Below are 144,179 nucleotides of genomic sequence, written 5' to 3' on the forward strand. Positions count from 1 at the left end.
CTTCATTCATGAAAGGCCTGGCTGATTGCAATCACATATTATCTGAGGGAACCACTGGCCAAGCTGAAATCATTGTTAATTTAAGATTTCAAGGCCAAGCGCATTTAAAAGTATTTTTATTCCATGTGTTAATAGTCAGTTTAAAACAGAACAACACTATAGCATTGCCTTTGCTGATCAAAGTTCTGTCCAAGACATATCTTTAATATTGTTCTTTTAATCTTAGTTTGAGCAAAGTTCAATTTTAATACAAGTTGCAGGATACTTTTTAGTACTTGGAAATATTTATCTCGAGCCTTGTCAACTATATTTTTACTAGCCTAAGGGGATGTCCATTCTCAGATATTATTTCATATTCCACCGAAAAAGATGAACAAATATTGTTGTTTGCCACAAAGGTAAAATGTGATCCATGTTGATTTCACTAATTAATTGAACACCTCATTTTCATTTATCTCCAATTTTTTAATTCTCACATGAATATCATATTTGTGTGCTTACTCTGATTGTTTGCAGTGGCGGCAATTGTCGCTGCTAAACTCACGCTGCAAATAAAGACTTCCTATCACATTTGTGTTTAGAGTGAGGGCAAGCATAGGTTTAGACACTGATAGACTTTTAGTTTGGACTATCAGACATTGACGGCCTTTAGAAACATCAGTTAAGGTAGTGATCCCCAACTAGTAGCTCGGGAGCAACATGTTGCCCGCAGAACACTAAAATGTTGCTGGCCAGTTGCTCTGGACTGCTGTATGGAGGCCAAGAATGAGGAGGTGCTACATTAATGCAAAAGGAATGTCATCGTAGGATGAACTAGGAAAGCGAGGGAAGGCTAGCAGAAGGAGGACATATTACATGTTGTGGAGGCATCACAGTAGGCGTAAGGTACAGGGGATGGGTGGCATAGGTTTACATAGTACGGAGAGCATGGTAGGAAGCTCATGAAGTGAATGTTGAGGCTGAAGATAAGGATAACCGCATGAAGATCTAACTATTAAAATCAGAAGACATAACCACCTCCTCCTGCACCCACATTGCCTGGGCCATTTGGGTGTGCAGTTTGCATTGACCCAATGAGGTGGGCAATTAGTTGAACCCCGGTGCCAAACCTAGGCCAACCTGTTAAGACAGGGATGAACAATGCTCCTGCTGCTGTAAGCATCAGTAAAACCATCCATTTAACCTGCATTTACAAGGCCTGGCTATCTTGGTTTCTCCATCATGGCTACATGAATTGGAACAGGAGCAATGGCTGGAGAAGGTACTTCATTAGTCCAGGAAGCACTTTAACCAACTGGGCCTTTCCTTTTCATACCATGTTTTGGGGAAGTATAACAGATGTTGGGCAGGTGCATAATGGGCAAATGAGTGAAAATTACACAAGTTCCAATTGGCATTTTTGCACATGGAGGTTTTGGGTTTGTACCCATCATTCACATCATTTGTTAGAAATGTTCCATACTGCAATGAAATTGTATGCTGGTTGTATGATAATTGGTTTTCATACAGCCAATGTACACTTTGCAAAGGCATATTGGTACTGTAAAAAAAAAAACAACTCAAACTAGATACACATACCAATCTAATTACAGTTGAAATACAAGGGTTTTGATATCATGACAACAATCTGGTTTCAGATGTGAATGGGTAGATGCTTCCACAGTTTGGCTGCTTGTGCTAAAAAGGAGTGGACACCCCATGTTATGTACCTGCCTTTGGTACAGTCAGCAAACCTTCTAATTCTGAATAAAGTGTTCACCCCACAGAGAAGAGGGACGTGCCGTCCGGTCCTCCATGCTGGTGCGTGCTGTGTGTGTGAGTGAAGGTACTTTTGTGTATGACATTTATTGGAATTGATGTATGTGTGCATGCATGTTTGAGTGCTTGTTTATATGTATGGATGCATGCAAGTAGTTGTTTGAATGATGTCTGAAATTGCGGGTGAATGAGAGTGTATGGTGTATTAATGCATGTGTATGAGAGCATGTGTGTCTGCATGTATGAAGGGGAAGCACCACCTTATTTAGATTTGGGGATACTGGGGGCGTGGGATTGTTTTTTGCTTTACCCTTGATGCACAGTAATGATTCTTAAGGGTGCATCAAGGGTAAAGCAAACATGATAAATATTATTACATGGCTTATCGGGCATACATTGGTGGTGCCAGTCTACATTCACTTTCTTAATGTGTCATGGCATTTTTTACTAGGCATCAAGGGTAAAACCCAACGTACTAAGTGTTATTAGGTGGCTAGACTGCTCTACATTGGTGGTGCTTGTCTGGTCATATATTTCTAGTGTGGCATGGTGTTTTTGTACTGGGTGTCAAGGATAAAAAGCAAGCTTAATTAATTATGTGGCTTGACTGGCCCACATTGTTATCTTGTTACATTGTTATCTATTGTTCTGGATATACCTATTTCTGTGGCATGGAATTTCTTTCCTAGCTGAGAGTTCTGGTGTGGTAACACTGGCATATATTGGTGAAGCCTGCATGAACATGTAAGGGAAGGGCCAGCATGAAAAGGGTTCTTATACTGGCATTACGTTTTCCATAAAGGCATCATGAAAACGTGTTGGAAAATGTTCCTGTGCACTGTTGGGGACTTGCATCTAGTGGGCTTATTCATGTACTTTATACAAAACCCGAGTATAAACTGTGTTGCTTTTTACCCAATTTCCCAAAGAAAGTGTGCTGTAAAATGAACCATTTTAACCCATTATTTTAAAAAGGTTCTTGGAGTGGACAAACCACACTAACCGCCTGTTGGTTGGTTGGGCTCCCTCTCTATGCTCAGTGCAACCATGTATTCGGAGCAAATCTCTCCAATTCAAAAACTCAATAGCCGCCACTACTCATTGCAGTGTTCCTGTGAAAAAACTGTCATCTGATACTTTGCCCATCAGGCATTTAGATAATGCACAAATATGCCAGGGGCTTCCCAAATTGTCCATGATTGATTACATTGCATATGAAAATCATTTCTTGTTAATAATCTCTAGTGAAAATGCCAATACGTTTCTCCAAATAGCAAAGGTAGAACTACCAAACCACTCTGTACAGCGGCATTTGAATGCTCCACTATTTGTCCAAAATGACTGGCCGAACTTGATCACAAATGCATCATTTCCCACTGTTTCCCAAATATTTATTGGACAATAACCCTAAATCCAAAGTAATGTACACTTCAAATCCTATATGTTTTGACCAGTGTTAATGGTCTTTTGTGATTACAAATGCTCCATTTGTCGCTTGCACGCCTTGAAAACATCATTTACTGAATTGTAGTGTAAACTAACTATTGCTAAATCGCTTGGCCTAGATTTGGACCTCAACTTACTATTAAATTGCTGCACATTAGCATGTTCTATTTGTAAAATTCCATTTACTACCATTGCAATTTGGGTTGCAATCATTTTGCCACCACCTGAAAGACAATATGTTCCGTCACGGTACGGCTGTTGCTCACCATTTCATTTGATAAGTAAATATTGCTCATTGTCCACAAAAGGTTGGGGTCCCTGTTAAGGGGACCCCCCTTTAGAGTTAGGGCCAGTTAGGCAGTGCATCAGGCCAGGAACCTTAGTACATGGAGGTTTTTAAACTAAGATCTTTTAGTCTGTGTCTATCTTGATACCATGCCTGTCTCACACCTCACACCTCACAACTAAGACAAAATAATTTGTAGGGATATCAACCATAAACTAAACGGTGTTCCAAAAGTAAAGTTCAGAGCTATTTTCAGCTCAGGCTTATTCTTCAACCTCTTTGCCCCAAATGTCAACCAGTTTATCACAATGTTCAGTTTACCTTCTTCTGCACTTGAATTAACTAAGTTCCACACCCCTTTGTAAATGTCAGGTTGCCCTTCCCCAAGTTCAATATAGTTCCAGGGCAGCACGTCTCAGGGTTCCCTTCCCCAAGATCAATGTCACAAAAAAGAAGTATCTTGAAGCTTTCTCTTTAAATTTTGTTTAGAATAGTTCTTTACAGCTCAGTGTTCTCTTCTCCAAGTCTTATATGCACGAATGGTAGTTTTCCTCTTTACGCAACAGCAACCTTCTGTGTTAGCATATAGGGTTTCTCTGGTCTTGGCACCGTTGTTAGACCAAAACGGTCCACCCATTACAGGTCATGCAACCAGGAACCTTGCATTTGCTTTCAACAGTTCGTTATTCATCAAGTAGTAGTTCTCTGGTCTAGATGCAGTTCTTAGATCATACCATCCCCCCATTACAGGTCACGCAACCAGAAACTTCAAGCTCTCTTTGAGTACTTAAATATTGCAGCTGAACCAATGGGGTCTTAAATGCAAATCCACAACAAGCAATTATTCAGCCTTTACTTAAACTCTGCAATCAGGGTCTTTCATTTAGCTTGGTTTTCAATTATCTTTAAATTCAAAATTCAGTTTTAGAAAGCTGGTTATTTGCACTCACTTTAATGTTCAATGTTGGCAGTTCTGCTGTTTCACGTAACTCCCTATTCAAAATAAATAGTCTTTGCCTTCTTCACAATTCAGTATTTAACATATGTAGGTTTTACATGTTTCCTTCAATTCAGTATTTCAATAAATGTAACTTTGCTTGTTTCATTTAATTCGGTATGCCATAAATTCAACTTAACTTTGCTTGTTTCATTCAATTTGGTATTTAATAAGTGTAACTTGGTTTACTTCTGTAGACTGCTACTCCCTTCACTGTCTCTTCGAGCACCTGGGTAACTCCAGAGCCCACAACACCTTTCCAGACCCACCAGCTCCTTTTACCAGCTTCTCCCCGAGTGGGAAAGACTTTCTCTGGATGCTTCATTCAGCACTCACCGGCTCGCCCGCGATCGCTGGCAGTGCCTACAGGCCACTTTTTATACACCTGTGGTCCTTCAATGGGCTGCAGGTGTACTCTATTAATTAAGGTTGCCTGACCCTGATTACCATGACATGCCTGACCTTCATGCATCTTCTTCATCCCAGTACGAAAGTGGTGAGAGTAAGTGGTGTCTATTACTCTGTTGCTTCTTCCTCGTCTCAGTACTAGAGTGGGGAATGTGTTTAATGTTCATAACTCTCAGTTGTCTCTTCTTCTCAGTACTGCTAGGGACCCCAAGAAGGGAATGAAGGGGAACTATTCTATAATGACCCATAAAGGTCGGGTGAGGTTTAGGCTAGTTCTCACGAGGAAAAGGGGGATACCATGCCTCGCATAGAGCTACCTTACTACCAATACCCAAGGACCCTCCACCCAGGTGATCATCCCTCGCTTGTCCACCCCCTTGGTCAGGATCCAATAGAGATAGCCTTTCCCTGGCAATCTGTGTAGAGGATCTAAGGGGAGAAGGAGTGAGAATACCCTCAGGTTTCTCACACATCACACTGCATTCTTGGTTATAAAATCTATGAGTTGCAGGGATTGGTTGGGGGAATTGTCTACATATAGGATACATATGGTTTAGTGTTTTCATTGGATTTAACTATATGACGGCATCACAGCTAAATTGATACAAGTAAGAAAGATAGCATTTTAGCAAGCGATAATTGGTTAATGTAACAACTAAATGGCAGCCTCGTTTTAAGAGCTGATTGGTTTTACCAACCTTGGATATTTGGCAGGTCATTAGCACATGAGCAAAAAAATTGTAGGAGATGTGACATCAGGGAGCTGCCTCTTCTAATTGAATAAGACAGGATCCTTGATTTTCTAGGCTACATACCAGGGCATCTAGCTTTGTACTTGACCTTGTCTAGCGTCTCTCGTTCTGGGAATCTGTGGGGAGTTGAGGCAGGTTCTATCAGTGCCTGGAGTTCATGAATGGACACTGTTCTTCTATTATAAATCACGTGTGAGGAGACCATGTTTTGAATGACTCTACTCTACTTCATTATGAATTTAGCTCAAATTAATACAAGTGCTATTACTTTCCCTAGCCACTGGAGACTTGGTTGAGCTACTGCCCATGCAGTATTGAGCTTCTAATTAATGGACACCTGGCATTGAAAGGCTGTTGATTCTAAGAGAAATATGCCTAACGCATGTGAATTGTTATTTAATGTTCTTCTCAGAGCCATCCAATCCTCCCTTTTCGCAGTAACCTTGGAGGGGGCTGTGCAGCCACTGTCTGGCCTGCACAGGTCTGTATATTAGCTAACTTCAGCACGTTGAATCTCCCTGCAGCTTTGAGGCTTCGAGTTTACTCTAACATGGCTTTGCTGTCCATTTTATTCGGAATGTACACTCATTACTGTTGCGTTTCTACGCTTGGCAAGCTTTATATGTATCTTGTTTGTCTTGTGTTTCAATATATACATTGATTGTTATGTTACTCATGTCTATTGGTGCAGGTAATGTTTGTTTGTTTGTTTATTGAATTTATATAGCGCTTTAAGCAAAAGCGCTTTACAACATAACAGGTACAAAAGTGAGAGAAGCATATTTACAAACATGAACAGGTCATTAGAACAATAAGTAGAACTATTTACAAGGGGGGTAGGGAGTGTGGGGAGGGTAGAGGAGGGGGTAGGTGAAGGCAGTTACGGTGTAGGATTTGAGGGACGGAGAGGTAGGGGAGGGAAGGGAAGGGGGAGTGATCTGGTTTCCTCATTGCCCTTAAGTAGTATTTGTTACCAATTTAAGGTCGGAGGGGAAGGATAGAGGATGGGGGCAAAGGAGGGGGCAAGAGTAGGAGGGGAGGGTTAGGGAAGGGAAGTCAGGGGGGGAGGTGAAGAAGATGGGCTTTCAGGGAGTGGCGGAAGGATGAGTAGATAGGCGTGGAGCGGATAGAGAGCGGGAGGGAGTTCCAGTGTAGGGGGGCCAAGAGTTGGAAGGAGCGGAAGCGTGAGGAGGCACATGGGTCTGGGGGTACAGTGAGGAGCTAGAGGTTTGCTGAGTGGAGAGAGCGGGAGGGGGAGTAAAATGAGAGGAGGGAGGAAAGGTAGGGGGGCGCCAGGTCATGGAGAGATTTGTAGACAAGACAGAGGAATTGAAATTTCAGTTGAGAGGAAGGGAAGCCAGTCAAGTTGAGAGAGAGAGGAAGAAATAGTGTCTCGAGGGCCGAGGAGACATAGAGTACGGATAGAGGAGTGGTAGATGGATTTTAGGGGAGTTAGGTGAGAGACAGGGAGTCCAAAGAGGAGAGAGGAGCAGCAGAAGAGGCGGGAGAAAATATGGGAGGAGATTAGGAGTTTGGAAGCATAGAATGTGAGAGAGGAGCGGATCTTGCGGATGTTATAGAGGTCGTGGCGACAGGCTCGTCATGTCTAAATGCAAGTTTGACCTAGTGTCTGTGTTTCTTCATGGTGAGTGCACATCTGCTTCATGTTCAGTGTATCTACAAATGTCAGTTTGGCAGTGATGTAACTTGCTCCCATCATCTTCAGTTACAGCATGTTCATTTCTCCTAGAGTTTGCAGGTTTGTAATTCAGCGGTATAGACTCTTCTGAATGAGTTGTTGCGGCTGAGGGTCATTCCTTGCACCTTACTGCCACTGCCCCACAAGGCCGAGTGTCAGGGCCTTTAAGTTGTCATGTAGGGTTTCAGCTCCTTCGTTTGCTGCCTTTTGTTTTTGCTCATGTGCAGAGGTCAGTAAACATGCCCTGTGATCATCTTGATCTACTCTTTCCCTCTATTGCTTTTTCTAGGATTTTGCCAGAGAAGGCACAATGTGTGGATGTTGGTATGCACACATTCTCCAAAGAAGCATCAATCTCACAAGCGAAAGGCTGTGTGCCTTTAAATTTGTACTTGCCAGCCTAAAACAGATCGCTTTCAAAGCTGTTCACTTATCACAGGCACGTGATTCCCTGCTTTTTTGTTTTGAGGGATGGGGCGTGGATAGGCTTGGGGATGAAGTTAAAGGTTGGCTTCCTGTAATTCACTCTCCATAATAAAAGCTGACAAATCGTTCATTGGATTTTGCATTGGGAAGCTTCAGATGGGTTTTCTCAGCTGAAGTGAAGGGTTCCCCATACATCCTTTTTAAATGTGCCCCCAAAAGACTCCCAAGCATCAACAGCCAACACTGTCTTGCTGCGAAGTGCGAATTGTATACTATGCCTTTTCAATTGAGTTGGGAAACAAAACCTGAATTTAGGCACGTGGGAAAGATTTTGCAAGCCTCAATTAGCGTATTCTTTGATGGGAATGTGACGGTTGTGGCAGTCCTATTTGAATTGTGTCTTCACATTTAATGAAGATATAAAATGCATTTGTAGGGTGTTAGTTTTAATGTTTTAACCATCTGAGTGTTTCATACCTGATGATGGATATTATTAATTCACAAAATCCCCACAACTTAAAGCCTCCACCCCAGGGACGTCATTTCACCAAAATGCCATGGGTAGCGGAAGTGGCATCATATGACCCTTGACCTCTGATGACATCGCAGGAAGTGATGTCATTTGACACCACGCTAAAATGATATCACGGGAAGCGATGGAACACAACCTTTCACCCCTTAAAAAAACAAGAACAATGCTATGTGATTCCACTTCCTAAGTACATTACGGAAAATATGGCTATGATATCACTATAATGTGATATACATTTCATACAAGAATCGATCGTCATATTATCGTTAAGATCAGTGTGTATAGGCCATATTACCAAAATACTGTAAATGCAAGCAGAGGTCCATGGCCAAATGATAATACTGTGTTATTATATAGCACTTACGCTTAAGCGCTTTATATATAATACATACAATATCATCCAACCTGTGTTGGTACTCATTTATCGACCTCCGAAGGATGAAAGGTTGAGGTGTTTAAGAACAGACTAAATCAGTGACTCTCCCCCTGAAGTGTGCCCGAAATAAACCTTTAATGAGTCTAGCAATTATTGTATAGAATTCCAGAAAGACACATTATTTGGTATTCCTATTCTTTCAGCAGTGACCCTAAATAAGAAAGCTGACCTATGGGAACAGCTGTTCTTTTTGTTGTATTTTTTTTTAGATGCCCAAACAAGAAACCCAGCCACTCCAGAAGCAAAGAGCCACATGGCGCTGGCAACAGCCCACGAGCTTGCATTTTAAATAAATAAATAAATAAATAAATAAATAAATAAAACGTCCCCCTGAATGACGTCCCTGCTCCACCCATATGATGCATTTTACCTTTTTGGAATTTATGGTGTCAAACAATTCCTAATTTATATGCCCTTTAAATGTTTGTTTGGTAGGGTGAATTCAGTCTTGTTGCTGCTGCTAGGATTACTGCTTTTACACCAGCTTTGAAAGGAGTTTTTAAATGTCCGGATCTAAAAATAGTGAGTTTGGAGGGTTCCACAAGCTTGACTCTTACTGTAGATAGGTTGATGTACTGCTTCGATAAGAAGCTTATAATCTACAAGTCTGAGCCTTGTTCTTCCTACATGTAATGCAAAGCCTTTCCCGTTGGTATATTACATTGAAGAGTATTTATATTTTTCATATTTTACTTGTAATAAAGAGTTAACTAACTAATTAAAGTTTTGTGAGCAGAAAGCTTGATAACACCCATTTTTCTTAACAATGACAATTTAAGGCCATCACAGGTTTATTTCAAAGCAAGCCATAGACGTAGCTGCAGCCAGAGATGTAGCCGCTGTTCCCACAATATTGAGGCATGTTCCTCAGGCCATGGTCCTGCTTAAGATTCTCACAGGTTTCTTCTTGGTGTCATCTTCTCAAGCCTGTATCAGCCATAGGGTCTGTTATGTAATTGACAGCAACAACATTAACTTGCACCAGTTAGTATCTTCCCCTTATGTCAAGAGTGGTGAAAAGCATGTCTGCTTCCCCTGTGTCTGTGACAAACAATGGATGCCTCTGCTCTTTTTATGGGTGAGTTGAGGCTATCTGTCTATCAATGAGAGGAGACATGTCTGTATCCTGATTGGTTAGTTGTACAGGCTTAGGAGAAGTAAAGGTCTGAAGACATGGGATAGTCATCTTGGATTCTCAATTAGTTTTTTGGATAGATGCTTTCCAATAGGTATCTTGTCTCCCCCCAACCCCTTGCCCTCTTCAAGATTGTCACTTTGTATGGAAATTCTTGCTGTTTTAATGATGCTTCCACAGGATTTTGTATGAAAACAGAACAGGAAAATGCCTTTTGTTTTTTCTTTTCTTTTTGTATTAATCATTCTGCCAAGTCTATAGTTGGCACCTTGGTCCTCTGGTAAGAGTAGCAATGCTGCTGAGGCACTTGGTGTGGTGGTATTACTGCAGAATTGGGCTTAGCAAGCCCAGGTGTAGTCTTCACCCTCCTCTAGGTCCTCCTGCAGGCGCAAGGAAAGACAAACTGATTCCTAGGGTCTGTTCTATTATGTCTTGATTTCTTCCTTTCCTTGTCTTTTGGTTGGATGCCTCTGAGCCTCATCCCTGGAGCCCTAAGAGGATTGGTTTATTTATTTATTTTAATTTTCATAACGTGCCACTCACCCGTAGGTCTCAATGCGCACAAAAAGGGGACAAACAAAAGATTGGGTCAGAAAGAGCAGATAGAGGAGGTTCTGTTATGCCATGTTAAAGAGGTGCTTCATGATTTTTATTCTTAAAATCTGTAAGGGTTCTCCTTGTTAGGGAGAATTCTCTTATAAGGCTAATTTCCCCAACCTATTGAGTCCCCCAGCAGCTTTGCTGGATTTTTGGGGTTTGTTTTTTTTCTCCTGCTAAGAGTGAGACTCTTTTCCTCCCACTCTTAAGCATGATTTGAGGTATGTCTTTGACTTATTGTGTGCTTATGGGCTATGGGGTCATTTACTCCATAGGGCATCATCTGTTTTTGTGTGTGTTACACAGAACCCTCAATGCAGTAACACAGGGGTGTCATAGTGACCCCCAAACATAGACTCCATACCCTGCGACTGACTACTGTCTCCCAGGGCATGTAAAGTCACCATTGGCTTTACTAGTCCAAAATTGTGAACAGAACCAGTACAAACCATCATATTGTGGAAGTACTGGAAGGGGTTAATTCGATTGCCCCTGGGTCTGTTTCCAAGGGGGCACTGTCCAGTCCCCCCTTGTCGAGTTTCTGGCTGATGGCAGTGGTTACCACGTGAAATATTCCACCAGAATATTTTATATGGGATTGTCCCATTGGTTTTAAACGCACCACTTTTTGGTGCAATGTTAAAGATACCGCCGGTTTATTTATTTAAAATAAAATCACCGGTTGGGTCTTTTCGCCAGAACTCTTTTCCAAAATGGCGTTTTTGTCTGTCTCTGTAACTCCAACCAAGGTCGGGCCCTTTGTTCCACTTTTTGGCGGGCTTCTCCACAGAAGCCCTCCAAATTGTGCCACTCTGTCTGGGTTCCACAGGAGGGGTGGGTGGCGAATTGGCACCCTGGACTGCGTTGCTGTAGCAACTCAAGTCGCACTCTATTCTGATTGGCCCAGTGGTGAGCCGCCCGGCTCACCACTTAGCATGTATGAGTGACAGCTAGGCTGTTGAATGGGGGTTTTTCTGCATAAAAGCAGGGCTTTGGGGACTGAAATTCAGAAGTCGCCACATGACCTAAGAAATCCGAAGAGGGGAGAAGCTGAGCCATCTGCAACGACGACACCACCGGTGGAGCCCTGCTGAAACGACCTCACCACTTTCCCGACGACAAGAGATCATCTTCTGCTGGAAGAGTCTTCTCCCTTTGAGCTGGTGGGAACAACCAGTTCGCCATTTGCCTTCCAGGACATCTCTTGGTGGAATAGCCCGTGCCAAGCACCCCGGCGGCCGGATAACCAACCTTCACCACTGTGTCATGATGCCTACCCCCGGGGACCCAGACCAAGTCCAGCAACCCCGGAAGCAGGCATCAAGTTATACTAAGCAAACCCAACAACCCCTGCTAGGGGCTATTTGGGTGCAGTCCTGGTGCCTATGGCATCAGGCTCATATGGAGAGTCAGTCCTGGCACCATAGGTGCCAGGCTCATAGATTAAAACTTACCTGATGCAGACCATGCTGCAAACTCACCTGATGCAGACCATGCTGCAAGAGCTCGAAGCCAAAGGAGGCTTGGAAGGGACTACTTTACCTAAGGAACTATTTTTTACTCGGGTGGGGCTGGGAAGGAATACTTACCTGGGACTACTTTGGAGGCTATTTAAACCACGCCCGAAGAGCAGCACATGCTTTGCGTTATTCTGCATCCAGCAGCGTAACGCTCACCGTGCCTGCAAGTCTGCATCCAGTCTTCTGCAACGCCCGCCTCGAGTCTGGAGCTCCTAGAAAAAGAGGAGACAAGGAGAAAAGGTTAGAACAAGAGCAATACCTTTTGATCCTTACCTGAATTCCCGATCCATCTTGCTTTCGAGCTGGAAGAAAGAAGTTATTTTATGCGCGTCGCCTCGCCTCGCCTGCAGCAGCGCCGCGCTGAACTCACCGGCCTTCGCAGCATCTTCACATTCCACCGCATCCTTCTGCATGCTCCCGCCGCACTCCGGCGCCTAAGGGGAAGACAATAACAGCAAGGTGAGCCAAGGGAATACACAGAGGCAATATTAGTTACCCCCATATACTTACCTGATTTTGCCACTGGGGGTACTATTCCTCTTCACGGATCGGCGCAGCTTCCACTGCATCCTCGCCGAACCCCAGCCCCTAAGGGGAAACAAAACGACAGCAAGGTGAAACAAAAGGACAAACAAGGGGAAACCTCCTCACCACAATAGACATACCTGATTTTACCGCCGGAGGCATTATTCGCCGAGACTTCATATTTTCTCTCAGGGCCTAAATAAGGGAGAAAGCAACAGGTTACATATTGACATTATTTTATCAAACTGTGTTGGATAATACAAATCCTTACCTGAATATTACCGGTTGCCACGAGGAACTCTTCGCTAGGGTCAAGCTGCAACCTGCAAGGAATCGGACAAGAGTGAAAGTCAGACATTTGAACTCTTACGAACTATATACTTACGGCGTCTTGCCGGGAATCTCAGAGTCAATATTGTTCTGGAACTCACCAATTCCTTCGAGCCAGTGAAGCAACTGGTTATCAACGCGCCCCTGCGCTCAATGCAAGATGGAGAGCTCATCTTTCCAAACCATCAGAAGAATATTCCTACGGGCCAAGCAAACGAAGCTTGGTGGGCCAGTCCAGTCCGTCATCTCAGCACTACGCGTCACATTGATGGAGGCCGCAGCTGTCCAGTTCAGATCGACGCCCATGTGGGAGCCAGGTGAGCATAACACACTGTGACCACGAATAAAAGGAACGCACCTTTTAACCGACGAACTCCACGGCTGGCCTCTTCCCTGGGCAGTGCAGCCACTACAAGTTTCCTCCTCGACGTGATCTTCTCTTCCCCTGGTCGAAACCATGACTTGCATCCACTGCCAGGAACAACTGCCACCGCTGGAGCTTCCTCTCTCTTTAAGGTACTGTGTTCCACCTGGCCTCCCTTTCTACGGATTGCTAAAGGTGACCCTTAAATCCTTGGCTTTCCAACTGGGTTGGCCCCAGACCTCCTAACTTTATCTTTCGCCTCGAACCAACCTCTTCTGAACATTTAACAAAGACTTGAATGCAGTTTTCAACTGTGTGATCTTGGACACATTTCGCTTTGCTCCATTTAAAGTGGGCCTGGCCTATGAACTTTAACTCTACAGTAGACTCTGCATCCACTAACTTGCTGTGGTCTTATAAAAGTGTTGGGAACTGTTTTATTTTTATGACCTGCCTTTTTCTCTCCCTTTTACTTAATTATTGGAGTGCCATCTAAGTTACGCGCTCACATCTGTTTTGACAAATAGTGGTGTTTTGATCTAGACTTGTCTAATAATTATTAAGGGAGGTGTGTATCCTTTGTTGATTGTGTTTTGAACTTGCTTTGCTATATAGTGCTAGTGTATTTCTTAAAGTGTGTTTTTAAATAAATAATTATATACTTTTGATACCAAGCTCTGGTCAGTGTTTTCTTGCTCTACTGTGTTTTTAGCCCTATTGTGTATCCTCTGTATACTGCCCTACTCATCTTGAGAGAAGTCTGACTGCTCAGCCACAGATACCAGGTAAATCTGGGTGGTGCAGGCTGCTACCAATTGGGTCTACTACTTACTCCTGTAGTCTTAATCTTTTTGAAGTGTTCCCCAAGGGAACTGCACAGGATTCTGCCTAACACTCCTCCATGTGCGTGCGTGTCGGTGAACCCATCTTCTAATCAGCCTACCACTGCTTCATGTAGTAACATTTGTATAGGTTCCTCCTTTCTCCTTCCTGGTGACGTGGTGCTTCCCTCTCTGATAAAAATGTTTGTTAGCAATATGGTAAATTTACTGTAGGGTGGTGCTGTTTGCTTCTCTTTGATGTTCGGTGGTGCATCCGCTGAAAATATAGGGACTGGCGCATGGGCAAAATGGAACACCAGAGTCTCCTGTCAGCTCCTCCGTGGGAAAACCCCAAACTGTCTTCACAGTCTCTGCACCACAGGTATGCCGTTTTGAGGTGTAGCTGTAAGATATTGAGCTGTTGTGTGCAAGTCACTCCTCCACCCCACACCCACCTGAAAACTGCTGGTCATTTTCATTCTCCTCTCCTTCTGCTTTGACTCCCTCCAAGCCGTCAACTTGCAGGGCCAGTGGCTGTATCATGGTGCTGTCCATTGTACTTCCTGTTGTTTGTGGCCTGTCATCTGACCAGGTTTGCTGGGGTTCCTGGCCTGCTTTATGGTCGGTTTGAATTTTTGAGATCCTACTGGTCTGAAAATCTTTGTCTCTTAAAAGCTCTGTTTTTACTGTGGGTGAGTATAACATTGGTTGGAGAGTTCCTTAATGTTTTGTCCGTTAGTTGTCTGGTAATATGCTCATGCAGTGTTAAAGGCCCTGTGCCTGACGCCAGCAGGCTGCCTCCTATGTTGGGGTCTGACTTGGGGTTTGTAGGAGAACACTATGAAAGTTTTTATTAAGGTTCTTTTTTGCTCATTGTGGCCCTGCCGATTTTCCCCACCTGCTCATAACTTCCAATACTCGTTTTGAAAATCAGGTCTGGGTTTGGTTTCTCAAAAACGATGTATGTGGGGGCTATGGAGTTCATCTCAATTAGTGTGAATTCTGGCCCAGGTTATGGGATTGAGAATGCTGCATGCTGCAAGATGTTTTGTGATCTCATGTGTTTTTTGTGAAATGAGGCCAAATGTTAGACTCCGCTGGTTCGAAGTTGCGAGAGGGAACGCCTCTGGCCCCTTGGGATTCTTGGCAAGTTTTCACCATTTGAATCTTGTCCGTAAGTTTTAAGATCCTCTCGCGTTGTATTGCTGATATTGTAAGATGTGGTTTGCAAATTCTCTTCCCTGTGTTGCTGATGCTATAATCTGGGGAAAATGTGTAGGCCAATTACTTACGACCTGCAGGGAATTGAAAAGAGTTCTAGGAAATCCTTCTTGTATCGCCTACAGGGTACACTTCACAGAAGTAGTGTGTACACTCTTGTCCCCAGTGTACCTCCAACTTTATTACCTAGGTTCATGTGATGGGTGAATTCATCCCAGACTTGAGAGTATGTTCATCAAGCATCTGAGTTTCAGGAGACTTAAGTCTGAATGGAGAGAGAGACATACAAAGTGTGTGTGCTGCCTATGCTGTGGAATTAAACATATATGCTTGCATCCCTTTCCTTGATGGAGTATTGCAGAAATTGTGTGACGGAGACTCAGTTGACCTGGTAGTGATTCCAAGCAACAAAATGTCTAATGTTCCTCTCTGCTACATTTTGATCCTAGACATACAAAACGTAGCATGCTTGATATTTTACATGTTAGGGCATCATCAGCATTGTTAGTACTCGTCACCTTCAACAGCTTCACAGTATAATTTTCTTCAGAATTTGGGCTAGTGGTAACCATGAAAACAAGAATAACCAACTCCTACAGTCCACTGCTCTGCCGACCTGTTTTTCACCGGGACAAAGGTACTCTCTGACTCCACCATGATCGGTTGCTTGCTCTCAGCATACTGTTGCGGTTCTTGTAGGAGAAGCAGTGCCTTGCTGTAGTCTGCTGCTGTTGATGTATAGCAGCTAATTGTCAAAGGTACAGGGAGGCTTCTTTCTTTGTAGATGGGGGCAATTTAGGATGTCGATGTCTTCCCAGACGAGCACGGCTCGCCACACAGACAGCTTGGATAACCAATATTGGCTGGATTATCTTCTTTTCAGTGCTAAAATGACACTCCAATGCACATTCATCATTTGTGTAGCATTGGGCCTGCTTCCATTATCTATTGCTTCTATTAGACAGGGCTAAGACAGTAATTGAGAAGTTACAATGAAAATCAGTCATGATACAAGTTACACAGAGAAACACCTGAATCCTGTGTAATTCAAATGAGATGATATGATGATATGATATTCATAACGCGCCTACACACAAGTGTTTCAGGGCGCGATGAGGCAAGGGGGGGAGCAAAGGGAGGACAGACAACGATCCTACTAGGCCAGGTGTCATTCAGATCGCGCAAGTGCATGGGAAGGGGGGAAAGGAAAAGTGCACGGGGGGAAGGTAGAGGGGAAAGTGCAGTACATGGGAAAGTGGAATAAATAAGATAAATAAAACACGTAAAACAGCCAGGTGGTGGCACGTGCAAGGAAGTGCAGACATTTTGAATAGCCTGCAACAGTTGAAGACGAAAATAAATTGATTTACCAATTTCGCTGACATGTAAATTACAGTTCAGGTTCGACTGTCAGAGGGAACCAAGGCTCTGAACTTCATAAGAAAAAACAGCAGGTAATTTGAATAGAGCGGGGTAGGGGATACAGGAATGTGAGTCTGCCAAACCAGTTTCTTGGGTCAAACAGAATAATCTTGGTTTTAGTTGGATTTAATTCCATCTTTTTATGTGTTGGGCACGTAAAAATATTCGATTAACTGCATCTAGTTTTTTTTTTAGCATGACGTAGATTTGGGTAACGTCGGCATATGAGTGGTATCTTAGAATAAAATGGGGAAAAGATGTCTAATAGTGGCCGAATGTAAATGTTGAATAGTAACAGGGAAATTGAGGACCCTTGTTGAACTTCACAAAGGACAAGCAAGGAATCCGAATGTTTTTCTATTATATATAGTTGAATCCCTTAACTGCCAAGGCTCCCTCGTCCCCCGCCACCCCAGTGCCAAGGCCTTTTTTGGTGATTTATGTATTTCAATATTATGTATTTTCCCATCAGATAAAAAATCAATTACACAATCATTGGTTATAAAATATACAGTAGGTAAAAAATCACTATACAAAATATAATACCAACACGAAAAAAAAGAAATTGTTCCCATTTTAGATATCTAAATGTGAATTCCTAAAACATAATCATGCGAAATAAAATTCAACACTTCTTCACTCCCTTAAGTCAGTATTCCTAAGTTTTCACAAATAAAGTAGTGCTAACGGGTTCACATCTCCTAAATTCAAACTCTTAATAAACCCAATGACTGCAATACATTGTACGAATTAAAAACAATCAAGCGAATTTTGATCTTCACAAAATCAACAATAACATACCCAGTGGTCAGTTATATTATGTCTTTTCAATTCTCTAGTCGGATGCAGATTCCATAGAAATCGTAAAAATTCCAGTCGTTCTTGTGGTTTAGGAAAGAATTTCATATAAGGTGCAAGTACACCAAGTCGCTTGTGTTTGTGTTTGATGTGACACAGTGACGCAAAATCATGATGTAATCCCAGAGTGCAGATCCAATCCTATTGGTACAATATTATTTTGACTCTTCCTGGATTAGCCTTTAAATTACCTGAAGACAACTCCAAATCGGACATCTTTTCACGATATGCACCAAGTGAATTTAACATGGTTTCCCATCCAGAAGTCATGACCACTGACGAGTCCCTAGGTGGGTTCAACATTCTAAAATAAAGTTGCAAGTACTTCCACTGATTTCTAGATGTTATAGAATTAAACTCCAATCCAATTGTGACACTCGGGACTGCATTTGAGATATGCAGTGCTTTGCTCCATATAAAACGTTCTAACTTATTGAGCTTTTAAGCACCCAGAACTGCAAAGTTTTGGTTCCATAAATTCATTTCGGAATAACCTTCCCTGCATAATGTTTCACTACAGGGGTCCATGAGAATTTGCAATACTTGGATTTGATGCGTAACATCTGAGATGCCAAGGCAGCGGCTTTATGCATCATATATTCAAGTATGTATTGCTTGCTAGTCTTACCAATTATGGGGAAGCCAATATAAATTAAATTGTCAACCACCTTGATGCAATCCTGATTAATCTTCCAATAAAAAACATACTTTTTCCTATACTTTGTAAACTTTAAAACCTTAGTATTCCTTGTGTTATTTGTTTCAAGAATTCTCTTCAGCCTATTCTGAGAAAGCTGTAATCAACTGCTTTAAACCCATAGGGGTGCGAACAAATAACAGAAAATCATCAGCATAAGAAAGCCAGAGTAATCTACACAACCCTAATTTTAGAGGAACAAACAAGCACAGTTCCAAACACTCAAGTACATCCGACATGTACATTTTAAAGAGGCAGGGGGCCAAGATGCACCCCTGCCTCAAACCTGTCCTAGTTAGGATTTTCGTTGAGCGAGATCCTTATTGATCTAGGTGCACCTGTATGTTTGAGTGCTCGTGCAACCCAATAATCAGTCTTAAGTCCCACAGGTATTCCCCAATTATACAACTTTGTCGAGAGATGGTTGCCCTTCATGAGATCGAAGGCTGATGTTAAATCAGTTGAGGCCACATATATACACTCATACCTTCCAGACCAGGTTAATTCCTGCAGACATCTCAGAACTTTGCCATTCAAGTTGGTACTATGTAGCTTCCTAAAGCCTTTTTGAGATTCCCTATACCAGTCCACTGCCTACCGCCCAGTCTTCAAGATGTTGTAGCAAGATAGTGGTAAAAAGCTTAATACCACATAAAGTAAAATAATTAGGGCATAGATTCTACAATCACTTTTCAGACCCCTTTTATACACTGGGACAATATGAGGTGTGCCAGAAAGTAGAAAAGCAGCCTTTGTCAACAGCATCTATATAAATAAGATTGTCAGAATGGTTGTCCATACCAATGGATCACCCTTAAATAACCAGTTGGAAAGATCAATACGTCCAAGGACCATTGAATTACTTACTTTCCGAATAATATCCTGCACCATCTCTTGATGAAAAACAATGATCCCATAATTGACACATTAGTCCAATAAAGGATTAATTGGAGGAGAAAGCACTGTCTCCATTGAATAAACGGTTTCAAAATGACAGACCAAATCGGCCACATGTACTGCATTAATTAGTTTCTCTGACTGCCCACAGCCTAAAGAGTTAACCACTCGCCAGAGGTTTCCCACGTCACTCTTTTTTAATGTCAAACATTGTGTCAGCATCTTTTTGAAGATGTGCACGCTGTTGCTTGTGCCAATTTTTAAAACTTTGCCTAAATAGTTTTATTTATTTTACTTCTTCGTCAAGTACCAATTCATTATTCTTCACTCCCCTTATTAACTACCTCACCACTAGTTTCCTATGCGCCACAATAGAATCAAACACATGGGTATATTGACAGTGCTTCCCCAATTGCATGTTAGTCACCTTGTTTTTCAATATTGTGTCCTTTAAATTTCTATCTATAAAATATTCATAATTGGTAAGATTAAAAGTATTTAAATCGAAGGTAGTATCATTTATTACAGATGCTATTCCCTTATTCAAGAGAGTAACTGCCCCAACATTCCAGATAGCTCTGTCATTACCTGGATTAAGCTCTAGATTAACAGGACCACCCATATTACACCTAGACAGTTGCAGATCGAAAGCAGCTGTCAAAATATTGTGGTCACTCCACACACTTTGCACAACGTTCATGAGACTACAGCAATTGAATAAAAAATGATCAACAGAAATATAATCCAAATCCGAAAAACTGTTCTCTATGCCAGGTCGTCATACCGGAAATATCCTCAGCACGAACTCCATTTTAAACCATGTACATTTGTTTAGAGTTAGAATTCACATGAAGCAACCAGACCATGGGCCTAGTTACAAGCATGGCGCTCCGGGAACTACGGTACCTGTAAGCATGCCGGTACCGTAGTTCCCGGACCCCCATACTACAGGCTGTGCTCGCGGGTGCCTGACAGCCCACCAGGTTTTTTCTGGCGGGCTGACCGGCACCCGTGAGCACAGCATGTCAGATGCACCGGCACAGCTCTGCATGTGCCGGTGGATCCGACGTCTCCATTCCCATTCAGCCCTATGGGGCCGAATGGGGATGGGGGAGTCCCATGTTACCGGCATCCACAAATGGCCAAATACCGGGTCCGCCGAGCTCAGCATTACCAGGTTCTTGCCCATTCACGGGTGTTGGAAAAAATGCAACTTCGGCGGCAGCCGTGCCGTTTTTAACGTTTTTAACGGCACAGCTACTGCCAGAGTTGTAATGAGGCCCCATGTTTTAATAATATCATTCCCATAGAGCCTGGTGGAATTCAAATCCTGTCCTAATAGCACTAATCCATTGTCAGTCGAGCCATGCAAATTCTGAATAAAATGTGAGTGTCTAAAAACGTACTTAGTAGACACATCACTGTGTGCCAAAAAATATTCACAAACAGAACCTTTATCATCTCCTTTTGCATACAAAAACTCACTTCCACAGCTAAGGCACCCCCCTGCTGAATGTTATATTCCTTAATATTAGTAAAGTCTGGACGGGATTTGATGATGAGCATTAAACCACCTGCCGGACGTCCACCAGAACCTTTACGTGCTGGCTATAAACAGATCTCGTATCCGTCAAAAACAGGGCAGTCAACCAACCAGGTTTCTTGTATCAGGATGACCTTGTGCCTTTTTAATATGAATCCTAGGTCAAGATTTGTAAAGAGATCTGCGAGTCCTCGAGAGTTCCAGGATAAAACATTAAAATGAACACTTTCACTAAAGGCTATAATCCCCTTGGGGCCCCTGGCTCTGCTATACAATGCACCTGCTAACCAGGACCAATCAGGCTTTTCATTTGACTGTACAACTGAAACGTGCACAATTTGAACTTCCCTAGGCTCCTTACCCCCCTCAGACACAGAGATCACAATATCCTTCTACAAGTTAGATCCTTGTAGGCTATTGATAATATCATTGTGAAAATTCCTAGACTTATATTCAGTGATATCAAAGCCACCCTGCCTAAGAGGAGCAGATTTGATTATAATGGTATCAAAAACAATCTTGGAACCAATGTCCAGCATCATCAAATCGGTTCTAATCGAGTCAATAAAATCCACTCTGTCAATGTCCTTAGTACAGATAGCACAAAGATTCAGAACTTCGGCAAAGAGGACAAAATATTCAACCAATACAAGCTCAATTACTTATCTTCTCTACATACACTCTCCACCAAAATCCTGTTTGACTGAGGCTTAACAGGAGGTTTATTATCATTTGCTGACCGCGATTGCTGCCTTCGCTGGTTTTAGAGACCAGAAGCTTGTCGTCCCTTGCACATGCAGACTTATACGGACCTCCTATACCTCTCAAAATATTAAAAACATAGTTGTTCCCTAGCACTTGCTGCTTTCCAAGCCCAGACAATTCTCCCATACAGGGAGTCTTAGTCCTTCCTTCAAGAAAAGTAACAGATTAAATTGAACTCAAGACTGCTATATCGGCTTCTTCTTATCCATACCACAAGCAAGAGGGCTACTTTTTGACCCCACATCTTTGGTATGAAGAGCACTTACAGGACAGAATACACTCTTTGTCCGTTTGTACAGCAGTAGAAAGGGCTCCATTGGTCAAAGTGGTTATTGGTGTAATGTTGCTTCCTGATGACAAGCTCATTCGTACATGATCTACTTGTACCACGATCGAAAGAGAAGCCCTGACGTGGAACGTATTTTTAATCGCCTGCCGACAATGGTCATAGCTAGTCGCAGCAACAGGGTCACAAAGGGGTTGCACAAAGTCGAGTTACTAACCAGACATCGCTCATCCTCAGAGGCGATGTTTGATCCCAACTGTATATGATTCACCTTTGTGACTCCTATCTGATTATTAGCATGACTTTTAACATGTAAAAAAGATTCTTGAATTGTGAGAGAGGAGAGGCGAAGAGAGGCAGTCGGAGCAAGCTCTTTGACTTTTTCAGTCTGTTTTTTCTGCTCATTGTGGAAGCAGCATTCTAATCAACATAAACCCCTTCGTACCCGTGTAGCGGCACAGAGAGGCAAAGAGAGGCAGTCGGAGCACTCTGAGTCGTCCGTGTGGACTGTGTGGCCAGACTGTCTCCCCTAGCGTGGGTTTCTCCTTTAGAAACTAAAGGTGAGAACGTATTTTAGCATATGCCTTGCTCAACGTGATAGATTTAAGGATACAAAGCACTCCTTCCTTTACAGTTTGCTTTTGTCCGCGACTGCCTGCCTTTGGAAACACACGTTTCAGCTTCTGAGAAAACTGTTTGGCTCACCAGTGGGAATTGATTGAGCCTTATGTCAGCCTCTGGTGCGCTTTTCCTTTCCTCAGTGTTTCTTATGAGGCATTTGCCTTGATTGGACTTACTGTTATTGATAACTGGAAATAACTGACCTTTTGTTGCTCTTAAATCAGAAACTGCGGTCAGCTGGAGCCTTGGAGCTGATTTTGGTATTATAGACTGTGGCTTCAGCACTGAAACCTTCTTGCGTTTAGTTTCCGGTGGTGACTGCAGGCCTTGGAGCCTTTGAGCCGACCCAGTGACCTATTTAACCAATACCTGTGTTTGCCTTGAATATCGAGAACTGGAAATAACTTGCCGAATACTATTTTCTAATTAGTAACTGTGGGCCTTTGAAGCCTTGGAGACGATTTTGGAATTACACACTGTGGCCTCTGTTCTGCAACGTCCTTGCTTTTAATTTCAGGCGGTGGCTGCGAGCCTTGAAGCCTTTGAGCTGACACATTAATACATTTAATAGGTAACTGTAGGTTGTTGGAGGCTTTGAGCTGATGGTACTGTTATACTCTGGTTTTATTATTGAACATGTATTTGATTTTATCAGTCTTTGGTCGGTGTCTGCGGGCCACTGAGCCTTTGAGCGGATCTTATTGTTGTTATACATAGGTGCTTTTGTACCAAGGTTTTATTAATTTTGTCATCTTTGGTTTACATTTGGTTCTGTGTTCTGAATTTTAGAGCAAGATTTTTGCATAAAGTAGACTACATTGCGGTCAATCTTATGTCTTATGCATATATGTTAACATTATCAATGCTACAGAAGAAATCCCAAGGAGCAGGACAAGGTCTGATAGGGCTCTCTGCAAACTCAAAGAGCTCAGGGCAAAGAAAGAAATTACCCACTCGCTCAACTATAAAGAGCCACTTGAAATCTGTCCTAAAATTACTTCGGCCGACATTAGATCTTATTGGACAAATAAAGAGGAACAGGAAAAACAGGTTCCTAACCCAACTCCAAGTGAATTGCTTCCCTGTCCGCCTCAAAAACCCACTTTAGAAAAGGGAGAGAACTGGGAGATCCTTTAATAAACTTTGAAGAAATTCCAGACTCTGCCCTGGCTGAGGAAGTCTGACAAATGGAACAAAATGGGACATAATTATAAATTCTCAATTGGATGGACTCTCTGGCCAGACCATAGAGGCAACTATGGAGGAACAACTTCAACCTCAATTTTTTCCTACAACTCAGGTACAGTTTCATTTTGATCAGCCCTCAGTAAGAATCACACTTCATACCAAACTTTTTCAGATTTTGGCTAGATCATAAAGAAAGGAGCATGGAAACCAACAGCTATCAATAGCCCCTGACCAGGCCTTGTGTCTACCGACTAGAAAAACCTTTTCGGAGGTAGCACCCCAAGATGAAATAATTTTAGTACAAGGTGAAACACAATCGCAAGTACCCTTGTTGGCTATCTCCTTAAATCTATACGCTCCCTAATTTTATATCCTGAATCACTAAATTCCGACTGCAAAACGATCTTTCGGTCTGAATCTCCAGGGGGCTCAATTGTAAGAAATAACACTGACATCTATGAATAAATGGTATCATGGCTTTAACAAAAATATTTGAAATAGTGGAGACAAAAAAGATACTAATTCAATACTATTAAACTCACTTTTAGATAAGGTGACAATGATGGAAAAAAATAATGTAAATACAATTTCATCTTCAATTTTACAACAGAATAAGTATCAATTAGGTAATGCCACCAATAGAACTATGAAGCAAATAATAGACTAAGCTCCTCTGCTATGCACTTAGAATGCCTCTTAGCTTTCCGAGAAGACAACATATATGTGAGGCTATACGAAAGAACAATTGACTCTCAGTCAAGGATAGAGTTCACTTCAAAATGGTCTCCCTCACCCTGAAATGTCTAACCATAATCAGCTCCTAAATACTTAATGGAAAAGATTGTCAAAAATTCTTCAACACGCCCTACGAGGACTGTCCACTCCTTCTGCCTAAAAGTCCCCAGATTCAAACTAAAAAAAGCAGTGCGTAGCAGTTTTCCCGTTCTGACGTCCCAGTAATGGAATTCCCTGCCTTCAGCCTTGAGAGTGAATCAGTTTTTCTTCAGCTTTAGAAAAAGTACCAAAAGTTGGCTGATCGCAAAAGACACAATTTTAACTTAAGCTTGCCCCACTTAAGACCTGCCTCATTAACATTTGGTTGTTATCTATGTAAATGTACTCTTGTATATATCTTATGTTTCATATTCCTTTTTTTCTTGTAAACAATGTAATAATGTCCTGTAACTACTCTACCTTGTACTTGACTGTATGTAACTTGTAAACTGAAAAATCACCTGTAACACGCCCAGATACCCCCGAGTTTGGAGCACTATATAAATAAACAAACAAAGAAACAAAGGCTTGATTAATGGTAGGGGAGAGCAAAAGGATGATCAACATTGCTCATACCTACATATGAAGGATAGGCAAAGGTTAGACCCCTAGCCTAACAGAACATACGTTGTAGCACTTATGGAAGCAATCCCGGGCCTAGCAGCAAATCAGTGTAGCAATATAACCCAGATACAATTTGTTGATCAAAATGTCCTAGACAAAGTAAAGCTGGTAGTTCCATCAACACTTTTCAGTGAAGCCTTATGGGAGGCAAAACATCATTTTAAGCAGCAAGGATTTAGATTATAGAAGCATAAGTGTGATCCTATCCGTAAACATTCACATTCGCAGAGGTTAATATCCCCAACTGTGCAACCTCATTTGGGATATTTACCCTTGCAAATTTCTTGCCAAGGAGATCAGGGAAAGTTAGTGAGATAAGTTGCTATTGCACATACCCCAATCATCAGGGATCAAACTGATTGGTCATGATTACAAAGTGCCTTAGGGAAGGACAGAAATACCTCGCAAAAGTAATGTCCAACAACTACTACAAAACACAATATATGACTTGCCTCACGGAACACTAGCGGCTTTTCTCATTTACTATCGCATATGAACACCACACTATTTTCTTGTTTCGGGAAACTTGGCTTCTTGATCTGCCAGTATGGGAAAATCATGCGCTTGGTTGGATTTTAGCCATTAAAGGTAAAGCAGGAAGGCCTTCAGCTGGTTAATTGACTAGCCCTGGAAGCTTGGGTGGCTCCTAATCCATGTATCTAACTGACAAGACTGTATGGCCCTAAGACAAAGGTCTCCCCCTTGAACCAGCATGCTTTGCTGAATCTATACTGGAATCTGCAAGCTATTGTGGATGACGAGTTTATAGGGGCAGCGGAATCAATGTTGGATCTCTGTCAGGCTGATGATAACATTGGCATTGTCTTTATAGCAGATGACCTGAACATAAAGTGTTTTCAGACTGGAGATACCTAAAGTATTCCCCAGAGCACGACGATGGCTACATCTAATGAAAAAAAGAGGTTTTATAATGTTGAATGAGGGCCTTAAAGGAGATATTCCTGTCATGATTACTAACCTCGGGCTCCCATATAAACCCCTCTCCCTTTTTAGCACAGGCAAGTGGAGGCAGGTGGGGAAATCAGGAAGGGGCATTGTGGGTGAAGGCCTGGCAGTTAAAACACTCACATCAGTTACTTAGAACTGACACTCCCATCACATAGGAAGTTGCACACCTTGTTTCCTGTTCAATCATAGTTTTACTTCACTTCCTGCCACTCCAATATGGACATTGTGTGACATCCTGAAGCTACAGTGCATTCTAGTCTTCGGGCGTGGCTGCCTTTAAAAGCCACGGCCGGAGATCAGCCCGTGCTTCGTGTGCTTCCTGTAAGCTTAGAGCACACGTTTAATGATGCTCGGTCTTCAGCCTTCAGTTTCCCGATCCAGTTTCTTTTCCGCGGCCGGAGTCAGTGCTTGCATCATCGGATCCAAGCCTGGAACGAGAAGAAGAGAGAGAAAGCAGTTAGTTTTGCAGTGAGATTCGCGCGCATGCAAATCTCTGCTTCAGTGCGCTTTAAGGTAGAACTGTAAAACTTACCTTGCATATCGCTCGGAGCAGGAACCCGCTTTCCCATCATTTACCGACTCCGGGAACCCTGCAAGGAAAGAGAAAAGCAATTAGAACTCTTTCACCATCTCCGCTCACCGCCATTGGTGCAGTCCAGTGCTGTAACTGGCACGCCAGTCAGCAAGTTCTACGGCAGATCTGAAATATTGCACTGAATAACCCCAGTGAGGTAACTGGGCAGTTACGGACTTGGTGACTCTACAAATCTAGCACTAGTGGTGTTACAAGGCCACTTACTTGAATTTACCTGAACTTACCTAAACTGACAATCCTACTGCAGAAACTGGGTATCCACGAACTCTTGGAACGAAAGCAGCGAACTGCGGGAGGCAGTTCTCAAGAACAGCAACACCTGAGGCATCACCCAGAAAATAGCGCCCCTGCACGAGCAGGATGGAGTGCGCACCAAAATAAACACACAGATGAGACACGCATTGTAGTGAATTAGGTATCTATGTGGATTGCTGGAGGAGGAGGGTCAGGCAACTCCTTTAAATTAATCCTAACCATTCACTCTTTTGGCAGGCCTGACTTCCCACTAACTGAGGGGTGATGTAGAACCAGAGAAGGAACCGGAGGACTCCATTGCTCCTGCAGAGACTCAGGTAAGCGTGACAGATTCCTCTGCATCCAACCTGGAGGCACCTCTCTCAGATAGCAATAATTGACTACCTATTTGTTTCCAGACACTCCTTTAATGAAATGGTTGAGCTTTACAGTTCCACTCAACATCTAAGAGACTATGACATGCTCACAGTATACTGGGAACTACCAGTTAACCCCCCCCCACCCCTCCAACACCCCCCTGAGAAGTTTCTGTAAGCACAAGATGGAGATTGAAAGTGGGAGAAATAGATTCAAGTGGACGGAACCTAGTCTAGGAAGATTAAAGGGGTGTCTCAAAAAAAATATCAAATAAGTGGTGATGGAATTGAAGAGAGATATGTGTCGGTCCTAAACTTACTTATGGAAAACAAGCAGTACGGGCAGCAGAGCACTTTTAAAAACAGACACGTTTTAGATGAGGAGCTAAAACAAAGAAAAACGCAATGCAGGAAAGCGCTAAGAATTCTGCTCAAGGTCCACTCTAAATTTAAATGGCCCCTGATAAAAAAGGTAAAACAGAAATACAGAAATTGGGCCAGAATGCACAAGGTCAAAATGCTCCAACAAGATGGGGGAGCTATGTTCCTTGCAATAAACTCCAAAACTCCAAATCGGTTCTTTTTTTAAATTAGCCTCCAATGATCCAATGATCTGCCCTTGCCATTAATGATAAACTTAATTCAGGACGATGAATGGAGAGATTATTTTGGCTAACTATAAGCCAAAATATATGATCAAGTCTCGAGGATACAGACTCCCCCTGATGGTCTAGGGGAACTACTATTTGATTAGGAAGATATCCTGTATGAAATTGAGAGATTAAGTACTTTGCGAGCCCCAGTGCCAGATGGCCTAAACTTAATGCTGAAAACCCACCCAGAGCAATGGGCCACAATACTATATCTAATTTTGATGCAGGAATTGCAGAATAAAAAGATTCCTTTGTCATGGAAATATTCTGTGATTATTTCTGTCTCCCTTTTTATAAATCAGAATTATCTGGTAAATTATTGCCCAATAGCCTTTCTGGACTCCCCGGGCAAGCTATCCCCACGCCTGATAGTGGAAGACCTAAAGAAATGGGTAATAAGTCATCTCCAATTTGACGCTTGTCAATCAGGTTTGTGTCAGGAATTGGGACAATGCTAAATCTCCTAATATGGACAACAATAAAAAACAGTAGTTAAATCTGGCCAACCTGTCTGTACATAGCATTTGTAGACTTTAAAATGGCGTTCAACTCAGTGCATAGGGAATTATTGTGGACTAGGATGCAAGAGGCAGGTTGCCCGAACTATATTTTTATTTTCATTATTCAACTATACGTGGAGACTTTTATACAACTCAAGTTAAACAGGGAAGGACTATTATCGGGGCTGATTCCAACTCATCCAGGTCTAAAACAAGGCTGTATTTTAGCCTGCGCTCTTTTCAACTTCTTTATTAAAGACTTAAGGTCACGTCCGTGCAAAGTAAATTAATTCCCACCAAAAGTAGGGTCAGTATTAATGTCATGGTTACTATACGCAGAGCATTTAGTCATATTGGATAAAACGCTGATGGGACTTCAAAGAAAGCTTCAGGCTTTAGAACAACATGCTGCGGAAAACTCGTTAAATATTAATGTAGGAAAATACAAAATGTTGATGTTTCCAACAAGAAAATGCATGGGAAGCCTTCATTCCGATGGCAAATATTTAATCAGCCTCTCCAGTTTCTGCCTGTATTCTGTTATTTGGGAGTGAATATAAGTACTAATATCCACAAAAGTCCTTAAAAACTGGTGGTGAGACGTAAGATGGAAACAATGGTGGCTCAAGCACCATTGTCCATAAAAAATATGGGAAATTCTCAGCTATTCCAGTGATTACCATAGGGACTTCTTTTTTGCTACGGGGCGTAGACAAAATTAGAGGGACTGTATTGCAAAAGGGTAGTACTACTTCCAAAACGTTTTCCTATACAGATAATCTGCTTCGGTTTGGTCTTCCATCATTGAGAGGCATGGTAACCTGGCGTATGCTGGTACTGCATAGGTAATGTTTCATGAATCGCTATACTACTACCTACTTGCTACCGGTTTTATCTCATATATTAACTATACAGACAGACAAATACTTAGAATCTTGGGTAAAGGAATGTTTGGAAATTATGCTAAAGGCCGATTTTGTTCTAGATTATTACTAAATAATTCGGAGCGGGTGAAAACATTTTTTTATTATGATTGGAGGAAGTCCTAGAACGACAATAATAAATATAAATTGTTCAATACCAAACCTACCAGTATTAAACTGCTCCATCAAATTCCTATATACTTACAGAAATATCTGAACCCTAGATATTCCAATTTGTTTTTAAGGCTACCTTTTAACTTATGGCTGACCAGAGAGATTTTATGAACCCATTCAAAATGGTCAAATGGCCAGAAATCTTGTAGATTCTGCCAATACAAGGACAAGCTTGAAACATTAAGACACATTGTCACTTGTCCCAATCTACTGATACAAAGAAGGCAATTTTTCCACAGAAACTTTTTTGATTATAAATTGCTGACTGGGGATAAAATATGGCACATCATTTTTAGGTCAATTTGTGTCAATAATTCTAGCTGCAGTGAATTATTTGCTGTTCTTGAAGATTTTACCGAGTAAAAGTGAAGAAGGGTTTTCTATTTGATGCTGGGAAATTGTGAAAATCAATGGCTTTGTTTTTAGAAATTGGTGAAGGATTTATGAAATTCTTTACCCATTCGATCAAATTGTTTATAAATTTGTCATTTTATGTAGAATAGAATATTGAAAGGCTGAACATTTTCAGCCAAACAATTAAAGTAAAGAAATTGGAAGAGATATCTCAAACATTTCCTGAAGGATTTTCTAGTTGCATTTTTCATTTTAAGGTTTTTAGACTTTTTCTTTTGACACAATCTTCCATTCTTACTCTTCTGGACCAACTTCTTTCCCAGAGGCTCAAAAATATCAACTGCTTTTGAGGTTATAGGAGGATTCCCAGCATCCTCCACCGGAGCCAAAACCTGCAGGGATTCAGGCACATTTATTATGTCCAGTGAATCGCAGGAATTACTTGCACTACCTTGTTGCTCTGATTGTATGGGTTGAGACAAACATGATGAGTTCTGCAGTAAAGAAATGCCTTGAAGCAAGTCGCAAAGGTAGGATCCTTTTTTCAAATCCAACTCATTTGCTGCGTTCTCCAATTATTTTAGGATCAAATTGAGCAGTATAATATACACCTTTACCCCAGATTACATATTCTCATATAAAGAAATCAACATCAAAAGCACGTAATTTAGCACCACCAGAGCTTTTTGAGCATCCATTTTCATATCTGTTGGCTTAAGTGGAGTAGTGTGGCTCCCAAACTGACCAGGACGAGGAGCAGATATTTAAGAGGACAGAGAGCTATCATCATTGTTACTGTCATCTTCTGAAGGAATTGGAGGAGTGTTGTCACAGGTATCATTTGAAACACCCCCTTTCCCTTCAAGTCCTCCACAACCTGTACTTCAGCACATGGGTTGGAATCGATCGACCTATCCTTTCCCACAGTATTAAAAAAATGTGTGGTTTCTTTTTCCATCTTTTCGTTTTTAGACACCTGCCCAGCTTAGAGATCCCCACTGGCAGGATGTTGATACCTAGTTCACTACCGCCCTCCTCCAGAAACACCGGGACAGGAAGGGCACAAACTATCTCAAACATCGGTTCATTTAGCAGTATATTACTCGACTGTGAGAGGCTTCTTAATGCATACATGATACAACACACCTGGTGGAGAAACTCACAGAAGCTCTGCTGAGACACCTTCAGTCTGTGCCTATCCCCCGCACTGCAAACAACACTCATCATGCACTCCATGTGCACTCCACGCCAACCAGGGTGTTTTGTAGAGAATAGGTGTCACACTAGAAGCAATCTGCCCAGCAACACAAAAATAAAGTAGGAACACTCCAAGCAGTGCAAACAGCACTTGTTGTGCACTCTACAGGTGCTCTGCGCCAAATGGTGTTTTATAGAGAATAGGTGTCACACTAGAAGCGGTCCAAACAGAAAGAGACAAAAACAAAGTAGCAAGATTCCAAGCAGGGCAAACAGCACTCGTGCACTCTGCGGGCGCTTGTTAGAGATATTTTTGGGCTATATTCTTTCGCATCTGATGGTATCTTGTGGTATTCTGGTATAGTGGTATTTCTGTCAACTCTTGGTAATATATTATGGTAAATTTATTGGGATACCTTTTTTGGTGGTGAGTCTAACTTCAAAATAATGCCTAATAAATATTTTACCAAAGTCACTAACAGTAAACAAATACTGGACTTAGTACACTCTGAATAATAAGCTCATGCCCTCCTTTGGTATCTTATGTACAATACCACATTATGCCTTTTTGGCTATTTTTCAAAATATATTGATCATTTCACAACCAAATAGTTGTACTCACACGCACTGCCAGCACTTCTGAAAACTCAACTCAGAAAAAAGAAAAAATATATTGTATGTTTTACCACATGTGGTAATGTTAATTACTGCCGGCAGTAAAATAAGTTTACCACCTGTTGGACCTCAGTCTGTGAGCTAACAATAACTTAGACAGATAATAAGAATGCTGCTCCAATTTATTATTCTCCTTTGTGGCTTTCTAAAATGTAAACTTTCAGAAAATAACCAAACAGTTACATTATACTGTACTCCTTTACAGTGATGTATACTTGAACATGGATAAAATGCATTTCATTATAATGAGCTCGCACACCATACATACCTTTTCTAATAATAAGCTTCAGTTACACATTTGTTGATGGCTGGCCAGCGCACAATCTGATGAGGGAACCTTGAATGTTTCTCCCACAATCCTTGGCAGTTAAAAGACTGTTATCCTAACAAAAGCCCACTTCATAAATGGGAGGCCATGTAAAATATAGATTGTGAATTACTTTAAAAAAGCAAACATATTTCTATCACACAACCTGTAAGCATTTCTCACGTACATTACATGCTCCTCAATTACTATATAATTGCAAAATTTGTTGACGATATTCCCCGACTCAGCTCAGACAGGATAGGACAGGATAATTCCTATCACGTCCATTCCTTTTCTTCCTGAAACGAGCGAGTCAGGCTTTCAACTCCCTGAAGTCAGCCAGACATAAGGGCCCTGTAGTCAGCTCTCTCTCTCCGCCAGTCCTTCTGCTCCCTTCGCCAGTGAGTGAATGACCCAGCCCTCTCTGCCTCAAGCCTTCTTCTCAAACTCATGTGTCATTCAAAGACACCTCCCCTTGACGAAACAGTCCATTAATTAGCATGTGATTTCCTTTGTGCCTTTTACCGAGATTCAAACTGCAGGGCTGAAGAGAAAAATGTTAAATTCATCCGGTGCAGTTTCCTCCTTTTTGCGCTTAAATAGAATATTATGCATAGAAACTAGCATTTATTAGCATTTCCTTCCATGTGGATTAGAGGACAAGCAGAAAGATTGAGCACTGAGTGGGGTCCTCGGAAAGAGGGAGGGGTTGTGAGCAGGGGTTTGATATATGATATGATTGGTTATTTATAACACGCTTAATTCCCAGAGGTTTCTAAGCGTGGAACCGGGGATCGAACCTGTGATGCTCTGTGTCGTCTTGCTTCCAAGGCGAGCACGTTGCCCCTGAGCTATCCTCCAGAGACATTGGCAGATCAATGCATGTATGCATTGGAGGGGAGCAATGGAGACAGCAACTAACGGCCGAGAAAGATGAGCAGGATGCTGTGTGATGGGAAAATTCGAGGGAGGGGTTTGCAGGGTTCCTGGCTTTGAACCCGCTCCTCTAGTCGCACCCATTGCATCACACTTGGTGAAGCTGCCATTTTGATGCAATTTGTGATGCAGATGGGTATGTAAAAAATGTTTATGGATTTTTAAGGCAGTGGGCGAGAAGTGGGGAGGTGTGGCAATGGTTTATGGGGGCTTGCCCCCCATGAAAAATGCAACCAAAAATTAAGCAAAACTGTATATGCACCAAGGTGTGTTGTGTCTACTAGGCCCTCCATAGAAAGTCCGGCTGAAGAGAGAAAAGAGGAAACTCAAAATTAATGAAAGTACAATTTAAAAATATGAATCGCCTGGAAAGGTCAATTAAGGTCATCAGTGTGTCAAAATCACAAAGCTCCAAAAGGAAACCAAAACAACTGATACACATATGAATGTCTGTTGTGCACTCTAGGTTTCAATCCTCTTTCTAAGCTCTTTGTTGGGGTGACTTCAAGATGCCCTCCAGATTCTTCAAGCCAGGCCAGACGCTTAATGATCGGCACCACTTCTCAACACAGTTCAGCGTTGGCTGCAGAGGGGCCTTGAGGACCTCCTGGAAAAGGGCCCAGGTTGTGGATCTGGGGTGGCTCATTTGGTTGTCAAGAATAGGTTGGGGAAACACAAGTGACCACCTGATGTGGTTCATAATAATTGTGAGCTGGGTTAGTGTTTCCCTAATCTAAATTCTTTGATCCTTTGCCTGGAAAGATACATGTCATTTCCTGTGTCTATAGGGATGTCTCTAAACCTATTCAATGTCTAAAGAATTTGTCAGAGGACTGACATTTGAGAAGGCATGGTAGTGTTGTAGTGCGAGAGTGACCTTCACTTGGAATGATCTATACCCAATGGTAAGCTTGCACAGAGTTCCAGATCATGCTTTCCATAATGTGTCACCCATCACCTCCCACTAGCATTGGATAGCATGCTTTCGTCTTGACTAAGTGTACCCTTTTGTTTACTGCTTATTAGAACAAAACATATCTCAGGTTTCAGGATGCTGCATCATGAAATACATTACTTCCCCACAGGCAAGCAAAGCATTAGTGTAATGAAGCCTTTCTTCTATGTGCCATTGCTGGGAGCAGCCCCAGCATCCTGCACTGCAGTGGGCTGTGTACACATCCTTTTGCTGCTTCCAAAGGCAATCGAACATATTATCTGTATTCAGAAAATACAACACACAATGGACGTAAAAAATGCTTGTAATTGCAACCCAATCATCACATATTGTTTTAGCTATTACCCACATGTTATTCCTTGATACCATAAAGAATGTCTCCCCAACTTCATGAAGGGACATCGTGGACCCACAAGAGTCTCCAATGTTAATGTTAAAGGTATTTGTATCGTGCACCGTCACCAATGGAATTGGTCCCCAGGCGCTCAAGCAGATCTGTAAACGAGAAGGTTGGCTGGGTTAGTAAGGTGGAGAGGGAGTTAGGGCAGTGAGAGAGGTGGTGCCCTGTTGGCGGCTTCAGTTCGGTATACACAGGGCGCTGAGCTTTGGTGCGAGTATCGGATCGATGACAGGCCTTGTGTGCTGTTGGTGCGGCTTATGTGTTGTTTGTTTGTTGTTGCGGTGTGGTGAAGTGCGTGCGACTTGCTGTGCGAGAGGTGGTTGTATGAGTTGGGTATGCAGAATTTATGAGCTTTTTGGTTAGTGGGTTATATGTCTCGCGGCTGACCTTCGCAGTTTGGCTAAATGCCTAGGGTTAATAATCCTGTATGGTGGGGCAGAGGCCCAGGTCTCACTATCCACTGCGTTTCACCATATAATAGACAAAGATGGAGGCTATATCTAGAGTTGAGAGTTGTGTACAGTGGGGCAAAGGCACTGGTTCCACAGTAAGTGGGTTTCCGCATATGACAGACAGAGATGGAGGCTATACCTGGATTTGTGTGTCCTGTATAGCGGGAAAAAGGCTTAGGTTCCGCAATGAGTGAGTTTTAACATATAGTAGACAGAGATGGAGGCTACACTTAGATTTGAGAATCCTGCAGAGTGGATGCGACGCAGGCTATTGTTCACGTTAGTATGATATTAGAGACTAATGTTCGCAAATCTATCTTAATGTGGCATATGCTAATATTTGCAATTGAGAATAGGCTTAACAAGAATGGGAAGCGACATGTGTCCAAGGCGGTGACCTATGTCTGTTGAGTTATAAAAACACAGCCTTACAAAATCCCTATTGGGGGAAGATGTATTTGCTGGTAGTAGAGTATAAAAGGGGACGTCGGCCCAGGACGACAACCCGTAACTATAAGCTGAGAACAGTTATGCCAAACCCATACCTAGCAGGGATATGCAACCTTTGGCTCTCCAGATATTCTGAAAAACAACTCCCATCATCCGTAGCCATCAGTCAGTGGAAAGGCATCAGGGGAATTTTAGTCCAGACCATTTTGGCAGGAGACACCTACACTAAAGCAATAGGGGAGAAGTACTTGCTAGTAGGTAAAGATAAAAAGCAAGATTGGCCTATAGTCTTGAAACTGCCAAGTACAATGCAAGCTGAATGTTGTTTTACAGAGACTGTGAAGTCAAGAAGTGAGCTGTGGTCTATGACCATCGGTATAGCCAAAGAAGTGACAGGGGGCTCAGCTAATGAACTGTGAAACCAAGGACTGTGGGGAGAGGTTGGGGGATGTAGGGAAATGCCACCAATCCCTTAAGAACCCTGCATCAGCATTTTGAATTATCTGGACCTGCCATCCTTCTTTATAACATCCCAAATGGGGACCGAATTACTATAACCTGGGAATATGTCTTCATGACTTCACACAACTTCCACGGGCAAATGTTCACAGAGAAACCAAAGCCGACTTTCAAATGCGGCCGAGTAGTACCTCACTTCAATTTCAGATGCAAGGATCTGTGGCAGCATCCTCGCTCGTAGCGTTGACCACATTAGTTATTAGATGGAGAGCGGTTATAGCTAACAATGCCCCAGGAACTTCATGGGATTCGTTCTCCACCTCCACTGAACATATTTGAGGAGAGATTTAAAATCACTACCCTTCTAGTGTCCTTTGTACAGCAGGCATCAGTACTAATACTGTCCATGGTTTTTCTGATTTCCTCAAATTTAACCAATAGGACAGCATAGCTCTACACTGTGACAATCTGGGGCATATGGAGGAGTCTGTGGAATATACATGTAATTCCAAGGAACCAGAGACACCCACACTAATCCTCCACTTAAGAGACATTGATCAGTAAATGCCTTCCTGCAGAAAATAAAACCTGTTCTGCTCATTTTATTTGGAGAGCAGGGGAGACGGAGCAGGAAATAACAGAAAAATAAGCAACTTGAGATTGAGGTTAAGTTTTGCATATTCTGTGGTCTGTGGCTCCACTCTTGATTAGGACTATGGAAGGGTATGTTTAATCGGGTGACATCAAATTCGGCAGAATTTTCCACCCACCCCAAACCAGGCGTGCACAATTTTCCTTTATTTAATAAAGTGTTTTTTTTTTAAACCTGGCCCCCTAATTTAACCGCCGAACTCTCCATTCTGTACAAGAAAAACAGGATTGCACAGAAGTTCTTTTTATTAATAAAATAGAAACAGTTGAATCAATTTAAATATGCATCAATGATGAAAAATGTTAAATTCACCAGTCCCCTCTGTTTTCTGTTCTGTTATACTACAATTATAGAAATAGACACTTTTGTAAAACACATATCACCTTATGTATCATTGATTGACAACTACATGAGGATCCAGGGTAGGACTTTCATTTGTTAAAAAGCAAATTAGTTCAAATCATCCCTCACTACATAATTCTCTCTACTTACCCTTTATTGAAAAACGATACCCCCCCCCTCCCTTACATTCTAGAAACCTCTGTTGCAACAAGCTACTGGACCTTCCTGCCTATAAATTGCTTGTACAAATGGACATTTATGTTCAACATGTGCATTGGCTAAATTCCTTTCAGTGGTGCTTCTATTTCATTAATGTGAAAAAACATACATTTCTCACGTTCGATTGGCCACTTAAAAGTGGGAAAATGGGTAGCAAATAACCACATTTCTCCTTTTATCTTGAGCAACTCAGCATTAATAATATTCTGATTGATGGTGTTGCCAGGAATTACTTAAATTATAATATTTGACTCCCAAAATACTTATTCTGTGCTAAATGTCTTTGCCCGATGACGAGTGAGGGGATTTTGTTGTATACACACCATCAGACCTAGTCTATCAAATGTATAATTCCAGAAGCACATACACTTCTGAAATGTTCCCTATCTTATCAGGATGTACAATCAATGTATATATTCCTGCCCGTGAGGACTTACACATGTACTATTTCCCTTCATAGTATCAGCCCTCTCAGGACTGTTTCCCCATGATATCATATTTGTATATGATATTCTTTTGGCTTTCTCTCAGACAGGTGGGCACCCTCTTAAGGACTGGTTCCACCTCCCCCTCTAGGAAAGGGTGGACATCAGTCAGCAAGATGGGGTCAGCTTCCGTTTACAAGCTGTCTGCTGTCTCTTCAATTGAAGAAGACCTGGGACCAATGTTCCCTCTAATTATTTTTCTCTATGTGCGGAACTGGTTGCCTTTTCGTGCGCACTTTATTTTCCATGTGCGCATTTGATTCACGATGTAAGCCACTTTGTGAGCATGCGTAGTTAGCGAGCTACCATCGCCGAAGAGAATTTATAAAGGAATTGCCCCCTCCAAACCATTGCAATTCTTTACTAATCTGCATAAAAGGTGCATTTTACAACACTTTTTCCGAACAAATAGGTAAAAAATATATATATATCTGATAATAAAGAGAACTCGTCAACAAGTTCAAGACCTCACGATGTGCTACAGTAGCTAGCAAAAGTACTCCTGTGCAGACAGAAATGGGTGCTTTATGTCACTGGAAAAACACTCATGTGTATTACAAAAAAACAAATATTGCTTTTCATAATTGATGTGGATATCAAAAATCAGACCGGATACAATATTTGCAGATGGAATAAAGGCAACTAAAAGGAATGTGTCAGAACACATGCCAATAGTTCATGTGGCACATTTAATGAAGTAATTCAAGGCCCACATGAGAACATGCTTCTCATAATTTGTGTAAGGATGATAATTCCATCAGAATAACAGCACCACAGTATATGATGGTGAAAATTCCCTTGCTTCTACTTACTACCCACATTATGTTGTCCTGTGAGTTACTGAAAACGAGCCTTACAGCTAATAGACCTATACACCATCCATTTCTAATCCCTAAAAAAAGAAAAATGTGCCCAACAAAAAGGGGAAACAATGAACACTATGAACACATAGGTACCAACCCCTGGCTTCTGCCCACAAAGCTCCACTGATATCTTTTTCGAATCGGTGATCAGCAGAGCAGTGGCATAGGAAGGAACTCCAATAATATTTCTGACCGATCTCAAGATGAATTTTAAGGGCAAAGAAAATCTTTTAATAAGCATAAAGTATTCCTGTTTCACTCTAAGTAGGAAGCAAATTCTTATCAGAGCCTTGCTTGTAACCCTGACATAGGAAGTTAAATGACTGCGCACATACAGCCTATAGTGGTGCTCACCCATTCCCACAACAGCCTAGACAAAATTCAACAAGACCTACTGAGGTTTCTTATAGAGCGCTGTTGAAGTAAATCACATATTTATGCCTTTTAGGTTAATAGCATCAATGTTCAGATGTACAACAGCTTGAGAGCCTTCTTCTGTAACTAGGCGTCCCTCTGTAATTAATTGTTATCAGTTAAACACGATGCAGGGGTATGCTACAGTAAGTAAACACAGAACACATGTTTAAATTGAAATGCCCTCAGCAGCTGAGCATAGAAAGAAACAGAGTGCAGTTCTCTGGACTGTTACTAGTTTCCTTTCCTTCAGCAAACACACACATTTTCTACACTGTACTTTACTGCCAAAACAACTTACTTGGTTTCTGAAAGTTACTGATTTGTTCATCACCCACAAGGAGTGTTCTCCTCTGCCCTTTCACCCGTACCCTTTCCCAGCTCCTGTGCTCGCCTCCAATACTAGTTGACAGGGCACTGTAAAACATGAGAGTGTAGAAGTGAAACACTCACTGGGATATTTGCACAGTGAGGGAAACCGAGACAAGGGTTTGGGAGCTAACAGGGGAGGGCAACGACGGCCAATTTGCAGCCAGAGATCTACAAGCAACCAGGGGAGGAGACGGTGGGGGGCAGATCAGAGTCTCAGGTACAAAGGGGAGTGGAGGGTGTGTGGACCCATGTACCTTGTGCTTGAAACACATTGTGTATAGGCGCCATATAAATAAATTATCATATCATATCATGTGTTACAGAGGAGCCATTCCTTGAAGAGGAAGGTCTTGAACTCTTTCCTGAACTGTAGCAGCAATGGGCTAAGCCTGATGTTGATGGTAGGAGGTTCGAGAGTCTTGGAGCATAGTCAGAGACGGCTGTTCTTCTTGTTTTTTCCTTCCTGCACCATCGTAATTAAAGTCTGCATATTTGCTTACTTCTGGTTGATCGTAGACCTCTGGAGATGCTGAGTTTCTCACTGAGGTAGCTTGGGGACTTCAGGGTGACAGCCTTGTAGATGATGCAACAGGATTTGAAGATGATACAGACTTACAGCGGGAGATAGTGCTGTTAGAGGCGGTTCAGGGTTGAATTTCCAGAGTCCTTTCATGAGTCATGTTGCAGCATGCAGGACACATCTGAGGGGTGCCAGGGTAGTCGCTGGAAATACTTCCATAAAGGGACTTTTTATAAGGCACAATGAATAACAGCTGTTCTGGTACTTGCATGCTAATTACAACAAACATAAAATAAGTGGATGTAGGTGCATGTCTGGTAACCTTTTGCAGAGCCAAGAGAGGAAGAGTCAAGGTTTTCTGGTAATATCTATAAATGTTTTGGGGTAGAAGTTAGAGTAAGTGCGTGGTGGACTAAAGCATAGGATTTATGGGTAGGGAGGCAACCGTAGTTGGTTAATGTGTGCAAGCAAATCTTTAGATTTTTCTGTTCATGGTGCCACTTTTTCATATTCGTTTTTACGTCTTATGGCTGCATTCTGTTTTTAGGTTTTTAAGGTTACGCTTGGATAGTAGGGTAATGCAAATGAGCTACACCAGATTATCATGAATAGTTAGTTATTTTAGGAGAAAGCAAATGCCAGTTAATTGCTGTGGCTTGTGCCTTATTGCATCTTTTTGCGTAGGTGAGAATTGCTTGTGTGCGCTGATAAAAATCTTCTGAGCGGCACCCAGAAGGTAGCTGGGCAAGCGCACATGCGCACAGCTTAGAGGGAACATTGCCTGGGACCTAACTCCTGGTAGGCCTCGCTACAGTGTTCTTCTGAAAATCCATCAATGGCTTCAAAAGCAAATCAATCTATTCCATCTCCCTACTGTTATCAATTCTGCTTTCTATCCTTCTACCCATTTAGTGAGCAAGTGAGTCTCTCCCCAGAGTCTATGGGGTTGATCTTTTATAGAACAGAGACCACTCCCTTTTGAGGTGTGTTAAATGTCTCTGTCCAATCACAAAAATTGACCAATTAGGATAGTGTTCCAAAGGTGACCCCCCCCTGTGGTCATTGGGCATATGAATGAAGGGGGCAGTCTGATGAGGGTAACTTCTAAAGCATGTTTCCCTCCCATTTGATGTGATGTAATGTTGGAGATTTCTAAATTAGTAACTTTCTGAAACAGTATATTACACATACGTAATCATGTTACCAATTGGGTCATCAGATTTCTCTCTCTGTCATGAATTAAATGATGCAATTTTCATCTCCACCACTTATGGTGACTGACGTACACATGTTGGCTTTTAACTCACTTATACATTCATGCACACTTTATTTTTCCATCTCAAAATAGCAGGCTCACAAATACAGATGCTAAGATATGTAAATCACTGGTGTGTGCTGTTTCTTTGCAATTAAATATGCATGTGCCTAATTTACATAATGAACTTATCACAATTTCGTATTGGGTCTATCTAATGAGGACTTTCAAGCTGAACATTTAAAAAAACACTTGGCCTTCTACGAGATTTCGCTTAAAAGCTATCGCTAGACATACAAATCCAATATAATTTCAATGATGCAAACATAGGGGGGTCTGGGAATCTCTCTACCAGCACGAACACAGCCCAATGACCTGTTCTTGGGCGAATAACCCCTGGGAGAGACTCTACCAAGTCTTTAGCTCACTGTCCTTTTCACAGAGAAGAAATTTCCCCGCATATCAGCCTTTGTCCTGCCCAGGGGCAGTCCAGCGCCGAAATGCTAGGCAATTCTCCTCTGAACAAGAGTACCATCAGTAACCCCATACACGTGTTTCAGCCTTGTTGGGCATCATCAGTGAGGTGAAACTGTTGCCTCTCTAAGAACAGTGAGCAAGGGGTCCACGTCTGGATTGCCCTGTTAACTTAGGGTGAAACCCAAAGTTAATGTATGCAAACAAAGGGGGGTCTGGGAATCTCTCTACCAGCACGAACACAGCCCAATGACCTGTTCTTGGGCGAATAACCCCTGGGAGAGACTCTACCAAGTCTTTAGCTCACTGTCCTTTTCACAGAGAAGAAATTTCCCCGCATATCAGCCTTTGTCCTGCCCAGGGGCAGTCCAGCGCCGAAATGCTAGGCAATTCTCCTCTGAACAAGAGTACCATCAGTAACCCCATACACGTGTTTCAGCCTTGTTGGGCATCATCAGTGAGGTGAAACTGTTGCCTCTCTAAGAACAGTGAGCAAGGGGTCCACGTCTGGATTGCCCTGTTAACTTAGGGTGAAACCCAAAGTTAATGTATGCAAACAAAGGGGGGTCTGGGAATCTCTCTACCAGCACGAACACAGCCCAATGACCTGTTCTTGGGCGAATAACCCCTGGGAGATGCATTTTTTTCTCTTCCACTTTGCACAACATTACATGTAAGTCTTTGGTTTTTCTGCCCGGTAACCAAACCATCTGGCATCTATGTTGTTAGTTCCAAGTTGTTAGTTCCATGTATTTATGACCCAGGGGCATGCCGCCATGGCAAAGTCCTTTGTTTTTTAAGCTGCTGGGCCATATATGACTTTAGCCCTGCCCTCTTAGAGGAGTCGCAGGGCCTGTCTGGCCTTTTGAAGCAGACCTCCAGTCCGAAAACATGTTTATTCCTTCATTCATGAAAGGCCTGGCTGATTGCAATCACATATTGGATGAGGGAACCACTGGCTAAGCTAAAATCCTTGTTAATTGAACATTTTAAGCCCAAGCACATAGACATATGCCTGCCGTAAATGTCAAAATTGGACTTTATTGCCAGACCTGGCATTCTGACAGTTTTCATTTCTCCACTTCAAAAGAGTTTCATTCCCTTGAGAAAGTAATGATATTCCTTTCCACCTCGTTGCAGGGGTTGTGGGAGGGAGGAATACCATACGTCATATCAAACCTATAGCTAGTGCTTAATTCAGAAATGTAGCATTTAAAAGTCTTTTTATTCTCCATGTGTTAATAGTCACTTTAAAACAGAACAACACTATAGCATTGCCTTTGCTGATCAAAGTTCTGTCCAAGGCATATCGTTAATGCTGTCCTTTTCATCTTAGATTGAGCAATGATACCTTTTAGTACTTGGAAATATTCATCTCGAGCCTTGTCAACTACATTTTTACTAGCCTAAGGGGATGTCCATTCCCAGATTTTATTTCATATTACACCGAAAAAAAAGAACAAATATTGTTGTTTGCCACAAAGGTAAAATGTGATCCATGTTGATTTCACTAATTAATTGAACACCTCATTTTCATTTATCTCCAATTTTTTAATTCTCACATGAATATCATATTTGTGTGCTTACTCTGATTGTTTGCAGTGGCGGCAATTGTCGCTGCTAAACTCACGCTGCAAATAAAGACTTCCTATCACATTTGTGTTTAGAGTGAGGGCAAGCATAGGTTTAGACACCGATAGACTTTTAGTTTGGACTATCAGACATTGGCGGCCATTAGAAATATCAGTTAGGTAGTGATCCCCAACGTGTAGCTCGGGAGCAACATGTTGCTTGCAGAACACTAAAATGTTGCTGGCCAGTTGCTCTGGACTGCTGAATGGAGGCCAAGAAGGAGGAGGTGCTACAGTAATGCAAAAGGAATGTCATCGTAGGATGAACTAGGAAAGTGAGGGAAGGCTAGCAGAAGGAGCACATATTACATGTTGTGGAGGCATCACAGTAGGCTTAAGGCTAGGGGATGGGTGGCACATAGGTTTACATAGTACGGAGAGCATGGTAGGAAGCTCATGAAGAGAATGTTGAGGCTGAAGATAAGGACAGCCGCATGAAGATCTAACTATTAAAATCAGAAGCCATAACCACCTCCTCCTGCACCCACATTGCCTGGGCCATTTGGGTGTGCAGTTTGCATTGACCCAATGAGGTGGACAATCAGTTGAACCCGGGTGCCAAACCTAGGCCAAACTGTTAAGACAGGGATGAACAATGCTCCTGCTGCTGTAAACATCAGTAAAATCATCCATTTAACCTGCATTTACAAGGCCTGGCTATCTTGGCCTCTCCACCATCGCTACATGACTTGGAACAGGAGCACTGGCTGGAGAAGGTACTTCATTTGTCCAGGAAGCACTTTAACCAACTTGGCCTTTCCTTTTCATACCATGTTTTGGGGAAGTAGAGATGCTAACAGATGCTGGGCAGGTGCATAATGGACAAATGAGTGAAAATTACACAAGTTCCAATTGGCCATTTTTGTACATGGGGGTTTTGGGTTTGTACCCATCATTCACATCATTTATTAGAAATGTTCCATTCTGCAATGAAATTGTATGCTGTTGTATGATAATTGGTTTTCATACAGCCACTTGCAAAGGCATATTGGCACTGTAAAAGAAAAAGCTCAAACTAGATACACATACCAATCTAATTACAGTTGAAATACAAGTGTTTTGATATCATGACAACACTCTGGTTTCAGATGTGAATGGGTAGATGCTTCCACAGTTTGGCTGTTTGTACTGGAAAGGAGCGCCCACTCCATGTTATGTACCTGCCTTTGGTACAGTCAGCAAACCACCTAATTCTGAATAAAGTGTTCACCCTACAGAGAAGAGGGACGTGCCATCCGGTCCTCCATGCTGGGGCATGCTGTGTGTGTGAGTGAAGGTACTTTTGTGTGTGGAATGTATTGAAATTGATGTGTGTGTGCGTGCATGTTTGAGTGCTTGTTTTTATGTATGCATGCATGCAATTAGTTGTTTGAATGCTGTCTGAATTTTCGGGTGAATGAGAGAGTGTATGTTGTATGAATGCGTGTGTATGAAAGCATGTGTGTCTGCATGTATGAATGGGAAGCACCACCAAATTTAGGTTTGGGGATGCTGGGGATGTGGAATAGTTGTTTGCTTTACCCTTGATGCACAGTCATTTTTCGTAAGGGTGCATCAAGGGTAAAGCAAACATGATTCATGTTATTACAAGGCCTGCCTGCCATAAATTGGTGGTGCCACTCGACATTCACTTTCTTAATGTGTTATGCCATTTTTTACTAGCCATCAAGGGTAAAACCGAACGTACTAAGTGTCATTAGGTAGCTAGACGGCCCTACATTGGTGGTGCCTGTCTGGTCATATATTTCCAGTGTGGCATGGTGTTTTTGTACTGGGTGTCTAGGATAAAAAGCAAGCTTAAGTCATTATGTGGCTAAACTGGCCTACATTGTTATAGCCAGTCTGGATATACCTCTTTCTGTGGAATGGAATTTCTTTCCTAGTTGGGTGTTCTGATGTGGTAACACTGGCATATATTGGGGAAGCCTGCTTGAACATGTAAGGGAAGGGCTAGCATGAAAAGGGTTCGTATACTGGCATTACATTGTCCGTAAAGGCTTCATGAAAACATGTTGTAAAATGTTCTGTGCACTGTTGGGGACTTGCATCTAGAGGGCTTATTCATGTAATTCATACAAAACCCGAGTATAAACTGTGTTGCTTTTTACCCAATTTCCCGTGCTGTAAAATGCAACATTTTAACCCATTATTTGTTGTTTGGTTCGAGCTCCGTCTCTATGCTCGGTGACACCCACATATTCGGAGCAAATATTTATGTCCCTCCAATTCAAAAATTCAATAGCCACCAGTGCTCATTGCAGTGTTCCTGTGAAAAAACTGTGATCTGATACTTTGCCCATCTGGCATTTAGATAATGCACAATAAGCAAGGGGCTTACCAAATTGTCCATGATTGAATATATTGCATATGAAAATTCATTTCTTGTTAATAATCTCTAATGAAAATGCCAATATGTTTCTCCAAATGGCAAAGGTAGAACTACCAAACCACTCTGTACAGCAGTATTTGAATACTCCACTATTTGACCAAAATGACTGGCCTAACTTGATCACAAATGCATCATTTGCCACTGTTTCCCAAATATTTCTTGCACAACAACCATAAAGCCCCAGTAATGTACACTTTAAATCCTATATGTTTTGACCAGTGTTAATGGTGTTTTGTGATTACAAATGCTCCATTTGTTGCTTGCACCGCTTGAAAACATCAGCTTAACTCAAATGCAGGTAATAACTATTGCTAAATCGCTTGGCCTAGATTTGGACCTCGACTTACTATTAAATTGCTGCACATTAGCATGTTCTATTTGTAAAATTCCATTTACTACCATTGCAATTTGGGTTGCAATCATTTTGCCACCACCTGAAAAACAATATGTTCCGTCACGGTACGGCTGTTGCTCACCATTTCATTTGATAAGCAATTATTGCTCATTGCCCACAAAAGGTTGGGTACCCCCTGAGTTAAGGGAACCCCCCGCCCCTTTAGAGTTAGGGCCACTTAGGCATTGCACCAGCCCAGGAACCTTAGTACATAAAGGTTTTGAAACTAAGATCTTTGAATCTGTGTCTCTCTTGATACCATGCCGGTCTCAAACCTCATAACTAAGATAAATCATTGTGTAGGGATATCAACCATAAACTAAACAGTGTTCCAAAAGTAAAGTTCAGAGCTATTTCCAGCTCAGGCTTATTCTGCAGCCTCTTTTCCCCAAATGTCAACCGGTTTATCACAATGTTCAATTTACCTTCTTCTGGATTTGAATTAACAAAGTTCCACACACCTTTGTAAATGTCAGGGTGACATATAATTCCAGGGCAGCAGGTCTCAGGGTTCCCTTCCTCAAAATCAATGTCACAAAAAGAAGTATATTGAAGCTTTCTCTTTAAATTTTGTTTAGAATAGTTCTTTAAAGCTCAGGATTCTTTTCCCCAAGTCTTATATGCGCCAATGGTAGTTTTCCTCTTTTCGCAACAGCAACCTTCCGTGTTAGCATATAGGGTTTGTCTGGTCTTGGCGCCGTTGTTAGACCAAAACTGTCCACCCATTACAGGTCAAGCAACCAGGAACTTCAAGCTCTGTTTGAGTAGTTTAATATTGCGGCTGAACCAATGGTGTCTTAAATGCAATTCCACAGCAAGCACTTATTCAGCCATTACTTGAACTCTGCAATCAGGGTCTTTCATTTAGCTTGGTTTTCAATTATCTTTCAATTCAAAGTTCTGTCTTAGCAAGTTGGTCATTTGCACTCAATTTAAGGTTCAATGTTAGCAGTTCTGCTGTTTCACGTAATTCCCTATTCAAAATGAATAGTCTTTGCCTACTTCTCACTTCAGTATTTAATATATGCAGGTTTTACTGGTTTCCTTCAATTCAGTATTTTAATAAATGTAACTTTGCCTGTTTCATTCAATTCGGTATTCCATAAGTTCAACTTTGCTTGTTTCATTCAATTTGGTATTCAATAAGTGTAACTTGGCTTACTTCCATGGACTGCTACTCCATTCACTGTCGCTTGGAGCACCCGGGTAACTCCAGTGTCCACAACACTTTTCAGGACTCAGCAGCTCCTTTTGCCGGTTTCTCCCCGAGCGGGAAAGACCTTCGCTGGGTGCTTCATTCAGCACTCACTGGCTCGTGTGTGTAGGTCTGGCTCTGCTAGCTGGCAGTGCCTGCAGCCACCTTTTGTACACCTGTGGTCCTTCAATGGGCTGCAGGTATACTCTATTAATTAAGGTAGCCTGACCCTGATTACCATGACATGCCTGACCTTAATGCATCTTCTTCGTCCCAGTATGAACGTGGTGAGAGTAAGTGGTGTCTATTACTCTGTTGCTTCTTCCTCGTCTCAGTACTAGAGTGGGGAAAGTGTGTAATGTTCATAACTCTCTTGTTGTCTCTTCTTCATCTCAGTACTGCTAGGGACCCCAAGAAGGGAATGAAGGGGAACTGCTCTATAATGGCGCATAAAGGTCGGGGGAGGGTTAGGCTAGTTGTCACGAGGATAAAGGGAATACCATGCCTCGCCTAGAGGTACCTTACTACCAATACCCAAGGACGCTCCACCCAGGTGATCTTCCCTCGCTTGTCCACCCACAGGGTCAGGATCCAATAACGACAGCCTTTCCCTGACCACTTGCGCTGAGGATCCAAGGGGAGTAGGAGTGAGACTATCCTCAGTTTTTCACACATCACGCTGCATTCTTGGTTATAAAATCTGAGTTGCAGGGATTGGTTGGGGGAATTGTCTACATATGTTTTAGTGTTTTCATTGGATTTAACTATCTGAGTGCATCACAGCTAAATTGATACAAGTAAGAAAGATATCATGTTAGCAACAGATAATTGGCTAATGCAACAACTATACAGCAGCCTCGTTTTGAGAGCTAATTGGTTTGGCATTGGTCTTACCAACCTTGGATATTTGGCAGGTCATCAGCACATGAGCAAACATAATTGTAGGAGATGTGACATCAGGGAGCTGCCTCTTCCAATTGAATAAGACAGGATCCTTGATTTTCTAGGCTACATGCCAGGGTATCTAGCTCTGTACTTGACCTTGTCTAGCGTCTCTTGTTCTGAGAATCTGTGGGGAGTTGAGGCAGGTGTCTATCAGTGCCTGGAGTTCATGAATTGTGAATTGGAGTTGTGAATTGTTATTTTACTTTTTCACTTTTCGCAGTAACTTTGGAGGGGGCTGTGCAGCCACTGTCTGGCCTGCACAAGTCTGTATTTTAGCTAATTTCAGCACGTTAAATCTCCCTGCAGCTTCAAGGCTTCCGATTTACTTTAAAATGGCTTCACTGTCCATTTTATTCAGGACGGCCACTCATTACTGTTGCGTTTCCATGTTTAGCAAGCTTTATATGTATCTTGTGTTTCAGCATATACATTATGTTACTCATGTCTATTGGTGCAGGTTATATTCTTCATGTCTAAATGCAAGTTTGACCTATTGTCTGTATTTCTTCATGGTGAGTGCATATCTGCTTCATGTTCAGTGTATCTATGAATGTCAGTTTGGCATTCATGTCACTTGCTCTCGTCATCTACAGTTACAGCATGTTTGATCATTGCTCCTAGAGTTTGCAGGTTTGTAATTCAGCTGTATAGACTCTTCTGAATGAGTTGTTGCGGCTGAGGATCATTCCTTGCATCTTACTGCCACTGCCCCACCACGCCCCTGTCAGGGCCTTTAAGTTGTCATGTAGGGTTTCAGCTCCTTCGTTTGCTGCCTTTTGTTTTTGATCATGTGCAGAGGTCAGTAAACATGCCCTGTGATCATCTTGATCTACTCTTTCCCTCTATTGCTTTTTCTAGGGTTTTGCAGAGAAGCTGCAATGTGTGGATGTTGGTATGCACACATTCTCCAAAGAAGCATCAATCTAACAAGCAAAAGGTTGTGTGCCTTTAAATGTGTACTTACCAGCCAAAGACAGACCTCTTTCAAAGCTGTTCACTTATCACAGGCACGTGATTGCCTGCTGTTTTTTTATTGAGGGATGGGTAGTGGATAGGCTTGGGGATGAAGTTAAAGGTGGGCTTCCTGTAATTCACCCTCCATATTAAAAGCTGACGAATCGTTCATTGGATTTTGCATTGCTGAAGTGAAGGGCTCCCCATACATCCTTTTTAAATGTGCCCCCAAGAGACTCCCAAGCATCATCAGCCGATGCTGTCTTGCTGCAAAGTGCAAATTGTATACTATGCCTTTTCAATTGAGTTGGGAAACAAAACCTGAATTTAGGCACGTGGGAAAGATTTTGTGAGACTCAATTAGCATATACTTTGATGGGAATGTGACGGTTGTGGCAGTGCTATTTGAATTGTGTCTTAACATTTAATGCAGATATAAAATGCCTTTGTAGGGTGTTAGATGGTTAAAACGTTAAAACTGAGTGTTTCATACCTGATGATGGATATTCTTAATTAACAAAATCTCCACACCTTAAAGCATCCCCCCCAGGGACATCATTTCACCAAAATGCCAGGGGTAGTGGAAGTGGCATCATATGACCCTTGAACTCTGATGACATCACAGGAAGTGATGTTATTTGAAACCAGGCTAAAGTGATATCACGGGATGCGATGGAAAACAACCTTTCAGCCCTTAACAAAACAGGAAGTGGTATCACATAGTATTGTTCCCAAGTACAGTATGGAAAGTATGGCTACGATATCACTATAATGTGATATACATTTCATACAAGAGCGATCGCCATATGTATCGTTAAGATCAGTGTGTATAAGCCGTATTACTAAATTACTGTAAATGCAAGCAGAGGTCCATGGCCAAATGATAATGCTGTGTTATTATATAGCACTTAGGCTTAAACGATTTATATATAATACATACAATATCACCCAACCTGTGTTGATACTCATTTATCGACCTCAGGAGGATGAAAGACTGAATTGAGGTGTTTAAGAACAGACTAAATCAGTGACTCACCCCCTGAAGTGTGCCCGAAATAAACCTTTAATGAGTCTAGCAATTATTGTATAGCATTCCAGAAAGACAAATTAGTTGGTATTCCTATTCTTTTTTTATTTAGGGTCACTGCTGAAAGAGTTAGACCTATGGAACCCCTGTTCTTTTTGTTGTCTTTTTTTTTTTTTTAGATACCTATACAAGAAAGCCAGCCACTCCAGAAGCAAAGAGCCACATGGCGCTGGCAACAGCCCATGAGCTTGCATTTTAAAAAGAAAAAGTATTCAATTTTGTACAATTTTTTTAGGGGTAGCAAGGGAGACCACAGGGGTCACAGTTGCGACCCCTGAATGACGTCCCTGCTCCACCCATATGATGCATTTTACCTTTTCGGAATTTATGGTGTCAAACAATTCCTAACTTGCATGCCCTTTAAATGTTTGTTTGGTGGAGTGAATTCAGTCTTGTTGCTGCTGTTAAGATTACTGCTTTTACACTAGCTTTGAAAGGAGGTTTTAAATGTCCGGATCTAAAAATAGTGAGTTTGGAGGGTTCCACAAGCTTGACTCTTACTGTAGATAGGTTGATGTATTACTTCGAGGGAGAAGCTTATAATCTACAAGTCTGAGCCGTGTTTTTCCTACATGTAATGCAAAGCCTTTCCCGTTGGCATATTACATTGAAGAGTATTTATATTTTTCATATTTTACTTGGAATAAACAGTCGACTAACTAATTAAAGTTGTGTGAGCAGAAAGCTTAATAACACCCATTTTTCTCAACACTGACAATTTAAGGCCATCACAGGTTTATTTCAAAGCAAGCCAGAGACGTAGCTGCAGCCAGAGATGTAGCCGCTGTTCCCACAATATTGAGGCATGTTCCTCAGGCCATGGTCCTGCTTAAGATTCTCACAGGTTTCTTCTTGGTGTCATCTTCTGAAGCCTGTATCAGCCATAGGGTCTGCTATATAATTGACAGCAACAACATTAACTTGCACCAGTTAGTATCTTCCCCTTATGCTTTTCACCACTCTTGACAGGTCTGCTTCCCCGTGTCTGTGACAAACAATGGAAGCCTCTGCTCTTTTTATGGGTGAGTTGAGGCTATCTGTCAATCAATGAGAGGAGACATGTCTGTATCCTGATTGGCAAGTTGTGCAGGCATAGGAAAGGTCTGAAGACATGGGATAGCCATATTGGATTCTCAATTGGTGCTTTAGATAGATGCTTTACAATAGGTATCTTGTCTCCCCCCCAACCCCTTGCCCTCTTCAAGATTGTCACTTTGTTTGGAAATTCTTGCAGTTTTAATGATGCGTCCACAGGTTTCTGTATGAAAACTGGAAAGGAAAATGCCTTTTGGTTTTTCTTTAATGTTTGTATTAATCATTCTGCCAAGTCTATCGTTGGTACCTTGGTCCTCTGGTAAGAATAGCAATGCTGCTGAGGCACTTGGTCTGGTGGTGTTACAGCAGAATTGGGCTTAGTAAGCCCAGGTGTTGTCTTCGCCCTCCTCTAGGTCCTCCTGCAGGCGCAAGGACAGACAAACGGATTCCTGTGGTCTGTTCTATTATATCCTGATTGCTTCCTTTCCTTTTCTTTTGATTGGATGCCTCTCAGCCTCACCCCTGGAGCTCTATGGCTGGTCCGGCCCATAGGATTGGTTTATTTATTTTAATTTTTATAACGCGACACTCACCTGTAGGTCTCAGGGCGCACATAAAGGGGACAAACAAAATATTGGGTCAGAAAGATCAGATAGAGGAGGTTCTGTTATGCCATGTTAAAGAGGTGCGTCATGATTTTTATTCTTAAAATCTGTAAGGGTTCTTGTGTGTGTGTGTGTACACACACCCATCTTCTAATCAGCCTACCCCTGCTTCATGTAGTAACATGTGTAGAGGTTCCTCATTTCCCCTTAATGGTGACGTGGTGCGTCCCTCTCTGATAAAAAAAAATGTTGTTAGCGATCTGGTAAATTTACTGTAGGGTGGTGCTGTTTGCTTCTCTTTGATGTTCGGTGGTGCATGGGCTGAAGATGTAGGGACTGGTGCATGGGCAGAATGGACCACCAGAGTCTCCTCTCAGCTCCTCGGTGGGAAACCCCAAACTGTGTCCACAGCCTCTGCCCCATAGGTGTGCCATTTTGAGGTGTAGCTGTAAGATATTGAGCTGTTGTGTGTAAGTCACTCCTCCACCCCCCACCATCTGAAAACTGCTGGTCATTTTCATTCTCCTCTCCTTATGCTTTGACTCCCTCCAAGCCGTCAACTTGCAGGGCCAGTGGCTGTATCATGGTGCTGTCCATTGTACTTCATGTTGTTCGTGGCCTGTCATCTGACCAGATTTGCTGGGGTTCCTGGCCCGCTTTATGGGAGGTTTGAATGTTTGAGATCCTACTTGTCTGAAAATCTTTGTCTCTTGGAAGCACTGTTTTTACTGTGGGTGAGTATAAAATTGGTTGGAGAGTTCCTTTCTGTGTTGTCAGTTAGTTGTGTGGTAAGATGCTCATGCAGTGTTAAAGTCTGTGTGCCTGATGCCAGCAGGCTGCCCTCTCCTATGTTGGGGTCTGACTTGGGGTTTTGTAAAGTCTGTAAGAGAACACTATGAAAGTGTTTATTAAGGTTCTTATCTGCTCTTCGTGCCCCTGGCGATTTTCCACACCTGCTCATGACTTCCGATACTCATTTTGAAAATCAGGTCTAGGTTTGGTTTCTCAAAAATGATGTATGTGTGGGCTATGGCGTGCATCTCAATTAGTGTGAATTCTGGCCCAGCTTTTGGGATTGAGAATGTTGCATGCTGCGAGATGTTTTGTGATCTGATGTGTTTTTTGTGAAATGAGACCAAGTGTTTTGGACTCCACTCGAAGTGGCGAGAGTGAACTCCTCTGGCCCCTTGGGATTCTTGGCAGGTTTTCACCATTTGAATCTTGTCCGTAAGTTTTAAGATCCTCTACACGTTTTTTTGCTGATATTGTAATGCATTACAAAAGATGTGGTTTGCAAATTCTCTTCCCTGTTTTGATGATGCTATAATCTGGGGAAAATGTGTAGGCCAATTACTTACGACCTGCAGGGAATTGAAAAGTGTTCTAGGAAATCCTTCTTGTATCGCCTGCAGGGTACATTTCACAGACGTAGTGTGTACAGTCTTGGCCCCAGTGTACCTCCAACTTTATTACCTAGGTTCATGTGATGGGTGAATTCATCCCAGACTTGAGAGTATGTTCATCAAGCATCAGAGTGTCTCCATCCAGCCTTAAGCCTCCTGAGAGAGACATACAATGTGTGTGTGCTGCCTATGCTGTGGAAATAAAATATGTATGCTTGCATCCCCTTCCTTGATGGAGTATTGCAGAAATTGTGTGAAGGAGACTCGGGTGACCTGGTGGTGTTTCCAAGCAACACAATGTCTAATGTTCCTCTCTGCTACATTTTGATCCTAGACATATAAAACGTAGCATGCTTGATATTTTACATGTTAGGGCATCATCAGCATTGTTAGTACTCGTCACCTTCAACATCTTCACAGAATAATATTCTTCAGAATTTGGGCTAGTGGTAACCATGAAAACAAGAATAACCAACTCCTACAGTCCACTGCTCTGCCGACCTGTTTTTCACTGGGACAAAGGTCACTCTCTGACTCCACCATGATCGGTTGCTTGCTCTCAGCATACTGTTGCGGTTCTTGTAGGAGAAGCAGTGTCTTGCCGTAGTCTGCTGGTGTTGATTCATTTTGATGAATAGCAGCTAATTGTCAAAGGTACAGGGAGGCTTCTTCTGTTAGAGAAAATTCCACCAGCAGCACTGAAAATATGTTCAGATTTCATTGTAGATGGGGGCATCTTAGGATGTCAATATCTTCACAGACAAGCACGGCTGGCCACACAGACAGCATGGATAACCAATATTTGCTGGATTATCTTCTTTTCAGGGCTAAAATGTCACTCCAATGCACATTCATCATTTGTGTAGCATTGGGCTTGCTTTCACTAGCTATTGTAAACTCTGGCCCAGGCACATTGAATCAGGAAGCAAGAAGCACATGAGTGTGAGAGTATTGCACGTGCCACATGAGCTTCACCTGTGCCTGACACAGATGCAGTTTTTAAGAGGAGACTGCCATGTGACAGATTCCTACTTGCTGGTGGGGATTCTCAGCTGTCTGCCGTTCACTCCTACTGTGTAAACAATTATTCTTTCAAAAACATCTTGTGCAGTTATACACATTTTAACTGTTTATCAGCAGCATCTTGATATTCTGCCCTCCTCTCCTGTCTGAAATGCAGCCACTTTCCCCTTAAAGCAGGCGACAGAGGTAGAGCTGGGGCGGGAGAAGTCAATGAATGAGGTGTGACAAAGTCCCCGCCTGCCCATTGGTGTGATGGTAGGGGCGGCACAGGCTGTCTGGTGACACCACTCAAACCATGATGCTAAACACCAGGTGGTGGTACGGGGAGGATCCCATGGCCAACTCCTTCAAACCGAGTGCTGAAGGCAGGGGTGCACCACCGAATATATCAAAATGGTGATATCACTTTAAGGCATTTAGGGCAGAGTTTCACATGCACACGTTAACCCACTTGTTGATTCCCGCCACAGAGAATCAGTACATAGACTTTCATACATCACAGGATACAGTCCACACAAAGACACAATCATTGCGGAAACTAGAAATATGCAATAGACATTATGCAGAAAACACAGACCACAGCAGGACATGTGCACTTTGAGAATCCCTGTCCCACAGCCTCACCTGCAGACGACCAAGATGGTCCATGGATTGTGCAGTGCTTTATCGGCTCACACTGCAGATCCATACAAAATGGAGACAGGGCTAAGGCAGCCATTGAGAGGTTACAATGAAAATCAGTCATGATACAAGTTACACAGAGAAACACCTGAATCCTGCGTAGGTCAAATGAGGCCCATCTTTAAGGGGCAGGTTTTTTTTACCAGACATTGCGGTTGTTTTGAGAGAGTGCATTCAGAACAATCCGGGGGAGAGCAGATGGAGAAAGGAGAGTGTAAGAGGAGGAAAGTACGAATACCAGGTGAAAAGAGGGAATGTGAAACATCTGTCTGCGAAAAGGAGGAAAGTGAAAGGAACACTGTAAAAGAGAGGGGGTGCTATAAGAGAAAGTGAGATTGGAGTAAAGGTCATGTTTGGCCCATAGAGGACCAAGTTGGTAAAGGCATGGAGCCAACCTGGAGCATGCAAAGGTTGAGCCTGCAACAGGTGGAGAAGTGAGCATTTGTTGTAATGTAGAAGAGGTGCAGTTAAAACACAAGGTGTAATAAAGGAGAGAAACTAGCTTCCATTAGGTATGAGCACTTGGTGAGACATCTAGGTGGAAAGTGTGTTTGGTGTGGTGAGCAGTAGTTCCAGGACTTTACTACAGGAATATTTGATTTTTTTATAATGCGCAGATCCTCATGGGAACCAAGCAGAAACTCCATTTAGGCTCAGATGTTAACAATATGGTAAACAATGGAAAACACAGGGATGATCATAAAGTGAGTGAGTTATTGGAAGACAAGTTTTTAACTTCTTCCTAAATAATGATAGGGAGTTGAGTTTCGGAAGATCAGGAGGCAGCTAGTTCCAGGCTCGAGGATCACATACAGGAAAAACGTCTGTCTCCACGATGTGTAATGCGAGAAGAGAGGCTCTTAAGAAGATTTTGACTAGTGGCTCTTACTATACGAGTTGGACAATGTGAAGAAATCTTGGAAACAAAATAGCTGGGAGCTAGGCCATCGAGGCACTTGAAAACAAGACAGAGGATCTTTAAAAGGATCTTCTGTTGTGCTGCGAGCCAATGAAGACTTCTAGGAAAAGGGGATAGTGATATGGGTCTTGGGAGATTGTAAAGGAGGCTGATGGCTGCATTTTGTGGGACTTGAAGATGATGCGTTTGGCCAGCCAGAATGCCAATGAGAAGAGCATTGCAATAGTCCAGTTTTGAGTTCGCCAGTGTCCCAATAACAACTGGATGATCTTTTTCTGCGATGAGAGAAAGAATAGGCTGTAACAGTTGAAGTCAAAAATAAATTGATTTTCCAATTTCGCTGACTTGTAAATTACATTTCAGGTTCGACTGTCAGATGGAAACAAGGTTCTTAACTTCATAAGAAAAAACAGAGGTACTTAGCATGTGTAAATAAGGAAAACAAATGTGGTGAGGAAGGAACGCATACATTTTTTGAAACGGCACGGGTAGAACTTTTGAAGGGCAGGTGACTTGTGCAGGTTACAAAAGTGTATAGTGCCTAAAGCAGCGACTAAATGTAGGTCACATCTGGGAAATTAAAGGGTTGTGTGACAAAGTGCACCAGCAAATGTTCTAAAACGTTATGAAAACCATGCAAACACAACAAATGTCCTACCATCCCGCCTTCCCACAGGTGTCCCGATGAAAACGGTGCCTCACATGTGTGGGTGCACCTACCTGGGCACAAAGGGAAAAGGGAAAAGGCTAAACCACTGGTAACCCCAAGTCTTGCGGCAGAGCAGATTTTGCGGCAATGTAATCTTGTGGACAACCTTCAGATTTTGGCCTGGGGTGTCGCAGCCACGGAAAACAGGGATCCCGATGCATTTCAGAAAATAAGACACCCGTGGGAATCCACACAGGTCTTGACTTGCGTGAATCGGCCCAGAATTTATTTCCCACAAGCCCTGGCAAAGTCCCAAATTTGGGAAAAAAACAGTTTTCAGACATGAAGAAGTGTTGAATATTATTTTGCGTGATTATGTTTTATGAATTCACATTTGGATATCTAAAATGGGAACAATTTCTTTTTTTCTTTTTTTTTTTTGAAGGTATTATTTTTTGTATAGTGATTTTTTTACCTACTGTATATTTTATAATCGATAATTGTGCAATTGATTTTTTTATCTGATGGGAAAATACATAATATTGATAAGGTTGAAACATGTATTTTAACCCCTTATGTGCCAAGGACGAGCTCTCTCGTCCTTGACTTTACATTTGTGTTGCCACGGACGAGATAGTTTGTCCTTTTTTGCACGTAATTCTGTGTGAAAGCAGGGATCACACAAAAGTAAAATCCAACCCCCGGGGTATGTGAGGAGGAGGGTCCTCCTCACTGGCCCGTGGGTTGGATTTCCCTAAGTTGAATGCGTAATGCGTGCTGACATGAAACTGAAAGTAATTTTCACTGCGGCAGCCATTTCGTCTGCCGCAGTGAAAACAGAAGGTGAGTTTCCTTCGTTTCCTTTGTTTCCTCCAGCGATCTGAGACAATATTTGCCGTTCAGATCGAGGGAGGTATCGTTGGAAAGGGGAGTGTCTCCCCTTTCCAACTACACCTTTTTTTGAAGCATTGCTAGGCACGGATCGGGCGCAGATTGTTCAATCTGCATTGCTCGATCCGCGCCCAGCAATGCCACTAGACAACCAGGGATCTGTTTCTAAAGTGGTGGTGGGAGGGGGCTGCTTACTATGTAAACAGCCCTCTCCGCCCAACCCCCAAAACATGGGGTAGCACATTTTGCTACCCCACAGTAATGTGCCCATCTGCCCCTAGGCAAGGGACAAAACAAAAACAAACAAAACAATCAGTTTTGGGTAGGGGTGGGGGTGCCACTAAACCACCAGAAATTGTATACAATGAAAGGGAGGTGGCCTAATCCCCCCCACCCCAACTGGATGGGCGGGTACCTCATGTAGCCCTCCCTACCAGATGAGATGCGCCCCATTCAATTGGGGTGGGGGAGAGAGGGCCACCAGAAATCTTGGCATAGCCCCCCCCAAGCATGGGGCAGTACATTTGCCCACCCTGGGGGCAGATGGGCAGATTAATGAGGCCATCTGCCCATAGAGTACGGGCAAAACAAAACAAAAAATATACAAAACAAAAAGTTGTGGGGGTGGGGGAGCACCCTAAACCACCAGCAACTTATGTAATGAAAAGGGGGTGGCACTCCCCCCTACCCCAAATAGATGGGGGGGCTCTCATGTAGCCCTCCCTGTAGGCAGATTGCTAGTGCAATCTTGCTGGCAAATGTGTTTTTACTAGGGGGGGGTGAGAGTCAGTAGACCACCAGGGATGGCTTGAAAGGGGGGCCGTGATCGGAGAGTAGTAGTTATGATTTGTTTTTGCTGGGGTGACCATAGGTAACAAATGTTTTTTGTTTAGTTTACAGTTTTTTCTACGCGAGCAGCTGCAACGTTATGCGAGTACTGTTTTTTATTATTCTACGGTTAGGGCCCATTGTCAGTGGGGTGGGTGGGACTGGGGCTGGATTGTTGCGGGCTCTTCCCACATCAAAGATTAGTGTGAAAGTGGCCCTCGCCGCGTACCGTTAATTCGGCGTTCTAATGTGCGGTGCAATGGCGCTGGCGCTGTTCCGACTCGGGCACCGTCAGTGAACAGACCTCTGCAAAGAACCCGGGGCACTAGTTAGACGTAAGGTACAGTTTAAAACTAAAACCGGTTCCATTCTAGATGGAACCTATCAATCAAAGTGTTTCTTTATGCACAAGTCGAACACCAACTAAAAAGGCATTACCATTCATCAAGTTTGAAATGCGAATCACAGTGTCCTCTCTTTCCGTCTATCGCTGCAGCAATCTGGCACGTGTGTATTATTCACTCGTACCTTTTGTCTCTGCGGTCCACCATTCTTTCACTGTATAAAATTCCTGGTGGTCTAGTGGCCCACCCCCACCCAAAACTGATTTTGTTTTGTGTTTATTTATGGTTTTTGTTTTGCCCCTTGCTTAGGCATTACTGTGCTTATCCGCCCTGGGGGGCGAGGGTGCAAAATGTGCTGCCACATGCTTTGGGGTTTGGGGGGGGGAGGGCTGCTTATATAGCAAGCAGCCCCCCCCCCCACTTTAGAAACAGATCCCTGATTGTCTAGTGGCACTGCTGGGCGCGAATCGAGCGATCTGCGCCAGATTCACACCAGCAATGCTTCAAAAAAGGTGTCGTTGGAAAGGGGAGAGTCTCCCCTTTCCAACGACACCTCCCTCGATCTGAACGTCACAATAATACCTCAGATCAAGGGAGAAAATGAACAAAACTCACCTTCTGTTTTCACTGCGGCAGCCACAATGGCTGCTGCAGGGAAAATTACTTTCTGTTTCACGTCCGCACGCGTTAATCGTGCTGACGTGAAACTGAAGGAAATCCAACCCCTGGGCTGTGAGGATGAACCTCCTCCTCGCATAGCCCGGGAGTTGGATTTTACTTTTGTGTGATCAAAATGACGTGCCAAAAAGGACGAGCTATCTCGTCCTTGGCACCACAAATGTAATGTCAAGAATGAGATAGCTCGTCCTTGGCACTTAAGGGGTTAAAATACATGTTTCAACCTTATCAATATTATGTATTTTCCCATCAGATAAAAAATCAATTACACAATCATTGGTTATAAAATATACAGTAGGTAAAAAAATCATTATACAAAATATAATACCAACTTCCATTTTTTTTCTCCCATTTTAGATATCTAAATCTGAATTCATAAAACATAATCGCGCAAAATAAAATTCAACACTTCTTCACTCCCTTAAGTCAGTATTCCTAAGTTTTCACAAATAAAGTAGTGCTAACGGGTTCATATCTCCTAAATTAAATGCCTAATAAACGCAATGACTGCAATACATGGTACGAATTAAAAACAATAAAGCGAATTTTGATCTTCACAAAATCAACAATAACATACCCGGTGGTCAGTTATATTACGTCTTTTCAAAATCTCTCTAGTCGGATGTAGATTGCATAGAAATCGTAAAAATTCTAGTCGTTTTTGTGGGTTAGGAAAGATATTCATGTAAGGTGCAAGTACACCAAGTCACTTGAGTTCATGTTGAAGTGTCACAGTGACGCAAAAACAATGATGTAATCCTAGAGTGCAGATCCAGTCATGTTGGTACAATCTTATTTTTCCTCTTCCTGGATTAGCCTTTAGATCAGCTGAAGGCTAGTCCAAATCGGACAACACCTTTTCACGATATGCACCAAGCAAATTCAACATGGTTTCCCATCCAGAAGTCATGACCACTGCCAGATCCCCATACGACGAGTCCCTAGGTGGGTTGAACATTCTAAAATAAAGTTGCAAGTACTTCCACTGGGTTCTAGATGTTATAGAATTCAACTCAAATCCAATTGTGACACTGGGGACTGCATTTGAGATATGCAGTGCTTTGCTCCATATAAAACGTTATAACTTATTGAGCTTTTAAGCACAAAGAACTGCAAAGTTTTGGTTCCATAAATTCATTTCGGAATAACCTTCCCTGCATAGTATTTCACTACAGGGGTCCATGAGAATTTGCAATACTTGGATTTGATGCGTAACATCTGAGATGCCAAAGGAGCTGCCTTATGCATCATATATTCTAGTATTTATTGCTTGCTAGTCTTACCAATTATGGGGAAGCCAATATAAATTAAACTGTCAACCACCTTGATACAATCCTGGTTAATCGTACAAAAAAAAAAAACTTTTTCCTATACTTAGTAAACTTTAAAACCTTAGTATTCCTTGTGTTATTTGTTTCAAGAATTCTCTTCAGCCTATTCCGAGAAAGCTGTAATCAACTGCTGTAAACCCATAGGGGTGTGATCAAATAACAGAAAATCTTCAGCATAAGAAAGCCACACTAATCTACAAAACCCTAATTTTAGAGGAACAAACAAGCACAATCCCAAACACTCGTGTACATCCGACATGTACATTTTAAAGAGGCAGGGGGCCAAGATGCACCCCTGCCTCAAACCTGTCCTAGTTCCGATTATCCTTGAGAGAGATCCTGATTGATCTAGATGCACTTGTATGTTTGAGCGCTCGTGCAACCCAATAGTCAGTTTAAGTCCCACAGGTATTCCCCAATTATACAACTTTGTCGAGAGATGGTTGCCATTCATGAGATTGAAGGCTGATGTTAAATCAGTTGAGGCCACATATATACACTCATAACTTCCAGACCAGGTCAATTCCTGCAGACATCTCAGAACGTTGCCATTCAAGTTGGCACTATGTAGCTTCCTAAAGCCTGTTTGAGGTTCCCTATACCAGTCCACACCTACCGCCTATCCTTCAAGATGTTGTAGCAAGATGGTGGCAAAAAGCTTACTATCCACATAAAGGATAATTATTGGGGGATAGATTCTTCAATCACCTTTCAGACCCCTTTTATACACTGGGACAATATGAGGTGTGCCAGAAAGTAGAAAAGCACCCCTTGACAACGGCATCTATATAAATAAGATGGTCAGAATGGTTGTCCATACCAATGGATCACCCTTGAATAACCAGTTGGAAAGATCAATACGTCCAAGGACCATTGAATTACTTACTTTTCCAATAATATCCTGCACCATCTCTTGATCAAAAACAATTGTCCCATAATTGACACATTAGTCCAATACTGGATTAATTGGAGGAGAAAGCACTGTCTCCATTGAATAAACGATTTCAAAATGACAGACCGAACCAGCCACATGTACTGCATTAATTTGTTTCTCTGACTGCCCACAGCCTAAAGAGTTAACCACTCGCAAAGTTTTCCCACATCACTCTTTTTAAAGTGTCAAACATTGTTTCAGCATCTTTTTGAAGATGTGCATGCTGTTGCCTGTGGCAATTTTTAAATCTTTGCCTAAATAGTTTTATTTCTTTTACTTCTTCATCAAGCACCAATTCATTATTTTTCACTGCCCTTATTAACTACCTCACCACTCGTTTCTTCTGCGCCACAATAGAATCAAAAACATGGGTATATTGACAGTGCTTCCCCAATTGCATGTTAGTCACCGTGTTTTTCAATATTGTGTCCTTTAAATTTCTATCTATAAAATATTCATAAGGGTAAGATTAAAAGTATTTAAATCGAGGGTAGTATCATTTATTACAGATGCTATTCCCCTATTCAAGAGAGTAACTGCCTCAACATTCCAGATAGCTCTGTCATTACCTGGATTAAGCTCTAGATGAACAGGACCACCCATATTACACCTAGACAGTTGCAGATCGAAAGCAGCCGTCAAAATATTTTGGTCACTCCACACACTTTGCACAACGTTCATGAGACTACAGCAATTGAATAAAAAATGATCAACAGAAATATAATCCAAATCCGATAAACTGTTCTCTATGCCAGGTCGTCATACCGGAAATATCCTCAGCACGAACTCCATTTTAAACCATGTACATTTGTTTAGAGTTAGAATCCACAGGAGGCAACCAGACCATGTTTTAATAATATCATTCCCATATATCCTGGTGAATTCAAATCCTGTCCTAATACCACTAATCCATTGTCAGTCGAGCCATGCAAATTCTGAATAAAATGTCAATGTCTACAATCGTACTTAGTAGACACATCACTGTGTGCCAAAAAATATTCACAAACAGAATTTGATCATCTCCTTTTGCAAACAAATACTAACTTGCACAGCTAAAGCCCCCCACCCCCGGTGAATGTTATATTCCTTAATATTAGTAAAATCTGGACAGGATTTGATGATAAGCATTAAACCACCTGCCGGACGTCCACCAGAACCTTTACCAGCTGGCTAAAAACAGATGCTATATCCGTCAAAAACAGGGCAGTCAACCAACCAGATTTCTTGTATCAGGATGACCTTGTGCCTTTTTAATATTAATCCTAGGTCAAGATTTGTAAAGAGATCTGCGAGTCCTCAAGAGTTACAGGATAAAACATTAAAATGAACACTTTCACTAACGGCTATAATCCCCTTAGTGCCCCCTGGCTCCGCTATACAATGCTCCTGCTAACCAGGACCAATCATGCTTTTCCTTTGACTTTACAACTGAAACGTGCACCATTTGAACTTCCCTAGGCTCCTTACCTCCCTCAGACACAGAGTTCACAATATCCTTCTACAAGTTTAATCCTTGTAGGTTATTGATAACATCATTGTGAACATTCCGAGGCTTATATTCAGTGATATCAAAGCCAACTTGCCTAGGAGGAGCAGACTCTTATAATGGTATCAAAAACACTCTTAGAACCAATGTCCAGCGTCATCAAATCAGTTGTAATCGAGTCAATAAACTCCACTCTGTCGATGTCCTTAGTACAGATAGCACAAAGATTCAGAATTTCGGCAAAGCAGGCCAAACTATTCAACCAATACAAGATTAATTACTTATCATACAGTCTCCACCAAAATCCTGTTTGACTGAGGCTTAACAGGAGGTTTATTATCATTTGCTGACCGCAATGGCTGCTTTCGATGGTTTTAGAGACCACAAGCTTGTCGTCCCTTCCACTTGCAGACTTATACCGACCTCCTATACCTCTCAAAATATTAAAAACAGAGTTGTTCCGTAGCACTTGTTGCTTTCCAAGCCCAGACGATTCTCCCATATAGGGAGTCTTAGTCCTTCCTTCAAGAAAAGGAACAGATTCAATTGAACTCAAGATTGCTATGTCTGCTTCTTCTTATCCATACCACAAGCAAGCGGGCTGCCTTTTGACCCCACATCACTGGCATTAAGAGCACGTACAGGACAGAAAACACTCTTTGACCAATGGGGCCCTTTCTACTGCTGTACAAATGGACAAAGTGGTTATTGGTGTAATGTTGCTTCCTGATGACAAGCTCATTCATACATGATCTACTTGTACCACCATTGAAAGAGAAGCCCTGACCAGGGACGTATTTTTAATCTCATGCCGACAATGGTCTTTGCTAGTCGCAGCAACAGGGTCACAAAGGGGTTACACAAAGTCGAGTCACTAACCACACATCGCTCATCCTCAGAGGAGCTGTTTGATCACAACTGTATATGATTCGCCTTTGTGACTCCTATCTGATTATTACATGACTTTTAACATGTAAAAAAGATTCTTGAATTGTGAGAGAAGATAGGCGAAGAGAGGCAGTCGGAGCAAGCTCTTTGACTTTTTCAGTCTGTTTTTTCTGCTTATTGTGGAGGCAGCATTCCAATCAAGAAAAGTCCTGTCCTCCCGCATTAGCGGCGCAGAGAGACAAAGAGAGGCACTCGGAGCAGTCTGTGTCGTCCGTGTGGACTGTGTGGCCTGACTGTTTCCCATAGCGTGCGTTTCTCCTTTAGAAACAATAGGTGAGAACGTATTTTAGCATATGCCTTGCTCAGTGTGATAGATTTAAGGATACAAAGCCCTCCTTCCCCTTGACAGTTTGCTTTTGTCTGCGATTGCCTGCCTTTAGAAAAACACGTCTCAGCTTCTGAGTAAACTGTTTGGTTCACCACTGGGAAATGATTTAGCCTTTTGTTTGTATTTGTATTTATTTGATTTGTATTTATTTTATTTTTAAAGCGCTCCTGGCCCGAAAGCATCTTGGCGCATATCTTCGGTTACAGTACATAATCAAAACAGCAAGAACAACATATGCAGATGTTTACAAAGTATACATTACAGTGTAATTACAAAGATTGTGTAAATGCAAATTCTTCTTCAATTTTACAACAGAGTGAGTATAAAGGAGGTAATACCACAAATAAAACATTTCTATACCCACAGTAAACAATATTATACCCGCAGCAATTCAGACCGGCTGTATCAGTGGCGATGTCTTGGAAGAGCACATGACACTGATTCCACAGGACTGTGACAAAGTTGAAACACCTCAAACTCCATTAAATCAAAACATTTGAACATTTCTTAATTTAGAAAGTATAAATCGTCAAGAGACATTTTTTCGATATATTTACAAATAACAAGAGGAAAAAAACAAGATCAAGTCAACATTTTAAAATAATTTAAAAATCAACCTTTGCTTATAAAACTTTGACTCCAGTAATTTCCTAGGAGCATTCACCATACCCTCTCAGGATGAGGGAACCACCCAAGTAATAAAAAAAATCCTAAATCAGGATAGTAAACTTAAACAAACAGAAACCACCACACTGCTGACTGAAGAGATTGGAGGGTAGACCAACGTCCAGGAGCAGGCTTTGGTTGTAAGCAAGGGGACAAGAACCTGCAAAACCTCTCTACTTATTCAGTACCAAGTGAATTATCAACTACCCGTTCCATTTATAACTCACCATATGCATTGTATGGCGACGCATTTAGAAAACAAGACAGCATTTAATTTGAAAAATTCACCACACTTGAACAGAGAAGACTCCACTCATTACAAGACAAGGAAAGGTCCACCCAATAGCCTGAATATACCCCCCTAAGGCTAAGGGGAACCATAGGAATTTAAATAGGTCTAGGAGTAGGAGCTTCATCGCCCTGAGAGAAGGGCATACATCGTATGAAGAAAATAGAAGACTAAGCTCCTCTCCTATGGTTAGAAAAAAGGAAAGGCTTGATTCAGGGTAATGGGACAGCAAAAATATGATCAACATTGCTTATACCTACATATGAAGGATAGGCAAAGGTGAGACCCCTAGCCTAACAGAATATTTGTTCTAGCACTTATGGAAGCAGTCCTAGCCTAGCAGCAATTCAGTCTAGGGATATAACCCAGATACAATGTGTTGATCCAAATGTCCTAGACAAAGTAAAGCTGGTAGTTCCATCAACACTTTTCAGGGAAGCCTTATGGGAGGCGAAACATCATTTTAAGCAGCGAGGATTTCAAATTAGAGAAGGTTAAGTGTGATCCTAACTGTAAAAATGTATGTTTGCAGAGGTTAATATCCCCAACTATGGAACCTCATTTGAGGTATTTACCCATGCAAATATCTTGCCAAGGAGATCAGTGCAAGTTAGTGAGATACGTTGTTATTGTACATACCACAAACATCAGGGATCAAACTGATTGGTCATGATTACAAAGTGCCTTAGGGAAGGACAGAAATACCTCGCGAAAGTAATGTCCAACAACTGCTACAAAACACAATATATGACTTGCCTCATGGAACACTAGAGGCATTTCTCATTTACTATCGCATACGAACACCACACAATTAACTTGTTTCAGGAAACTTTGCTTCTTGATCCGCCAGTATATGAAAAACATGCACTCGGTTGGATTTCAGTCAATAAAGGTAAAAAAGGGAGGCCTTCAGCCAAAGGTCTCCCCCCGTTGAAGCAGCATACTGTGCTGAATCTATACTGGAATCTGTAAGCTATTGTGAATGATGAGTTTATGGGGCAGTGGAATCAATGTTGGATCTCTGTCAGGCTGATGATAACAAGAGTACAGCAAGAGTCTTTGAAATCTTTTTTGAATCGAGTGTTTACATTTAAAAATCATGAACAGGGGGGGCGCTGTTGAGCAGCCTGCAAGATGGCTGCTTAGCTTTCTTGCTCCGTGGTCCGGTCGCTGTTCATCCGTCTATATCAGCGGATCTATACCCCATCCGAGGTTGAGAGTGCGAGAATCGAGCTGCCGGTGTAGTTGGCGACACTACGATATCCTTTGAAGGAAGATTGGAGCGCGGGCTGCGCTGGTGCTGGGAGGCTCGTCGGGCGGCTGAGGCCTCATTGCCGCGTGATCGGGCTGCGGCCCCGGCCGCTGAGGCTCTCCGGGAGTTGGGTCTCCTGTCCGCCTGCTGCCTGGAGGTCCTGGCGCTTGAGCGGTGCCCCAAGGTCTCTTCCGGCCATCCGGCTTCGTGAGCGGGCCTCGCGCGCCGCTGGGCTTCCTCTTCCCGCCCCCGTTCTCCCTGCTGCCCACCACCTGGGGCCGACTCCTCTTCCCGGCCTGCCTGCCTCGCTCCGACTCTTACCGGCGGGAGCCGTCGGAGCGGCTCCCCTCACTTGACCGCTGACTTTGCGCGGGCTCGGCGCCCCGCTCTTCCTTCTGCTGCTGGAGTGCTGGGCCCCCTCGGGCCTCCTCGATTGGATCCTCTACCTGCGGCCCTGACAACCCGTGGTCCCCGGAGACGGCCGTCCAGACATCGAGGGCTTCCCGGCTCCTCCACCTGTGCTGTGATCCTTTTGGGAACTGGTGCCTTCATTTCCTCGACCGGCTCTCCCTGCCCCCAGGCGCCTGCACGGCATCCCTCCTCCTGCTACTCCTAAGGCCGCGGCCCCCGCCCGCTGGGGAGGACCCCTGCGACTCTCCGCCAGGCTCCCCGACCCCGTGGGGTGGCATTGGCTGCCGGGGGCGGCTGGTCCCTTCTGGGCTGCCGGCGGATCCTGGTGTAGCCGTGCTGGACTTGGCCCGCTGCCGGCACCATATCCATCGGGCTGCTGATCGCAGGTGAGGAGTAGGGGGACCATCACAACTCCTTATCGCCCTCTCCAACTTACCAATCCTGGGGGTGGCGCCCCTGCGGAGCACTATCGCCCCCCACTCTTGCCTGATTGCTGTGAGACTATAGCCCTGAAACCTTGCTGCGCCTGCACTACGAACGACCCGTGGGGCATTGCTCTGGTCCTGCTATTCCCGTTGCCGCCCTCTCACTCCGCCGCCTGGGGCACCTTGCCTGCTGTCCCGGATACAACATCCTCCTCCCGGCGCCCCTCGCCCGCCTGGCACCCTGGGCCCGGGTTGCGCTGCACGGCGAGCACTCTCTGATAGCGACTCGACCTGATCTTTGTTGTGCCTGCCTCGGCGGTCTCCCCGCTATATTCCCCTATCACTCCTGCCAGCCGGACCCACTGCTTCCTCTTACAGTGATACCTCCAGCCCGCAACGCACCTGCCTACTGTGCACCTCGCTCTCATCCCTATACGGTGATTAGCCCTGCGTGGGCTGTGAGGCCTGCCCCCCCCCTGAAGCCCCTGCCATCGACTGCCCTGTGGCCTGGTACGTGCATTCTGCTTAACTGCCCTCTGGATCTTGGTGTGTCGCCAAATATGTCTGGCAAGTCACGCGGGGCCAACAAAACTGGGGCAATGGACAAATATGCCAAAAACCTCTCTAGACAAGAGCGGGGAGGAACCGCCTTGCCTCAGGATGACCCTGATGCTCCCTCGCCTTCCCCTCAGCCAGACCTTACAACATCGATGGAGTCTATGGCCAAAAACTTTGCGTCGTTTCACGAAAAATTAGATGACATCAACGCCAGTGTCGCCCCACTACGCACCAAATTGGACGAGCATGGTGCCAGGCTGGTTGAGGCCGAGACCAGGATCGGGGCCAATGAGGATGAGGTGCACGCGCTCCAGAGCACGGTGTCTGACCTGGTGCGCGATATGAAACAGGTCAAGGCGAAGTGCGACGACTTAGAGTCCAGATCCCGCAGGAACAATATTCGCATTGTGGGGGACCCGGAGGCGGCCCTCAAGGGCAAAATGGAACATGCTGTTGAAAATCTCCTGAAAGACCTTTTGGGCAATCCTCAACTCTCCCCGTTTTTCACTATTGAACGTGCTATTCGCGCACTGGCCCCCCGCCCCAAGCCAGGCGATTTCCCCAGACCGATCATCGCCAAGGTTCTCAGCTTCAGAGATAGGGATCACATTCTACGTCTGGCTCGAGAAAAGGGTGAACTGAAATTTGAGTCCCAGACAATCCGTATTTTTCCCGACTTCTCTGTCAATGTCCAAATGGAGCGCAGACAATTCAATGGTGTGAAAAAACTGCTCAGGGAGAGGAGGGTGGAATAAGCCATGTTGTTCCCCGCAAAGGCTGAAGCTTACCCACCGCAATAAGTTGTACTTTTTCACAGTCCCAGAGGAGGCGGTGACATTTATTGAGTCCCATATTCCTCTCCCTGGCCCAGTCGACGAACCATCGGAGGAGGGTTGAGCTGGCCGGTCTCGCCCCGAGGCTTGAATCCTTTACTGTACTGATGGCCTCCTCGCCATCTGCATTTGCCTCGCAATCCCATGAATCCTTGTCTTGCATATCCTTTGTTTGTTGTAACTTGTTGTAATGTCTCCTGAAATTTAATATGTGACACCGGAGTATGAACTACGGTATATTCCACAGACCATTGGGGACTTCTAGTTCTATACCCTCTGTTTACCGCACTCTGTTGTGGTGTCTCTTGGAAACTTACCATGTTTACCGCTGTACGGTATACGGTGTATACCACCGATCAGTCATCTTAGTTGGGCCCACGGCAGCAGCGACCCCCGCTGCAGCTGCAACGCCGAGTTTGGCTTGTTTTGATTTCTGGTTGCGCCCCAGTTGGGCGTGTGAGCGTGTGGTGCCCTGTTGGGTTTTGCACGCTTGCCTTGGTTGTCTGGGTGGGTACACGGGCACTGCTGTGTTGGGGGTGGCAGTGAGGGAGGGGGGGGTTCAGTTGTGGGATGTTATGGTAAAAATGGCGAGATAGCAGTGGCTCATGGCCCGATGCAGCGTGTTACTGTTTGGGTGACCGACACTTATTTAACTGACTGTCATGTGTTACTGGAATCCCCCTTAAAAACGCTACTGAATGGCGGTTAGGTTAATATCATGGAATGTCAGAGGGCCCAGCAACTTCACGAAGGCGCGCAGGATTACTGCATATGTCCAGCGACATGGGGTCAAAATACTTCTCTTGCAAGAAACCCACGCCCTCGCTCACCTCTCGTCTTTTCTCGCCCCGGCATGGGGCCCCAACAAATATTACACGGTGTACTCCTCACAGTCCAGGGGGGTCCTTACCTTGATTCACAAGTCCTTGGAATTCTCCCTGCGCACCAGCCACATAGATACTGAGGACAGGCACGTGATCCTCCACTGTTTCCTCCCTAATACTGAATGCCTGCTCGTTAATACATACCCCCCGAGCATCGATACACCCGATTTCTTTGATCGCATTATTGACATCCTCCTAAGATATGTCGGGGTTCCAATTATTTGGGGGGGGACATGAATTCCATCCTGGACTCCGAGTTGGACAGATCCGGAACTGCACCCAGGGTGGTGTTCAGGACTGCTCGCCGCCTCCATGCACACATGGTAACAGCTGGGCTGGTCGATGCCTGGAGAGCATTCTACCCATTGTCTAAAGAGTTCACATTTTACTTCTCTGCCCATGGCAGTCACTCCAGAATCGATCTCTTCCTTCTCTCTGCCGGGCTCATGGCCAAAACACTTACCACACAGATCCTGCCACGCACGCTGTCCGACCACTCCCCGATCACATTGGACATAGCTCTGCACCCGGCCCTCCCCCATCACTCTAACTGGCGCTTTAAGTCAGAGGCGCTTCAGGATATTGTCTTCAGGGGCGACATCCTCGCCGATATCACCTCGTTTTTGATAATAACAAACGACATGACACAACGGATGGGGTGAGATGGTAGGCATTCAATGCTTTCATTAGAGGCATGTGTATCTCCAGGGAGGCTGGGGTCCTGAAAGATATTAGAAACTCTTTACGCCGCTCTGAGTCCAGACTTAGGGGGCTAGAGCGTGAGTAGGCTGCCTCCCCTTCCCCGCCGAAGCTGGCAGAGATACGTTCTGAACTGGATAGATTTGAATCCCTTGCCCTCAGCAAGATAAGATACCTTGCCCGACCGTTTGCGGCCCGGAGGTACGAGGAGGGGGAGAGGCTGGGTCGTACCCTTGCCCGTCTTGTCCGGTCCGAGCGAGGCAGAGCCCGGATTGATAGTGTCATCGACAATAACGGAGTGCGGCACTGGTCCGATCGGACCATTCTTGAGACCTTCGCAGATTTTTACGCTACCCTCTATGCCCGACAGCGGGAACACAGCCCGCAGGACCTGAATGCTCTCCTCGATCGCATCCCAATGTCCCTCATATCTTTAGCTACTAAAGAACAATTAGATGCACCCTTCACCCTCGACAAGATCGCCTCGGTCATCTCTGCCCTCCCTAAGGGGAAAGCTCCTGGCCCAGATGGCCTAACTGCCGAGTTCTATCAAGAGCACATTGCCCTTCTTGCCCTGCGACTTCATGAGGTCTGGGTCGAGTCCCTGCACCTTGCCACCCTTCCCCAGATCCTGCGTGAGGCTGTCATCACTGTGCTCCCCAAGCCGGGTAAGCCTCTTGATGAATGCGGCTCCTACAGACCCCTGGCCCTCATCAATACCGACAACAAAATTTTCGCCAAGGTCATAGCAAATAGGTTCCTCCCCATCATAAAATATCTGATCCACCCGGATCAAAGTGGTTTTGTTCCTGCCCGCTCCACTGCCTTAAACATCCGGCGGTTATTCAACGTTATCCCTAGGATAGACCCCAAAGCCAACGCGGTTGCTGTGTCGCTAGACGCCCAAAAGGCGTTCGACATGGTCTCATGGCAATACCTGCGGGTGGTGCTGGAGAGGATGGGGATCGGCCCATACATGATGGCCTGCATTAAACTCCTATATACTAACCCTGTCGCCAGAGTCCTGGTTAACTCTCACCTTTCAGCTCCCTTCACCCTCCATAGAGGGACCCGTCAGGGCTGCCCATTTTCTCTCCTCCTTTTTGCGATGGCTATCGAGCCCAATGGCGGATAGTGTCAGAGACAACCATACCCGCAAAGGGATACGGCTACGGGACACCCCTAAGATCATATCACTTTATGCGGACGATGTACTCTTGTACAGTAGAGACCCATCGGTCCATCTTGACCCGATCATTCGTGAAATAATCAAAATTGACGCTTTCTCGGGCTTCACTATAAATTACACCAAATCAGAAATCTTTCCCCTCACACCCGCAACTTCCCAACCTGCATGCGAATTCCCTCTCAAGTGGGCCCCCGAGGGCATCAAATACCTGGGGGTCCAGGTGTCCCTCTCGAAGTCCTCTCTATTGGCTGACAACTATGGGGCGGCCACGCAATACACTGAGACTAGGATGAAAAGATGGTGTAACTTTCCACTCTCACTATCAGGGAGGCTGTCCCTAATCAAGATGATCATAGTCCCAAAGCTCCTATGTATATTTGCTAATGTCCCACTCTGGCCCGGAAAACAATACTTTGCGGACCTGCACGCGGGTTGCGCTCGCTTCCTGTGGCATTCCGGTGCCGTGCGTAGGAAGTGGCAATTTATGACTCTGCCCTACGAGAAGGGGGGCTTCAATGCGCCTGATCTTACTCAGTACTGGATAGCCGCACAAGCTCAGCGCGCCACATACTGGTACCAGCACCAGGACCCTCCTCCCCATGTTAAGCTTGAGATCCTCGCGACTGCGGAAGTAAATGTCATGTCTCTTATCCTTTTCCACTCGTATCACTCGGACGCCCACGCTGACCCGGTGGCCTCCACTATCAGAGCGTGGCGACAGGTTCTGATGCCCCACTCCGGCTCCCCCCGTACTATAAATGGCTTCCCTTATGGTCGTTCCCTGGCCTCACCCCCACACAAGATAAGCTGCTGATGCGTCACTGGTTGGACCTGGGATACAGATCATTCTCCGACCTGTTCCCCGATGGGAAATTTATCACCCCCCCACACATGGAGGCCAGGGCACTCCAAGTCCTCTCTGGAACTGCTGCAATACTTTCGACTCACAGCGGCTGTCCAGGACATGTGGCCCTCGTATCCTGATGAACCCCCCGAGTCCCCCGAGATTTGCTATATTGCGAATTCCGCTGGGGGCAGGGGCATAGTGTCCGCCCTGTATAAAATGTTGATGGCGAGAGCTGCGGAACCCTCCCATGCTGTCCGGGATGCTTGGAGCCGTGATCTGGGATTGGACATCACAGATGGTATGTGGCCCAAAATGTGCATGCATACACGCAAGGGTTCTCTCAATTCCAGGGTCAGATGCGTTCAATACAAGTTGCTCAATCGCCTATATTACACCCCTAACGCGGTTGGGAAATTTGCACGGGACCACGCACACATGTTCTGGTCTTGTGGGGCACTGGATCCATTCTGGGAGGCGGTGCTTGGGGCTCTCTCTGAGATGGTGGGGTTCCCCGTTGACCCTGACCCCCTGTCTCTACTATTCGGGCTCTGGGAGGGGACTGATGCGAAGAGGGCTGCTAGATTCCTGAATGTGGCTGCGATTGTGGCCAAGAAATGCATTCTGCAGTGTTGGAAACGGCGATCCCCCCCTTCACTACAGATGTGGTTGAAAGCCCTCACCTGGACACAATTGTGTGAGGAGGACTACATCAACATGTTGCCTGGGAATGCTAGACCTAAAAATGTTTGGACTGAGTTCTGTAGCTACCTGAACAGAAGGGTTGATTTGGAGCTTCTGTCTTCTCCCCCATCTCCTGAGCAGGGGATGGATCATGCTATAAGATGAATGTCCTGCTGTAATATACCTGTTGTTATGTGCGTGAGTGTTTTCTTTGCCGCGCCTTTGCATTGCCACCTACTCTTTTGACATGAACTCTGTGTTGTTACTGTAACATGTACCGTGCCAACTACTGTTTCTTGCCAATAAAGAAAAGTTTAAAAAAAAAAAATCATGAACAAGCAGCAATGAGAAAGCATACAGTAGCAGAGGACAGAAGACTGCCCTGCACATATCAATACACCCCAATGACAAAGTCACAGATTTAACTGACCTGCTTAGCTATTAGTGGCTCACACCTCACAATGATTATCATCTCTCCGTGAAGCAAAACATCCTCTGAATTGGGGTGAAAGCTAGATCTGATGTGCCAAAGGAAGGCAAAACGGAAATTCAGGTTCCTGCTCTCAGAGGAAGGAGGGTCGACAGCCCAATGGGTTAATGCACCTACTGCAGCCTCCTATGTGTAGCCTGCAAGGGACACATTCAGTTGCTGGTGAGATGCTGATACAGGTTTGCTTGCTATGCAGGAGCCGGTGGTCACCTCAGAGCTCCTCCAGAAGGTGTCCTGTTTGAGTCCCAGTGCAATTAGTGTATCAACCATGACCCGTAGATTATACCTTTTCCCCTCGTTTTTTCCAGTCAGTTGGGGCCAGAGAGACAAGCTTTTGTATGAGTGTGTTACCAAGGCCAGAGTGCAGAAAACAAAGGCACAACTGTTAGTGGGAACGCAGGTATTGAAGGGGCATTAGCTGTTGCCTGATCGCGCAGGGCAATGCATACCTGTTTTCAATAAAAACATTTTTTTAAAAAAAATCTCCATGAGGTATGGGTTAGAACTCAGGTCCCCAGCACTCCGAGACCAAGCACGTTCCACTTCGGCCACTGGAGGGCTGTGCTTATGAGAATAGCTTTTCGGCGTATATTTCTTTCTCCAGCATGCCCCTGTCAGCATAGCCATTTGCATTGTGAAACATGTTCACTGAAGCCAACCAGGATAGAACATCTGCCCCCCCCCCCGCCAGCAAATATCAGCTAACTGCAGTGCCCTAGAGGTTAAGTGCTTGCGTTACAGTGCAGGTGGTCTGGGTTTGAGTCCTGCTTTCGGCGCATAAATTGCGGGTACCCACACTCCTTCTAAAAGGTTCAGTGGTTATGAAAAGAGTTCCCGGGTGGAGGGTGGAAGAAAGCAGAGAGGTGGGACTGTGGAAGCGAGGAAGGTGGCAGGGCAGACTGAAGGGGGAGGTAGGACTGGATGAATGGGTCCCAGTGGAGAGGAACAATGGAACAAGAAAGATGGGAGAGAATCAGAATTGTGAACAAATCTTTGACGCCCCAGGCATGGAGCACATTACTGCAGTAATTATGGATCACTATTGGGCATGTGGATGCATACATCAGACTGGGGAGGACAATAGTGAATTCCATCTTTGGTGATCCCGAAAGGCGACTTGAATACTGACAGTTTTTCGAAAGCAGATGCTCACCTGAGGAAAAGGAGATCTGTGGAACTGATGACCCGATTGAAAATGGAACATGACTTCTCTGCCAAATCTGAAGAAGCCTTTCATGCAATCCCATATGAACACAGACTGTTTAGCCTCACCTAATCAGTGTTTGCGACAATCCTCATGCCAAGTTGGAGCAAATACTAAAGGGTTGCAGATAACCAGATGGGAGTTATTGCAGACCATAACACAAAAATTAAAGGATTCAATGCTATCAAGGAAGAGTTAAGAGCCATCCGACTGACGACTCTCCAGAACAGATATGTGCTTGACATGATCACAGCCATGGATGAAGGAGTTTGTGCAAACATCAGAGAATCATGTTGCACATTTATACCATCTCACGATGAGGAGAATGGAACCCTAACCGAAGCCATAGGTATGCTGACAAAGCTGCAGAACCAGATGATTGATGAAACTGACTAAGTTGAGGATGACAGTTGGTTTGGATCACTATTCTCATGGGTCCCGCAATGGATGGCAGATGCATTTAAGTTCCTGGCAGCACTGCTAGTGATGATATTGCTAGGATTCTGCGTTATCAAGATAATAATCTCAGAGTGCCAGAAAACTGGGAAGAAAGCCGTAGGGGTGAAGATCATGATTAATGTCAAGCCAGGATGGAAGCCCAAATACCTCCCTGATGAAGAAATAAGAGACTTTGTGAAGGCCAGCATTCCTGCACCAGAAGGGACAACGTTTCTCTATCCCAGGAAACATCAAAACTATGTGAGAAGATGGGTTTACTGCAGCCCAAATGGACAGTGTCAACTATGTGAGAAGATGGGTTTACTGCAGCCCAAATGGACAGTGTCAACTGGAATAAAGAGGAACATGTAAGGACAGCAGGAAGCCTGAAAGGAGTAATAAAAATATGGACCCCAAAGAGACACTTCTTCAAATCAACATGTATAGACCCAGAAGATGAAGAAGGAATGAACCCAGGCAATGAAGTGAAGATGAATGCAGAAGAACCGAGTAAAATGGACCCAAAGACGGAAGTGAAAGTGGTTGATGAATCGCCCAGAGAAGGGAGTGTAGAGGAGGTCCCAAATAAAACCTGCACTCCAGTCATCCATTTTGAAGTTCCAGTAAAGTTCACACCGAGATATGTGATGTATGACGAGCAAATAAACCAGCAGAGAGCCGCAGTAGGACTCTGCCCAGTGCCTATTAGAAGAACAGCACCTATTGAAGTACTGATACCCAGAAAACCATGGACAGTAAGGTATCCATTGAGAAAGTTTTACCAACAAATGAAACGAAATGAAGATCGTCTGAGTACAGTCCCTGAAGAAACCAAAAAGGCCTTAATGCAAGACGAATGGTGACATCACGAGGGCCCGGACAGACTCACAGATAGAAGAAATGACGACCCGAGAATGACACAAAGAGACGAAATGCCATGAATAAGGATATCGTGAACTTAAAGTGAAAGGACGAAACATGCACCTAAACTGAAGAAATACAGTACAGAGTGGGTTAAAGGAACTGCCCACAAGATGTTTATGCCTTGGCCACAGGGCGTGTCCTTATCTAAAGCTGTTTTGCAACACATGACAACATATTTGCACGCCACATATACGGGCAAAAAGTTAGACAAACGCCTAGCTGTTCTAGAGCTTTGGAAAATGTATGAACATGGAAAGGAAGAGGAGCCGCCAATAGATTGGATACTTGATCTATGCACAGAGGGGGGTGAGACACCTACTGCACCACCCACCCCATCAAAAACGAAGATTGAAGTAAATAAAGACGAGGGGTTATACCGGCTGAGAGAACTTAAAGCAGCTACAGGGTATAGCAACCCAGCATATGAGTGACCTATGCAAAGTAGTGACAAGAATCAAGGTAGAGATAAAAATATCACATTCACAGTCCCAAGGGACAGGGAGAGACGCGATGATGAGAGAAGGGACCAGACACAGACAAGTGCATCTCTCGATAAGGAAAGAGAATGCAAAAGATTGAAAGGCAGCTACGATAGAACTGATGAGATAGCATTCGCAAAAGACGAATGGATGGGAGGGCAAATTTTATTGAAACTCGATGGAAAAGGCATTGATGATGCGAAACAAAAGGAGAGACTAGACAATGTACAGAGAAAGGAGAAATAGAAGGAATTGAGATACAAAAGAATAAGGAAAAAAGATAGACAGAGACGAGAACAGCTATATCGCGCAGAGCAAGAAAGACAACTCGATCGCAAACAGAGCAGCCAATGATCAAGACAGACAGAAGCAGCACAGGTCAGAGGAAGAGCAAAGAATACGAGAGAAGAGAATAAAGAGACAAAGGGATGAGGAAATCCGAAGGGAAGTTGAATGTGGAAACAAAAAGAAAAAGGAAGAAGATGGGGTTAGAGAAAAGGCGAGGAAGCGCAGAGAATTCGATGACGATGTAGAACGTAAGCGAAGACAGAGAGCACGCGATCTTGAATATCTGGAGAGAGAGGTTAAAAAGCCTGATCCAGTAGTAGATTGGGAAGATATAGAAGAATTCTTCCCTGCATGTGATTCAATACCAGGCACGTCTAGGGCGAATATCGAGGATGACTTCGACACCTGAAGCATCGGAGAAATGATCGATAGAATATATGACAAACTGGGGCTAGAACAAATACCCCAAGGGGAGGGGGAAGACGAGCGCCTGGAGAGTACTCAGCTGTACGACACTGAGGATGTTTCCCGAAGTAGTGGTAATGGAGAACTATCACTGGATAGACTCGAAATAAGTAGGAACAAAGAAGACACAAGAAGTGGCACTAGTTGGGCACAGACAATGTCTGACTCAGAAAGGGAGGAGCGCAAGGAAAAGGAGGAAGAGAGAAGGAGCGAAAGACGACTCCCAAGAGAGAAAGGGATAAGGTCGTCAGACACTAGCGAGTCTGCACCAAGGGCATCAGAGTCAGCCCCACAGTCAGACTGACACGAAGATGTATCTCACGGTCAGAGGGGGGTGTCGCCACCACCCTTTGTGAACAGGCCTAGGTCATTGCCAGGCAGGCGGCGATGCAGGAATATTACCCCTCCAATAGACAGCAGAACAATGAGAGAAGAGAGAGAGGACTATGCATCCCAATTTCCGTTACTCGAGAAAGGGGGAGCAAGACCACAATATATTCCATGGCCACACACGGATCGAGAAAATCTGAAAAAAAAAGCTTCCAATGCTGACATCGGGAGCTGGAAAATGGATACACGAGTTAGAAAAAATAACGAGGGAACACGCTAGCTATAGGGGATATCAAGGGTCTCCTAATTGCCATACTTGGTGAGAGAGCAGACGACGTGTGGACACGGGCAGGTTACCCTCGTGTGACCACAATTAATACCGCGCATGACGGAGCTCCATTTAACAATTGCAGAGCCGCGGTATGGAAGGCACTACGAGTGCTCTACCCAGACACTTCTGATATGGCAGCTATAATAACGCATAAAATGAAGGAGTCTGAGGATCTGTTGATTTACATACAGAATTTTCAAGACACGTGGGTACTCGATACTCATGAATCCTGGACGAAATCTATACCTGTGTTCTACCACATATTGTGCCAAGGGCTGCCAGAGCCGGTACAGAAACAGCTCAAGAAATTGGTAGGAATCGAGGCTAAACCTTGGGCAGAAATACAGCTGACCATTGCACACTATTGCAGGCTACTGCAAGAGAAGAATTGCAAAAAGGAAGCTACACGAAAGGGTGAGGAAGCTAAATTGGTGCAGAGGAAATTGTCAAAATATGCTTTTGGGGGAGCCATGATAACTTGCACAGCTGGATCGAGCATGCAGCAGGTCAAAAATCTGCAGCAGACTAATCAGGGCAGTACTGGGTTTTACCCCAGGGGAAGAGGATTTAGGGGAAGAGGATGGCAGAGTAATGAGGGAGGTTTTCAGAATAATCAAGGAGGTTTCCAAAACGTGCAAAATGGCAATCAAGATATGTCAAATGGGCAAATGATCCGACCACCGCCAGTATGTTGGTTGTGTGGGATGACGGGGCATTTAGCACGCACATGCAGAAACCAAGGCATGATGCAAAACGGCCAGGGTATGGGAGCAGGCATGGTGAATCCACCTGCAGTTTTACAGCAGGGAGTTGCACAGAATCACACGGTTCAACAGTAAAGACAAGGAGCTCAGCAAAACCCACAGCCCCAAAATGTAGTGAGTTTTCCACAAGGGCAGTCCCAACAGTCACCGCTGCAATTGTCACAAACAACGAGCTCAGGGCAGACCATGAACCCTGGAATGTGAAATAACACTGCAAATGGGGGAAATCCATCAGCACACGGTGGGCCCAAGCTATATATGGATTAAGACAGCTCGCTGGGAACCCTGATGTGTTCTATCCTATCAGCGACACCAGACCCTCACCAGGAACCTAGGGTGGATGTCGTTATAGGGGATAAAGAATATTCCTACTTAGTTGACACGGGTGCAACATGCTCGTGTGTACGTGAAAGCAAGTTTTCCTTGTCCGGCGAGGCCATAAATACTCAGAGTTTCACAGGAGCTACAAGTCGTGTTCCCTTTACAAACACACTTCCAGTCTCTATAGGAAAATGTGAGATGAATGTGCCTCTATTATATTCACGACAGACCCCAGTAAACATTTTGAGTCGAGATCTAATGACAAAGTTAAATATGACAAACACGTTCACGGGGGAGGGCATAGTATGTTCAACTCCAGGAATGCACTATTCAAACGTATGCAAAGTGATTAGAGCATACGCAGGATACACAGCTATGAGGGCTATACCATTAGAGCCAGAAATGTTTGCATATGGGATACTTGTGCTAATGGCAGGGCTGCCAGGCCTTGCAGGCAGAATCATGGGAACCCCAGATGAGTTTCTATTTAGACCAAGAATACCTATGCACGAGGAGAAGGGACAAGTATTTCCCTTGGTGATACACACAGCTCCGGTACGAGGGAAAATGGGCGCGATAGATGGTTATGACGACGAAGGCCGACAATGGTGTGCAGTAATCGCCATTGAAGAAGGATACCGATTGACTGACGTCACTGATGATGATCTGTTTGCAGAGCAAGCAGATATGGAAGAAACCATAGTGGAGGTGAGCCTCACCTTTTGGGTGAGAATGATCAAAAGAGAAGTGCCTCAGAGAATGATGTTGGCCCGAAACTGTCCTGAGTATTTTAATGACGACATGGCCCAGGTGCCTGTCTCAGTGTGGACCACAGGACCCTATGACGTAGGCCTATTGAAAGGAGTAGAAGAAGTGAGAATTAAACTGAAACCAGGAGCAATTTTACCCAAAGCACGACAATATCGCATGTACAGAGAGGCAGATGAAGGGATTTTCAAGACATTTTCGGCTATGATGGAACAGGGCATCTTAGTGACATCAGAGTCGTCATGCAATACGTCAGTTTACCCTGTGAAAAAAGTAAAGGGGGGTCTTGGAGTCTAGTACAAGATCTAAGGCCGATAAATGATATTGTTGAGGCTGAGTTCCCTCAAGTCCCGAACCCGGCTACAATTCTATGTAATATACCTGTTGACGCAAAATATTTCACGGTGATTGATTTGAAAAATTATTTTTTTTCAATCCCGTTGCACCGTGTCTCACAAGATCTGACATCATTCACGTTCAGACAGATGCGTCTGAAAAGCACAAGGCTTCCTCAGGGGCACTGCGAGTCTCCTTCTATTTTTAACAGAGTCCTGCAGATGGACCTAAGCAATATTGCATTGGAAAGCATTGTCCTGCAATACGTGGATGACATCTTAATCTGCAGCACGACAGAGGAGCACTGCAGACGCGATTCTGTTCAGCTATTGACTATACTGGCTGAGAAAGGATATAAGGTTGACAAGGAGAAGCTACAATATTGTCAACAAGAAGTGCTGTACATAGGCCAGCTGATCTCACATGAGGGGAAAAGAGTGACCCCAGAAAGGGCTGAAGCCATAGTGAAAACAGCTAAGCCACACAACGATAAAACAGATGCAGAGCTTTTTAGGCCTGTGCAACTATGTCAGGGCATGGGTCTTTGACTATAGCTCTTACACCAATCCTTTACTTCAGGCCCTAAAGAAGGCCCAAGTGACGAAAGGAAAAATTGAATGTTCTGAGACCATGGAGGAAGGATTTGCTGAACTAAAAAAAGCTATTTGCATTGCACCAGTTTTAGGGATTCCCAATTATGCAGAGTAATTCTACCTGTTCTCACACACGAATGGCAGCGTTATGATGGCAGTGCTCACACAGAGAACGACATTTGGGTACAAGCCCCTGGCATATTACAGTGGGAACTTGGACCCAGTAATGAGAGGCCATTTTCCGTGCCAACAAACTTTAGCTGCCGCAGCGTTCGCCATAGAGAAGGCTACAACCATTGTGTTGGGTTGCTCAATGACGTTGTACGTCGAGCACTCGCTATTTGCTATTCGAGAGAAACCAAAGGGCACGTTGACATCTCAGAGAGCTTCTGCTTATGAAGTGATCATATCGAATCCATCGATTAAGGTAGTCCGATGTAAGATAGTGAACCCAGCTATGTTTATAGCAGAGCCAGACACTGAAGGAGAACCAATACACGACTGTGCGAACTATAAAGAATTCTATGATGAAATTCCCAGAGTGAAAGAAAATGCTTTGGCAGAAGGAGAAAGTGTCTTTAATGATGGTTCTTCAAGAATCGATCAAAACAATGGGCAAAGATATACAGGCGTCGCTGTAATGAAACACACCGCAAATGGAGAATTTTGAGTTCTGCTTAGTGCGCGTATATCATCTCACTATTCAGCACAGGCTGCAGAATTATTGGCATTGATACTCGCCATTGAGAATCATGCAGACCAGGAATTAACGGTGTACAGTGCCTCCGCCTATGTGACGTCAACAGTGCACGCAGGCTTAGCGTGCTGGAAAAGGAGGGGCTACCTCCGAGCAGACGTCACGCCAGTGTAGCACGCAGCCTTATTGGACAGGCTGATCAAGGCACTACAGCTCCCAGTGGGCATAGCTGTTGTGAAATGTGCCGCCCGCACGAAAGGGACAGATTTTATCTCACGTGGAAATCAAGCAGCAGACACGGAAGCCAAATGTATGACATCCAAGAATGAGACGATCATGGAAGTGGAAGTCACCCATACAAATGAGAGAATGATGGTTGGATGAACTACACCTGAAAGCTATAACAGTCTAGGGCAAACGCAGATGATGGAACTCCAAGGAGAGGCACCAGAGAAAGAGAAAAATCTATGGAAGCGACAACGGTGTTCTTTAAACCCCTCTGAGAGTTTGTGGCGACAAGACAGCACTGGTAAACCGGTGATGCCTATAACCCTGTTAAAATTAGCACTGGAGCAGCTACATTATCCGGCACACATGACAAAAGAGAATCTAGCGGCAACACTCGCAGAAGACTGGTCCATACCGAATTTAACCGAGCACGTTGCATTTTTTATAGTGAACTGTATAATCTGCCAACAATTCACAACTGGGCACACATTAAAAGTAATGAGAGGAGTCATTCCCAGGCCAAATGAGCCTTTTCAGCACTTGCACGTTGATTACGTCGACATGATTCAAGTATGTAACAGGTACATGCACTTAATTGTTGTGGTGTGTCCATTCTCTAGATGGATAAAGGCAGGTCCATGTACACACCCAGACTCTACCTGTGCGGCCACATTTTTTGTGACAGAGGTGTTTCCCAGGTGGGGGGTGTGTGAAGTCATGAGATCAGACAATGGAGCTCCCTTTGTAAACGAGATTTTCGAACAGATTAGCTTGCTGCTTGGTATAAAGCACAAGTTCTCTTCGGGGTATCATCCGCAAGGTAACAGGATCTGTGAGAAGCTCAACGGCTTATTAAAGGAAAGGATAGCCAAGTTGAAGCTTACTCTAAGAAAGGGATGGTTGCACTGCCTTCCCTTGGCACTGTATGCTATCAGGAACCAACCTGGCTCTGACCATCATTTTACGCCACACAAGATAGCCACAGGAAGAAGAATGCGCACTCCCCTGACATCCCGAGATGGAGCTAGATGTGATGCCCAGTCTACAGGAGAAATCTTAGGGTCTGAATTGCTAAATTACCTGGATTGCATGACATCTTGCCTTACTGTCATTTCAGACCAGCTGCAGCGATGACGAAAGGGGTGCTGGGCAGCAGGGAACACAGAAGCAGATACTACTACAGGCACAGCTCGAGGACTTTGTGTACCATCTGTTTTCCCTGGAGTTACCATCCTTGTAAGGAACCATACGAGGAAAAGGTGGGAGGAGCCAAGATTTAACGGCCCCTTTACGGTGGAGGACTGCACTCCCTCCACAGTGAAACTACAAGGCAGGAGAGCTTGGATTTTCCTGGGCGATATGAAACCCTACATCGGAGAAGGCCCACTGCCTGCACCCCAGCGCGACTAGACTATGAGCGACGGGGAAGAACCACAGCACGTGAAGTCGAGTTCCTTGATGAAGAAAAGGGACGCATGACCAGCCAGACAAAGACCAAGAACTTTTTTGCAAATTGTGGCTTCAAATTGGACACTTCCTCTGAGCAAAAAAGGGGATCAGGACATAAACAAAGGACACTCTGTGCATCCTAGCTGCAATGTGAATAAGAAAAATTGCACTTATAAGCCACAACCTAGTCTGTTGCGCTTGAACTTTGGATCGAGACACATTAAAACTGTGACGAGGAAATAACATGCCAAATTTTGATCAAGGACACGTAAATTGGAAGAAAATACAGTATCCAGACTCATTCCACACCGAGACCCTATTCGGAATCACTTACTGCTATCAGTGACATTACCAAAGATGTGGTAACATATTTTAACCTAGTGCTACAATCATACCCTTCATTAGTGGGAAGGGTCACCATGTCACTGACTTTCTTCAAGATCCTGAAAACGAAAAGACAATAAGAAGATTGCTTACTGTAATCGCCGAACAATTTCTCCTACTTCCTGAATACAGCGAGGAGAAGCCAAATGTTCCAAGCAGAGAAGGAAGTAAATGAGCTTGTCAATACATTGTTCTTTTGAATAATTGAAGACTGTCCAAATCTTATCGGAAGAACAACTGATGTACTCACGTTTCTTCGAGACCCAGCAAATACAGAACATCTAAGCCAACTCCTAAATAAAATCGTGATCTTAGTTGCACTCCACGCAAACGGACAGTGCAGACATTGTTTACATTGAAGTGAAAGCATACAGTCCTGAACATCAGCAAAACAGGACAAATGTCCCTGTCACCAGCAGACAGCAGGTTGGCCCACAACGTTCTCTTTCGTTTAGTCACTGATTTTCCAGAGCTAGTGGGGAGACCGATCGATGTAGACGTCCTCACATTCATCAGAGACCCAGCTAATGTTGCACAAATGGGCATGCTCGTGCATGGAATAATACTACAAGTGGAACTCTCTAACCATCAGCAGAACTATCTGAGGAGAGCATTGCCAAAGATTTGCTTACTTTCCATTAACAAAGGCAACATGTCTTCGGGACTGAAGCAGATCAGGGGCACGGACTGGGAGCTGACATACTTTGAACATGCACAGTAAAGAGATTTGCTGAATTATCACTTAATTTTGACACTTCCCATATTGTACAAAAAAGGTAGCTGGCGCCCCTCTCTCGAAAGAACAAGGCATGATCCCATGTTCAGTGGTTATTAACCACATTGAGAGTTCGCAGCCATTGCTTTTTGCTCACTGTACCTTCACAGATGGGAAATATCCATTTGCATATCAGTCTTTGTCCTGCCCACAAAGGCAGTCCAGCACCGAAATGCTATGGCAATTCCTCTCTGAACAAGAGTACCATCAGCAACCCCATACACGTGTTTCAGCCTTGTTGGGCATCATCAGTGAGGTGAAGCTGAGCCTCTCTAAGCACCGTGAGCAGGGAGTCCACGTCTGGTTGCCCCCATGTAACCTAGGGTGACCAACCCCAAGTTCCTTTCAAAAATACAAAAAAGGTAGCAGGCGCCCCTCTCTCGAAAGAACAAGGCATGATAACCTGTTCAGTGGTTATTAACCACATTGAGAGTTCGCAGCCATTGCTTTTTGCTCACAGTACCTTCACAGATGGGAAATATCCATTTGCATATCAGTCTTTGTCCCGACCACAAAGGCAGTCCAGCACCGAAATGCTATGGCAATTCCTCTCTGAACTAGAGTTCCATCAGCAACCCCATACACGTGTTTCAGCCTTGTTGGGCATCATCAGTGAGGTGAAGCTGAGCCTCTCTAAGCACAGTGAGCAGGGAGTCCACATCTTCCCATATTGTAGTAAAGAACTGTATCCTGAGATAATAGACAATTCATTATTCACAAGAGGGGGGACAATTGTGTAACACCTGAAACTCACAACAAGGAATCCGAAAGACGATAATGATTAAAGGAGTATAGTAAAAATGTACATTTGGCGAATGATCGAGATAGGGATCCAGAGCAGCAACCTTGTCCTCCCGCAGGAGGAAAGACGTCCACGTTTCTCTGGAAGTAAATGCTGCCGCCTGACATACAAGGGCATAATGTATTTGTGTATTATTTTTGTTAGGAAAGATTTCTTAACCCTTAAAGTGGATGATGAACATGAAGGGAGAGAATCCAAAGTTTCTTAAGTGGTCCATAAGTCTACAGGGCTTTGACTTCACTATTGAGCATAGGCAAGGTGTCCAACATAGCAATGCTGATGGGTTGTCCAGAATGTTTAACCGACCTGATCAAGAGTCTCATCCAGGGGTGGATTAGTTCCCCCTGTCCATAGTCTGGGAGGGGCGAGTGTTAGGAAAGATTTCTTAATTGTGGGTAATTTTCCTTTCATGTGGCAACCCCTAACCTTTTTGCTGTTGTTTTCACCCTGATCTAGACTTTGCTAGAGAAGCGCAGCCCTCCGCTGCACTCCTCTGGGCTTTCGCTCCATTCTTACTGGAAAACTGACATGCCCTTAAGACAGTCAGTTCCGGGAAACGTTGTTTTCCATAGTTCTTTTATCATGTTGCAGCTTTCGCGCAACATGACGCAATAGGGCACTGTAAGCTAAGTTACTGCTCTCTTGGGTCTCTAGTCACTCTACAGGCCCTAGACCCTCTCTTTGGATTGTTAATGAACGGTGCAAGTGAATCACGGACGGGACTGGAGGCAGCAATCGTTTCTTTGTGTTTCGAGCTCCTTTTGCCTATTTAAGCACGTTTCTCGCTCTTAGCCCAAAATGGTGGCCTGGCTTCCAAAATGGCCAGACCACGAGGCTCTTTGTCCTGCCCGCTGATCGTCTTGCCCCCTTCACCTTCCCCAGGTCGAGCCGACCCGGGGCCTTCCTTATTTGGGCATGTACTTTCCCACGAAACACAGATGCTTTTGTGGGCTTCTACAGGCCTTGTGTGTGCCTCCAGGATGTGGGCTGGGATGTCTGGTCCCAATACACATCCTGGGTGCCAGAGAGTCTAGTGTGTCTTGAATGCCTGAGACCACCGTGGTCCGTGATAGGTCCACATATGGTGTGAGTGTTTTGTGAGCACATCTCCCATTGGGTCCTCTCCGTTTTGGCGCAAAGGGAACTCTGGATAAGAGGAGGCTGGAAACACCATTACCATGTCGATCTCCTGAGTTCTCACGAACGACGGATACAGGAGCCAAGTATCCTGCAACTATGAGGCTGAACCGAGGAATCGCTGGTGACCCGCTGAAGGACTGCTCCTCTGCACTGCTGTCGCTCTGTGAAACCATTCTGCCTCTGATCAAACGAGAAGGCCTGTACTGGTACTTCGACCCTTTGGAATAGTGGGAACAACTATTCTCGGCATCTTCATCATCTCCTGCACGTAAGCCTTCAGAAGTGTCTCTGGGCCATCCAGTGGACTGACCAGCCTACACAGGAGTCTTGCTCTGTTACCGCCGTCAGGTTGTGTTGTATTCCGAGTCCTTAGCACTCTCACACGATTCGTACACTTGGCATTCCCAGGTCTGAAGTGAGAAGTGTACCTTGGGCTCAAATACACACGGCCGCTCCGTTGCCCTGCTGTGGTAACAATCTGTGTGGGTTCACTGCGTTTGGGACAGCCTCAACTCTAACTTCTGCTGCCGCAGAATCTACACGACGCTGAGACGTCCAAGGCTCACATCTGAACCTGCCAGCACTGAAACTGATGCGAAGAAGCCTGGGTCTGCCTGCATCGGGGACCGGTGAGTAGCAACGCTAGGAACTGGTCGCTCTCCTGCAGTAGCCCGTAGCTTTTCCTCACTGTGTTAAACAGCACACCTTTTTCGCACTCGCGCTCTGCTTCTGCCCGCAAGTGGAGGCCACGCTTGAGTAGCGGAAATCTGTTTGCCCTCCTTTGTTCACCACTCTGAACTGCCTGACTTCCTTGAAGAGACTCCCCTTGGCCCATTGGCACCAGTGTGTGCAGGTACTTTTGAGCACAAGGCTCCACTCTTCGTAGGGCTCGGACTTCCTTCTAGTTAGGTGGCCTCTGCAGGCGAACTGGGTCTAAACGATTACTTGCACTGCCTGTTTTCCTCCCCATCTAGTTGGTCTGCATATTTCGTGCTTCTAACTCTTTAGACCCTTCGGTAATTGTATATATATTGTATTTGATTGTGATGTGTTGGTTTACTTGAGTTTTATCGTGATTCTTTACTATGGTCAATATTACAAAGGCCTTGTAATAAATGTGTCTATATTTTTAATAGAACACCTGCTTGGAGTAATTTGTAATTGTCCTTGCTTTGTGTGCTCATTGCGGGCTTTCAATCACCCTCACCCTTCTTGAGACCTAGTCTTGACCGCCGCGATCGCTACCTTGATTGGTCTGGCTTGTCCAGAGGTTACCCTGTTCCAAGAAACTAGGCTGGCCTTCTGAACCTCTGCCCCTCAAGGACAGAGTTCAGAAATCCATCTTAACAAATTGGTGTACAGCGGTGGGATACGACTGAAGGTATCCAGTGTTGCGCACGAGCGAAGGCATTTCAAGTTATTCCTACCAGGACACGTCGTGAATTGTCGTAGTATAACTTTTAAAAAGGCCATGGTACTATCTATCAGTATGGAAACAAATACCTTGTTAACTTTAAATGCTTCTAAATCTGAAACATTGAAAAATATGTGTGCGGAGAGAGGTGTCTCCTCTCAAGGCACCAATTTGGATATGATCCAAAGAATCGTGGCGTGGCAAGCAGCGCAGCTTGACGCTATAACTTCTGAGGACAGTGTGGAAGGAGGTGGGGCTGCTCTCACTGGTAGAACCGACGGTTCTGCCGCTGCACTCGTCCACCGCGACCACGAGGACAGGGAGGATGAGATGTCTAATGTTTCCTCTGCCAGTGTCGATGGGGAGGCCATGCTTGAATTCAAGATGCCAGAGCTGCTGTTTAGGCAGAAGGAGCTTGATTTCAGTATGGCCAAGCTAAAGATCGAACAGGCAGAAAAACAGAAAGACAGGGATCACCAGTTGGAACTGGCCAAGCTTCAGGTTGCAAATGGGTCCAAGGGTCCTGGACATGGGTCTGGGGCCTCCTCTCATCCACGGTTTCCAAAAGATCTGCTCAGTGTGTATGAGGAAAAGAATGACATTATGGACTGGCTGAATACGTTTGAGTATGCATATGAAGTTCAACAAGTTGACAATGCTAATAAGATTGCCTGGTTACTCAGCAGACTGCCCCATTCTGGCTGTAGTGCCATTATGGAAATGTCGAAGGCTGAGCGAGCGGATTTTGCAATGTTAAAGCAAACTCTCATTTTAAAGTTTGGAAAGACTCCTGCCCAATATTTAAAAGAAAAAAGAAGGTGGTACTTGGGTATCTTATGTAACCGAATCCTTAAAAAACTTGACTGGCTGGGTCGAAGGTTACAAGGTTTCTACCTTTGAAGGCATGATAAGTCTTGTCATGCTGGAACATATTTTTGCATCTTCTTCCCCGGAGCTTAAGCAGCATTTGGCCGATTCGAAGGAGATAGATCCTAAGAAGCTTGCCATTGCAGCAGACTTATGGGTGTCACATCGAGTGTCCCATAAGGACAAAACTCATCCTGGTAAGCAGGAGGAAGGGAAAAGGTCCAAAGATATGGAGGGTGGGGAATCTGCTAAATCTTCTTCCCATAAGGGCCAAAAAAAGAAAAACAAGGGTAAGACACAAGAGAACTCACAGGGTAGTGGAGGTCCGCCTCCGAAACAGAACTCTGGTTACAATAAGCCTCCCTATGTGAACAGACCCAATGGATCTTGTTTTGCTTGTGGAGCAACTGACCACGTGAAGGGGGATTCCCGGTGTAAGGTTAAACCTTTGGGGGTCCACTCCGCTAATCTGGCCTTCTCCTCCTACGAGGAAGAAGAGATTACAGGAGCATCCTTCTCCTGAGACTCCTTCCCCAGCGGGGTAGAAGCTGAGGTAGTTTTAGTTTCCCTGGGTTCCTGGGAGACTAAAGTCACAGAGGCTTATGCTAGGATTCCAGATAATACCAAGCACTACTTTAAAGACAGTGTGCTGATCAATGGAGTAGATACTCCAGCTCTTAGGGATAGTGGGTGCAGTCGAACTGTAGTGGATTCTACCTTGGTAGACTCAGAGGAAGTTGCCAGAGCTACTCTGATGCCCACTAAGTTGGCTGACGGCCCACCTCGCATGTTTCCAGTAATACCTGTAAATCTTACTTTAAATGGTATAGCAGTCAGGATTCCAGTGAGCATTCTGGGAAACGTCCCGGGAAAGGTCTTGTTAGGCAACGATCTCAGAGCTTTAGGGCTCGTAGGAGACACTGCCCACAGACCCTGCACACGGTCTCAAACACGAGCAGCATTGGCCAAGACCAATACGCCGCCCCAGCCGAACGGGAAACCCAAGGCGAAAGGAGTAAGAAAGTCAAGACGAGGGAAAGAGAACATTCCCCCGAACTCGCCTACCACTGCGGTGGAGGAAGTTGGTCAATCGCCCGGACCTGACGAGGAGATGGCGATGCCTAAAGTATTTGACCCCAACGACCATCCTGAACTAAAAGACTTGTTAGTAGAAGGTGGTCCTGACAGGGAAGAATTCAGTAAAGGCCAACGTTAGTGCCCATCTCTGGAAGGCCTAAGGAGACAGGCCTGCTCCCACCTTGAGGGTGAACCTCCTGGGACGCATCAGATTTATTGGGAAGGTGGACTCCTGTATAGTGAGCCCACAGAGTCTACAGAAGGAGACCATAGGAGGTTGGTGGTTCCCCTTGCTGTAAGACCCTTCCTCCTGCAGCTGGCGCATTAAGTGCCCCTTGCTGGTCACCTTGGTATTAAGAGGACCAAGCAAAGGTTATTCATGCACTTCTACTGGCCCAAGATGGGGGTGCAAGTAGAAAGTCACTGCAGGAGTTGTGCCTCCTGCCAGTTATCTGGTAAGAGTGGCTCAACAATCCAAGCTCCATTGGTACCACTCCCAGTTGTGGGAATACCATTCGGAAGGGTAGGGATCGACATCGTTGGTCCCCTTGACCCGCAGACATCCTCAGGCAATAGGTTTATCTTGGTGCTAGTCGACTATGCTACCAGATATCCTGAGGCTATCCCATTGAAAACTGTAAATGCCAAGTCAGTTGCAAAAGCGTTACTTGGCATATTTACTAGGGTTGGCTTCCCTAGAGAAGTTGTGTCTGACAGAGGCAGCAACTTTATGTCTAAGTATATGCAGGCTATGTGGAAAGAATGTGGGGTCACCTACAAGTTCTCTTCTGCATACCACCCCCAGACCAATGGTCTGGTGGAACGTTTCAACAGAACGTTAAAAAGCATGATTGGGGCTATGGAAGAACCTCAGAGAAGAAAATGGGGTCTTCTTTTACCATGCTTACTGTTTGCCTACCGAGAGGTACCACAGGAGGGTGTTGGCTTCAGCCCCTTCGAACTTCTGTTTGGTCATCCTGTGCGGGGACCCTTAGCCATAGTCAACGAGGGATGGGAGATGCCCACTCCCGCTGTTACTACCCACGTAGTAGATTATGTGCTGGGACTCAGAAAACGGATGGTACTTATGATGGGCTTGGCTAGTGATAAATTGAAGGCAGGACAAGCGCTGGTGAAACATTGGTACGACCAGAAAGCTTCCCTCATCAACTTTACACCTGGTCAGTAAGTCCTGATCATGAATCCCATAATGCCTCGAGCTTTACAGGACAAATGGTCAGGCCCTTACACAGTGGTGGAGCCCCTGGGTGAGGTTAACTATTTAGTGGACCTTGGAAGGCCTGGACAGGCTCCAAAAGTGTTCCACGTAAAAAGGCTGAAGGCTTTCGTTCCAAGAGTCGAAATCGCAGCACTGCTACTGGCTTCAGATGTTGAGGAAGAGGAGTCTGATCCTCTCCCCGACCTGTTCCAAAGCGGTCCTTCAGATAGCTCATTTGAGGGTATCCGAGTGGCCCCTCACCTGACTTCTGATCAGCAGGCTGAGGTGAAAAGTTTGCTTAGGCAGTTTTCCCCCCTGTTTTCACAGTCGCCTGGTTTGACACCTTGGTGCAAACATAACATAGACACAGGAGACAGTGTACCTACCAGAAGTAGGGGATACAGGATGCCAGACAAAGTACGGTCTTACATTAAAATCGAGGTCAACAAGATGTTAGACCTTGGGGTGATTGAACCCTCTAGTAGTCCTTGGTCCAGCCCTGTGGTTTTGGTTACAAAGGCAGGCACTTCTGAACTGAGGTTCTGCGTGGATTACAGGGCTCTGAATGCTGTCACCAAGACAGATGCACACCCCTTGCCTCAAACAGATGAGCTGGTGGATACCTTGGGTGCCTCCCAGTACCTCAGCACGTTTGACCTCACTACTGGCTATTGGCAAATAGCTTTAGCAGAACATGCCAAGGAGAAGACAACGTTTTTCTACTCCAGACAGTCTTTACCAATTCAGGGTAATGCCATTCAGGTTGAAGAATGCACCTGCCACTTTCCAGAGGCTTGTGAATCATGTGTTGAATGGGTTGGACGAATTCTGTCTTGCATATCTGGATGATATAGCATTTTTCAGTGCCACCTGGGAAGACCATGTGAAACACCTCGGGATTGTGCTCCAGGCTCTTCAGAAAGCACACTTGACCATAAAGGCTAGTAAATGCCAGATTGGACAAGGCTCAGTGGTTTACCTTGGACATGAAGTAGGTGGAAGGAGGATACAGCCTCTTCCCAGTAAAGTACAAGCAGTACAAGACTGGCCTACCCCCACTACACAGACCCAAGTGAGAGCCTTCTTAGGACTCACGGGGTATTACCGCAACTTCATGGCAGACTATGGCACCATAGCTGCCCCTCTGACTGCCCTCACCACTCCGAAGAAACCCAAGAAGGTAACTTGGACCGACGAGTGTGAGAAGGCCTTCAATGACTTAAAAGACTCCTTGTGAGGGGGCGCACGGATGTGGAAGCTCTCTGTGTGAGCTCCCGTTACGCAGCCCCAAGAAATGTGTTGAGCCCCCACTTTTTGACCCCCCGCCCCCTGCACGTACAAACTGGAACCTGGCAGTGTGACACGGCCCCCCACCGGCTGCCGAAAATCCGATGAAAAACGGACCTTCCTTCGCTGTGAAAACATCGTGTGCACAGAGGCCCCCCCCTCCCTCGGCGCGCAAAAGTGAGGAGTACGGAGAAGCCCTGCGGAGCAACGAGGAACCTCGTCGCGGAAGCGCGTGGGCTGCCGCCTGTGCTCCGTTGTGACCCCGCTCCCTGCCCCGCGGCGCTCCAGGGGCATGTTTGTTGAAATAAGGTGAGAGGCAGCACGCGATCAGACAACCGCCCCACCGAAGCCCTCAGACCGTGTTGGAGCCAAATCACGGGCCTATTCCCTGGCCCAATCCAGACCCCCGGCACACTGTCGCGGCTCGACCCTGCGGCGTGACTCGCCTTGATTGTGGTGGTGGAGACATAGCAGGGGATGCTGCGCGGATTCGAGAGGAGGCCACCCGCACGGGCACTCAGTGGGCCACGTAGGGGACACCCACGTATAATACGCGCAATCCCGCCCTGGACACAAAGCGGGCCCGTAGCGGCTGGGAACGCGACACCATTTGTCCAGATCTTGTGCCCCATCAACACCTCCCCTCACGGACCTCTGAAAGTGGTACTTACGAGGCCCCAGAGACCCCCTGGCACATTCAGTGGGCCCATCAGTAGAGAACATCCACACGGCAATGGTGATCAAGGAGGACTGGAAAACCAGACAGTGCCCTAATTCTGTGCACAATAGAGGCCCCCCATTACAGCCTGGCACGAAGTACCCCTCAAGAGACACCCCGACAGCACATGTGGATTTTGGAAAAAGGGGGGCCCCTGCAACACCCGGGTTAACCAGGGGGTGTACACCTACCCTGCACAGGCGGCAAATCAATAATTGAACGACGCTGAACCCCCCGAGAACACGCAAGGAACGTCTGTGAAGCATCTGGAAAGGCACCCCACCTGTTGCAATAGAAGCCATACCAAACGGAGGGTACGACCCCTGGAAACAGGGCGAGTGCCTCCTCCGACTAGACGGACCAAGACCACCACTGCCCTCAACCCCTCGACAACATATCCTCAACACTCTAGCCTGGCGCTGAAGTTGTTCCGCCACCGCTGAAGAGGTAAAAAATCTGCGAAAACTCACGACGAACTAGCGCGGAGGGTAAGGCCCCCAACACAGGGGCGTGTGCCTCCTCTGCCCAGCCTGTCGGAACAAAGAGCCCACGACCCTGACCAGCAAGACCGGCAGGCTGACCACACTGCCAGGAGATTACATGGACATTAGGCACAAGTTGGCTCCTTTTGCCTACACCGCCACCCCACATACACCAACAAGGTCTACAATGGCAAACAACGTTACCACAGCGAATGACCTGGCTGCAGCAACAAAAGGCGACATCGCTGCCCTGCTAGGAGAAATTAAAAATCTGGGCGCCAACATAGGGGGGAAGATAGATAAAATCACCCAAAGGCTGGACAATATGGAAGACAGGCTTGAAGGGGTAGAGAACAATCAGGCCTCCATTAACACCCTTGAGATCCAACTCGATCAGAGACTATCAGAACTGGAGCACAAAGAAGAAGAGTTTAAACTCAAACTCGATGATTTGGAAAACAGAGAGCGCCGTAACAATCTACGCATTTTCGGAATTCCGGAAAGGGAGGGCGAAACAGAAGCGGACCTGAGGGATACTCTCCACAATATCATCAAACTTCTTGTAGCTGATGACGCGGTGGATGCACCAATGACGGAAAGAATTCACAGAGCCGGTGGCCCTCTAGGGGGTCCACGATCAGTCCTCGCACGGTTCCACCGGTTCAGAGACAAAGCCCGGATCCTCGAGAAAGCGAGGGAAAGCGATGAGATCACACTGGGAGGGGCCCGGATCTCGATATATCAGGACCTCTCCCCCTTAACATTGGCCCTAAGGAAAATGTGTGGCCCCCTCACAAGGAAACTCAAGGAGAAGAATGTTCGATATAGATGGGGTTACCCTTTCTCTCTCACGTTTGAATATGAGGGAACCAAATTTAGATTGCGATCTGAAAAAGAAATACAGAAATGCATCTCAGACCTTCTTGAGCCCCGACTAGACGGGGAAAGCCTGGGAGAGGTGAAAAAAGGAGACCGCGAATGGCTGATTCAGGGACCCAGGAGGAAAAAAGTAAAAGGATCTCTCAAGTTCCGAAGAGGTAACCTCTCTCCGGAGGGGGAAAACTGAAATTGATCGACTCTGGTAAGACAAACACACATGTTTCACCTACCAATGCTACAATAAGACGTTAACATGTATATCGTTCCAAGATGAGAATGGAGAAATTTAGGGGGGAACCAAGGAAGGGCTCAACTCAGTTAAGAGGAAAATGAGGAGCGTGAAGTAACGGCCCCCACAGGTGGTTCGATGCCGACTCGGCAACCGGGTTCACTCGAACGCCTTCGACAGGGGAGAAGGGAGGGGAGGGGGAAGGGTCGGGAGGGGCCGAAAGAAGGGAAACGGGTCAGAGCAATATCAAATGCACCTCAGAACAACCGATGCAGCTCACAATCTGAGATAAAAGAACGTTATCGATCACATGGCAAACATTAACATAAGGGAGCTCGCCTCCCTAAGAGTCGGGACACTCAATGTCAAAGGGCTCAACTCACCGACAAAACGGTCCCTTGTGGCCAGGGAATTTCGTAGAAGTGGTCTCGACATCCTACTATTACAGGAAACAAAATACATAAAAGGAGAGGAACGACAGGTCCTGGGGAAATGAGTTGGGTTCGAGTTTTGGGGGTTGGGCCCGTTCAGGAGGGGAGGGGTGGGAATCCTCATCAAGAAAGGTACAGGCTTCACACTAACCAGGACATGGTCGGATGTAGAAGGACGTGCAATGCTGGTGAACGGTCAGTTGGGTAAGCTGAGTGTCACCATTGCTACTCTTTATTCCCCAAACACAGCCCAATCTGGATTTCTTTCCAGAACAATCCCTAAGATACAACTTGAAGCCACATGGCACATTATCTTGGGAGGGGATTTCAACCAATGTGCGAATCCGGCGAAAGATCGCAAACCTGGGAACCCCGATATGGTGCAGCAAGACAGGCCCGAACTCTCCGAGCTGGCTCATATTATGGAACTGTACAATATGATAGATGCATGGAGGGTCCGCCATCTGGAAGAACTAGGCTACACCTTCTATTCAGCTCCCCACAATACGTTCACCCGTATCGATCATATATATCTCTCCAGGGAGCTCTCCCAGGTGATATCACAAGCACAGATAATACAGATCGCCTGGTCTGACCATGACATGGTCCTCACGGACATCCAGTGGGCAGATTTGCCAAAAAACAATGGAAAATGGCGTTGTAATGAGAGCCTCTGGAGAGATGTTGTCTTCAGAACAGAAATGGAGACAGAGATATCTGAATTTTTCAAAGCGAACGACAATGGTGAAGTGTCCAGACAAACGGTGCGGGAGGCTGGGAAGGCTACCTGGAGAGGGATTCTGATAAGGGAAGGCGCATCGAAAAAGAGGGAAGGTGCCCTCGTTGAACAAAGGCTACGAGCCGAAATCTGCCAGTTAGAAAGCAAATCTAAAGTGGATGAAGAATTAGACCAGCAGAAAATGAATAGGGCCAAAGAAAAAAGAAGCAAATTGAAACTCCTGGAGTATGAACAGGTTGTGCGCAAACTGAGAATGTTAAAACAGAAATTTTACGAAAAAGGCGATAAGGCTGATGCACTTCTTGCTGCCAGGCTGCGTGAACAAAGAGCTGACCGTAAAGTAATAGAGATTAAAGACGATTCCTCCCCTACACCATACGCCCACACCACTATTCCAGAATGCTTTGCCAACTTTTATGAAACATTATACTCCTCCGACGTGGACATAGGGCCATCAGAGATTGAGTCATACCTGTCCTCAATAGATGTACCCTGCATTCCTGGCACAGATGCCGAATCCCTAGAATCGCCAATCACGGAACTGGAGGTCCAGGCTGCTATAAAGAGGCTGACTTTGGGCAAGTCCCCGGGCGAAGACGGCTATACAGCCGGCTTTTATAAAACTTTCATGCCCATATTAGCTCCCTCGCTGACACTCCGCTTCAATGACATAATGGAAACAGGGAAACCCCCGGACTCTTTCACCAGGTCACTGATTACTGCCATCCCCAAGGCTGGGAGGGACCCCACGAATTGCGCCTCATCTCGCCCCTTCTCGCTACTCAACCTCGATGCAAAGATTTATATAGAGTTTTGGCGGCGAGACTCAAATCCCTTGTCCCACAACTCATACACTCTGATCAAGTTGGGTTCACATTAGGAAGACAGGGGGCAGACACAATCCGCAAAACCCTCCACCTAATCCACGCGTCCCAGCATATGGAGAATGACCCGATCTTACTCTCTGTTGATGCAGAAAAGGCTTTCGACAGGGTGGAGTGGGGGTTCCTAAAGGCGGTACCACAAAAGGTGGGACTGGGCGATAAATTCAGACACCAATACATGCGGTGTATACAGACCCCAAAGCATCTATATTTGTGAATGGTGAATACTCACAGTGGTTTAATCTCCAACGTGGGACCCGGCAGGGGTGCCCCCCTCTCGGTGATTCTCTTTGCCCTCTCTCTTGAGCCCCTGGCAATAACGATGAGAGCGGACCCCACGCTCGAGGGTATCCGACTGGGGACAACGGAATATAAAATTGCCCTCTATGCTGACAACATCCTCCTTCATATCACAAACCCCTCCTCTTCCGTCCCCCGAGCTCTATCCTTAATAGAGGAATACGGCAAACTCTCTGGGTTTAAAGTAAACAGAACAAAGTCGACACTCTTTCCTCTACAGGGCCAAGAGGATGACAACACCATCAAATTTTCCTCACTCGGCCTACATATTGAGCATTCAAAACTGCAATATCTGGGGATACAAATAACGAGAAATTTAGAGGACCTATTTGAAGCTAACTTTTCCCCCCTACTGAAACAATTCAAACTAGATTTAACGAGGTGGGATAAACTCACAATCTCCTGGCTAGGTCGGCTAAACGCAATAAAGATGGTATCACTTCCCCGCTTCTTATACCCCTTCCAGACATTACCCGTTAGGATTCCGAAAAGCTTCTTTACTGAAATCAAAAAGGTAATTCTCCACTTTCTATGGCAGGGGAAGAAAGCGAGAATCCCATATAAGACTTTAATACTTCCCAAAGACAAGGGAGGGGTTGGTCTGCCCAACCTCCAAAAATACTATGAAGCCTCACAACTCAGAGTATTGATCCCGCACCTGCGCGACCAGACAAACATCCAGTGGGTCAATATGGATAGCCATTACTTTTCGCCGGCCACAGTATCTGAATGGCTCTGGGCACCCAGGAAACAGATATGTCAAACTCAAAGATCACCCGATACTTATGACCATCTGGGACATCTGGATGCATGGCACGAATATGCAAGGCATTACCACCTGGCCGAGCCCCTTGAGCCATTTATGGTCCCCAGGAATCAACGAACACATTCCGGATGTAGGAAGGTACCAAAGCTGGTACGATGCAGGCTTAGAGAGAGTAGGCCAACTACAAAGGAAAGACGCCTTTATTTCACTCCCTGAGCTGACCGAGGCCCCGGGAATAGGCTCATTATCCACATTTCAATATCTACAACTCAAAGGGGTTTTGACAAGAACCATGTGGAGACCCAAACTGATGAGAGAACTCACCCCCTTTGAGAAAATACTGGACTCAAGAACTGTAATGAAGGGGCTAATACCAGATATGTACAGGGCATTGATAGAGGGAGAAGGTGTGAACACTGATGCACTAAAAACAGATGGGAAAAAGAACCATGTGGAGACCCAAACTGATGAGAGAACTCACCCCCTTTGAGAAAATACTGGACTCAAGAACTGTAATGAAGGGGCTAATACCAGATATGTACAGGGCATTGATAGAGGGAGAAGGTGTGAACACTGACGCACTAAAAAACAGATGGGAAAAAGATTTCGCTGAACAGTTCACACCCGAACTTTGGGACACCGTATGCCAAGCAGCCACACGGATATCCATTTCAAATCAGTACAAACTACATGCAATCAAATTATTACACAGATGGCAGTATGACCCTGTCAGATTATCCAAAATGTTTCAGACCGCAAGTCCGGACTGCTGGCGTGGATGCGGACAGAGGGCAGACTACTGGCACATGTGGTGGGGATGTCCCCGGATACAGGTATTTTGGTCAGAAGTTCTAGGCTGGATCAAAGAGGTCGATGGCATTGCCAGAACATCCATGCCCTCCCTCATACTGTTCGGCCTCGAGAAAGATGAAGACGACTGGGTCAAGATCAAAGACATAGCCCCGCAACTGCTCCTGGCTGCTAGGGCAACACTGGTTATGAGGTGAAGGCTCCCACAAGCCCTACGAAAAATGAATGGATCCATGTATCCACCAACATTTGTATAATGGAACACATAACAGCATCGCTGCATGGTAAACTCTCACAGACTGAGACCTTGTGGATGGAATACAAAAGCATATATCTACCAGACGATCTGTCCCGTAACACAGTCCTTACTCTGATGGCGGAGGAGCAAGGAACAAACTAAACGACGTTTAAGTTGAACTATTCGACGGACGCTCTTAGGAATAAAGTGAACCCGACAATAAACTCTGATTCTGATTGTTGTACGATGAATGCTGCATGATCTGTGATAAAGGCTCTGACCATGGGGGAGGGGGGTGGGGATTGGGAAGGGGGAAAAAGTTATGATGTTGCGCGAACATTATGCACGCAGAAAGCTTACATGTGAGGGACGCAAAACACAAGGGATTCGGGGGGTTTGCTTTATTATAGTGAAATTCTTAATTGTGTACCTATTGTATACTTTTCCTGCATAACTTGTATTTGTAAATAAAACCAAATTTACAACAATGAAAAAAAGACTCCTTGTGCCAGGCCCCTGTCCTCAGGGCCCCTGATTATCAAAGACCTTTTATTGTGCAGACGGACGCCTCTGACACTGGGATAGGAGCTGTACTATCGCAAGTAGATGAGAAGGGTAAGGAACAGCCTATTGGTTTTATTAGTCGCCAGTTTAAGGACAGAGACCTCAGATAGTCCACAGTGGAGAAAGAATGTTTCTCTGTTGTGTGGGCCCTACGGAAGCTGAGGACTACCTCTATGGGACCCACTTCACTGTGCAAACTGACCATAAACCCTTAAAGTGGATGATGAACATGAAGGGAGAGAATCCAAAGTTGCTTAGGTGGTCCATAAGTCTACAGGGCTTTGACTTCACTATTGAGCATAGGCCAGGTGTCCAACATAGCAATGCTGATGGGTTGTCCAGAATGTTTAACCGACCTGAACAAGAGACTCATCCAGGGGTGGATTAGTTCCCCCTGTCCATAGTCTGGGAGGGGCGAGTGTTAGGAAAGAATTCTTAATTGTGGGTAATTGTCCTTCCATGTGGCAACCCCTAAACTTTTTGCTGTTGTTTTCACCATGATCTGGACTTTGCCAGAGAAGTGCAGCCTTCTGCCGCACTCCTCTGGGCTTTCGCTCCATTCTTACGGGGAAACTGACATGCCCTTAAGACTGTCAGTACCGGGGAACGTTGTTTTCCGTAGTTCTTTTATCATGTTGCAGCTTTCGCGCAACATGACACAAGAGGGCACTGTAAGCTAAGTTACTGCTCTCTTGGGTCTCTAGTCTTCTACAGGCCCTAGACACTCTCTTTGGATTGTTAACCAATGGTGCAAGTGAATCACGGACAGGACTGGTGGCAGCGATCGTTTCTTTGTGTTCTGAGCTCCTTTTGGCTGTTTAAGCGCGTTTCTCGCGCTTAGCCCAAAATGGTGGCCTGGTTTCCAAAATGGCCAGACCACGAGGCTCTTTGTCCTGTCCGCTGACCGTCTTGCCCCCTTCACCTTCCCCAGGTCGAGCCGACCCGGGGCCTTCCTTATTTGGGCATGTACTTTTCCGCGAAACACAGATGCTTTCGCGGGCTTCTACAGGCCTTGTGTGTGCCTCCAGGATGTGGGCTGGGATGTCTGGTCCCAATACACATCCTGGGTGCCAGAGAGTCTAGTGTGTCGTGAATGCCTGGGACCACCGTGGTCCGTGATAGGTCCACATAGGGTGTGAGTGTTTTGTGAGCAGATCTCCCATTGGGTCCTCTCCGTTTTGGCGCGACGGGAACCGTGGATAAGAGGAGGCTGGAAACACCACTTCCATGTCGATCTCCTGAGTTCTCACGAACAATGGAATACAGGAGCCAACGTCCTGCAACCACGAGGCTGAACCGAGGAATCGCTGGTGACCCGCTGAAGGACTGCTCCTCTGCACTGCTGTCGCTTTGTGAAACCCTTTCTACCTCTGATCGGACGAGAAGGCCTGTACTGGTACTTCAACCCTTTGGAATAGTGGGAACAACTATTCTCGGCATCTTCACCATCTCCTGCACGTAAGCCTTTGGAAGTGTCTCTGGGCCATCCAGTGAACTGAGCAGCCTAGCCAGGAGGCTTGCTCTGTAACCGCCGTCAGGTTGCTGCTGCATTACGAGTCCTTGCCACTCTCACACGATTCGTACACTTGGCATTCCCAGGTCTGAAGTGAGAAGTGTACATTGGGCTGAAATACACACGGCCGCTCCATTGCCCTGCTGTGGTAACAAACTGTGCGGGTTCACTGCGTTTGGGACATCCTCAACTCTACTTCTGCTGCCGCGGAATCTACACAACGCCGAGACGTCCCCTGCTCGTATCTGAACTTGCCAGCACTGAAACTGACGCGGCGAAGCCTGGGTCTGCCTGCATCGGGTATCGGTGAGTAGCATCGCTAGGAACTGGTCGCCCTCCTGCAGTAGCCGTAGCTTTTCCCCGCTGTGTCAAACAGCACGCCTTTCCGTACTCGCGCTCTGATTCTGCCCACAGTGGAGGCTGCGCTTGAGTCGCGGAGCTCTGTTCATCTTCATTTGTTCACCGACCTGAACGGCCTGATTCCCTCGAGGAGACTACCCTTTGCCCGTTGGCACCCGTGTGTGCAGGTACTTTTGAGCACAGGGCTCCACTCGTCGTAGGGCTCGGACTTCCTTCTAGTTAGGTGCCTCTGAAGGCGGACTAGGTCTAACTATTATTCGCACTGCCTGTTTTCCTCCCCATCTAGGTGGTCTGCACATTTCGTGCGTCTAACTCATTAGACTTGTTGGTAATTGTATATATATTGCATTTGATTGTGATGTGTTTGTTGGTTTACTTGAGTTTTATTGTGATTTCTCGCTACGGTCAATGTTACAAAGGCCTTGTAATAAATGTGTCTATATTTTTAATATAACACCTGCTTGGAGTAATTTGTAAGTGTCCTTGCTTTGTGTGCTCATTGCGGGCTTTCAGTCACCCTCATCCCTCTTGAGACCTAGTCTTGACCGCCGCGATCGCTACCTTGATTGGTGTGGCTTGTCCAGAGGTTACCCTGTTCCAAGAAACTAGGCTGGCCTTCTGAACCTCTGCCCCTCCAGGACAGAGTTCAGAAATCCATCTTTACATCGGTTCAAATCCTGCCATTTACACATGTCATTGGTTAATCTAGGTTCAGTGCTAATAAAAAGAGTTCTGTGGGGAAGATAGGTAAAGGAGAGCAGCAGGTGCATGGCAAAGGGGGTACTGGTTGAGTAAGGGTGGCCAGGGGGAGGTAGGCTAAGAGGCACATGTGGGTTGGAGGTAGAGCAAGAAAAGGGGGGCCTGGAGAGTGGCGGTTGCCATGGGGGAAAAAGGGCCCTGGATTGCAAAGGGTGGGATGAGCAAATGAGGCCTGTAGGAATGGGGAGGAAAAAAGGGTGCCCTGCCGGCTACTCACTCACCCCCCACAATAGACCCTCCAGAGGAGGTGGAGTAGCAGTCCTTTTCAATTCTCATTTCTCTGTCTCACTCGTCGAATCTGAGATTGGAATCCCTTCTAGTTAAATTCTCACTACCTCCGACTTTCTCTTCCTACTCATCTACAGAACCCCTGGCTATGTCAGATATTTCATCAACAACCTCTGTGACTCTGTAGCCGCCTCTCTCACACTCCTTGGAAACCACAAGAGATCCTGAGCAAGCTTGCAGAAGCTTATACGCAATTACCCCTATGGAGCTGCAGGAGCACCTACGGGACCTGACAGAGCCAGTTGTTCTTGTTATCTTGAAAAGGTACACCTCGAGCTGAGAACTATTTCGGATCCCAGGCCTGGGGACATCAGCTCTAGTCAACCACAGGTCAGTATCCTAAGGGTCGGTAGTAACGGGCAAGAACCAATGGTAAGACCCTCACACTGCAACATTGTGTACAGTTAGATACTTGGGGATGGACCAGGGCAGCCACTTGACATGCGAGAGCCAGTGAACATATATAGTGTCCACTATAGGTTGACTACCACTCAATGGCCAATCCCAGACTATGATAGGTTTTCTGGAGTAGGCCCAGGTTGTGGGGTCGCTATTATGTAATTCGAGGTCAAAATTGGCCTGTGAGCCAAAGAACGCTGAGATGTCCAGGGATTTTCTTCGATCCTTGTACTGATCCCTGTTGGTTTTGGCTGTGATTAACCGCAGTTGAAATTGCTGTCTTTCTGTCTTTCTGGACCTGTGTTCCTTTTTGGGGGAAGGAGTTAGGTCTTCCATGAGTCGTGAGTCAGAGAACTCCTAGTAGCCCTCGAACTTACCTGGGAGTTTGTCCTAACAAGGTGCAAAGAGAATTCCTAATGCCTTCTCTTACGCAGACGTCCGTACTCCAACACAGCGATGTGAAGCTCAACCCTAACAGTCCATGTTGCTTTTCAACCTGCGGTTATCTTCAAATTGGTCTGCTTCTGAAAGATTCTAAATCAATGTGTTGTGTTAATGATAACTAGGGGACATTTGACCTTTATGGAACATACGTAAGCAAATTGCCAGGTACACCTGCATTCTAGATGATGATTTCTTAATTATATAGCACTTACGTCTAAGCGCTGTACATTGAACATATTTGCATACATTAATCATCCCAACCGAAGTCGACCTCAGAAGGATGAAAGTCTGAGTTGGCGTTGCTGAGATTCGAACCTTCTACCTGCAGATCACACACAGATCGCAGCAGCAAGCGCTCAACCGGCTGATCTGTTTTTTGTATCCCAGGCATGGCTTCATCTTTGCGCGCCCCATTTCCTTTAGCTGGAAAAATGAGACTGGTTTAATGCTGGGAGTACTTACTATATGTGACCTGGCCCTGTGCATGCCAGGAACAGCTGTGTGAGTGAGTACAGCCGTACAGATGCTGATGACCTCGAGCGGACTTGATTTAGGTCAGAAAGAAGGCCCATTGGGGTTATACCTGCCTACATTCCCAAAAGCAAAACCCGGGGGATGACGTCACTGATGCCTCGCCATCTTCCCCAAGACCCCACCCACCCCCGGGCGTCACTCTTCACATCAGTGCAGGAGATTCTGCTAACTGGGCACCAGCCTTCAGTTCAGATCTGTTGCAGATCCTTAATTTCTGCCCACACCTCGATGTGATTGGCTCAGCGTTTGACATAACAGTTCATTTTGCATGGGAAGTATCTTGCAGAAGGGTGTCTGTAAAAGGGTATCTAGGTTTTGTGATGATGCTAAGACACAATATATACAACACGTAGGGCTAATGAGTTGACAGTAAACATGGGTGTGGAGTCTGCCTAAAGTTTGGGCAACTTACTGCATCTCGGTTTTACTCCGTGATGTGTGTTAAAGTAGTTTATGGGAATGGCTTGTTTTGTTTTAAAAGGTAAATTCGTTGATTTTGGAATATTGTGCTTAGATTTCACCGATTGGACAAGGTGAGTATATTTTGCACGAAAAAGAATGGACATGTGTGAAATAAGATAAAATAAAAGGGCCAGTTTATCACACCATAAATTACATGAAGCGGCATTGATTTAGAAAACCGGGGCGGAAAAAGGAATTAGTAACATTAAAGGTTTTTACACACAGGCTGCTGAGCAGCGGGTACGAACGGTTGGGAGTTATTATTGTAATAAAATAACACTGATTTCTTTTACGTGCTGCCACAGGTAAAAGCTCGAGGGCAAAAGAGGAAAGGACCATTGCTGGTTTGTCTTGGCGGTACACCTCATGGGACCCCAGCAGGCAATACTCTGGTAGGTTTTCGAGACTACATCAACAAGGAGGCGGTGGCATCACGTGAAGGGCTGTTGGAAGTGTGGTTGACATCAAGTTGTGTTCAATGGGCCTGAATTTGTCATTGGTTCTCCACTGCATTCTGAGCTCTAGGGTTGAAAAGGGAGTACCTGTGTAGACCTACAATGTTTAACTGTACTGATTTATTAGGTTTGGAGATGCTCCATTACTACTTCGAGTTGAAGGGCATAGTAGTACACTATGTTGTTAATACTGGTTACTTGTTCGCACACTGCTGCGGGGGAATGCAATGCAATCTCAGGGGAATTGGGACAGGGCTTGAAAGGGAGGCGGAAAAAAACTTTTTTATAGGGAACGTGCGTAAGAGGTAGGGCAAGTGTGTACATCGCATTGCGGTACAAAAGCTACCCGCTTCACGGTTTAGTCAGGTTGCTACCATGAGATGATGAGTTATCACCCTACATTATTACTTCTACGGGTTGAGGTGCATAGGGTCCTCTCAGGTGGTTTACACCGACCGGGGCCCACTTTTGGCTCCCCACACCAACTGGGTTCAAGCATAACATTAGGACAGAGCCATACAACATTTAAAAGTTGAAGGGTAATACATGGTGGACACATTGATAGTTTTGCATCTTGTGTGCAAGTTGGATGTACTGAACGCTATGGGCTAGCACCAAGTTCCCTGGTCCCTGGAGGGCTTGTAGGAGAAATCAGACTAGCAATAAGGAATAACGCACTGACATTGGTGCACATTTTATGTGAGGGACGCAAGGGATGGCAGTACGGATAGAAGGGGTGCAGAAAGAGATAATGAATTTGCAATATACAGAGATCCATTCAATAGTTAAAAGGGGGAGGGGTTAGAAATGGTGGACAAAGTAAGAGGTTGGCGTCTTATGTGGAAGTTAGATTTTAGATAATTATATGTGAATATCGGCTCGACACAGCCGTAGGGCGATATAAAGGGAAGAAGTAACAATAACAAAGGAGCAGCATTTACTGACACATTACTGCTCCTGGGCACCAGGCGGTCTGCATCAAAATTGTGGGGAGCGGGGTGCGAGTTAGCAGATTCATACGAGCAGCTACCAGGACGCTGACTGATGACTAGGCGCACATTTGATTTTAACTCCATGCATTTTGGACTATCTATGCATAAGGATTGGAATAGATCGATAGAACATTTGAAGGGCGTAGGAAATATATGCCGGACAATTTCCTGGTAATACATGCAAAGTGCAAGGAGAACTCACACAAGATCTGTCTGTAGGGTCCGGAGACACGGGAGCAGTGAAGGTGGGATTTTGGCAACGGAAAAGTGATTCAGTGTGACAACAGCTCAGAGTGGTTGATTGGTAAGAGCACCACCTGCAAAGTGGGCTTGTGCATGTGAGGTAAGACGCAGGGTTTCTGAGGGGATGTCCCGGAAAGACGATCCGTAGTGTCGTTGAGAAAAGGGAGCAGTTGAGGGGAGCTTGGACCCAACTCTATGGGACCTCCACAAGCAGACACGGGTGCCAGGAGCGGGTCCAGGTCGCAACAGAGATACATGAAGTTCTGCGAAGAGATGCCTAAAGGTGAATGGCTATCGACGACCGGCAATGGACCACTTGCACGGGTAAGCGGTTAGGGCAAACGGCTACCCGGGATGCCCGGTGAAGGCCGTGGGTCACCCGGAAGTAAGTACGGGAGAATATTTTAGCACAGGCGGACCGCTCATCGAAGGTTAAGATGTCAGGGGCTAGGCTCAACATGGTTTGAGAGTGACTTCCCGAAAATATCAATTGACCACCCAGTAAGTGGTAAAACCAGGAGTAACAGGTGTCCCCGGCAGAGGTATGGAAAGTTTGACGCACTTGGAGCTTTACGGACAGGAGACTGGGGATGAAGATCCATTAGATCTCGCTAAGGTTGGTGTTTCACCATTATGACAAGGACAACTATGGGTTTCTAAGGGGTATGTTCGGAGCACTGAAAAGGCAAGAAGGCTCATGATACCTAAGGGAGTAGGATGACAAGTTGCTACGTAGTGGGAGCATTGGGGGTCACGGGAAGGCCACCCCCAAAGCGTGGCAGAGTTACAAGGGCGGTCCTGGAGAAGGAGGCACACTGTGGTCTTGCCGCAAGTTCTAACCGTTGGCTGCATCAGCTTAGGGGCTACTGGAAGCTTCTGTTATTTTACTTCTGGTTCGCCTGTGTTTGAGGAAGTCGCAGCAAGCACATGGGAGACAACACCACCAGCCACCAGCCGAAGCAGAGAGAGAGCGCAGTACGTTCGGGAAGCAGCATCAGGTAAGGTTTTTTTTCTTCTTTTCTTGTTACAGATTTGTCGTATATGTAAAGATTTTGTCATTTGTCGTATATAATATCGACCCTTTGACATTCTCATCTGCTACTCAAGTATTCCTAATTGGCAGTAGCATTCATGTAGCTGCATGATTGGAGCACATATCTTGCCCTCATACATGAAACCCACCACTGTCTGCCCACTTAGGACGTACTGCAACCAAACAATTCCAGCCAGGCACCTACGCATATGTACTGGACCAGGGGTCTGCAACTCACTGCTCTCCAGGTGTCATGGACTTCGACTCCCAAGAGCCTTCACCATGTATTATGCTTGTAGGTCTGATGAGAATAGTAGTTCAAAGCATCTAGGCAGCCAAGGGTTTCAGAGCGATGCCTGTATGGCCTGGAAATATTGGTTGCACTAAACCACCACCTGAATCCCTGCTTCTAAAAATGAATGAAAAAGACACAAGGCAGAAACATAACTGCACCCCATGCCTGGCCCTCGTGCACTGTACTCCCCTGACTGTCTTTATTTTATTTTCCCAACACCCCCTTTCCATTCTTCTACATCTGTGCCTCGGTTTCTAAAAACCATTTTATGTTGGGTATACTGCTACATCTGTGCACCCCTCTTGCCACTAGGGGTGCACAGATGTAGAGGTAACATTATTTTGGGTTGGGTGTATTTGAACATCTGTGCACCCCTCTTGCCTTGCCTCCATTTTTAAATTCGTTTTGGGTTTGGTGTACTTTTACATCTGTGCACCCCCTTGGCAAGAGGGGTGCACAGATACACAAATACACCCGACCCAAAACAATTGTACTTCTACATCTGTGCATTTAATTTAATTCATATTTGGTGATGGTTTTGTCTTGCATTCTTTAGCCGTCCCTAGCTTAAGTCTTTTCGCAGCCTACACTGGCCTTCCAGGTTCAAGTTTAATTTCCCACTTCCGAGACACATACTTGGACCTTGCTCTGCTTACTGACACTGAAATGCATCATCCCTGTGGGTGCATATTCTGGCCACTCATTATAGCTAAAATGCTGTGCCTTGTGTTGAACTCTCCTCTCCAAGGCCGAAACTAGCTGCTGGTTGCATACCTCGTGAAAACAATAGTCTGTCAGGCAACTAACTTCTCCACACTTTTGTTTGGCACAGGTGTGGGGGTTTCTTAGAAGTACTGTCTTACCTTTCACCCTTTGGCTTAAGATGATCTAATTGACTGATCATGCCTAGATTCTGATAGGGGGTGTCTGCTGCCATGGTGGGTGCTCTCTTTGAGGAGAACATAGGAAACTCTAAATGTCCTTTTCTTTCACTCTTTCACTTTTTCCCTAGCAGTAGTCACCATACGGGAGCTTATCTGCCACATTCTGGTTTTCTTCGTCTTTCGTTGCCCCCTCCTGTCCCATAAGGTAGTCCATGACTGGGGGTAGGGATGTCTTCTGGATTCAATAGCACTTTTCGCACTAAGCAATCTAGCCTAATGACTAAACAGGGTGGTTTATACATATTCTTACATGTTGAGGCTGAAAGGAGAGTCGTTTAAGCCATCTATACTTTCCCTTGTGGTACTAAAACTATGAGCAGCTTTAGACTGCATCAGAAGGAGCATATCATTCTCCCATCCTAGTTGTGTTGTCTTAAATCTCCTTCTTACTTGACTTTAGTATGTGCAGTACATCCTAGGCAATGTTTCCACTGTTCTGTGAGCACCCACCTCACCACCCCGGTGCACCAACTGGGAGACTAGATGCAAATGCGGTCATATAAGCGCCAGTGGTATCACTTCCTGTATTTGGGCACCCCCTGGGAAATTCATAAGCCGGCTCCCCTGGATGCCGTGGCCTTGTTCGCTCCATTGAAACAATTCGGGCGCGACTGAGCTTGCAGTCGGATACCAGGGCCGGCTGTTCTCGCAAGAGCGGAAACCGAAGCGAGGACGATCACCGGTTTTGAATGGGACTATGTAACACGAGATTGGCAGAGCCACCCAGGGAAGGATGTTTTGGGGCAGGCATACTTCTGGCCTGAGCAGGGCTAGGACCTCCCGTTATGATGACCCTAAGAAAGCGACCATGAGTTTTTCGATAAAATGTTATATGTTTTTCCAAATCAGAAAAGGTCTCGTTCTCATCTCATTATGTGTGGACAAAGTATATGATGTATTTCTGGGTAGGGGGCCATGGTAGGGGATAGCCCCGCTATTATTTTTTGATCCTGGTCATCGCTTCATCTTTGTGTGCCCCATTTTCTCTAGCTGGTAACATGGGAGTGATTCAATGCTGGGAGAGCTCACTATATGTAACCTAGGGTGGTCAACTGTCCCGTAATTTGCGGGATTGTCCTTTAATTGGGGACTGTGACCCGCAGTTTGCCGAGGGCTCCGCAAGACGCGGGTTGTCCCGACTTGCTCTGTTCGAGCACAATTTGTGCTCGAACAGAGCAAGTCAGGAGTCCCAATTAGGCATGCTGGGGGCTGGGGCCGGCCGCTGCAGGGCGTTGTCTCTCAGACTAGCTGCCACTTGCCAGCCACTGTTATTCCCATTCGGGAAATGTATGTATATGACCCCGTCCCCGCTCCTATAGGAGTGGGTCATATACATGCATTTCCCACGAATGGGAATAACAGTGGCTGGCAAGTGTGCAGCTAATCTGTGAACAAGAGTCCTATTGCATTTCATTGCACCCGCAGCTGCTCACGTCAGCAGCTGCGGGTGCAATGCATAGGCCTGTCACGTCAGCAGCTGCGGGTGCAATGCATAGGCCTGTCACGTCAGCAGCTGCGGGTGCAATGCATAGGCCTGTCACGTCAGCAGCTGCGGGTGCAATGCATAGGCCTGTCACGTCAGCAGCTGCGGGTGCAATGCATAGGCCTGTCACGTCAGCAGCTGCGGGTGCATTGCATAGGCCTGTCACGTCAGCAGCTGCGGGTGCAATGCATAGGCCTGTCACGTCAGCAGCTGCGGGTGCATTGCATAGGCCTGTCACGTCAGCAGCTGCGGGTGCAATGCATAGGCCTGTCACGTCAGCAGCTGCGGGTGCAATGCATAGGCCTGTCACGTCAGCAGCTGCGGGTGCAATGCATAGGCCTGTCACGTCAGCAGCTGCGGGTGCAATGCATTGATTCTGCCCGGTGAATGACGCCGTGACGTCGTCACCGCCTTGTGTCCCGCAAAAGGATCTCACAAAGTTGGCCACCCTAATGTAACCCGGCCCAGTGCATTCCATGATTGAGATCAGAAAGAAGGCCCATTGGGGTGCCACAGCGCATGTATTCAGTCCTTGGGTTCCTCCTTTGAACAGCAGTGAACTATATCCAGCTCAGAATTATTTTCTTTTAATTGCACTTAGAATACTGGGGTATTGCCGACGCTGCAATTGCAGTTGCTAATAATAATAATGCTGTGTACGTATAGTGCGCTTCATGCCAGGCTCCTCCTGCAGCTTCTAAGCACTGTAATAACACGTGTTGTTATTATTCTTATCCTGCTTAGCGGCATTGGATTCATCAGTTAGCTAACAGGCTCATTTGGCCTGGCTGGAATTGGAAGATGTCACCTACAAGTAACGCGTACGGTTTGGCGGCAGTGTATTAACCCACTGAGTTATCTCAATCGCTTGGTCTGTGAGCCCCCTCCCGCTGAAAAGTGCACGGAGGCCCGCAAACTAACCATTCCGCCGCCCGAGTTCTACATTCTAGCCAGCTTGCACTTGTTTCATCTGCCCAGTGGTAGACTCTGTGGCCTAGTGACCAACGTGTGGACTATGTATGGGTCCTGGAGAGTGGAGTTCTAATCTCGGCTCCCCCCCCCCCCCCCCCACACTGTGTGATCCTCAGCAGGGTTTGCTTCATTGACTAGCCTCCCAGTTCCCATGTCTTAAAAACGAAACGGCACTTAATCAAAGACTTCAAGGGATAATTTTGCAGGCGGCAAAACAAAGGACCTTGATTCGCATCAGGTCATCCTTTAAAACTAAGGGCTTTTTTTTGGGAGAGGCACATGTAAGGCAGGCGGAGGGAGGGGGCTTCTGGGTTAAGTGACGGGGCACTACAGGCAACTTTGTGATTGCAAAGGATTTAGACGGGTGTGACTTCTTGTTGACATGCACACATGACATCTCTTTCATACAGACTGAAGAAAGCAGCAGAGCCCAGATCATTGGCTCGCCCCCCTGGGGGGATTGTTACAGGAAGTTGTATTGCATTAATACCTTTGGAAGGATCTGTGTGGCCCAGTGCCCCCAGCCCTACATCAGTAAACATTCCTGCGTCACAGCCACAATGGCGGCTGTTTACCTCCCCGCAGAGCGCCTGGCTATCTGACGGCATCTGTATTCAGAGGGACAGAAGGGAAAGGGATATGCCCAGGCATGACTGGGATCCGACTGGCACATACGGCTGATGCACCCAGGGGACGTTGCTGTCCTCGCAACTGGCAACACAGCCTGGCCAAAGCATATATCAGGTGCCACAAAGGGTTAACCTAGACGTAAGAACACCCTAGCCTGCAATCTGCAGCTATCCAGATGTGTGGGACTATGACCGCCCTGATCCCTCTACTGTTCTGGCTAGGGCTGATGGGAGTTGTAGGCCGAAACATCTGGTGAGCCAAAGGTTGCAGCCCGCTGCCGTAGGTGGGACCTGGGCAGAGCCAGTCACGTTTCAGACTGCTCAATATGTGAGCGAGTAACACTGCTCCAGGCCATCGGGCCCCAATTATGAATTCGGTGTAATAAACGGCCAAACGTGTTGCAAATGCAGTGTTGCAATTACGGCGAGGCCGTCTTTGTTGGAAGAGCTTACCAGCACCTGAGGTTCGCGTGCGCCTGCGCATGTGTTATTTGTCACCTGTGAAAGAAAGACAGAAAAGGTGACATGAGTTTTATCCTTTACTCAGCACTTAATATAATACGTATACCACAACGCGGATGAAAGGCTGGATCTGAAGAGGACACAACCAAAGAAGTGAAGCTGCGTAACAAAAAAAGCAAAGCGAAGAAAACAAAGATTGGATGAAAACAGAGCAAAGGCTGTGACAAGACATGAAAATGGCACAGCTAGCAATAGCACAGATTCACAGAAATGATGGCACGCATGTGGGCGCAGCAGGGAGACAGTGCCGGGCCGAGGTAGAAACCCACCACACTTGTTCTTAGGTAAGAAACCGGCCACATTTATTTTTTAACAACCAAACTACTAATATTCACACAGTAATATAGACGTGACCCGAAGTTAAGAACATGGCATCATAAACACACATCAAGTTGAAAACATACATCCTTATTATTTCTCCACATGTGACAGGTGGTCCAGGTGGAACCACCAACGCCGCCTCTTTGGGCGCTGTACAGCAGTGAGGTACCCTTGTGTCAGCGTGGACCTCCCTGCCATACCCTATCTTGGGGGGCGATCCTGGAGGCACCCTTTCTTGTATGACATGTCCACCACCCCCCGGTCCCTTCCCCGTTGGACCCCCACCAGCTTGAATCCACCCAGTGAGAGGCAGGCCGTGCCCTCACCACTGCACCATACTGGCCTCAGGGTCCCCCGGGAGGGGCAAATCAGTGACCACATGGTCCTCCCCCACCTGCCACAGGGACCTCGACCAACTGGTCAGGGGCACTGCCCCGATTAGTCTGTATCGTGCGTATTAACGCCATAACGTTTTCAAGTAATATGTCAATTCTTTGGGTTGATAACTGGACATCTTGGTTCCTATTCTCTGGCCCTCTTATCAGGCCATTTGCCAATGTCCGGAGCCACCCCTGGTCTCCTGACAATCGAGCCAGCTCATTGTTCAATTTCCTTGCTGATATGTTCATAGGCCTTGCCGAACCAGCCACTTCCACTCGGTCCTTGAAATAATTGGTGACCAAGCGATCAATGCCTGTGGGCAAAAATTGGCCAGCTACCCAAAGAGCGATACCATAGCCAAATGAAGCTGCTTCCGCCCCAAAGGTACCAGGTCGCCGCCCCCCCCCCATGAGGAGGGTGACCAAGTCTGGTTCTGCCAGCTGATGCGTTGCCCTGTGCCTGGATGCCAATTCTCGCACGTCCTTTATCCGCAACCACCTTTTACCGATCCATTGCAATGCCACCTCTGAAACTGCGAGCACCCTAGGGAGTTCCCTCGCTCTTCTCTACATCCTCTTTATGATGGAGTGACCGATCACCCAAACCACACGCACCGGCGACATCCTCTATGAATAATGGAAGAAAATCAACACGTTATGCCATGAAAACATCCTTCCTTATCATCAATGCTCTTCGGCCCCCCACTTCTCCAGCCTGCTGATCCCCCTCCCCCTCTGGTGCTACTGCCTTCCTCCCTCAGCAATACAAGTGAGGACTAATGTATCCCTTGTAGGCCCCCGACTTCCATTTTCCAATGCTCGTGATCTGCTCTTTGTGAAGCCCGCACCCTGCTGTTTAAGGGAACATTCAGTGCAACGCACTGAAAGTGCAAGTTTCAACTACTTCCTACACTTTTATTTTAAAATGATACCTTTAAAAAAGAAAAGTATAGGAACAGTAAAACCTATTTTTAAAAAGTACAGAAGCGCTGCTCCCAATCGCTCCCGCCCACTTCGACCACTGATGCCAGATGATCAAAAATACGCCACAGTTTTGGTGAACTAAACATCCAACGGGATGGAAGAAAATCCATGAGGGAAATCAGGATGAAAACAAACTTTGAAGAAATATTCGGATGGAAAGGCAGCCCAAAGTACATAGTAATAGATAATGGAGTCCAATTCAACTCAGAAGAAATTAGGACATTTCTTAGAAAGAATTACCTTAACACAAAAAATCCAATGTTATATCATCCTCAAAGCAATGGGTAAGTTGAGAGGATGAAAAGATATGAGAATGGCAGTATACAGCATTGTTTCGCAGTGGCTTACATTGGCTATATACTATATTAATTGTTGCTTTCATCTCAGAATGCAGGTGAGCGGCGGTGACCCCCTTCTCCTGTCTCCCCTTCCCCCCTTTTTCAGCCTGTTTACCTGCATATTTCTTTTAATTTTTGAGCTCCTGTGCTCTTTCTCTCGCTCCTCTCCCACTTTCCTTTTCTTGTTTCTTTCTTTCCCCATAGCTCTCCCCCTTCCCCATTGGCTGCTGACCTCGCCTCTGCGAGGGTCTGGCTTCCGGCAGGCCCACCTGCACTCCACTTCTATCTCGGAGTGCAGGTGAGCGGCGGTGACCCTCTTCGCCTATAAGTCCCCCTTACCCCTTTTTTCAGCCTTTTTGTCTGCATGTTTCTTTTCATTTGTGCGCCCCTGCGCTCTTTCTCCCTCTGCTCTCCCACTTTCCTTTCTTGTTTCTTTCTTCTCCCATAGCCCTATTCCTCCCCCCATTGACTGCCAACCTTGCCTCGGCGAGGGTCTGGCTTCCAGCAGGCCAACCCGCACTCCACTACCATCTCAGAGTGCAGATGAGCGTTGGCGACTCCCTTCTCCTGTGTTGTCCCCCCACTTTTTCAGCCTGCTTTCCTGCATGTTTCTTTTCACTTTTGCGTTTCTGCACTCTTTCTCCCCCCTCCTCTCTGGCTTTCCTTTCCTTTCCTTTTCTTGTTTCTTTCTTTCCCCATAGCCATCCTCCCTACCCCCATTGGCTTTCGACCTTCTCATTAGTGCAGCCCCCAGGGCAGCCCCACTGCCAATACAGCCCCTGAGGTGATGGGCCCTGAGGCAAAGGGCAGCTCCTTCAGTAACAGCCCCAGACTGTGTTTGCGTGTGTTCGCTGGTGGAGCATGCAGCGCAGCCATCAACCAGCAGCGACTGACAAGGTAAGGATAGTGCAGGCATGGGGAATAGCCATTACTGCTCCCTATTGAACTGTCCAACCCTCCTTATTTCTCCATTTATCAGTGCTTTAGTCTGCTATACATCACCTACACTGTATGCTGTCTGTGTTGGGCACTTAGGCCCTTCCAAATAGTGTCCACAACATTTTGGTAATTTACATTAAATTCATTAAATGTTTGCAATGGCCTTAGATAATATCACCAACGCCCTACTGCGACTGCGCAAGATGTACTCTGAAACGTACCCACCATCTTATCTTCCCCTTGCCCATTTTCTTTTCTCCGGCAAACTAAGGCCTGGATAGCCCTGGTAGGGGACGGGGTTCGCCAATCCGGGTCTATAGTCGCTCTGAAACACTACAGTGCTGAGTTGGTACAGAATGAAAGCATATTAACATTACATATTAACAGAAAGTCCAGGTGCACTTGAGAATAGGGGTGGTGTCTTGCTGCCAAGAAATGAGAAAGGACCTTTCAGCCTTTTCAGTTGAAATGGGCCTCGAGCGTCAGGGTGGACCGAGCAGCTGCCCTCATGTTGGCAGTCTTATGACAAAGCAAAATAATCCTTCAATACACAACATGAAATGAGTACTTTGCAGCGTGCACTTTACAGGCTGCCTTGCACGTCGTCTTCTCCATCAGGCTTTGCGGAATTCAGCAACTTTCTTATCACCTCATTGCCTTTTTACTGCGATTTTAGCTACATTGGCACCTTGCTGCCAAAGAGTGATTACTAGCTTTGCACTGGACATTTAGTGTTTCAGCACCCTGCCGACTGCCTGGCCTGTGGTAATCTGCAGCTATTAACCCCCATCCTTGCATTCCTGCATCTCTCCATTATAATCTATGCATCCTTTGGGTGCCTCAGATGTGTTTTCCCAGCTGTAGGCAAGGGGACCCCCAAGCATCATTTTGAAATGGCCCCCCATGAGCCCAGACACATCTTCAGCTGGCCCTGAGAAAGTGGCATGTTTTTAAGATGGCTTCATGGGTGTGCCTGCAGCACAGTGCCCAACATTGATCCATGTGTAGTGACCACTCAGTTAATGGGCACTGCTTCCACTTTGCTATTGGTTCCTGCTCTCCCTGGGTGGGCGGTAGCCGTCCAATGCTTTGCCACTGCACATGCAAATGGCACTCGATGCCTCCTTCCCGAGAGCGTTGCAAGGTTTTGGAAATGTTCGACTCCTGCATCCTACACTTTGCCACTCCCGAGACGTCGCAATATGGATTGCAGCATGGGACATTCCATTTGCAGAGCCTGCCACCACTCTGAGAAGTGCTGGCTTTGGTCATATAGAAACTCCTTTCACGGCATCTGGCCTCCGTTCTTATTCATTTCTTGCTCGTAGGATTTAAATAGAGAATTTGCTGACGAAATTAATGTTATGTTATTGTGCATTTGTATACCGCCTGGAGGCTGGCACCTTATCATACACGTGTCCCAATAGACAGAATAAAGTACACACCCCACTAGGGAATGAGACGAGGAGAGTAATTGCAAGGGAAACAAAATTTATATAAGTAAATAAATGAAAGCAAATAACTCTGCTGCCCGAGAGCGCTCTGCTAACGGATACACTGGTAGCACATTAAGAAGGCACTGAGCATCATAGATGACGTCATACGTATAGTTCAGTCTAACAAACATGGTTGGCTATGCACATATGCTAATCTCAACTCCATAGGGGATGCCTGGGTTCCATTGGCTGCAGTCTTTCCATCAGTCACAATACACGTGGTCAGCTGCGCTCATTGTCGCAGGGTGAAGGTCGATTGAGGTTCACACAGATAATATACTTTGTATCTGACTAAACTAAACTGCCGAGATTGGCAGGCAAAGAATAATGCAAAAACAAAGAGGTGATGGCTGGAAGGTTTAGAATGAATCTTAACCACTGGCAATGCTCTGGGCAACCCTCCAGACCACCGTTCTTCGCCTGCCAAGCCATTACAGAAGGGGAAAGACCATATGCAAATCAGGCTTGGCCCCACCCCAAAAGGGGCAGTCCAGCCCGAACTGCTAGGCCACATCCCTTCTGCACGAGACCACAAGCATCCCCAAACATGTTTCGCCCTTGTTGGGGCTCATCAGTGAGGAGTAGCTTGGGTCTCTAGGCCCAGCAGGCACGGGACCCACGTCTGGGCATACCCGTCCCACTCGGGGTGACAAAGCAAAAACAAAGAGGTGATGGCTGGAAGGTTTAGAATGAATCTTAACCACTGGCAATGCTCTGGGCAACCCTCCAGACCACCGTTCTTCGCCTGCCAAGCCATTACAGAAGGGGAAAGACCATATGCAAATCAGGCTTGGCCCATCCCCTTGGCAGGCGAAGAACGATGGTCTGGAGGGTTGCCCAGAGCAATGCCAGAGGTCAAGATTTATTCTAAACCTTCCAGCCATCAACTCTTTTGTTATGCTATTGTCACCCCGAGTGGGAAGGGTATGCCCAGACGTGGGCCCCTTGCCTGCTGGGCCTAGAGACCCAAGCTACTCCTCACTGATGACGCCCAACAAGGCTGAAACATGTCTGGGGATGCTTGTGGTCTCGTGCAAAAGGGATGTGACCTAGCAGTTCGGGCTGGACTACCCCTTTGGGGGTGGGACCAAGCCTGATTTGCATATGGTTTTTCCCCTTTTGTAATGGCTTGGCAGGCGAAGAACGATGGTCTGGAGGGTAGCCCAGAGCAATGCAAGAGGTCAAGATTTATTCTAAACCTTCCAGCCATCAACTCTTTTGTTATGCTATTGTCACCCCGAGTGGGAAGGGTATGCCCAGACGTGGGCCCCTTGCCTGCTGGGCCTAGAGACCCAAGCTACTCCTCACTGATGACGCCCAACAAGGCTGAAACATGTGTGGGGATGCTTGTGGTCTCGTGCAAAAGGGATGTGACCTAGCAGTTCGGGCTGGACTACCCCTTTGGGGGTGGGACCAAGCCTGATTTGCATATGGTTTTTCCCCTTTTGTAATGGCTTGGCAGGCGAAGAACGATGGTCTGGAGGGTTGCCCAGAGCAATGCCAGAGGTCAAGATTTATTCTAAACCTTCCAGCCATCAACTCTTTTGTTATGCTATTGTCACCCCGAGTGGGAAGGGTATGCCCAGACGTGGGCCCCTTGCCTGCTGGGCCTAGAGACCCAAGCTACTCCTCACTGATGACGCCCAACAAGGCTGAAAAATGTCTGGGGATGCTTGTGGTCTCGTGCAAAAGGGATGTGACCTAGCAGTTCGGGCTGGACTACCCCTTTGGGGGTGGGACCAAGCCTGATTTGCATATGGTTTTTCCCCTTTTGTAATGGCTTGGCAGGCGAAGAACGATGGTCTGGAGGGTTGCCCAGAGCAATGCCAGAGGTCAAGATTTATTCTAAACCTTCCAGCCATCAACTCTTTTGTTATGCTATTGTCACCCCGAGTGGGAAGGGTATGCCCAGACGTGGGCCCCCTTGCCTGCTGGGCCTAGAGACCCAAGCTACTCCTCACTGATGACGCCCAACAAGGCTGAAACATGTCTGGGGATGCTTGTGGTCTCGTGCAAAAGGGATGTGACCTAGCAGTTCGGGCTGGACTACCCCTTTGGGGGTGGGACCAAGCCTGATTTGCATATGGTTTTTCCCCTTTTGTAATGGCTTGGCAGGCGAAGAACGATGGTCTGGAGGGTTGCCCAGAGCAATGCCAGAGGTCAAGATTTATTCTAAACCTTCCAGCCATCAACTCTTTTGTTATGCTATTGTCACCCCGAGTGGGAAGGGTATGCCCAGACGTGGGCCCCTTGCCTGCTGGGCCTAGAGACCCAAGCTACTCCTCACTGATGACGCCCAACAAGGCTGAAACATGTCTCGGGATGCTTGTGGTCTCGTGCAAAAGGGATGTGACCTAGCAGTTCGGGCTGGACTACCCCTTTGGGGGTGGGACCAAGCCTGATTTGCATATGGTTTTTCCCCTTTTGTAATGGCTTGGCAGGCGAAGAACGATGGTCTGGAGGGTTGCCCAGAGCAATGCCAGAGGTCAAGATTTATTCTAAACCTTCCAGCCATCAACTCTTTTGTTATGCTATAGGCAAAGAATAATGACTTGCATAAACCATTGCATCAAACGGGGGATCGTTTATAAAGAGAAGGCAAATATATATACATTCTAACCCATGCTTTTATGGGGGCCTGTAGTGAGAAAACCTTTGCTGCAGGTATTCCGGTCCTTTATTGTAGAAAGCTCTATGAGTGAGGCATATTGCTTTGAAGGTGGTGTGACAACTGATCGAAAGCCTGTGGAGAACCTGAAAAGCAGGTGAAATGTGCTCTCCAAGTCCTAAGTGTATGAGTGTAGAGCCGTGTTACCTGTTGAAGTTTGGTAAGATGAGTGGTGGGAGCTCCAATATATAGTGTGTTGGCATAGTCTACGTGTGATAGTATCATTGTTACAATGTCTTTGGGGAGGCCTTCCTCTGAAAAATAGATGTGAGGACTTCTATAACTGTTGTGGTGGTAATTTTAGGGACAAATTCCGCCTACACCTATTTTGACAGATAATCTACCATCACTATGCCGTAACGATGCTTGGGAGCCATCGCTTCTAATGGACCAATGAAATCCAATCCCACTTTGTGCCATACTGCTTCGGGGATTTCTGAGGGAAACATTGGGGATTGTCTGGTCTTCAAACATTTATCACTGTTCATGCACTCGTGGCATCTCTCAATCATGGAGTGTATGTCCTGATCCATAGCTGGCCACCAGTATGCTTCTCTCACGCGTCAGCGCATCATTGTGTTCCCTAAAAGACGTGAGTGGGATCTGCACAGGATGACTCTTCTCATTCCCACTGGTGGTATTAGCTGGTCCCCTTTCATGATCAGTCATTCTGCCTCTGATATTTCATCCGCCACCTTCCAGTAAGGCCTCATACCTTCTGGGATGGCTCGTTCTTCTGGCCAACCACTCCTGGCCGACTCTCTGAGTCTCACCATGGTGGGGTCTTTACTGTCCTCCTCATTCCAGTGGCCTTCACTCAACTATGTGGATATGGTGGAAGCAGCTTTTTGCCACAGAGTTGATGTGGTATGTCAGGGTCAGGTCAGAGTCCATGAGGCAACCAAGATTGTTTTATTATGTTAGAATGAGAAGGTGGAGAGCTTAGAGATGAGGCCAACGAAAGGGTTGAGGGAAGAGTGCAATTTTTCCGCATAGCATGAGCTCAGTTTTTCCCAGATTGAGGAGGAGGTGGTTGGCTGTTATCTATCGTTCAATCTTGGAGAGAGAGGTTGCAAGTTCGGGAGAGATGGAGGAAGGATTATTTCAAGTTTTGTAGATATTTTGGGTGTCATCTGTGTAGTTGCAGCATATTCATCCATGGGATCATATGAGGGCTGGTAGAGGGCTCAGGTAGAGGCTAAAGAGGAGTAAGGTGAGGGCTGGCACCTTGTGGTACTCTGTGAGGGACCGAGCGGAAGGAGGAGCACGGTGTTAGGTGTGCAATTTGTGATCTGTTAGTGAGGATGAAGGTGATCCATTCCAGAGCTAGATATCTAATGCCTAGATTGTGTAATCTGTTGATGAGAATATGAGAATGCAGTGGTCTATGGTGTCGAAGGCTTCCGAGAGCTCAAGAAGAATGAGAGCAGTGCTTCCATCTGAGTCTGTGTGTCTTTTAAGCTCATCCCAAATGGAAACGAAGCATGATTCCATTCTCTGGAGGGTTCTGAATCCTGATTGAGCAGCGTATAGGACGTTGTTGGAATTATGAAAAAGGCATCATTGACACTACACCGCTTGGTGACCTGCTTTGGCTGTGTAACGGTTATTTGAGGTAGGTCAGTCATTTATCATGTTGATGTGGTCAAGTGAAGCCTTTTTGAAGGAGAAGCTTGATGGATGAGGTTTTGGGTTCTGCTGTAAGGACTCGGACAAAAATGCAGTGTTGAGGTTGGAAAGTGCAAGATTACCTGCACACGTAGAGGACAGGATTTCTTTTAGCATGACAGGGAATAAGCATCTCCTGGGGAGCCTGCTGGTCACCTGTTTGCCAGAGGCTTGAGAAATCCATGGGAGATAATGAAGAGAACAAAGAAGAGAGGAATGGGTTGCTGGGGCAGCGATATAAGTGAAGGAAAAGCAGGGGAGATGAGGGCAGGGTTGGGAATTTTGATAGGATAGAAGAGTGTCTCTCGAGGACTTTCTGATGTACACGGTCAGAGAGAAAGTCGCAGAGGGAGTGTGAGGAGGTGAGTCAGTGAATGAGGCGGGGCGTTGACTTCAGAGATGAGTTTAAAGAGTTCTCTGGTTGGTGAAGGGTTTTGAAGGTTCTGTCTCCGTAATACGATTTTTCTAGTGTAGCAGATTTCTGCCTGATAGTGCTGGAGCTGAGAAGCATTGGCAAGTCTGTTAGGTGTTGATTGGTCTGTGCTCAAGAATATGATTTGAATGTTTTGGAGTGAATGGTATATTCTGTTTGAGAAGGATCTGGGGGGAAAAGGGGAGTTATCAAAAGTAGAAATTGTGGCTTGCGTGGGGAATGAGCGAAGTTGAGCTGGGAGTGAGTCTAGCAGAATCTGTGCAAGGCCCAGAATCACATTGATCTCTTTCCAGTTCCGGGATAGGTTTTGTGGTCCAGAGACCACGAGGGGTGGGAGGGCCACATGTGGAGAGGTCGAACAGGAGGGCGGAGTGGTCTGACCATTTGAGCGGACATGGTGGTGGGGTGGAGATGTATACAGAGGATCCAAAGATTGCATCTAGATTGTGGCCAGGTTAGTGGGCGGGGGCTGAGATTAGTTGGGGTATGTGCACTGATCCTAGGTCGTCCAGGAGTGAGCATGCCAAGGAATTAAGGGCCATATCAAACCAAATGTTGAAGTCTCATAATACTGTTATATGTGGGTGGGACATCATGATGGCGACGATTGAATCTCTGAGGGATTCGGCAAAGGTTTGATTGTATCCCGGGGTCGACAGAGAAACAGACAGGAGTGAGATGAGGTTGGCAAAAGTAAGAATTTGACTAGGAGGAATTCAGAGTCTGGCCTTTGGGAGGGGGTGTCCTTAGGAGAGGAGGAGTGAGAATCTTTGTGGAGAAAGGCTATGCCAGCAGCCCTGCTGGCACATTTCTGGCCGAATAGCAGTGGTCGAAGTGTACTAAAAGAAGTAGTGGAACTATGTTCACTGCTCTCCACAAACACCATCACTGCGCCCCCTCCCACACACAATCCAGACACATAAACAAACACACCTGATATTTAAGGGAATGTTCAGTGCAGGGCCCTGAAGTGCAAGTTTCATCTTCCTACACTTTTATTTTAAAACTAAACCATTCTAGAACGGTTTCTTTCTAAAATAAAAGTATAGGAACGGTGAAACTTAAAAATAAAAAGTATAGGAGCACTGCTCCCGCCCCCTTCGACCTCTGCCGAATAGTTATTATCCTAGTGGGAGGAAGTCTTTTAAAAACCAGTTATGTGAGTAAGGGTAGATGGGCCCCTTGAGTGGGGGCTTGAGGCTAGAATTGATTGAAGGTGACTAGTGACGTGTGTGTGTGTGTGGGGCGAAGATTGGTTTGGAAAGGTTGCGATGTACCCAAGGGTGTGATACTGGTCACATGCCAGAATATGTGGTTTCTGTAAGGGCAGCTGGCTGGGTTATTGTTGTTATTGTTATTTTGCACTTATATAGCGCCTTATATACCATTGGTATGGTCTGAAGGCGCTTGTAGGTTGAACGCCCTTGGGAACCGAAGTTCAGATCAGTAGAGAGAGTAGGGAGAGTCAAAAGGTGCGTGTGAGCACCGGGTATGTGTGCAGCTCGTGCGGTACTCGTGTAATAGCTGCTTCTTAGCGGTAGGTGTGGTGGTTGAGAGATCAGGAGAATGTGTTCGTTCTGGCAGGATTTATCCGGAACGGATGTGGCTGCGTTAGGCCTGAGGAAAACGCCTGGCTGGGGGTGTGGAACCAGCAGTGATTACATAGAATGATGTGGAGTAAGCGGCGGAATGTTGGTATGAGAACAGTTATACCAAATGGTGTCATAGTATCTCTGTGTTCTAGTTGAGTGGTGATGTAAGGAGAGAGTAAGCATGGTGGTGTGGTATGATCGGTTATATGCTCTTTCACTGAGCACACTTCTAATTGCAACTTTCCCAGAGAGGGTACTGGGCGTATTTCTAAATACAGTTTTCCACAGAGAGGCTATTGGGCATACTTCTAGATTCAGTTTACTAGAGGCTATTGGGCACACTTATAAATGAAACTTTCCAGAGTGTCTATAGGATACAGTTCTATAGTCAACTTTCACAGATGCTATTGGGGACACTTCTAAATTCAACTTTACAGAGCGTCTATTGGATACACTTCTATAATCAACTTTCACAGAGGGTATTGGTTGCACTTCTAAATGCAACCTTCATAGCGACGCTATTGGGCGCAATTCTAAATTCAATTTTCTACGTAGTGGATTCTGGGCGCACTATTAAGTCAATTTTCAGAGAGGCTTTTCCAGAGAGGGTGTTGGGAACACTTCTAAATTCAATTTAACAGAGAGACTATTGGGCACACTTCTAAATGCAACTTTCAAGAGTGTCTATAGGATACATTTCTATAGTCAACTTTCATAGATGTAATTGGGAATACTTCTAAATTCAACTTTACAGAGCGTCTATTGGATGCACTTCTATAATCAACTTTCACAGAGGGTATTGGTTACACTTCTAAAATGCAACCTTCACAGCGATGCTATTGGGCGCATTTCTAAATTCCATTTTCTACGGAGAGGCTACTGGGCGCACTATTAAGTCAGTTTTTCAGAGAGGCTTTTCCAGAGAGGGTGTTGGGAACACTTCTAAATTCAATTTACTAGAGAGACTATTGGGCACATTTCTAAATGCAACTCTCAGGGAGGCTATGGGTACACTTCTAAATTTCACTGAGGGGATAATGGACATACTTCTAAATGCAACTTTCATAGAGTGTCTATTGGGAACCCTACTAAATTCATAGCGAGGTTATTGGGCACACTTCTAGATGCAACTTTCCAGAGTGTCTATTGGGCACACTTCTAAATGCAACTGTCACAGAGGATCTTGGGTACACTTCTAAATTCAGTTTACCAGACAGGCTATTGGGCACATTACTAAATTTATGGAGAGGCTATAGGGCACGCTTTCTTAATGCATCTTTCACATGTTAACATTTATAATTCCATCTAGATGCGACGCAGGCGGATATTAACAACTCCATCTAAGTGTGGATATGCTAACATTCACAATTCTATCCAAGTGTGGACATGCTAACATTTACAATTCCATTTGAGAGTGGGCATGCTAACATTTACAATTCTGTCTAAGTGTGGACATGCTAACATTCACAATTCTATCTAGGTGTGGACATGCCAGTATTCACAATTCCATCTGAGAGTGGGCATGCTAACATTCACAATTCTATCCAAGTGTGGACATGCTAACTTTCACAATTCTATTCAAATGAGGACATGCTAACTTTCACAACTCCATCCAAGAGTGGACATGCCAACATTCACAATTCTGTCTAAGTGTGGACATGCTAACATTCACAATTGTGTCTAAGTGTGGACATGCTAACATTCACAATTATATCCAAGTGTGGACAATGCTAACTTTCACAATTCTATTCAAATGAGGACATGCTAACTTTCACAACTCCATCCAAGAGTGGACATGCCAACATTCACGATTCTATCTAGGTGTGGATATGCCAGTATTCACAATTCCATCTGAGAGCGGGCATGCTAACATTCACAATTCTATCCAAATGTGGACATGCTAACAATCACAATTCTATCTAAGTGTGGACATGCTAGGATTCATAAAACTTGAGAATCCATGCTAACAATCATGTTTCTGTCTAGATTTGGCGCAGGCTCGTCTTTGTGGTTCACTCGTGGTATGGTTAGCATTATACTGCAGGCAGTGTTTGATGTCCCGCCATTAATAGGTTTGGGCTGGTGGTCACATCTCTCTAATAATGCATGGTGCAGGTCTGTAGCAGTCTAGGCCATTGATAGGTAAGTTAGAGTGGCAGGAACTTTCTGGAGTAGAGTGATTGCTCTACTCCCCACCCATGCCACACTCACGGTTTTTGTTGGTGTCAGTTGGTTGCTGGCTTCCTTGGCGTCCCCTGCGGACACCTGCAGACACTTTCTGGAGCCGCCTCTGTTGGAGCCGCCCTTGGCCTCGGGGCTGCCGGGCAGAGGGCTGCCCTGGGAGGACAAGTGATGAAGGGCTCACGGCCCAATCAGAGCGGGGATGGGCGGGTTGGGAGGCGGGAGGGGAGCGGGAATCAGGAAGAGGGTGCGGGGTGGGAGAGGGACGCTCGGAGGGCCTGGGGGCCCAGTTGGCGCCCGAAAAATAGGCGGCATGCCCGGATGGGCTTCCTCACCTCGCGCCGGCTGCCTGCAGTGAATGCAGGGGCCGGTGCGAGGAGGGTCGCTAGACCCTTTCAACCTGGGCTCACGGCCCAATCAGAGCGGGGATGGGCGGGTTGGGAGGCGGGAACTGTCAGGTTTCGTGGGATTTGGTTGAATGTGGTAGAATGAGGATATGATTAACATAAAGTATGGTTTGGGCCTTAACTTTCTGTGCAGAGTGTGGAGAGCTTCCCAAGTCAAAATGGAGACTTCCAAAAGGATCAGTGATTGGTCAGAAGTAACAGAAAGGCATTGTTGGAACATTCTAAACCGCCTTTCATTGTCAGAAGCCCAGCTGGAAGGTCCTATGTTTGAAGCTCTTAAGATTTAGAAAACTTTAGTTAGGCCCTTGTGCCTAAAATTAGTTATTTTGGTTCTGGAAAGTGTTGGAGATTTAAGAAGAAACTTAGAAAACGTTCCGGTGAAAGAAAGAAGCAAGCTAAGTGAATTAATTATCTTTTATGGATCTTTGTGATTTTCAAGCAGGAGTTAAATATTAATTCCATTAATTAACTTGTTCCTGTTTTTATTAGTTTTTGTTAAAATAGTAGTTCATTTCGTTCTTTCATGAATCTATTTTTGAACTTCTAGAACTGTATTTAAATTTACTGAACTGCGTCACATTTTTTGCAATTGGCTAGTTGGAGTGTGGAGGTCTGTTTATCATTTTAGCGTTGTGTGTTTTTTCGGCCGTATAAAATATTGAGTATTGTACCCTTTTTCGGTAACAGTGCTTTTATTAGCGTCGGACTAGCGTTAGAAATCTTACACTGTCTGCGCAAGTGACAGTGTGGTAGCCATGCGACTCTGAAGCGTTATGTTTAATTTACTAACATTCTAACCTGGCGCGTGATCATCACTGGGCTGCCTCTTCAAGGATTAGTGTCCGGAACTGAGGACTTTCTCCTTCCTGTTTGAACACTTCATATTAAGAAGAGTGGAATACTATTCATTTACGCATGCGCCCATGCCAGTTTCATTTTTGAACTCATTTCCTTGTTTTTGTGCGCTTCCATTTTAGAAGGAGTAAACAATATCTTCACGCATGCGCATATTCTGGTTAAAAGAACGCTTCTTTTATGAGCGATCATCTTTGCCAGCAAAAGATCCAATTAATGAACACTTTTATATATTCAGGAAACAAACCATTTTAACTTGAATAGCCAGAGTGTCATTTTTGGAATTGGTATTGAAGCAGCTAGAAATCATCAATACAAACTACATGTAAAATATTTCCAGCGGGTTGTTTGGGTAAATGACATTGGAACTGCTTGAAGATTAACTCATTAAACTGAGAGAGATTAGCAGCTTTTTCACAACCGAATTGAAGAAATTAGTAAGAGCATCTGAGACTCTATTTTTCTGTTTTCTTCATTTGAATTCACACACACGTCCTCTAAGTTATTCACAGAGGATAATCAGGTATGGTGGCGTGTTTATTTACTTAATATTATAACGAGAAGTCAGAGTCAAGGAATTCAAAGGTTAGTGACTAAAGTGAATTTATTGTTATTTTCACCAACAGGTTGACAGATAAAGAAGCTGAGCAAAACCTGAAGTTTATTATTTTGTCCCATTTTCCCCCTTTCCCTTGGGGGTGCTCTCAACTGAACTGTTTGATACCAGTTAAGAGGTTAGCATCCAAAGGGGACTGCGGGGGTTCAGCAGCTTCCGGGGACAACATCAGATTTGAGAAAGCCTGACAGTAATCAGGAAGAGGGTGCGGGTGGCCTGCCCCATGTTTTTCAGCGGAACAGAAATAAGCCCAACCGCCGAAATAATTCTCGGGATGCTGCGTTCGATTACCGCCGAACCGGCTGAGTTAGTGGGTCCGAAGGTCTGTCGGTAGACTTACTGACTTCCACGGCGTTAGATGGCCTAGCGATCAGTTTTTCGCCTTGAAGCCTTGTCGTGATTTTTGGGCCTACCGCAGCCTTCGGGACCGTCGGATTTCTCTGGCCTACCCTTAGGGCAGAACCTAAAAGGAGTCCTTTCCATAGCAAAAGGGGAAGATGACCAGACCTAAAGGGTAAAGAAGGGGAAAGAGGAAAGACATACTGGAAATATGGCCACCCCGAACCCACGCTCCCTACTGTAAAGGCCGGCCAGAAGGCCTGACCACGTGGATGCTTCAGCCGCCGGATCGTAGGCGCCGAAATCCACCGCCATAGACAAGCCCCGCTGCAGTCTTCGTCAAACTTGTTCTTGGCGTCGAAATGACTTGAGGGGGAAAACCGACAAGTCGGTTTGGGATAAACAAAGTCTTACGTAAGAGCTGTGCTATAGGGTGACCAGTTATCTGGGCGGAAAAAACAATCTGAGGGACCTCGGCGCGTGAGGGATTTTGGGTACACTACACGTCACGATAGGGAGTGTTACAGACACGCCTATGCCAACATCCCCTTTCGGTCCCCGAAAGACAAGATGCAATACTCTGCGGTTACCACTGGATGTCAGACCATATGCACAGCATGTGAATCTAAGCAGATAAAAAAGCATCAGAAAATCGATTATGAAACTGCCTGTCCTGAAGTGTCCAGAGATCGAATACCTGGAGATGATCCAGCATTGCGCCCCACCCCAGAAGGGAGGAGTCCGTGGTAACCATCACTTGTGGGCACGGCTCCTGAAATTAAGCCCCCACGGAAAGGTTGTTGCTCGAGAACCACCATAGTAGATCCGTCATGCAGGATGGAACTGGGATCATCTTGGAATCCAAGTCTGAAGCCTGAGAGCATGAGCACCGAAGAGCCAGCCGAGTACCCTTCATTTTCAGATGCGCAAGAGGAAGGGCAAGCACGCAAGAAGCCACCCAAACCGATCATTCAAACGTAACCGACTGCCTAAAAGAAGTCTTCAACTGGATGAATGCCAACAACCTAAAAATCAACCCAGGACAAACAGAAATCATGATCATAGCCAAAGACCAAGAAAACGAAACCACTATCCCGTGGCCAACGGAAATGGGAACTACCACTTAGCCGCAAAAACCTGGAACATCCCAAAAGAAATAAGAAACACCAAAGATCACCTAAAATACAGGAAATTACTTAAAACTTGGCTTTTCAATACCACAGACTAAAAAACCGAAACAGCAGAAAGTAAAGGAACGACTAAACCGCAAAGGACACCGAGAACCGCCCAGAACCAACTGAGAAGCACCGACAGCACCTAGACAGGGACACAGGGCAGAGGGGAACACAGACGACACACAGGGAGATGAGTCAACAGCCCCAACCAACATATTCAACCATCCCTAGCTGCATCTAGATACCTCTGGACTGCAGAATTGTCGAGGCTAACTGAGGTGTAGACACTGGCAGGTGTATCGGCTATGTGAGTGGGAGTGAGGAACAGGTTGGGTTGTTGGGGAGGCTGGTAGAGGTGGCAACGAGATGTGAAATAGGCCACGAATTCAGAACGGCTCAGACGTAACCTAGGGCACAGGCTGCGCACGCACCCCATCTATGGTATTCAGAGAATACGCAATCCCAACTCTTCAATTTAGGATACAGATGCCAACTAACCAATTCCACTAACAATTTCCTCCTCTGGGAAAGAAGGGGGCTTGGGAGCTATCAGGGATAGTCGGGTGTGTGTGGGGGTGGGCGTGTGGTGTTGTTGGTGGGAATAGGTGAGCAGCGATCGTGTGTGTGTGGGGGGAGATGTGTTGGATGGAGTTGACGGGGAGGGGGTTTGTTTTATGGAGGAGGGTATGAGTAGGTTCAGTGGAGGGGGTGTGAGTTGGGTGTCCATTGAAGGTTAGAGGGGTACATAATGACAGAGTCTTGGTGTCCAGGGTGGATGGATGGTGGGAGATTTGAATCAGGATAAAGGGGTTGGGTTTGGGTTGAAGGGGGTGTGAAAGAGCAGAGGGGTGGATGGGTGCATGCCAGACCAATGGTTGGGGAGCAAAAGGCACTATTCGTGGGGCCTCTTGAGTAGTAGGGCATGGGGGGGGGACACGGAAGACTACAGATGGTGTCTGAGCACCTGTTCGGTGTGGTTTCATATGCTCCATTTGCGGCCTGTTCGTTTTCAACAAATGGCCATGTTAGGAGACTGTGGGCCTGATTCACAGAAGTGTTTTATAATGGTGCAATCCCACAGGAAAACGTTCTGGGAATCGGGCCCTGCGAGTGATACCAGGTTCTTGTGGGTTGGTTGAAAACCTCTATCCAGAATTGGTCAACTCTTGGAGTGGAAATATAGAAGCAGAAGAACAGGGTTATTTTTGACTAGACATGATATCAGTCCAAGAGGAAATGCGAGTCAGTATACCGGACTAGTATGATAGGAGGGAAGGAGGGAATTCATGATTGTGGAATAGGGAGGATTTTCAGGCTCGATTCTCAAAAGTTTGTTCGAGCAGAAATGAAATGATGCACATTCAAGCTCATTGTCAGGTGTGACAGTGGCAGTATAAGCTGATTTGTAATGTTCCAAGGCAGGATCAGTTTCCTCCTCATCTTCCCATTGGAGTGCTATGAAGTGACCGCGTTCACAGATTACGCCTGAAAAAACCTCACAAACAAATACAGTTCTATCCCTGAAACAGGAATAGAAATACTTGTTTTGTGTGTCCGCATTTTACAATGAGTAGCCCTTTCGGTGAAATGTACTCGCTGCACCAATATAGTAATTGGGGGCCAGTGTATCGTTGATGCCAGAAGAAGCACCCCAGGAATGCGCAGGCCATCTTTGTGCATAAGGTAACAGGTACATCCCTTACACTAACCCAAGAAAGAAGTGCATCCGATGGGCAGACTGTTCTTTTCACACTGATAATACAATCAATGTTTCTTGCAGTGTCGAACGCGCCCTTTGCGGCACACTGGCATTATCAGTCATCATTGTACGTTTTTTCAGAGAACTTATCGTATTGCCCATGTAAAGTGATGAACTCAGGGTATGTGAAATATGTGGTGACTCCTTCTCCGACCCCCTTCTGTCCAGTAGGGTTATGATTTCAAAACGTTACGTTAAAAGTAGAGTCACAAAAATCTGTATTTTTGAGACAATCATGCCTAACTTAAGTGCCAGGCTACTATGCAAGTCTATGCAAAAGGAGCAAACTCGTCCTTGGCACGTTAGGGGCTTTAGAAGGCACAGCAGTTATGAAGGTTGCAGAATAATTCCAGTGCTGGTCACCCACGCCGTGCTCCCCTGACAGAAAATAAGGCCTAACGAGGGATTCCTGCCAAATCCTGCCTCTGTCCTGGTTAGTTTAGTAATCAGCTATTATATGATATGTTGCGATGGCCTTTGTCCTTCGGGTTGATTCAAATCTGGGTCAGGTGGCAACAGGGCTGAATTGTGTAACCTTGTAGCAGTATTTTGTACCACTTTGCAGAACAGCAGAAGATAATCACATTTAGCGTGTTTGCTACAGGTGGATAATCCTGTGACGCAGGGCCCGGGTCATTTTGTATGTTGCCCACCAGGCTTCGACTGGCCTATAGGGAAATAGGGCAATGCTCGAACCAAAAACGCAAAATGCTGGTGTGCGCCCGTTTTTTTGGGTCAAATTGAGCCACTTTGTTGTCCAATGTGGGCCAGGTTCATAGGTTATTTCACTAAGTGGCTACTAGTTTTGACCACTGTTACTGAATAAATATTCTTTAAAATGGCCAGTTTCCATCACATTTGAACAAAAATCTTCTCCATAGGTACTGCTGAAACGGTCTGTCTCAACTCTGGGCCACTTTTATATTGGTGCAGGGGACATTTTTGTACCTCTGTTGCACACTGACGTAATACGTTTTAGTTGCACAGAGATGTCGACATGTTTCTGTTGCGATAACCTCGTTGTCTGCTTCGTGGCGGCGTCCTACGCGAGTGTCAAAGGTCACAAAGAGAGCCAACGCCCTGTGTCCTTAGCCTGGCTCCAGGGCCCTGACCAAAGCACAGATGGCAGTGGCATGCCCGGGCAGGCCCGAGTGCTTGTTGTGCTCCCATAAGCCTGCCTGGGCAAGCCAGGGCACACGTGGGACCTTTCCAAGAGCAGCACACGTGACCAGAGGGGGAAAAAGACAAGATGTTGTATATCTGGAATTGAAAGCAGGCCTAACATCATTCACTTAGGCTTTTATAGTGCGACAGGCGTTAGCAACCTGTAGGTAGCAGGGCAGTGGGACCCAAGAGCCTCTTAAATTGTATAATAAAGCTCGATTCATTTTTTTTAAAAACTCTTTTCAGTTGACTCCTTTATTAGACAAAATAATATTTTTGGTTTGTAGTATTCAAGAACATGTGGGTACCGTTCTCCAACCACCAAAGCCATCCTTCAGTGTTTCTATGGAGGTAGGATGAGTGTGTCAAAGATAAGATTAAACAGTACTGCATATCAAGATGACAAGCAGGTCGATAGAAATCTCCTCTTGCACCATGGAGACCAGAGAGTAACCTACAAAATATCTACTGATCAATGCATCCTACTATGGTATGTTAAGGGTTTTATGTAGCACAATGCTGCCATTTGCATGGCCTCTTAGCACTATATTGGTAAACTGTTCACTGAGAGCTTCCAGAAGATATAATCTGCCTATTGATTGGACCCAAGCTAAGCATTTTAGACTAAATGCACACGATTAGTTGGCAAAATACTGCCACATTTTGATACCTGAGCTGAGAACACAAAGCGCTATGACAGCGCTCGTTAGCCAGACATTTTGTGAAGAGACTTGCCCTGATGGACCTGCCCCTAACCGACCTCTGATGGACCTGCCTCTACCCGACCCAGGCTATATGTGCCACCTAAAATCTTAGCTTGGCATACAATACTGTTAGGATAGTTTTTCTAAAGTCCACCCAAGGGACTCTATAAAACGATACCTAGGGCAAAACAGAACTCCAACTCTTAGTAAAGACCTGCACCACCTCATAATGACAGAGCAGTCAGGCTTATCTTAGGAGGGAGAGAGGGCTGTAGGAGGGTGCAAAGAACTTGTAGCATACAAATGGCCCAAAGAAACACTTACACACTGATGTAAACATAAAGGTGTATTTATATATAGACAGGTAAAGAGAATATTTTTAGAAAGGTAAGTCATATTAGAAGTCATAAACACATTATAAAAACCAACACAAGCTTATGGTAAGTAGAATAGCAGTATGCAGGTCAAGGTGATTAAAACCACATTAGTAGACTTTTAGAATGTCAGTATGCAATCCAAGGTAAGCAGATCCTATTGGCAGTACACTATGCTACTTATTCAGTTTCTAGAATAATATAGTTAGACCAACTTAACTTTTCAGAACTGTGGAACACAATTTTAAGGTAAGCAAGAACTTATGAATTACTTTCAGGAGAGCAGTATGCACTTCCAAGATAAGTAAGAACTCACATTTAGAATGGCAGTAAGCTATTTAAGGTGAGTAAAGCCCTCTCTGTAATACAGTCTTACACTTATTCTATTTCAGTAATATGTAGTTAATGTTACTTTTCACAATAGTGGAACATAATTATAAAGGTAAGCAGGAACTTTGTAAGACTTTTTGGAAAGTAAGTACTTTGCAACAGTTGTTATATTTTCTTTACAGTGGCCATATACTTTAGAAGTCCTTCCCTATTCTAGAGCACGAGTGTTCTTAGAGGCAGAAGGGGGACCCTGGCAGTCCAGGGGCCAGCTATATAGGCAGGTCGGATAAGGCAGAACTGAAGGAAAGTCAGAGTTCCAGAGTATTTCTCATCAGACAAGTAACCTACTAACTCTATAGTCTGTCTAAGTGTTCATGGACTTCGTAGAAGGCTCCCTATAGGCGTTTCTGAGTAAGGCCTGAGCGAACGGTATGGGCGAACTCCCAAACACATGAATCACCACCCTAGCCACACTGGAGCAACACAAGACATTAGGCAAGCATTACCCCAAGGCACACAGTACCGCAGCAGTGTAGAAGAGCTTGCAGATGAACGTCATCACAATGCAGCAGCACAGGACCCGGTTTCCGGATTCCTGGTCGTTGTAATGAAAAAAAGGACGCTGGGTGGGAACTTGCAGCAGCAGTTGTCAGGGAAGGCTCCCAACAAAGGACTCCTCATTGCCTATCGTGTCTCTGTGATTTTGGTGCCTGTCAGAATTCCTCTTCACTGGTTGACCCCGTAGTGTAGAAGAAGAATTCTTCCCACCAATGTATCCCTCTGAACGGTAATAACTCACATACAGAGGGATCAATTAATTGAAAGACGTTTTCAAGGATATTTGGAATTCCCTCAGAGACCACGTAGCTGTTTAGCGATATACCAGATATCGAGTTGATTGGCCTCAATCTCGCAGGCTTCGGGAGACAATGGAAGTATTCTGCAAAAGATAAACCTCTCTAGTTACTTAATCCTTTTCTTTTCTCTACAATGAACAATCGGATAAGTAGAAAAGACACAAAGACTCTTACCAGAAGGAATCCAGGGTTTAGCTCTTCGTGGAAAATGTTCGTGATGTAAGAAAACGGCACAGCCGATGCTGTCCCGCGATGCAGCGGAGGCTGTCCCGCGGTGAGGATGAAGCAGTCCCGCGGTGCAGCGGAGGCTGTCCCGCGGCGCAGCCGATGCTGTCCCGCGATGCAGCCGAGGCTGTCCCGCGGCGAGGATGAAGCAGTCCCGCGGTGCAGCGGAGGCTGTCCCTCGGCGCAGTCTATGATTACCAAAAGCAGTCCTTTTAACAGTCCGGGTCAATCCAAGCGAGCAAAGTTAAACACAAGGAAAATACGAAAACCAATTCCAAAATCAGAAGGCACGGGTCAAAATACCGGGAGACCACTGAATTCCAAAACAGACTGGGACAATCCACAAGCAAGGTCGTTATGAAGGCAAAGGTTCAGGTAATTAGATAAACTAGATGCAAGAGAAACAAGACGTAGCTCTGAGAAAACTAAATCAGAAGCACTGAGCAAGCCAAGGAGCGGAGTTATATATCCAGTGTCACGTGATCACCGCCGTGAACGGAAGCGTACGTTGCGTCTTCTTAGCAACGTATCACTAAGTCTCCATGGTAACCTCCAGCCACCTCGGAGGCCCGTAGATCGGGATCTTCCTTTCTGTGACCCATAACGTGAAACCCGATTGAGTACCGTGTTCTTTGTGGGGACACGAAAAATACGTGTCCCATTCCGGGAACCTGAGCGCATAACAGTGCCCTTTTCAAGACACCAGATGAAGAGCTGTTCTCGTCTGATTGATTTGCTTCGCTATCTTCGTCCAGGACTCTGGTGAGGGGACTTCAAAGAGGGAAACTTGCTTCTGGAGGTCCAGCAGGAGTCCCCCACAGTTTTAGTGATATTTGTTCCCCAGAAGATGATGCACAGCACTCAGGCTCGAGGTGCCACGGTATTGGCGGTTTGCATCCCACGAAGGTCACAGCTCATCGTGGGATGGCTCAAAAGGCAGGTCTTCTTAAGACCACCAGTCTATGGGTTGGAGTCTTCATCTTCGGGACTCCTCGGTTGCATGAAAGAAGGGCCAGCAGGCATTTCCGGCCGCTGGAAGTAGCTACAGCAGTCTTCTCCTATTCTTCGTCAGCTTCAGCTCCAGTGGTCGACTTGTCTTCAGCTTCCAGATCCAGCCCATTTATACAGGAACCCAGCCAATCAGCACACATGCTACTTTCAAACTTTCAGGGCAGCCAGCCTCCCAGTTGGAACTGGTTTCAGGCAGGCATGCCAGAAGACAAAGGAATGCAGAGTTTTGGACTCCTTCCCCACTTCCTGTCTTCACAGACACTCTGGAGACTTGGCGGGCTACACAAATAGTTCCCGCCGAAGATAAAAGTCAAACCAGGAACTCCCGCACCCAGGACGGAAGAAGAAGGACCAAGAAAGGACAAGCACACTGAAAATGGCGTAAAAAGAAATAAGCTACCATTCTAGAAGAATGGTGAGCCTTCTGTGCATTACTGCAGCTGTAATGACAGCATACGGGTAAAAAGTACACAAAAGTCAGTAGAACACATCCACTGCCTCCAGCCATAATTGTAAGCTTGTCACTGTAACATAAATGCTACAGGAGCAGTGAGAAAGGGGATACAGAGTAACCCCCCAGCACATAAGGTGGGGCGTGCTGGTCTCACAATATAAAATGCAGCGGGAGACAAATACCTCTCTCTACCCTTGAGAACATGTACTCTGCAAGGTAACTGTAAGAGAAAAGTTACAGCAACAGGGAGAAAGGGGATACTGTGCATCTCCCCATCAATCCACATAAGGTGGGGGTGCTGGTCTCACAATGGGGATTGTAGAAAGGATAACAAGTATCCTTCTGCCCTTGGGAACAGTAGTTCACACAAGGAACCCAAGAGAAAATGAAAAGGGTAGCCAAAGGGGCTCCCCAGCAACATTGTACATAAAGTGCTGCGTGCTGTAATAGTAAAATGTAGATGGCCAAAATGTTATAGAAAAGTATAGATTCAAAATTCAAGGATGGAGGGATGGAGGGTCAGAAAAATGACACCCATAAAAAGAGTAAAAGAAAGGGTGAGTGGGGGAAAATAATCCACAAATCCAGCAAAGAGTGCTGAGGGTCTCACACGTGAAGGTGATTGGCCTTTGAATGAAAATCTAACCTAACAAATACCATATTCTCATCATGTGTCAGCCAATGTCTCTCACGGTTTCTCTTGGAGCATGGCACTCGATCAGCCAAAATGCAGGTTCGATGTAAGTATTTTTGACAGCCTAGGCAAAAAGTCATTTTAACGAACCACCCACCACCCCATGTTCTTCGGACCATCAGAAGTACCACTCGAATCTTTGCCCAGCCAGTGACATGCACGTTTCACTTTTCACATGCAACTTGAACAAACTACCCTTTCACCATTTTGTTTTACCTTATATTGCATGGTAAAATTAAATCAGTCTCTAGGTTTCTCACACTCAAGCATGGACTGATAGCTGTTTTTTGACATTGGATGGTTGCTCCCCTGGCATGTCAGGGCTCAAGTGATGTCATGTGATGGCAAAAGGCCCTGCCATTTATGGCTGTGCCCCTGAGATGTGATGGCTGCACACACCTGGAATGTCATGTCTGCATCTCTGGTATGTGATGACTGTGTGCTTGATATCTTATCAAAACAGTACAGCTCTGGCATGTGAGGGGATCTCACCTTACTCATGGAGAGCTGGGAGAGCCAGGGAATTCATGGGTAGGGCCGAGCCAATCACGAGCCGAGTAAAGAGCGTGGAGGTATCACCCCATCAATGGATTATTTTGGAAACCACATGCGCAACATCATTTAAATTGGGTGAAATAGATGTCAAGAAAGTATATGAAAAGTTGTTCATATTAAAACCTGTTTATTTTTCTGCACGTTTATGTTCATTACTGTTGTATATGCTAATACACATTACATTTGATTGCTACGCCCAACTTATTTTTCAGAGACACTGGGAATAGTTCAGCTTTATCATGGCTGACATTTCCCCCCATACAGGCTGCAGGCATGCCCATCTCCTGGTAACAATGTCTGCAGTCTTCGGGATCAGTTTCTCTCTAGAAAACGACATTGCCGGTCCCCACAGATATTTAAATGCTGATTGAGAAGGTGAGGATGTTTTGACACATTTGCCCCCACCATGAAATGACAACAGGAATGCAGGACTGAATACTAAACAATGTGTGAGGTAACATTTGCAGAATGTAGCAATATCAGTTATATTTGGCCAGTTGCGATGTGGACAAGTGTTGGGGTCTTAGTTTTGATCAGTATGGTAGTCACAGCATGTGGTACCACTATGTGTACAGCCAATGCAGCTGCTGCAACTGACCGACAGAAGGTAAGATGGTAACCAAGCTGCTACTGGTTCTAGTGTCTTACTATAGTATGCAATGGGGCGATGTTAATCCATGCTTTTTTACGTTAGCACTGCTTTCTATAATCTTGTAACACAAGAAGAGGGAAGCCTTTTAGGACTTGCTTTGTCTTGACAAATGCTTTTTCGGCTTCCTCTGTCCAAGTGACTTATTCTTGTAGCGGCTATACTGTACTCAGATATCCTATTATCCACTGGTGGAAATACTCAGTGCCCCCCAAAAAGGACCTAGTTTCAGTATGACTTCTACTAATGATTTTGATATGCTCTGCCTACCTGTCAATATATCATGACCCAAATAATGCACCTTTTCTTTATATAGATGCAATGTATGTTTGGATACTTCATGCCCCCAACCTGGCACCCATTCCTCCTGCGTACACCTTTCCTCTGTGGGAGACGTGACCAGTAGGTTGCTGACATATTGCATCAGGTGTTAACACCCTGCAAATGTAATATCATCCTTATCTCTCTTCAGAGCCCGGCTTAATATAGGTGGGGCTTCCATGTACCCCTGTGATAAAGGAGTCCATGTTTTTTGGTGAACTAAGTTTGAAAATGCACAAGGACATTGGCTATTAGGGATATGGGAACTGAGAAGAAAGCGGAGCAAAAGTCATCTCCTGTGTCCCATGTAGCAGTGGGCGGTATACATCACAATAGGTTTGCCGGGTTTGGAACAGCAGACAATGGTAATAGCACTACTGCATTTACCGCTCTTAAATCCTGTAAAAATCTATACAAATCCCGACAGGTTTCTTTGTAGGTAAGATTGGGGTATTACATTGGCTACTCGTGGGCACCAAATATTTCCTGATCTAACAATGAGTTTATCACTACAGACATTCCTCCTTCTGCTTCTGGTTTCAGTGAGTATTGTGGCTTTCTGAGTCATGATTTACTAGGGGCTACTTGGATTTGTACTGGTTCCCAATTGCTAATTAAACCCACATCATTTGCGTGCTGCGCCCACAGTCCTCAGGGCAGCTGAGCTAACAGCGCATCTAAATCTCTTTCTTCTCTGTATTGCTCATGGCTCACATCTTTTCTCTGTTCATCAAGCAATCTGTCGTTTACCTTGCTTTCATGCTCGATAGAGATATCTAAAAAGGCCCTGCCTGGTGAACAATAGACAACACATCTCAATTGACACAATAAATCCAACCTAGTAAATACACAGAGGATAGGGGGCTTAACAGAAAGGTGTGCCGCTCAGACATGGGGGACAATAGAACCTGTTGGCTGCTTGGACTCAGCAGGAATTTCTGATGGCCCACATTGTTTCTAGCAGTAATGGCACTTCCTTGAGTTCTTTAGCTTTCATCACAGTGTGGTTTGTACTTGCACTTCTTTACCACTACTTCTGCAGCTTACGTAAGGACCTTCCTGGTGCACTGGCACCAATGTTTGTAACATGAAATGGGCTGCCCTTTGGCAATCTTCCCTTCTATTCTTTTGCATATTCAGAATTGATTCGGTTGCCACTTTTGCAAAAGGAGATGTGGAAAGAGTATTACTCCCACCCCCACCCCCTGTGACTTGGAGCTAGGGCCAGTTTGGCAACTCGTCCCTCCAATGCTTCTCCCGTTTACACAAATGACAAGGCATGCTATTGGTTACACATCAATTTAAATTTCCTTTTTAGCTACGAGAACCACGCCCACTGCCCTTTTCCTCTGCCATGAGTGCGTCCTACACCTCCTCCTGGTACAGGCCCCACACCACCCATATTCACAGATACCCCCCACTCCGCTCAGCTGTTGGCTGCCACTGAGTCAAATTCTGTACCTCAAGAGCTACTCATTTACTCTCAGTGGCCACTTTCCTTTGTTCTCGACATGACCACAATGATTCACAACCAATATCAACTCAGAGGGGCGTCGTTTGCCACCCAACTCTCACCATCTTAAGCTGTTGATGTACCTTGGGCAACGCCCCCTGCACAAATCCACCTGCTATCACTTCCTGTGCTGTCTATCCGGCTTATTTATTCCTGAATTATGCATAAAAACAACCTTCAAACAATCTACAAAATGTACTGGAGGCTCACCTTTCCTATGTTTACAATTCGAGATCTTGCCTGAACCAGACTTACGTGGGTATACCACAACAATCTTTTCAACCAAAGCATCGTTAGGTTGTGCCAACCTGACTCCATACTGCACATCCTCTGTGGGCCAGGCAAATGGTGCAGCACTTTGGTGGGCGTAACCACTTTCAGGAGCGGGTTCATATCAGCCCCTAAAGGGGTATCATATTGTAACTTCTCAGTAACCTTCTTAGGTTCCTCTATTCTGTACACAAATTCCCAGGAGCCCACTGGGCAGGCTATGTTATCAGTTCCATCCGCACCCAGTCCTGGGAACGGTCTCAGTGGGGCTTGTAGGTTGGCAGTTTCTGGACTATAAAGCACGCCTGCATAGGCATGGAATGGGATGGTAGTGGATGTGCTAGCCACCTGCTGGACAGAACAAGGGATTTGGGTGATGGACCCACTGCACTCTGAGAAGGGCTTCTAGGGATTGCCTTTGCATCGCTTGCTCTGGTCACACCGCTTGCCTCTGCACCCTGTGGTGTGTCTAGATAACATCCTGTGTCCCAGGTTCATCTGTGTCTTCCATTCTATTAGTCCCGGTCAGCTGCAGACATGACGTAGACTTGGGACAGATGAGGTACGTCTCTCCCCTTCCATTTTTTTCCTTCTTAAACTGCTCAGTTTTCCTTTTTAAGCTGTTCAGTTTTTGCTGGCTTGTTATGCAGTTTCATATTGGACTGACTCCTCTAAGTTTCCTAATCTTGAACCTGCTAACATTTTAATGCTTATGTGAACCAATTTATAAATATTTCCCATTCTGCTGTTTGAGTGATGATCCTGTAGCTTCTAAAATGCATCTTAAAGGGAACAGTTTTATTATGTCAAATGTCTCATTCATAGGGAACTGTCTAAGCCTATCCCCTTTAGCTATTCTATTCCATTGCTCCAGGAGCCGGGATGTTTCTGCTGATCGGCAGCTTATAAACATACAGTTTGCTGCCCTACCCCGATGAGGGGTTCTGGCTCTTTGGTTTTTCTTTTTCCATTTTAATTTCATACTTTTTGCATTGCCATTTGTCTACTGACTTTCGTATCTCCGATCTCTTACTTTGAAATGAAAGTGTGTACATTCTTGGAGGTTTCGCTGTCTGCCGCCCTCTGCACCTTTTCTCCCTTGGCTCCACACTCAGCACCGATTTACCGAGGGTTTTTTATTAGTTTGTAAAGTTTTATTTTATTCAAACCCAAATTACAGCCCAATATTCTCAATAGGACGATGGCAAATCTATAGATAACATAACATTTGAAATAAAGTCCTTAATAAGGCATCTGGATAACGGTAAAAGATCAGAATGCAAGCCATATCAGAATGAGAGTAAGGATCAGGATACAGAAAGAAAAACACTGTATAGGCACGGACGAATTAATTTTTTGTTTATAAAGTTTTATTTCATCCATTTATCCAGTTTTGCGGCCTCCATTATTTCTCTTACCTACTGTGTTCTGCTTTTTAAATCGACACAAATTATTCTGTTTTCCTTGTATGAATGTTATTAATTGCTTTTCCCGTTCATTACTGCCTCCCCTCTTTAATGTGATCCCATATACCAATGCTGTCATCCAATGAAATAATCTCGTTGTTCATGCAGCCCAACGGGGAAACAACGGCCTTCACAGGCAGCTCTCCTCCGAAACCCCTTTTTGGAGGTTCCAGTTAGGCCTCTTACCTGTCCTTTGTGTGCACACAGGGATTCGAAGGAAAGCAGTCGGCTACTCGCTTTGTCCTCTGAGCTGGGCACGGTGAATTCGAGGTGTGACAGCGCCAAATGTAGACGCCCGCAGCTCATCACCAAATAATTCAGTAGACAAACAAGCAGCAAAGGCAGAGACCAGGCTTATTTGCATACAGTTGTAACAGACATGTGCCTAGAAACCCGGATAGTACCATTGCCCCCAGAAAATGGCCCTAGCATAGAAACCTCTGGGTTTTTATATAGTGTTACACAATGTGCTTCATACAGAAACGTCAGTATAGTACAATTAGTCTGTTACTTTAGTAATGAACTTTCTAACTGTGCATCATGGTTGCATGGCTTTTCAGGACCATCCGAGTCCAGTGCAATGCTGCTCTGTCTACCCGCATGACACAAAGCACCTTTGGAGGAGCGTCCATTACAACCTGGTGGTACGTAACCACAGGCTCAGCATTCCTGTGACTGCTGTCCCTGAACAGCAGAGCGCCAGGGGACCACTCCGGTGGTGATAGTGCGCGGTACAAATATCCTTTAACATTAACATTAACAGCAGCTATACCTACCTTCGTGACATAACACAGGGCTTGTCGGTGAGTGTACATGCGCCTCGGAAGGTGACATACATCATCCTTGAACGACCTTGTAGCACTCCTGCGCTTGCCAACCAATCACCATTCGTTCCGCGCCATATCACCTAGCATGGCTGTAACTCCTGGGCCATTGCCACACGGACGGCTGCAGTGAAGAACCATCGGTGGCTCATCTAAGTCCAGGGACGTAGAGCCAAACGCCAACAGCTTCCAGAGGGCCAGTCATATCTGCATTGGTAACTTGTTAAAGAGATATTGTTTGCTGCAGAAAAAGGATTGTTTCCTGTTTTTCCCTCTTGTGGTTCTTTGCTTCTTGCCTGGTGATGTTGTAATGGTAATTGTTTATTTGTAAAGTGCTTATACACAAGTGAAGTGCTTCAAAGCGCTCCAAGGCGGGAAGGGAACAAGGGGATACAGTTGTTATTCTTAGGCCTTGAAGATGAATTTAACAACAATGGCTAGCATACTAGGCCAGAGGCATATCTACTAGTAAGTGCTTGACAAAAAGGAGAAAAGAGGGGTGGGGGGGAGGGGAGCATACAGATCAATAAACTACAGTACTGGTCTGGTGACATTTCAGACTGCTAGGTATTTGGTCATCCAGTGCGCTTGTACATGAGAATATCAAGCATGACCAAGCTAGGGGGGGGGAGACAGAGGGAGGACGGGACAGACCGACTTGCAAGGCCTAGAACATTCAGGTATGATGAGGTCAGGGTCAGGGTCAAGGTCATGCAAGTGCGCAGAACAGGAAGTGCAAGGGGGGTGGATAAGTGCACCCCATTGTGGCTTCTGGTTTTACCGGCTTACGGAGATGGTTTGTTTTTCAGCCAGATAGAGGGGCGTTTTGGTGGTGACTGCTTTGCAGGTGATGTAGGCTTCTTTGAACGCAGAAGTTCTTCAAGGGGGAGCCAGTGCAGCTGTGTGAGGATGTTAGTGATAAGGTTGAATGTTCTTAGTCCTGAGATGAGGCCTGATGTAGCACGCTACGCAGCTTATGCAGCAAGCAAAAACGTAATTCTTCAATAACCTAGTCTCACCACAGGATGATAATGCCCGGAGTGAGGTACTGTGTGCACCCTTTTCAGACGAAGAGCTAAATACCGGTATCAAAGGGCTGGCCCCAAAGTAAGCCCAGGTCCTGATGGATATCCCGCGCCCCCCCCCCGTACTATAAAAAGAACTTACATTAACGATAGCTCCTCTCTTGCTAACTCTCTTTGGATCCAGGGGCCCCAGGACCAAAGTTTTAAGTGATCATTCTGATATTATCATTCTAAACCAGAAAGAAAAAACTGGATAGGAACACTATCCACGTTACTCTACTTAAACTGGACGACTATAAATTGTATACAAAACTAAAAGCCAACCGACTGAACTGTGACATTACATCACAAATGGACTCTAACCGGTCGTCATGACTGGATTGTAGTTTCTGGAGACTCGGACGGCAACCCTCCGGCTCTAGAGGTTCCCGATCAATGCCACACCCCTGGGGGTTCCACTGACCGGGGGGATGAGGGGAGACCAAAAAGTGGAGGTCACGAGCAGGCTAGTCACAATAACCCTATGAAGCAGAAAGAAACACAAGTTAGCTGTCAGCATCACTTAGCAAGCACCAACAGTAAAGGAGATTGTATTCAGAGAACTGACCCAATAGAGAGCTTAGGGGTCCCTTTCACATCCACCTGCCTGTTCCCATACTCAACCTGCAATGTCAGGGGAAAACCTCAGGAGAAATACAGCATGGTCCTTGCATTGAATGTCTTACCATAGAAAAAAAAGTACAGAAAAAAAAGCATTGAATGCATTTTTCTTTTCTTTTTTTTTTTAATGGGGGGGGGTCCCCCGAGCCCCTTTTTTTACCTCAAAAACCCATTATAATTAAAAGAACCCATTTACCATTGAAAAAAATGCATTCAATGCTTTTTCTTCTATGGTAAGGCATCCAATGCTTTGGCATTCGATGCAAAGACTAGATACCATGCAGCATATACACAGGTGGGAACATTGGGCCCTATTACGAGTTTGGCGGTAGCCGTGCCCTTATTACAGGCACAGCTACCACCGAACTCGCTACCGGCACTGGCACCCGCAAATGGGCCATTACCGGCCCATTACGAGTTGAATGAGCCGGTAATTGCCCATTTTCAGGTGCCGGTGTGGGTGGGATCCCGATCCCCATTCTGCCGGCATAGGGCAGAATGGGGGTGGGGAGCATGGTTGCACCGGCACCGGTGCAATCACGAGTTCTGCTCGCGGGTGCTGCTCTGCACGCCTGGTCTGACCAGGCGTGCAGAGTGGCAGCCACGAGCAGAACTCGTAATGTGGTGGTACGGTAACAGCGGTGCCGGTAGCACCGTTGTCACTGTACCACCACATTCGTAATGAGGCCCATGGACACTACAGAAACAAGTACATAGTAAGGTTTCAGGTGACCCAATAGTGGGCGGGCAAAGAGGATGCATGCATGCAGCAGACACGCTGCAAGGGATTACAAGCTGGTCCAGACAACATGCTTGAATGGAGTGGCAGTGCAACTACACAGGAGCGCACAGGAGAGGCCGCAGGGGTGGTACCGAACTGAAGGTGGAAAGGAGAGCCATCTCGGAGGGACACCAGGGACGGTGAACGGCCGCCAAGGTAGACACTTAAGGAAAGGTTAGAGTCGAGCCCAGGGGGCAGCCAAACCTAGAGATGGATGGAATCTTTAGATCAGAAAGCAGAGCAAGGCTCAGACCTAGAAGGATGAAGGATGAAGGGGTGGCCTGGACCGCCAAACAAAAGTCCCAAAGCAACACGCGAAAGAATCTTCAAGGGGCTGGAATGGGAACATGGAAATACCCACCAAAGAACTAGTGCTAGCTAGTCCTGGTCATCTATAGCCATGTCCAAGCAACAAGCAGGTTAGTGTTTTTTTCTATGTTTTTACTAAAGTCTAATGTGGGTGTCATCTTGGTATGGGCACTGAAGTACAAGAATTTCGACCCCGAATCTACAAGAGCCCTGTGACGAAATGGCTTCTGCTCTCTGAGGGATGAGCAGTGGCTAAACCACCAACGTGGTCCTACAGCACTAATGAACCACCGGTGGCCTCAAATCATAAAAGGGAAACATGCACAGCTGAAAGGTACCCCTGCTTTGTCTCTTTTGGCAGGCCAGGCCGTATCTTCAATGGGAGGGTGTGAACTGATAACAGTAGCAACCCAAACAGTAATAGTACGATGATTCAATATAAAAGAATGTCCAATTAAGGTTCTATAAAAATATAGGACAAGATTCTCCAAAATGGTTTTTGGCGCAAGTGATGAGATGACCTAGCAGATCTCACTTGCGCCAAAAAAAGGAGGAGCCCAATTCACAAAGGTCATCTGAATGAGCACATCTTAAATGCGCTCATTCAGATGTCCCTTTCCATCTTTACGTATTTACGCAAATAAGGGTGTGCTTCTGGGCATTTGGAAGCGTATCCCGAATTCACAAATGGGATGCACTTTTAAATGTGCAGGAGGGATGGTCATCCCAGCGCCTTTCGGCCACTGTCATGATTTCTTCTTTAAGTGTGATAGCTAAGGTTTAAATTGCGGCTGTCACACTTGAACTTGCACACTTGGAGGATAGCTCAGGTGCAACGTGCTCGCCTTGGAAGCAATAC

The sequence above is a fragment of the Ambystoma mexicanum genome, chromosome 2q (assembly GCF_040938575.1).
Source record: "Ambystoma mexicanum isolate Mex_15411 chromosome 2q, UKY_AmexF1_1, whole genome shotgun sequence".
NCBI classification, from domain to species: Eukaryota; Metazoa; Chordata; class Amphibia; order Caudata; family Ambystomatidae; genus Ambystoma; species Ambystoma mexicanum.